Consider the following 121,896-nt stretch of genomic DNA (forward strand, 5'->3'; position numbering starts at 1 on the left):
AACCAGAGTTGATAATGCTCAAAAATATTAAAAGTTGTAGACACTGAAGTGCCTTGAAAATTATTTTATCACACTGAATATTTTTATTTTTTTTATTTAATATAAAAATACATGAAAACAGTCTTGGAGCAATCTAAAAAAATAATGGGTTGAAAGTCACATGTCTCTTGAGCTTCTATTTCAAATCTGAAGAAGATATCATGAAAAATGAGACTCGTGCAACCATTTTTTCCTGATATTATGTCTAGTTCCCCCCCCAATATAACAAATATTTTCCAACTGTATTGAAGGGTTTACAAACTATTTTAGTCATTAAACATGCCACTGCATATTTTTTTCAATTACAAAACAATAGATAGAAACTTAGACATCATGTAAGTGATTTATTTGAGCACAAGAAAAATACAATAAGAATAATTTGAGTAAGAAAAATAAATAAATAAAATAAAAGATTTAACTTTGTGTGCCAATTACAGTACATACTGAATGCAGCATTTACAATGATTTCTGTTCATATAGTCAATTATCACATGCTGATGTGCTGATGGCCAGTTATAGAGATGGTAATCATAGAGATGTGCCATAAAGTCAATAATCACACTCTATTCATATACAGTAGATGGTGTTCACATCGATAGTTGTGATTACACAGTAATAGTGAGCTGATTTACTCAAACAGATGTTAAGCATGCAGATACAGTCACATTCAACATAAAACACACTCTCATATAGGTGAAAGCTTTTGAAAAATAAAACAAATAAAGAAAAAGGTGATCACTAAGATATGTCCTCCATCAGATGACAGGTGCATCAGAGAATGCTTCACCAGAATTAACAATAAACAATCTCAGCCTAACTTTCACTTTTTTTTTTCTTTTTTTGGTGGATCGTCTCATTCTGTTTGTGACACTGCACGCTACAAAACCATGCCGTTTTTTACTACCAAGACGCGGTTTCTGAGTGTGAGTTATTCCATAACAGACACAAATATTTATGTCCCCAAAGAACTGAAACATAAACAAATTAATTATCATTCATATTACAACATTATTGCTTCATTGAACTAAACATTCTCAATGAGATGTTGTTCAATGGACCCTTACCCTTCTTACTAAACCGGGATTTACAGCTGTGGATGTGTTTATGACTCGTTATTACGACAAATCTGGTATGTACTTAATGTGTACTGCTTAAGAGGTGTATAAGTTAATTCAAGTCAAGTCAAGTCACCTTTATTTATATAGCGCTTTAAACAAAATGCATTGCATCAAAGCAACTGAACAACATTCATTAGGAAAACAGTGTGTCAATAATGCAAATTACACTTAAAGGCAGTTCATCATTGAATTCAGTGATGTCATCTCTGTTCAGTTAAATAGTGTATGTGCAATCATTTGCAATCAAGTCAACGATATCGCTGTAGATGAAGTGACCCCAACTAAGCAAGCCAGAGCAAAACTCCATCGGTGACAGAATGGAGAAAAAAACCTTGGGAGAAACCAGGCTCAGTTGGGGGCCAGTTCTCCTCGGACCAGACGAAACCAGTAGTTCAGTTCCAGCCTGCAGCAAAGTCAGATTGTGCAGAAGAATCATCTGTCTACAAGTCAAGTCAAGTATTTGTTTATTGTTTGGATTTTGGATTGCACTTGTAAATAAACTGCAATTGGGTTCATTTATGCTCGCCTCAGTGGACTACTCTTTACAGAGCCTCATCACGCCTCAGCTGAACTTCCATGGGCTGTACACTGAGCTCCAGTGATCTCTCCAGTCCACGAGTCTGCTCCTGAGGCCGCTCCTAACCATGAACTCACTCCAGTGGCCCCAAGATAGGGCCCTATGTGTGAAAGCACTTTCAAATGACTGATCTGTTTGTTTGAGCAATCTGCATGTGAACAGGACACCCGTTTGACCAAACACTGGGCGAGTCTTTTTTAAAGAAACATGTTTGGAAACAATCATAATTTTTTTCAATTCATCTGGTTTTCACTACTAACATACTGCAGCTTTAAATAGGGCTTGGTGGAACAAGAGAATACAATTTATTTACAGCTTAGGCTGAACAAAATGTGTTGTTTTCACTGGAGAATTTAAGACGTGATGACAATAGTGGCTAAAAATAAAGGTACAGCGACAAAATGCAGCTGTATTTGAACACAAATGATAAAAGCACTGTTAATGTGAGAAATATCTTCCTTACTGTTTAAGCTTCTGGATCTTGTACATCACGAGCAACTTAGAGTTTCCATCTTTCAGCATTTCAGAGACATCCATGAGGTTGTTTCGAACCTGTGGAGGAAACATAACTATATTATAACTATAATTTTGACATACTATAATAGTTAACATAGTTATAGTTATATAGTTATAATAGTTAACATAACTATAACAACAACAACAAACATATTTTATTGAAAGAGCTGGAGAGAATGAGGAGAGCTGCAGCTGCTGGAGCAGGATTAATAACAACACAAAAGAGAAAGATTTACCTGTATGGAGAAAAGCCGGGGATAAAGCTCTGGTTTATGTGCCTGTAGAAAATCAGAGATGACTTTGGCCAAAGCAGCTGCTTCCTTCTGCTTCCCAGCATCGAGAAGACATTCAACAAGGTGTCTGAATAGAAACACCAGACGAAAACAACATGAATTATGAGCCTTCACTCCAGTGTTTTACAGCATGCATTTGAATTTCCAATGCAACCTCTTCAACAACAGACTGCAGAGTCAAGGCAAAGAACCAGATTCAATTTGAGATCAGTGACAAGCCTCTTTCAAATTTTATTAGGGATGAGTTTCTTTTGTGCTCCAGGATTACATGCCTACAACAATTAAACAGCCATGAAGGAGTTTGATCACACCATAAATATTTATTATGACCTTTAAAATCCATCTCTAAACAATTTTCTCAGTATAAGTGGTGTAAAACAGGCTGAACCCTGATTGAACTGAAGGTGAAGTGTATCTGTGAGCTGCAGGATCAGGATCACTGGACATCTGTGACATAAACTCAGTGCTTCAAAGGTCACAGCGGCATCAAAAAGCATCTAAAGGCTGCGTACTTGTCCTGATTATTGAGTTTCTTAACTTTGTACCACTGATTGTATTTGCTATCGTATCATATAATACACCTATATATCAATCGCATATGAACTATGCATCAAGAAAAACCATAACCCAGTTTTTTTCTTTTTAAAATCTGCATTTTTAAGTGAAACTAAAAAAACTATAATGTATACAAAATACTGAAATTTAAAGGTGTCATATGGGAAAATTGAGGTAAAAATATCCATAACATGACCTACATGCATCAAAAGAATGAGAAGAAATAAGGGCGATATTGTCATTAAAAAAATGTATAGTGCTGCAGAGATATCAACCTTAATTAGCATTAGCATTACTAGCCCCAGCCCGACAGGTGTCGTAATACCAGTTTCGGCCATGGGAGGTGGTATGCGGGCAACATAACCACCAGCCAACCTGCAATACACAAATAACTCGCAGGGCGTACCTGAACCTGATGTCAATCGTGTGGAAAGTACAGCCCACTACTTTCAGTTCAGGGAAGAGAGCGGAAGGATAGCTGAAGCCCTTGGCAAGAGACCAACACCCACTACAGGGAAACAACCGCGCTCGGAAACACAAATCAAATCCAATAAGTATTCCAGAGTAAACATCGGCACTGCTTTTAATCGCTGGAGACAACTGATGGACCTGAAAGAAATGAGGTTCGACTCTGAACTTGCAAGTTAGATGCTGTTAGTATTTCGCTAGAAGTTTGTTTTATATGTTTGTGTATTTGTTTTCGTGAAGTTATAACATAGAAATGTATCGAAGGCTATTCGATAAACGTGCTAATGTTAGCGTTGGCTAACCATAGCTGCGTTTGATAATTAGCTAGCTATAACTTAACGTTACCCATTTTATTATATAGGGCTGTGCATGTCTTTACTCATGTAGATCTCATCAGTAAAGACGCTCCTGTAATTAGAAGTATATCTCCAAATGCGTGTGTTCGGATCAGGATTGCCAGGTTTTCACAACAAATCCTGCCCAGTTGCTTCTCAAAACTAGCCCAATCTCGCCTCCAGAAGGTTCCCCGATAAAACATTGCTTGTCGGCGTTAAAATATAAGTTTTTTAGCAGGGTTGCCTTGGTATAATTCACATTTTAGGGGCTAAATATCACGTTATTTGTATTGGGGTCGCTGTGACCCGCGGACATGAAAAACAACCACCACAGACTTGGCAACACTGGTTGGCATTTACTACACAGAGCCGTAATTCACTCACAATCTACACAAAATCGATGTTAAAATCGCAGGCGATTCTTTGTCGATTTTGAAAGCGATTTTGTGTTAGTTGTCGGTAGACTAAGGCTCTGTGCAGTAACTGCCGCTCCACCTGAACCAGTGTTGCCAAGTCTGCGGTTGTTTTTCATGTCAGTTGAAAAACAATTACAGGAGCGTCTTTACTGATGAGAGGTGCATGAAAATCGCATTCGATATTTTGCACAGCCCTATATATCATAACTAACCTGCTCTGTCTATTCTGTTGGTCTCCTTGTCCTCTTTGCTTCGTGGTTCGTGGCGTGAAAGCATGTGAAAAGAGTCAATTGCGTGTGTCTCACGGTGAATGCTTGAGAGTTGCCACATTAGTTCTACCAGAAAGACTCGGGAGATAGAAGGATGTACAAAGCATACATTTATTGACAGCTCAGCGAGCACAATTATAAATTTCTTTGGCGGAAGGCCCCGTCCATGGTTTGTAATCCGAGGGTAGCGAATCTGCATTTCCTGCCTGAAGACGAAGGCAGGGGCGCTGCCGACCCCCCTGAAAGGTAAGGACAGGACCATCCTGGTGGTGGTGGCGAGGGTGGAGGTTGTTGTCGCGTCGGCATCTGCGAACTCAAACATGTGTAAGTACGATCTTTTATACAGGAGTATAAAGACGTGATTGGATAATGATGAAGGTAATTAGTGACGAAGTGATTGAGTCTTCCTGGCAGAACTTAGGCTAAAGCTTCCATTTCTACCAGAAAGACTCGGGAGATAGAGGAATGTACGAAGCATACATTTATTGACAGCTCAGCGAGCACAATTATAAATTTCTTTGGCGGAAGGCCCCGTCCATGGTTCGTAATCCGAGGGTAGCGAATCTGCATTTCCTGCCTGAAGACGAAGGCAGGGGCGCACCCGACCCCCAAAATTAGGTGGATTATGAGACCTCCAGACGGGGCCAGCCTTCCCCCCAAAAAAGTAGATGAAGTATACCCACCAGCCACCAGTTGTGAATCCTAAGGTTCCTGGAAGAAATAGAAAGAGAGTTAGCATGACCAGTATAATGACGTTAGATTAAACTTCTTATAAGTTTTTACAGAAATAGCCGCAATAGGCCAGACACAGACAGCCACGATAGGCAGACACAGACAGGCCTCGATAGACCAACAGAAATAGCCACGATAGGCAGACACAGACAGGCCTCGATAGACCGTATATAAATAGCCACGATAGGCCAGACGCAGACAGCCACGATAGGCAGACACAGACAGGCCCCGATAGACCAACATAAATAGCCACGTGTGCTAGACAGAGCCTTTTTTTTTTTTTCAGAAATGCGAAAAATCTTTCAGTATAAAGATTGTAGCGTTTATGATGAGCCTTAAAGTGCCTCATTACGAAGAAGTATTCAGAAAATTGCATGCACTATGATCAACATCTTAATTATGCTGTGCAAGTCTGCTAGATAAACAAGCACGAAACGCCCAGTGCTTTATTTGAACGTGTGAGTATAAATCCTTGCAGAGAATAAATTAATGCCCAGGCGCCGCAAGTGCATAGAAAAAAATGATACTTATAATGCTGTAGACTTGTGAAGTGATGGAGGCGAGATGCCGAGGAGACCGGCAGCCTTAATTCTGTCTGCTGGTCCGGAGAGACTTCATTCGTGCAGGTTCACGTGAGCGTACAGATGAATATTTGTTGATTGAGACCAAAGTCTTTTCAGGTGTTGAGACCCAAGCAGCACTGACGCGACATCTCGGAAAGCACCAGCGTTGTCAAGACCGTGTTTTTTTTTTGTTTTTTTTTTGTGGGTTGCCATTTCTGTCCTGGGTTTGAAGTGACCCCAATAGTGTCATATATAGCCCCTAGAATGTGAATTCTACCGATAAATCCCTTTTGAACGTGATTGGGCTATTTTTTTTTATTTTTATTTTTTTTATATAGTAGTAACTGGCAGTTTTGAGAACCTGGCAACCCTGGCCTGGAAGCACACGGAACTGCGTCAATGTTCACATCCTCTGCCGAGAAAAGCTTGTAAATCATCCAACACAAATGACTGCAGATAATCACCGCGACACGGTGCTAAGCCAACGATCCCGTGTGCATCTTAGAGGAACGTCAAACTCTAGATAGTTTGCGGGGCACGAACTTAATTACAGCAAGTAGATGAATAAACACAACAGCTTGAGCAAGTACAATCGCGTTGGAATCTGCGGTTGTTGTCGCGTCGGCATCTGCAAACTCAAATATGTGTAAGTACGATCTTTTATACAGGAGTATAAAGACGTGATTGGATAATGATGAAGGTAATTAGTGACGTCTGCACGAGATCAACAAGCTTCTTTGCTTTGCGGCCGCTTTACATACAAAATAAGCATTTGATCTACGTTAGAGCGTCTGGGCGCTCACAAATCTTTCTGCAGGGTCATAAGCAGAGCGGCAAGAGCGATTTGAACGGTGTGAACGCACAGTTAGGCTTCGGCTATGGCTGTAGTGTTGTTGTGAAGGTAGGGGCGGAGCATAGAGACTATGCCGTTTCTCGTTTGTTACTCTAGAGTAGACCAATTCACTTTATTGAGGCATACTGCCCACATCTGGTATGGAATGTGGAGTATGACTTGATTTTTTTTGCCAAACATTACAGATGGCACCTTTAAGATTTATGTATTCGAACTGCATATAAAATTCCAATGCATTTGGATTAAACTTAGTTTACACAAACAAACTAATACACTTATTATGATGCATATTTGTCAGTCCCGGGACGGGGTCTCGAATGCGAGCACCTGGTGGCCGGGCCTCCCCTCATGGGAATTTGAGAGGAGAAGATTTGAGATCATCAAATAAAAAAATTAAAAAATCTAAACATGCTTTATTTTCTTTATGTATGCTATGACTGTATTTTTCTTTTCTATGACACTGTACTGAATTATGACCTGAACTTCTTGACTGGTTTCATGATATTCACTCACATCGTGTGCATAAAACAGTAATCAAACATCAAAGGTGAAGCCACCTACAGCATCAGCTCAGCTCTCCATGTGTGATCAGGATCCTGAACCTCCTCTAGAGCCTCGAGGACCTGCGTGAGAGAAGAAACCATGGAGCCGTCTCTGTCCAGGCCTCAGGAACCGTCTGACAGACTGCAGATACAGCAGCGAGGCGTTGAACACCAGGAAATGATATCTAATGAAGAAAGAATGAAACAAGGGACAAGCAGGAAGAGACGGGAATAAAATAAGTCTGATTAATTATTTAAGATATCACTGTTGGGAAGATCAGAATCCGATTTCTCTTTACATTTCAATTTATACTGCAAGCGACCTTAGATCTCAAAGTGTGTGAATGAGTAATGAGTGCATGAGCCTTTCAAAGAGCCACAGGAAGCCTCGATGTCCATGAGATATAAAGCAATTATTGCAGGACTGAGGACTCTATTCTGGAGTCAATAATTTATCCATCAGAGAACGGCGTGTTTTAGCAGCAAGTATCTGAGCTGTATTCCCTCTGACTCTCTAAAGTCTCTAAAGAAGCAGTAAAGCAGGGATTACACATCCATCATCCAACAATTACAAGTTTACAGTAGATATAACATCATCGAGCCCTGCATGCTGGACATCCCTTGATAGTGTTTTACTTTTCTAGTGTTAATATTTCAAAGTTAACTCCACGAGGAGTTGCTTAGTGTTTATGATTGATGATCTGACATCCTGCTTAAATATATAAAACCTCGACACTCATGTTAAAGCCTCAAACTATTCCAATTCTATCTCAGAGGCTGTAACAAGGTGTTTCAAAGGGTGTAAAAGGTGTATATGTATTTAGGAGAAGGAAAACTGCTTTTTTTTATTATAAAAGAAGTCTCTTCTGCTCACCAAGGCTGCATTTAATTAATCAAAAATACTGTAAAACAATTGTAAAATATTATTAATAGTTTAAAACATTTGTTTTCTGTGTGAATCTCTGTTAAAGTGTAATTTATTTCTGTGATGCACAGCTGTATTTTCAGCATCATTCCTCCAGTCTTCAGTGTCACATGATCTTCAGAAATCATTCTAATATGATGATTTACTGCTCAAGAAACATTTCTGATTATTATCAATGTTGAACACAGTTGTGCTGCTCAATATTTTTGTGGAAACTGTGAAACATTACCAAATGAAAATAATATTTTACAAAAGAAAGAAAACAAAATATACCCTTATTCAAAAAGGATTGCATTAAATTGATCAAAGGTGAAGGTAAAAACATTTATAATGTTAAATAAGATTTCTATTTCAAATGCTGCTCTTTTGAACTTTTTATTGATCAAAGAATCCTGAAAAATAAATTGTACCATGGTTTCCATAAAATACATGTGTAAAAAATTGTTCTACTTCACAATAGTTTCTCCTTCTTCTCAGAGTCCTGTAATCTCCTCTAGAGTTTCAGATGAGATCTCAGTAATGTCTCGAAGCGTGCTCAGATTCGTCAAAGATGGAATCATCAAAAGACAGAGGTCGCAAGCATTTCTTACGAATGCTGATAACTTCAGTGAACACCCCACTGAGTCTCCTAAACTATGAAAGAGTAACTCTTTCTTAATGAAGCGGGTCACTTCAGACTTTTATTAATCATGACAAGAGATGAGAGAGAAGAATGTCAAGCTGTCTGGTCTCTGAGTCTCCACTAGTGGTCTCACTTCCCCATAGGCACCTCACGGCAGGCACTACATTTCCCACAAAGCCTTGTTCCTTCATCACAGTAATTGCACTCCTGTTAATTGCACCCAGGTGTCTTCACTTGATAGTCATTACCCTGCCTATATAATCCGGTCTGTTTCCATTTGTTTTCATGGAGTCCTTTTATTCCGTCACCCAGTTTCCTCGTCTTTCGAGTTCCTCGTCTTCCGAGTTACTGTTCCTGTTCCTTTTTTCCTGTTTGTTTGTTTGGAGGGATTTTTGGTTTTGACCCCAGCATGTTGGATTCTGAGTTGGAATAAACCCACAATGCATTTGGATCTCTTGTCTCCTGCATTTCACTGGGTCTCCGATCGTAACAGAAGGACACAATCAATGTCGAGATCCAGCGGTGTGGGACTTCATACCCGTTCCCCAGCCAGTATGGTGGAACGAAGGGCACGCTACGTCAAATTGACCACCCTCTGCCAAGAAAGGATTGAGGTGGGTGCTGTGGCACAAATGTTCTGGACCCTAGCTGAGGGTATGGGATATAATGATGCAAACCTAAAGGACACTTTCAACAGCGGGCTGGCTGACCCAGTTCCTCGAAATGAAATGGAGCAGTTGGACGCTTATAATTTCTGGGAGTTTGTATTCTATTTACGACATCGGTCTCCGTGGAATACCCCAGCCACACCTGTCTCTCCCGGTGGGATGGCCGATTCTAGAATGGGGTCTACAAACAGAAGGACCACCAGCCCAGCACCACTGCACAAGATGTCTGCCAGCCCAGCGCCACAGCAAAAGGTGGTCTCCAGCCCAGCGCCACGATGCAAGATGGCCGCCATCCCAGCGCCACTGCCCAAGATGGATGCTTGTCTAGTGCCTCTGCACAGGATGACAGCCACAGTTGACCCTCCAGAGTCGAGTCAGGTTCTCGTTGACCCTCCAGAGTTGAGTCAGGTTCCCGTTGACCCTCCAGAGTCAGGTCAAGTCACCGTTGACCCTCCAGAGTCAGGTCAAGTCACCGTTGACCCTCCAGAGTCGAGTCAGGTTCTCGTTGACCCTCCAGAGTTGAGTCAGGTTCCCGTTGACCCTCCAGAGTCAGGTCAAGTCACCGTTGACCCTCCAGTGTCAGGTCAAGTCACCGTTGACCCTCCAGAGTCGAGTCAGGTTCTCGTTGACCCTCCAGAGTTGAGTCAGGTTCCCGTTGACCCTCCAGAGTCAGGTCAAGTCACCGTTGACCCTCCAGAGTCAGGCAAGTCACCGTTGACCCTCAAGAGTCGAGTCAGATTCTCGTTGACCCTCCAGAGTTGAGTCAGGTTCCCGTTGACCTTCCAGAGTCGAGTCAAGTCACCGTTGACCCTCCAGAGTCAGGGCTAGTCACCGCTGACTTTCCAGAGTCAGGGCTCGTCACCGTTGACACTCCAGCATCAGGGCTAGTGACCGGTAATCTTCATGGGCAAAGTCAAGTCAGCGTTGTTCTTCATGGGCAAAGGCAAGTCATCATTGATATTCATGGACAAAGGCACCTCACCATTGATCTTCATGGGCAATGGCAAGTCACCAATGCTCTTTATGGGCAAAGTCCAGTCACCAATCTCCATGTCTCTGCTGAACTACCAGAGCCTCTCCACGTCTCTGCTGAACTACCAGAGCCTCTCCTCATCTCTGCGGAACTACCAGAGCCTTGTTACATCTCTGCCGAACTCTCTGAGCGCTCCACTGATCCTGTCGTCGCCACGGAGTCCACCCTTATCTTGTTCATGTTCTCTGTTTCAGACTTGCCTAACCAGACTTGCTCTCCAGTGTCATCGATCCCACTGTGGTGGTCTTCTGCGCCGCCCGGGTGGGCTTCTGTCTCAACCACACAAATGTGGTGGTCTTCTGCCCCCCCCGGTGGGCTTCTGTCTCGACCCCAGGGCTCCAATTTCACCTTGCTCCTCTCTGGATTCCTGCCCTGTCGGTTTGGCCCTGGGGACTGAATGTTATGTCCTTCTTGGACTTGTGTTTTGTTGTTGTTTTGTTTTTAGTTTTTGCTCCTCTTCTCTCTGTTTCCATCTATGGACCTGGCCCTCCATCCCTCCCCCTGAACCTCCGCCGGTCCACCTACCTCCTGGGCTCTTTGTTTTTGTTTTTCTTTCTGTTTTTCTCTCTGTTTCCCTCTATGGACCTGTCCCTCGGTCCCTCTCCTGATCCTCCGCCGGTCCACCTCCCTCCTGGGCTCTTTGTTTTTGTTTTTTGCACTTCTTGTCTCTGTTTCCCCATTTTACCTGGCCCTCCGTCCCTCCCCCTTGTCCTCCGCTGCTCCACCTCCCTCCTGGTCTCTGTGTCCCTTGGTCTCCCCTTGGGTTCGGGTGGAGCATCTGGTAGCTGCTCCGTGGAGGAGGGGGTAATGTCACGCTGTCTGGTCTCTGTTTCCCTGGGTGTCCACTAGTGGTCTCACTTCCCCATAGGCACTTCACCGCAGGCACTACATTTCCCACAAAGTCTTGTCCCTTCATCACAGTTTCGTTTCACTGGGTCTCCGATCGTAACAAAGAATCAGCTTCTATCATCTGTTCTCTGTTCTTTAGTTTACTCTACCTGGACTTGTCTTTGGCAATCTCAATGGCCTTCAGATAGTACATCACAGCCTTATCCAAGTCCTCCTGGAAATAAAACAACAACACAAATAGGAACACAATTAAAGATTTGAGGGACACATTTATTCAGCATTGAAGTATTTTGAGATTGTATCGAGAATGACTAAAGTGCATCAACCTCAGAACTCACAATATGTCTGTCTTTGAAAAGTTTATAAGTTATTGTTAAATATTAAATCCCTATGGAGAAGATGAATGGAATTTAACTTGGGAACCCAACTGTTGGAGTAAGTGTTTGTTTACTGTCTCCAGTGAAAAGAGTCTCTGTGAGATCCTGTGTTTCCAGAGTTTCCTCTCTTTATAAAGAACATGTTATATGTTCTCAGACTGACATGTTTAGAGTTCAGAGGTCAAAGACTGATGTTCTTTAATGAGTCAAGCAGATGGTTTGGACTTACCACTGTGTTAATGGAGCGTGAGGAGATGAGCTGACCCTGGCACAGATACGCTCGACACAGGAACTGATTGACTGGAGGTTTCCCTTCCAAGTACATCATCAAACAGTCCTGTGTGATCTCCCAACAGCCCAGCTGACAACACAACACAACACACAAGAGACAACACACAACACAGCACACAAGAGACAACACACAACACAACACACAACAGACGATGAGTGTGTCAGACGTCCTGCATGCTGATCACAACCAGGTTTATTATAGTTAAATAAAACTAAAATCATTACAAATATGTTACTTGTAATAAAAAACCATTAACGGAATAAGATAAAATAAAAAATAAAAATCTTATTTTACCTTCATTTAGTTTAACTTGCAAAAAATTGCTAAAATTGCTAAAATAACTGACAATTAAATAAAAATTAATAAAAACTACATGTACCGTATTTTTCGGACTATAAGTCGCACCTAAGTGTATGTCGCATCAATCCAAAAATACGTCATGATGAGGAAAAAAAACATATATAAAAATATATATATAAATTTATTTAGAACCAAGAACCAAGAGAAAACATTACCGTCTCCAGCCGCGAGAGGGCGCTCTGTGTTTTCAGAGTAGACTACAGGAGCACAGAGCAGCATAGAGCGCCCTCGTGGCTGGAGACGGTAATGTTTTCTCTTGGTCCATTTCTCTTGATTCATATCAAATTAATTTTGATAAATAAGTCGCACCTGACTATAAGTCGCAGGACCAGCCAAACTATGAAAAGAAGTGCGACTTATAGTCCGGAAAGTACGGTATATAGACATAAAAAGCTACTAAAAATGACAAAAAGACAAACAAATGACTAAAACCTTAACTAAACTTAAAGTAAAAAAAAAAAAAAAAAACACCTGAAAATTCCAAAATTAAAAAAACTATAATGATACTAAACCAACAGTGATTACAACACACAAGCTCCGATCAAAAACGTAAAGCATTTTATTATATGCACAAAACTTTGTGAAATAGCATGATTGATTTTTAAAAATATGCAGTATCTGTGTGCACATGTCATTGTCATTATTCAAGTTCAGTTAAATGAACAATATAAATTGGTTCAAAACAGCTTCAAAGCAGCTTTAATGTTTATGATTTCTTTGGGCAAATGTTCTGTACTGGAGTGCTGTGGATTATAGTGATGTTTTTATCAGCTGTTTGGACTCTCATTCTGACGGCACCCATTCACTGCAGAGCATCCATTGATGAGACACTGATGCAATGCTACATTTCTACAAACCTGATGAAGAAACAAACTCATCCTGATCTTGGATGCCCTCAGGATGAGCACATTCTCAGCACACTGTATTTTTACTGACATTCAAGCTCGAAAAGGTTTGAGCTCATAACATACTACAGTAGCTATAATGAACAGCTGCCACTTTATGTAAATTAATGAAACTATCAAGACCTATACAGATGAATAATCCGTGCTTGTGAATTGAATAAATATAGAGTGAATCCAGGTAAAAGTTCTGTCTGAAATGAAGCAGAAAGCAGAAAGCGTGTCTGATTAATATCTCAGGATGTGCTGATGGTTTATTGTGGCACCTGTAGAGATTGTTCAGCACACAGCACACAGAGATCAGACAGAGATCTTCCATCAGACGCTGCTGGAGCTGGAGCTCGGATCAGATCATACGCTTTCCTCACAAACACAGCATCTGACAACACAAACACACCTCGATCTGACTTTATTATACAGACTGCTGTTTTAATATCACAAGAAATAGAAATATCACAGGAACAGAATTCCTAAAGAAATAATTCACTATAATAACATTCTATTTTAAGAATAACGTTAGGTGTTTAAAATCAACCAGAAACTGCTAGCGATTTCAATATAAGATACTAAAACTAACACTAACAAACAATGTATGATAAATAAAATAATAAACACATAATTACCTCTTTTCTCCTGAGCTTTTGATAAATATTGTCGGATGCGAAAATCCATTTCAGAGCAGCAGTTCCGCGGTTAAAGTCGACGTTGAAAAGAAATCTATTGATTTGTATTTATTATTTACTTCTTGTTTATGTTTTGTGTTGCGCTGAGTAACTCAGAGAGTTTGGAGGCGTCTCTTAGCAACGGGATGCTGAACGGAAAGCGCGATGGGTCAAACTCGGTTCCTCAAACAGTCCAGATTTAACACGTGTTATAAGTATTAAACGTTTAACATCCCTAATAACATTTATTTACTTTATATTGCTATATCTAAATAAAAAAATATGTATTTGGATTAAAAGTAACTACATATTTAAAAAGGTAGGTACAAACATACTGCTTATTCAACCCGTCATTTCTTCAAAATGTTGAACATTTTAAAACATGTTTTTTAAATAAATAAAAATACTGCATGTGTGTTTTGTCTCAGTTCATCATAAATCTCTAGAAAATAAATAAATTAATAATAATAATAATAATAATAATAATAATAATAAACTATATTTTTATAAACTATATTGGTAAGAATGATGTAGAAATATTCAATATGAAGCTTACGCTGGTGATGTACCGGAGAGAAAACAGATTTCACAGTAAATTATCTACTTTTTAGCAGTCAGGAAAAAAAAGTGATTTAAAGCTTGTTGTTTTGTAGAAAGTCAGTTAGCATCAGCTGATAAAATGATATGTCAAATAGGCTATTATAATTTTGTAATTCATAATTATTGATTATATTATTTATAATTTTAAGCTAAAAAAAGTCTGTACTTTGATTTGGCAGTAAATGTGTAAAGTAAATTGCTTTGTCAGACTGGGGGGTGTTTTACCTCAACTGTGGGGTAAGTATTTTTGTTAAAAATCTAATAACATGAAAACTGTACATTTTTCATATTTTGTTTAGAATTTTCTGAACACATTTAACTTGTGTTTCACATTAAAAAATTACACAGTTCTTGAGGGAAGTGTTTTTCCCGGCTCTGCCCTGTATCACCATTTTAAGGCATTATTTTAACTAAATATAATATATAGACAGATTAAAACTAACTGCCAATATATAAAGGTGCAAATCAGCATCTATGCTTATCTTTCCTTTTTTTTCAAATGTTTAATATTTAAAATAACAATAATAATGTTTTTAAATAATAGAATAAATAAAAACACTTGTCTTCCTCAGTTCACCATCCATCTCTGAAAAAAAAAAATGTTTTAATCACAATCTTAATATCAAATTTCCCTTGATGTTTGGTATCTTATTAACCGAAGCCTAATGAGATGCAGATATTATAGACAGGGTTTGTCTCAGTAAATGAGTTTCAAAGACTTCGATTAACTGTGAGATTTACAGAAGTGCATCTGAGGTGAAAGATAGACTGAGCTCTAAACATCTCTTGATTTATTCATTTGCAATACATGTATAACAGCAATCTGAATTTAGTCAATTACAGCAAGCTCTTTTGTTCCCAGCTGGTTGTACATTGGTTTGCAAATTCATGACAATGTTTTACTTATAAAGATTAAAAACTTATTTTCTCCCCAAAGCTTTTTTTTAAACATGTTTGAAAAACATTTGCTGCATGGATAAAAAAATACATATAAAATATCTGCTGTACACATATCAGTCAAAATTGTGTTGAGAGAAGAAAAAATCATTTTCGAATCCTTTAAATTTTACAGTATTCAGACCAGAGGAAAATACAAAGCAGAAAATATAAGCAGCTATAAAATTATTTGTTATAAACAACATATAAACATTTAGAAATAAAAAGTATTTAAAGAGAAATATATCAACATCTCATTCTGCACGAACACAAAAGTTTCCCACGAGATCCGTTTGCAATCACTTGATTTTTAGTTTTCCTTATTACAGTGAAAACGAATTTTGGACATACAGATTATTATATAATTTAATTTAAATCTAATGTAACATTCTAATTTTGTCAACAGTCAATAATGAGATAACGAGCGTAGGGAGTCGGTCAGGAAAATGAACATCTCTAAATTCTTGTGTCCCCATCACACAGTCTGTGTTGATTGTGTGTCTGTGACGTCTCTGAAGCGGCTCCTTATTCACCATCAGCTGATCCTGAGGAAACTGAACTGACGTCTAAACACTGAGAGTCCTACAATAAAACACACAGACAGACACATATGAGTCTGATACATTACTGCTGTCACATCACATCAGCAGATCCAGCTCAGAAAACACAGTATATTCATATTACAGCCAGAGATTAATAACAGTAAATGATCAACAACTACTGTCACCTAGAGACACTGTAAGACATTAAAATATTAATATATATTCAAAATAAGTCACATCACAGAATTAAAAACAGTTTAAAGTACAGAGATTAAAGTGGAGCTGAATTATTATCTTATATTCTCCAATCACACACACAGGAGTCTGTTCCTCAATTTAGAAACTTGAAATAAACAAACACTCACAATAGAGTAATGTCTCCAGTTTATAATGTGGATCCATCTCCAGATCAGAAAGTAACTTCCTACTAGAATCTCTTAGTTTATTGTAAGACAGATTCAGTTCTCTCAGGTGTGAGGGGTTTGATCTCAGAGCTGAAGTCAGAGCAGCACAACCTTCATCTGTGACGTCACAATTATACAACCTGTAGAGAACAATGACGCAGTGTTAATTGTAGTTGAAGTGTGTGTAGTTTGTTATTGACTCTGGTCTCAGAGCAGGAGAGGAGATATAATGACAAGCATTGTCACATACTGCTGCTGACAGATTGAGATTTCTGCATGTTGATGCTCAATGCTGCTGTTTGAAACTGTCATGTGCTTCAGGACTGAACAGACACACAGAGCTGAATGTGAGATAGTGTTTCATAGTGATATAAGCACAGATCTGTCTGGAGAAACAGTCACTTGCTCCTCTAATAAACACCTACAGGAGGACATCTGCTTCACAGGAGCCATGTGTAACCATTACATCTCATTTATTAACTCTTGTGATCAAACACAGACTTTGGTCATGTTTGGTCTCATCCGGCAGATTAAAACTGAATAGAAATGTGTTGAACTCAATAGAGATTCTCAAGGTCCAAAGTCAGAACTATTGCCTACACAAGCATTGAGATCATGTTAATGGACTTTTCTTCTGACTCATCACCGGTTTACCTCCAGCTTTATTGTCTTTGGAGTTTATTTTCTACTTTGATGAACTTTATTTTCTTAAATAAGGCTTTTCTCAGGAAATAAGACAGAGATGAACAAGGGACATGATCGGTCCTGGAGGATCACAGAGTTTAGCTTCAACCCTGATTAAACTCACCTTCTGTAACTTTCTAGAGATCCTGAAGACACTGATTACTGTGTTCAGAAAGACTGGATTAACACACAGGTGAACAGGACACTAGAGCAGAGGGAGACCCAGACGAAATACTGCTCTCCCCGGGACATGATTTCAACCGAGGAGGACTTTAAATCGGTCCGTGTCATGATCCGGTCCTGTGTTCAGCTGTGTTTAATTGGGGTTGGAGCTAAACTCTGCAGGACTGTGTCCCTCCAGGACCGAGTTTACCTCTCCCTGATATAAGAGGAACATGAACCTGCTAATAGAGCAGCAAATAAATATATAAAATAAAAATACTGCTTGTGGTTTTACAGGTCTTGAGGGTCTTTTATCAATGATAATGCTGAACACTGAAGTGATTATAACTTTCATTCAGTCATTGATCACTGTAATACTGAGTTAAAACTAAACACATTCAGACTCTTGTCTGTTCAACTCTAAACCTCTGAGATATTCATCCTGCAGTAAGTCACAGAGACTCTGGATTACTATTTTACATGTTATCTGAAAGTTCATTATTGATCCAACTACCATAAGAAAAGCATGTGATGTAATGGAAATGAGTTATATGAACAGAGTTAATTTTGCTGAAATATATTTTGTTTCCTGAAAATTGCTGAATTTACATTAAATTATGGTTTACTGAGGACAAAGACATGTGACTATCAGAGAGATCTTACCACAGTTTCTCCAGTTTACAGCGAGGATCCTGTAGTACATCAGAAAGCAGCTTCACTGAATCTCTTAGTTTATTCAGAGACAGATTCAGTTCTCTCAGGTGTGAGGGGTTTGATCTCAGAGCTGAAGTCAGAGCAGCACAACCTTCATCTGTGACGCCACAATTATACAACCTGTAGAGAACAATGACACACTCTTCACTCTCTCAGATCAGATCAGTTTAGATGTGAATCCATTATTAATTGAGGTCAAACACAAAACATGATCATAAGACATCTAAATTTAACATGCAGTATTTAAAGACCCCTGTTTTAGAAATACTTTAACATTTTTAACATTGTATACAGTAGAGAATTAACAATTTCAAATACTCATACTGCCATTTTCTGCTGGATCAGGTATCGGTCAGACAGGGCCTGTCCAAATCCGATATTGTTCATATATTCTGTGTTACTGTTAATCTGCACAATAAAGTTTTCATGCACTATATTCCAAGTGTTCTTAAGACATATGACAGTTTAATGTGAGGTACAGTTGAATATAAGTCCTTAATTTTCACACAAACTCTTTTCTCCGCTGTGGCTGTCAGTCATCATTCATCATTCAAACCCTGATCACATTCAGTTACTACAGTCAGCTCGGTAAAACTCTCTCAAAGATCATTCAGTGTTCCCATTATTAGACTTGATTGTAGATAAATGTCTATGGTTTTGCATAAAATAACTTTATCTTGCTGGAGTTTATTGTTGTTTCTAAATCATGTAACTTGATACCGGATGTCTATTAGAACAAAACATGGGAGAAGAAAAGACTATAAAATGTTTTTAAGCTGCACAGTAATTGGAATTTAAATCGGTTAAAAGAAAATCAACTGTTGCACAGATATAATACACGACACATCAGTATCTCTTCTCTTTGTTCTCTGAACTGTTTAATGTGAAGTGCTGCGTACATCGACTGCTTCAAGTGCATCATTCTGTAAGTGCTTTGTGCTGCAATGTATTTGTTCTGTCCTTTCCATCATATGTTGTTGAATATATGTATAATGCACTATACATTTAAAAGAAATGTCTTTTCATTTTATAGCATGTGTTTAAATATAAATATATTGTTGTTCATGAATGGACTTTACAACAATACAAATAGCAACATGCAACATTTTACCAGATTTAGTGCTACACTTTTATTTGTTACCTACTAAATACGTTTTTTTACATTATATATTTAGATTTATGTGAATCTAGAAAAAATATGTAGCGCTCCAAACAAAAAGTTCTTAGTACTGCAGGTGCGTAGAGCCAATGGCATTAGAATGAACAGGAGGAATGGCTAACCGCACACTGATCCACTCAAGACTGAAAGTCTACAAAAATTATTTATTTTTCAATTTGCATCGTTCACCCTTTTTAAGCATGTCAGCAAATTAAGGACAATTCAACTGATTGAAACGTTTGCTGGTGTCCATTCTGTTTTTAACTCACATGCACTTTGCACTTTTTTTGCACGATGCAAATCGAAAAATAAATCATTTTTGTAGACTTTCAGTCTTGAGTGGATCAGTGTGCGGTTAGCCATTCCTCCTGTTCATATTTAGATTTATAAAATAATTGTGCTTTTTTTTTTTTTGAATTAGCTGCTGAATTACTCACTAACCTAGTTTATAATTTTTATATATATATATATATATATATATATATATATATATATATATATTATTTATAATTAATTAGTCTGTATTTAGTAGATTGTTAAAGAGTGATTATAAGTTCGAGACACAGAGAAATACAAATTATACATTAAAAAAATAAATAATAATAATAATCAGGCCCCATCAGAACCAATGACTTTTGCAATGCTGTTTATTTTAATACTGAAAAGCTGTGGCTGAACACTTCATATTTACTTTAAATGTGCTTCCTGTGAGAGTTATATATGATCTTACCTCAGTTTCTCCAGTTTACAGCGAGGATCCTGTAGTACATCAGAAAGCAGCTTCACTCCTGAATCTCTTAGTTTATTCAGAGACAGATCCAGTTCTCTCAGGTGTGAGGGGTTTGATCTCAGAGCTGAAGTCAGAGCAGAACAACCTTCATCTGTGACACCACAATCACTCAACCTGTAGAGAACAATGACACACTCTTCAATCTCTCAGATCAGATCAGTTTAGATGTGAAACCATTATTAATTGAGGTCAAACACAAAACATGATCATAAGACATCTAAATTTAACTTGCAGTATTTAAAGACCCCTGTGTTAGGAATATTTGAACATTATTAACATTGTGTACGGTACGGAAGCAACAATGTTGATACTCATGCTGCCATTTTCTGCTGGATCAGGTATCGGTCAGACAGGGCCTGTCCAAATCTGATATTGTTCATATAATATTCTGTTACTGTTAAGCTACAAAAACATTTTAAAGCACAATAAAGTTTTCATGCACTATATTCCAAGTGTTCTGAAGAAAAAAAAAAAGAAAAAAAGAAAAAAAAGCTGCTGTACATTACAACATTAGCTGCTGAATTATCCACTAACCTACTTTATTTTTTTTCACATATATATATTTTTTTAATTTTTCTTTATAATTAATAATGCTGCATTCCAGGCAGGTTTTTGAGCTGCAAGTCACGATTTCAAACCACGACTAATGACTTTGTATCGTTCAAGTCACGCCAAACTTCCTGAGCGCAAGGAATTGTAGCTAGAATATTATTTATTTTATTATATATTTTAGTGCGATGTTACATTGTCCTTAAATAGTTTTTTCAACGTGTACCACTTGCATAAACACTGCATCCGTAGGCAATATTATTCGTAGGGGCTGCCATTGGTGTTTCACGTGCTGTGATGTCAGAACTCGGAGTACATCGATCTAGTACGAGTTCACGAGTGGGAAGTCACGGGTTTGACTGCCGTTCTAGTGCACTTTCACGGGTTTAATGTTGGAAAAACACGGGTCATGGGTTGCCTGGAATGCGGCATTAGTCTGTGTGACGAGTGGGAACGGAGCGAGACGCAGGAGTAATTGGAAAGGGGTGAGTGGCGCAGGTGTCTCTCATTTCCAATTACTCCACCGGCCTCGCTCCATTCCCACGGCTCTCAGCCCTGCCCCACTCGTTACAGTCTGTATTTAGTTGATTGTGAAAGAATGATTATCAGTTCCACACACAGAGAAATAAACTCTATATGGATTTAAAAAACTGCACAGGTATCAGATCAGGATCTGTATCAGATAATACTGAACCCCGGTGTCAGAATCAGTGTTGGAGACAAAAAAGACAGATTGGAGAATCTCTAGTTCATTGTGGAGTGAATGAAGTTGACAGAAATGCATACAGACAGTTTCTGTTCGTGAGAACTTGAAACTGTTCTGTTATTAAGATTACATTTTGTTTATCTTCTGTTAGATTTTTCACTTGATGGTATTCATGTAATTGTTTCTGTAACAAATGCAGATATGCAGAACCTGATTTTACCAAGTGAGACATGTTCCTGGGACAACATCGTTGTTGACCCTGGAACAACATTGTGATTAACCAATCAGATTTTTAGAACCAGTTTATAGATTTTGTGAAGTTTAAGCTTAAAATCAGTGTTTGGTGCTTGTACATCAGTGTCATCTATCATTTCCTCTGATTTTAGGGATTACTCATGGTTAAGGTTAGGTTTAGGTGTAGGGATATGGTTAAGAATATATTTTTGGAGTAAAATGTTGTTCCAGGGTCAACAAAATATGTTGACCTAGGAACACATCGAACTTGGCAAAATCAGGACGTGCATGCAGATATCCTTTACTGTACAGATAAACTACAGTGAACATCAGAACCAATGACTTTTGAAATGCTGTTTATTTTAATACTAAAAAGCTGAGGCTGAACCCTTCATTTTTACTTGAAATGTGCTTCATGTGTCAGTCATACATGATCTTACCTCAGTTTCTCCAGTTTACAGCGAGGATCCTGTAGTACATCAGAAAGCAGCTTCACTGAATCTCTTAGATTATTCAGAGACAGATTCAGTTTTCTCAGGTGTGAGGGGTTTGATCTCAGAGCTGAAGTCAGAGCAGCACAACCTTCATCTGTGACGTCACAATGTCTCAACCTGTAGAGAACAATGACACAGTGTTAATTGTAGTTGAAGTGTCTGTAGTTTGTTATTGACTCTGGTCTCAGACCAGGAGAGGAGATATAATGACAAGCATTGTCACATACTGCTGCTGACAGAATGAGATTTCTGCATGTTGATGCTCAATGCTGCTGTTTGAAACTGGCATGTGCTTATGAAGTAGTGATCAAACACAGAATTGTGTCATGTTTGGTCTCATCTGGCAGATGAAAACTGAATAGAAATGTGTTGAACTCAATAGAGATTCTCAAGGTCCAAAGTCAGAACTATTGCCTACACAAGCATTGAGATCATGTTAATGAACTTTTCTTCTGACTCATCACCGGTTTACCTCCAGCTTTATTGTCTTTGGAGTTTATTTTCTACTTTGATGAACTTTATTTTCTTAAATAAGGCTTTTCTCATGAAGTAAGACAGAGATGAACAAGAGATGTGATCGGTCCTGGAGGATCACAGAGTTTAGCTTCAACCCTGATTAAACTCACCTTCTGTAACTTTCTAGAGATCCTGAAGACACTGATTACTGTGTTCAGAAAGACTGGATTAACACACCGGTGAACAGGACACTAGAGCAGAGGGAGACCCAGACGAAATACTGCTCTCCCCGGGACATGATTTCAACCGAGGAGGACTTTAAATCGGTCCGTGTCATGATCCGGCCCTGTGTTCAGCTGTGTTTAATTGGGGTTGGAGCTAAACTCTACAGGACTGTGTCCCTCCAGGACCGAGTTTACCTCTCCCTGATATAAGAGGAACATGAACCTGCTGATAGAGCAGCAAATAAATATAGAAAATAAAAATACTGCTTGTGGTTTTACAGGTCTTGAGGATCTTTTATCAATGATAATGCTGAACACTGAAGTGATTATAACTTTCATTCAGTCATTGATCACTGTAATACTGAGTTAAAACTAAACACATTCAGACTCTTGTCTGTTCAACTCTAAACCTCTGAGATATTCATCCTGCAGTAAGTCACAGAGACTCTGGATTACTCTTTTACATGTTATCTGAAAGTGCATTATTGATCAAACTATCATAAGCAAAGCATGTGATGTAATGGAAATGATTTATATGAACAGAGTAAATTTTGCTCAAATATATTTTGTTTACTGAAAATTGCTGAATTTACATTAAATTATGGTTTTCTGAGGACAAAGACATGTGACTATCAAAGAGATTTTACCTCAGTTTCTCCAGTTTACAGCGAGGATCCTGTAGTACATCAGAAAGCAGCTTCACTGAATCTCTTAGATTATTGTCAGACAGATCCAGTTCTCTCAGGTGTGAGGGGTTTGATCTCAGAGCTGAAGTCAGAGCAGCACAACCTTCATCTGTGACACCACAATATCTCAACCTGTAGAGAACAATGACACACTCTTCACTCTCTCAGATCAGATCAGATTAGATGTGAAACCATTATTAATTGAGGTCAAACACAAAACATGATCATATGACATCTAAATTTAACATGCAGTATTTAAAGACCCCTGTTTTAGAAATACTTTAACATTTTTAACATTGTATACAGTAGAGAATTAACAATTTCAAATACTCATACTGCCATTTTCTGCTGGATCAGGTATCGGTCAGACAGGGCCTGTCCAAATCTGATATTGTTCATATAATATTCTGTTAAGCTACAAAAACATTTTAAAGCACAATGAAGTTTTCCTGCACTATATTCCAAGTGTTCTGGAGACATATGATAGTTTAATGTGAGGTACAGTTGAATATAAGTCCTTAATTTTCACACAAACTCTTTTCTCCGCTGCGGCTGTCAGTCATCATTCATCATTCAAACCCTGATCACATTCAGTTACTACAGTCAGCTCGGTAAAACTCTCTCAAAGATCATTCAGTGTTCCCATTATTAGACTTGATTGTAGATAAATGTGTATGGTTTTGCATAAAATAACTTTATCTTGCTGGAGTTTATTGTTGTTTCTAAATCATGTTAATTGATACCTGATGTCTGTTAGAACAAAACATGGGAGAAGAAAAGACTATAAAATGTTTTTAAGCTGCACACTAACTGAAATTAAAATCTGTTAAAAGAAAATCAACTGTTGCACAGATATAATACACTACACATCAGTATCTCTTCTCTTTGTTCTCTGATCTGTTTAATGTGAAGTGCTGCGTACATCGACTCCTTCAAGTGCATCATTCTGTAAGTGCTTTGTGCTGCAATGTATTTGTTCTGTCCTTTCCATCATATGTTGTTGAATATATGTATAATGCTGAATGGACTTTACAACAATACAAATAGCAACATGCAACATTTTACCAGATTTAGTGCTACACTTATTTGTTCCCTACTAAATACGTTTTTTTACATTATATATTTAGATTTATGTGAAACTAGAAAAAATATGTAGCGCTCCAAACAGAAAAAAAGTTCTTAGTACTGCAGGTGCGTAGAGCCAATGGCATTAGAATGAACAGGAGGAATGGCTAACCGCACACTGATCCACTCAAGACTGAAAGTCTACAAAAATTATTTATTTTTCAATTTGCATCGTTCACCCTTTTTAAGCAAGTCAGCAAATTAAGGACAATTCAGCTGATTGAAACGTTTGCTGGTGTCCATTCTGTTTTTAACTCACATGCACTTTGCACATTTTTGCACGATGCAAATCGAAAAATAAATCATTTTTGTAGACTTTCAGTCTTGAGTGGATCAGTGTGCGGTTAGCCATTCCTCCTGTTCATATTTATATTTATAAAATAATTGTGCATTTTTTTTTTTGAATTAGCTGCTGAATTACTCACTAACCTAGTTTATAAGTTTTGTTTATATATATATATATATATATATTATTTATAATTAATTAGTCTGTATTTAGTTGATTGTTAAAGAGTGATTATAAGTTCGACACACAGAAATACAAATTATACATAAAAAAATAAATAATAATAATAATAATAATCAGGGCCCATCAGAACCAGTTACTTTTGCAATGCTGTTTATTTTATTACTGAAAAGCTGAGGCTGAAACCTTCATATTAACTTTAAATGTGCTTCATGTGTGAGTTATATATGATCTTACCTCAGTTTCTCCAGTTTACAGCGAGGATCCTGTAGTACATCAGAAAGCAGCTTCACTGAATCTCTTAGTTTATTCCCAGACAGATCCAGTTCTCTCAGGTGTGAGGGGTTTGATCTCAGAGCTGAAGTCAGAGCAGCACAACCTTCATCTGTGATGTCACAATATCTCAACCTGTAGAGAACAATGACACAGTGTTAATTGTAGTTGAAGTGTGTGTAGTTTGTTATTGACTCTGGTCTCAGAGCAGGAGAGGAGATATAATGACAAGCATTGTCACATACTGCTGCTGACAGAATGAGATTTCTGCATGTTGATGCTCAATGCTGCTGTTTGAAACTGTCATGTGCTTCAGGACTGAACAGACACACAGAGCTGAATGTGAGATATTGTTTCATAGTGATATAAAGACAGATCTGTCTGGAGAAACAGTCACTTGCTCCTCTAATAAACACCTACAGGAGGACATCTGCCCAGACGAAATACTGCTCTCTCCAGAACATGATTTCAACCGAGGAGGACTTTAAATCGCTCCGTGTCATGATCCGGCCCTGTGTTCAGCTGTGTTTAATTGGGGTTGGAGCTAAACTCTGCAGGACTGTGTCCCTCCAGGACCGAATTTACCTCTCCCTGATATAAGAGGAACATGAACCTGCTGATAGAGCAGCAAATAAATATAGAAAATAAAAATACTGCTTGTGGTTTTACAGGTCTTGAGGGTCTTTTATCAATGAAAATGCTGAACACTGAAGTGATTATAACTTTCATTCAGTCATTGATCACTGTAATACTGAGTTAAAACTAAACACATTCAGACTCTTGTCTGTTCAACTCTAAACCTCTGAGATATTCATCCTGCAGTAAGTCACAGAGACTCTGGATTACTCTTTTACATGTTATCTGAAAGTTCATTATTGATCAAACTATCATAAGAAAAGCATGTGATGTAATGGAAATGAATGAAATTAACTTAATCAGAGTCAGTTCTGCTGAAATATAGTGTGTTTTGCTGTTTATATTCCTAGAATTGACATTAAATGATGGTTTACTGAGGACAAAGACATGTGACTATCAGAGAGATCTTACCACAGTTTCTCCAGTTTACAGCGAGGATCCTGTAGTACATCAGAAAGCAGCTTCACTGAATCTCTTAGTTTATTCAGAGACAGATCCAGTTCTCTCAGGTGTGAGGGGTTTGATCTCAGAGCTGAAGTCAGAGCAGAACAACCTTCATCTGTGACACCACAATCTCTCAATCTGTAGAGAACAATGACACTCTTCAGTCTCAGATCAGATCAGTTTAGCTGGGAGCACATTATTAATTGATGTCAGATACAAGACATGATCATAAAACATCCACATCTAACATGCAGTATTTAAAGACCCCTGTGTTAGAAATCTTTTAACAGGGCCTGTCCAAATCAATATTGTTCATATATTCTGTGTTACTGTTAAGCTGCACAATAAAGTTTTCATGCACTATATTCCAAGTGTTCTGAAGACATATGACAGTTTAATGTGAGATACAGTTTAATATAAGTCCTTAATTTCACACAAACTCTTTTCTCCGCTGCGGCTGTCAGTCATCATTCATCATTCAAACCCTGATCACATTCAGTTACTACAGTCAGCTCGGTAAAACTCTCTCAAAGATCATTCAGTGTTCCATTATTAGACTTGATTGTAGATAAATGTCTATGGTTTTACATAAAATAACTTTATCTTGCTGGAGTTTATTGTTGTTTCTAAATCATGTAACTTGATACCGGATGTCTGTTAGAACAAAACATGGGCGAAGAAAAGACAATAAATGTTTAATGTGAAGTGCTGCGTACATCGACTGCTTCAAGTGCATCATTCTGTAAGTGCTTTGTGCTGCAATGTATTTGTTCTGTCCTTTCCATCATATGTTGTTGTCTATATGTATAATACACTATACATTTAAAAGAAATGTCTTTTCATTTTATAGCATGCGTTTAAATATAAATACATTGTTGTTCATGAATGGACTTTACAACAATACAAATAGCAACATGCAACATTTTACCAGATTTAGTGCTACACTTTAATTTGTTCTCTACTAAATACGTTTTTTTTTTACATTATATATTTAGATTTATGTGAAACTAGAAAAAATATGTAGCGCTCCAAACAGAAAAAAAGTTCTTAGTACTGCAGGTGCGTAGAGCCAATGGCATTAGAATGAACAGGAGGAATGGCTAACCGCACACTGATCCACTCAAGACTGAAAGTCTACAAAAATTATTTATTTTTCAATTTGCATCGTTCACCCTTTTTAAGCAAGTCAGCAAATTAAGGACAATTCAACTGATTGTGGTTAATTGCTGACTTACTTAAAAAGGGTGAAGGTTGTTTGCTAAATGAGCACTGAAGATAGCAATGCGCTGAAACGTTTGCTGGTGTCCATTCTGTTTTTAACTCACATGCACTTTGCACTTTTTTGCACGATGCAAATCGAAAAATAAATAATTTTTGTAGACTTTCAGTCTTGAGTGGATCAGTGTGCGGTTAGCCATTCCTCCTGTTCATATTTAGATTTATAAAATAATTGTGCATTTTTTTTTTGAATTAGCTGCTGAATTACTCACTAACCTAGTTTATAAGTTTTGTTTATATATATATATATATATATATATATATATATATATAATTTATAATTAATTAGTCTTTATTTAGTTGATTGTTAAAGAGTGATTATAAGTTCGACACACAGAGAAATACAAATTATACATTAAAAAAATAAATAATAATAATAATAATAATAATCAGGCCCCATCAGAACCAATGACTTTTGAAATGCTATTTATTTTAATACTGAAAAGCTGAGGCTGAAACCTTCATATTTACTTTAAATGTGCTTCATGTGAGAGTCATATATGATCTTACCTCAGTTTCTCCAGTTTACAGCGAGGATCCTGTAGTACATCAGAAAGCAGCTTCACTCCTGAATCTCTTAGTTTATTCACAGACAGATCCAGTTCTCTCAGGTGTGAGGGGTTTGATCTCAGAGCTGAAGTCAGAGCAGCACAACCTTCATCTGTGACGCCACAATCACTCAACCTGTAGAGAACAATGACACACTCTTCACTCTCTCAGATCAGATCAGTTTAGCTGGGAATACATTATTAATTGAGGTCAAACACAAAACATGATCATATGACATCTAAATTTAACTTGCAGTATTTAAAGACCCCTGTGTTAGGAATATTTTAACATTATTAACATTGTGTACGGTACGGAAGCAACAATGTTGATACTCATGCTGCCATTTTCTGCCGGATCAGGTATCGTAAATAAACTTTTGCACAACTATAATACACTACACACTTCACACCTTCACTTTCACAAAAAAAAAGAAAAAAAGAAAAAAAAGCTGCTGGACATTACAACATTAGCTGCTGAATTATCCACTAACCTACTTTATTTTTTTTCACATATATATATATATATATATATATTTTTTTATTTTTCTTTATAATTAATAATGCTGCATTCCAGGCAGGTTTTTGAGCTGCAAGTCACGATTTCAAACCCCGACTAATGACTTTGTATCGTTCAAGTCACACCAAACTTCCTGAGCGCAAGGAATTGTAGCTAGATTATTATTTATTTTATTATATGTTTTAGTGCTAAGTTACATTGTCCTAAAATAGTTTTTTCAATATGTACCACTTGCATAAACACTGCATCCGTAGGCAATATTATTCGTAGGGGCTGCCATTGGTGTTTCACGTGCTGTGATGTCAGAACTCGGAGTACATCGATCTAGTACGAGTTCACGAGTGGGAAGTCACGGGTTTGACTGCCGTTCTAGTGAACTTTCACGGGTTTAATGTTGGAAAAACACGGGTCATGGGTTGCCTGGAATGCGGCATTAGTCTGTGTGACAAGTGGGAACGGAGCGAGACGCAGGAGTAATTGGAAAGGGGTGAGTGGCGCAGGTGTCTCTCATTTCCAATTACTCCACCGGCCTCGCTCCATTCCCACGGCTCTCAGCCCTGCCCCACTCGTTACAGTCTGTATTTAGTTGATTGTGAAAGAATGATTATCAGTTCCACACACAGAGAAATAAACTCTATATGGATTTAAAAAACTGCACAGGTATCAGATCAGGATCTGTATCAGATAATACTGAACCCCGGTGTCAGAATCAGTTTTGGAGACAAAAAAAGACAGACTGGAGCATCTCAAGTTCATTGTGGAGTGAATGAAGTTGACAAATGCATACAGACCGTTTCTGTTTGTGAGAACTTGAAACCGTTCTGTGTTATTAAGATTGTATTTTGTTTATCTTCAGTTAGATTTCTTACTTGATGGTATTCATGTAATTGTTTCTGTAACAAATGCAGATATCCTCTACTGTACATATAAACTACAGTGAACATCAGAACCAATGACTTTTGAAATGCTGTTTATTTTAATACTAAAAAGCTGAGGCTGAACCCTTCATATTTACTTTAAATGTGTTTCATGTGAGAGTCATTGTGACGAGTCAGCTGCCTCCTCCCTGATTGTCACCGGCACCCCGTCCTAAATCGCCGCCCTTCACCAGGCTCCCGACTGGAGTGGGTGTGTGAGAGGAGGGGCGCTGGACGAGTCAGGGCTGGCGGCGTGTGATGGGGCACACCTGAAGGAAGTGGAGCCTCATTACCGCCGCTGTTTAAAAGCCCAACGCGCCTCTCCTCAGGAGACCGGTCTCTTCCCCGTGCATGCACACTGGTGTCCTCGTGGGTCCAGGAAGGGTGCGTTGAGGGACTCCCGCGCCACAAGAGACGTGAGCAGCCGGACCCGCGATCCGGAGGAGAACCGCACCCGTTTACACGGCCGACGGGCCAGGATGCCGGGCCGTCCATCCCCTACCAGCGCCGCGGCCGACGAGTGAGATGCGGCCGCTAGAGGAAGCCGCCGCCCCTCGCGCCCCGGACCAAGGAGGGGAGCGCGTGCGGCCGCCGGACTCCGCCCCTTACCTGGACCCTTCCTCCATGAACACTGCCCGACCCACACGAACCCCGCAGCACAACGAGGACACCAGATTCCCTGTTATTTTGGACACTTTCCCCCTTTTGGCCACTTTTATTCCCTTTGTTTTATGATTTCTGTTAATAAAAGCCTCTCCGAGGCCTGACGCCACGCCCACTGTGTCTGTCTTGTGCTCCTCCCGTGACAGTCATATATGATCTTACCTCAGTTTCTCCAGTTTACAGCGAGGATCCTGTAGTACATCAGAAAGCAGCTTCACTGAATCTCTTAGTTTATTCCCAGACAGATCCAGTTCTCTCAGGTGTGAGGGGTTTGATCTCAGAGCTGAAGTCAGAGCAGAACAACCTTCATCTGTGATGCCACAATCGCTCAACCTGTAGAGAAATTAAAATTAAAATGTGAAAAACTATCAAACAGCTATAAATAAATAAATAAAAAAATTATAATAAAAAACAAAAACAAAAAAACAATCAAACAACTTGCTGCAATGAACAAATTGCAAATCCAATAAAATTAAATCAATTTAAACCATGAAAAAAAAACAAAAAAAAAAACATACTTATTCTTGTTTCATGGGCAAATTGACACAACATGTTTAAAGACAGCATTAAAACAACTTAATTGCGTAAAAATTAAATTATTTTAATTCAACTTCTAACTGGTTTAACATGTTTAAAATAATCCAGATGCTGGACTGTGAACTGGAAGATAGTTCTTGTGTTTTAATATAAGTTTGAGTCTAGATCTTGTCATTCCAGGTGCCCTTCTGTAACATTTAAAAATTCATACAAATACAAAACAATTACAATTAATAACATTTTGTAGATGTCAAATGTTGTCTTCAAAAGTGTGTGTTCAAGTAAGCTGCTGTTTTGCTCCAGTAACTGATTCATCAGATTTGAGGAGATCTGAGCTGCTGTATATAAGAGCTGCTTCTCCACTTGTTTGGTTGATTTCTTGATTTCTGCTTCGTCTTTTATGCCAGATGAGAAATATTTAAATTCCTTCATGTTAAATTTAACATTTTTAATTTGATAACCAGCATTATTTACGTGACTTTGTTTGAATGCATGAAAAAATCTTTTACAATGTCTCTGTACTGAAAATACATCAAACTGCAGATCACTAAAATAATAGTTACATCACTGAAGATTAATGAGCTTTTAACTCTGATTTTCTTCATGTTTTAACAGTGAAGAGATTGTTCTCAGTGATACTTACTGAACTGATCTGGATTCTTTAATCACAGGCAGCAACTTCTGAAGAACTTTCATATTTTCAGGATTATCCTTTCCTTTTACAAATTTATCAAGATGAAACTCATTCAGTTCCTCTTCTGATGTCAACAACACAAAAACTAAAGCTGACCACTGAGATGAAGAGAGTTTGGCTTTCTTTATTCCTCCAGATTTCAGATACTGTTGTATTTCCTCCACTAGTGAACGATCACCCAGTTCATTCAGACAGTGGAACAGATTGATGGATTTCTCTGGAGACTCAATGGTCCTGATCTTCTTCTTGATGTACTCAACTGTTTTCTCATTTCTGTCAGAGCTGCTTCTTTTTAGCTTCATTATTCGTTGAAGGAGAATCTGATGAGACTCCACTGACAAACCCAGAAGGAACCGCAGGAAAAGATCCAGATGTCCATTTTTACTCTGTAGAGCCTCTTTCACAGTTCTCTGATGCAGCTCAGATAATGAAACATGCTGAAACAAGTCTTTCACTTTAGACAGTAAACTCTGTTTGGTGATTGGCTCAAACACATTTATGTTGTGGTTTATCCAGGAGAGGTGCACATATAGAGCTGCTAGATGTTCCTGAATGCTCAGATGAACAAAGCAGAAGACTTTCCCCTGATACAAGCCCAGCTCCTCTCTGAAGATCTGAGTGCACAATCCTGAGTACACTGATGCTTCTGTCACATCAATACCACACTCTCTCAGGTCTTCCTCGTAGAAGATCAGGTTTCCTTTCACAAGATGCTCAAAAGCCACTTTCCCCAGTTTGAGGATCAAGTCTTCATCTGTCACCTTCTTCTCATAGTCCTTCTCGTGTTTGATGTCGGTCTGAAGGATCAGGAAGTGTGTGTACATCTGAGTGAGAGTCTTGGGAATCTCTCCACTCTCTGCTCGACTCAACATCTTCTCCAGAACAGCGGCTGAGATCCAGCAGAACACTGGGATGTGGCACATGATGTAAAGGCTCCTTGATGACTTCAGGTGTGAGATGATCCTGTCGGCCAGACTCTGATCACTGATTCTCTTCCTGAAGTATTCCTCCTTCTGTGGCTGATTGAAGCCTCGTACCTCTGTCACTCGATGGACACACTCAGAGGGGACGAGATCAGCTGCTGCTGGTCTGGAGGTGATCCAGATGAGAGCAGAGGGAAGCAGATTCCCCACAATGAGGTTCATCAGCAGCTCGTCCACTGAGGCTGATTCAGATATATTACACACTTTCACTTTACTCTTAAAGTCCAGAGACAGACGACACTCATCCAGACCATCAAAGATGAACAACACTTTATATTCATCACTGGATATCTCCATTTCTTTAGTTTCAGGGAAAAAGACATGAAGAAGATCTGCAAGACTGAGTGTTTTGTCCTTCATCAGATTGATTTCTCTGAAAGGAAGTGGAAATATGAGCTGGACGTCCTGATTCTCTTTCCCTTCAGCCCAGTCCAGGATCAGCTTCTGCACAGAGACTGTTTTTCCAATGCCAGCGACTCCCTTTGTCAGCACAGTTCTGATGGCTTTGTCTTGTCCAGGTAAAGGTCTAAAGATGTCACTGCATTTGATGGCTGTGTCCTCTGTTGCTTCTCTCCTGGATTGTGTCTCAATCTGTCTCACCTCATGTTCATTACTGATCTCTCCACTCTCACTCTCTGTGATGTAGAGCTCTGTGTAGATCTCATTCAGGAGTGTTGAGTTTCTCTGTGTCGCTGTTCCCTCATACAGACGCTCAAACTTCTGCTTCAGATTTGATCTCAACATGTTTAGGACTTCATGACTGGAAAATTAAAATACCACATTATTACATGAGCAAGAGAGTAAAATGTACGGAGCAAAACATATATTTTTTAATGTATTCTGAAAATATCATAGAGTTTATAAATGTGTCAGTTATTAATGATGTATTTCAGTAATGTGTGATGATGCATTGTATTAAACATCTCCCAGTTTACCTCACACCAGGATACGTGTTGTGTTGTGGTTGATTCATAGACTGATCATATTTCTTACAGAAGGGTTTTGTTTCTGATCTGTGTTGCAGGATTGACCTTGAATCAAGAATCAAACACTCTGACATTGGTAAAAAATTATAATATTAATTCCAATTACCTTAATAAAAGCTGTTATTTTATTAAAAATGCACCTGCTCAATGTCACAATAAATGTAACTAAATGAATAATTATACTTTGTGCTCTATATCTGCTTGTTGTCATTATATTTACTGCTGCATTCATAGACAGACTTCTGCTCATGTTTACTTATTACATTGCTGTATAATTAGGACAGTTTATTTTAAAATATCTTACTATAAAAATATATTTTACAAAACAATTTAGAACTTGAGGTTGAACCTTGTGTCATAACTCTTAAAGTCAATTGGGTGATGCAAAGAAGCATCACTCCTCATAGACACACAGCTGGGCTCTGCTTCTGATCTCTTCTGATGAACTGAGCTATAACAGAGAGTGTGTAAAAGATCAAATATCAGATGAAATAATCATGATGAAACTCCATAGCAAATATTTCAATTCTGTCTGTTGATGAAATAATGTACCTGAGATTTGGTGGAGGACCTATAGAATCATCACTCCTCATAGACACACAGCTGGGGTCTGCTTCTGATCTCTTCTGATCAACTGAACTATAACAGAGATTGTGAGCAAATGATAAAATATCAGATGAAATAATCAAATCACATGATAAAGCAAACAAACAAATATTCCAATCATACCTGGATTCTATGTACAGTTGAAGTCAAAAGTTTACACTCACCTTGTAGAATCTGCAAAATGTTAATTATTTTGCCAAAATAAGAGGTCTCATGCAAACTGTGTTATTTTTTTATTTACTGTAGGACTGTTGTCCAGTTTTTATTTAGTATTGACCTGAATAAGGTATTTCACACAAAATACGTTTGCATATAGTCCTCAAGAGAAAGTGATAGTTGAATTTATAAAAATCACCCTATTTGAAAGTATACATCCCCTTGATTCTTGATGTTGTTAGCTGAATGATCCACTTTTATTTTATTTTTTTAATAGTTGTTCATGAGTCTATTGTTTGTCCTGAACAGTTAAACTGCCTTTTGTTCTTCCGAAAAAGTCCTTCAGCTCCCACAAATTCTTTGGATTTCCAGCATTTTTGTGTATTTGAACCCTTTCCAACAATGTCTGTATGATTTTGACATCCACCCTTTCACACTGAAGACAACGGAGTGGCTCATTATTACAGATGGTTCAAACACTCACAGACTCTCCTGAAGATCAGGATAAATTTCACCTGTTTTGTCTCCTGGGAAACATGAAAGTATCTTTTGTAGCTTCTACAGCAGAGGTGGGGAACGTTGATCCTGGAGGGCCTGTGTCCCTGCAGAGTTTAGCTCCAACCCTAATCAAACACACCTGAACAAGCTAATCAAGATCTTCAGGACACAGGTATGGTTTTTTTCAGGGTTGGAGCAAAACTCTGCAAGGACACAGGTCCTCCAGGATCAACGTTCCCCACCCCTGTTCTAAAGGGAAGTACTAAGTGAAGAAAAAAAATATTATAAATATATTAGGTTGAAATAAGAAAAGTTTATACATCTCCATTCTGTTCAAAAGTTTCACCCCCAGTTCTTAATGTATATTTTCTCCTTCTGGAGCATCAGTGAGCATTTTAATCTTTTGTAACAGTTGTACATGGGTCCCTTAATTGTCTTCAGTGTGAAAAGATGGATCTCAAAATCATAGAGTTATTTCTGGAAAGGGTTCAAATACACAAACCTGAAGGATTTTTCTGAGGAAGAGCAGGCTGTATGAATTAAAATACTCATCAAAAACATGCAAACTTGCATTCATAAATGTGCAAAATATATATAGTTTGTGTATTTGCTTTCATCAGGCTTTTATGGCTCATATATGCAATTCAGAGGGCAAAGGTAGATTGTGTACAACAGGTTTAAAGTGCGTAACAGGTTGCACAACAGGATCAAAGTTTAGATCATATTAATAATTAGGCCCTTGAAAAAAACATGATAAAATTAAAATCTTCTAATAACATCAAACATTTTTATTGTTAATATGTGTTGAAAGTACCTGCATCCTGGAGAGGAATCCTGATCTTGTGGTGTTTGTGTGTGATTCATGATGAAGAGTGAGATCTCCAGCACTTACTCTGTCACTGTGTGGAAATGACAAACTAATCATTCAGCTGAACGGATCCTGAGAGTCCAGAAACAGCGCTCACTCAAACACACAATCTAAGTCTTATCTGAACTCAAATGTTAAAATCAACCACAGACAACACGAAACAGCAACTAAACCACTCCATTCGCTTGAAAATAAAGATATCAAACACATATCAGAGAACACACGTCCTTCAGGAGAAAATGAAAGCAGAAGTTACCTGCAGCGTCGAGTCACCTGCGCTTCACGACCTTTGGAACTAATGTCACGCTTCAAAAATAGATTATGTACATTGTTTCAACGGGTGTGGCGTATTAAAATATATTTGATGTATGAATCATAACTTCATGATTCAGTCTTCATTCATTTCAAATTATTTTTTACATAACAAATTCATTACACATTTTATAATAGACTCATTTGTAGCATTTTAGATGTTTATAAATAGACTCATTTATAATATTAAATAAAACTTATTGTCAAGCAAATAGCATTTTGTTTGTTTGTGTAATGTCACAAATTCTAAGAATCAATTATCCAAAGTGATAGCTTAAAAAACTGTTTAGTAATATATATAGCATCTGACTAATAGCCTACTATTAGTACTGTTTCTAATATTAAAATGTAGCTCCGCAAACCCCCACCTCCTAATATCTCTACGCACATTTAACCTCTTACTTACACAGTGTCTATTCTTTGTTATGAGATGATTTGTGAGCGTGCAGAACTCAGCACTAAACATAAACGGCATTTGACTGGGCACTGTGTTCAGAAATCAACAGATATGTCTAGGCTTGGCTTCACTGATCAACCTGCGATATATATATATATATATATATAAATAATGTGTATGTATGCATGTATATATATACAAAAAATACATGCAAACATACAGAAAATATGCTTGGACTTGCCAAGAGCAACTGGCACAAACTACACTTCCTTCAAGCTTAATACTTTGGTAATAGCATGTTAATCACATTGAGACAACTTAGTTTTATTGAGCTTGTCTCTTGATTCATCAGTATCCTGTGATTTCAGAGCAGTAATGAGTTTGCCGATGATAGAGTGAAGCTTTACTGAGACACACTTTGGCAAGAATGACTATGATTCTGCTGTTCAGTTTGTTCTGATGTTTATGAGCACTTTATGATTGATTATTCAGAAACACAGCTATCTGAGTCCTACATCTTGTCGTCTAACTTCAGTCTGCATCTTAGCTGCAGATTCACAGAGTTCGAGGAGTGTAATGCAGTGTTATTCATACATGACCGGTGCTGACCCCACACCCTCCTACAGCCGTCTGAGGACTGACTTCAATAATCTGCTTCTTCCTCACAGCTTCTTCTGACCTGAATAAAAGCAGGTTATGTGTGACCGAACAACACTTCTGAGCAGTGCAAGACAAGCTGGATCCACAGACATCCACAAAAGCACAACAAACATGTGTTTTCTTAAGATAAACAGCAAAACTACACTAACTTAATCGCATCATCTTTGCAAAATGTCAGCGTGTTCGATTGGATTGAGAATTGCAGATAATCTACGGAAGTATAATTTTCCAGAATCTGATAACTTTTTTTATTATTATTTGTACTTGTACAATGAATGTACTGTACATCCCTATTGTAAAAACTTGACAAATAAAAACCTTAATTTCGTTTTAACATTTACATCCACATACAGTGAAAGGCCAGGGTTATCATAATTAACTCAAAACTGGAAACCCCGATCACACCGACAGATTGCAATGCAATTATAGAGTCAGGCACAGGTTTATTTCAGGAACAAGGCAAGGCAACACAAGTTCATGTATAAAGCACATTTCATACACAGTGGTTATTCAAAGTGCTTTACATAAAAGGAATGTGAAAAAAAAGCAAGGTATTATTATTATTTTGTTTTTAATGATTTTAAAAAATGTAATCGCATCAGTTTGATATTATAACCACTTTTGACTATTCACTGAATTTGCTTATCGCTATTTGTAGCTTATGAATGCAATGACCAATCAGAGTCATTCAGATGAGTCATGACTGAATTTTGCACTATAACATTCTCTCATCAGAAACAACAAAGTGCATATGTGCATATAATATTAGTAGGATATTCATTTTACAGTTAAAACTGCTTCAGTGATTATACAGTGCAGCTGGAAAGTATTCCACTTAACCACATTTTGTTAAGTTAGTCTTATTCCAAACCAATGGAATGTGAAATGAAAGTGTCATTCAGCCAAGTATGGTGAGCCATACTCAGAATTTGTGCTCTGCATTTAACCCATCCGAAGTGCACACACAGCAGTAAACACACACACACTGTGAACACACATGGAAGCAAATTTGATTGTAATCTTTGCAAATGTATTCCAAAAAAAAAAAAAATCACATGTACATAAGTACAAACCCGATTCCAAAAAAGTTGGGAGCCGAACAAATAGTGAGTAAAAAAGGAATGGATTCATTTACAAATCTCATAAACTTATATTTTATTCACAATAGAATATAGGTAAAATATCAAATGTTGAAAGTGACACATTTTGAAATGTCATGCCAAATATCGGCTCATTTTGGATTTCATGAGAGCTACACATTCCAAAAAAGTTGGGACAGGTAGCAATAAGAGGCTGGAAAAGTTAAATGTACTTATAAGGAACAGCTGGAGGACCAATTTGCAACTTACAGTAAGTAGCCATTCAAAAGGCCCTTTTTACCGCTGCGGGTAACGCCTCCGCGGCGTTTGTATAGTGCATTTGCAGCTTTTGACCGCTGAGTGGCGCTTTAACCAGTTATCAAACAAGCGCATCAAAGCACATTTTCGCAAATAGACGTCAGTTTTGCCTTGCTGATGTGTTACATGTGACTGCTTCAGTCATGCAACATGAAAGAAAAACACTATAGTTTAAATATTTAATATATTTAATATTCACAGATGAAAGTTTGGCATTTATGAACTTATATGCATTTCATAGAACAAATTCAAGCAGGATGAATGTCAAGCCTGTGGCTGAGTCTGTGCTTATATTTTCTAAGCTACATGGTCTTAAACCATATTTTAGATTCGACACATTTAAAAGGTGTGCAGTATTATTTATATTATATTACTTATGCGTTATATTATTCAAAAGAAATTGTGGTTTACTTTGCATCGGAGCATTAAAAGTGGTAGCCTATTTTAGGGGGGTAGGCTACATGGATTTATATGCACAATGTCAATATTTTCTTATATTATGCTTATATTTTAATTTATATTTTAAATATAAATATATTTTTTCCTTTAATAAAACAACATGCATTTTTGTTATTCGTTACCTGTCCTTTATTTTGACATAACTTATTGGGGAAAAGACATTTGTCTGAAAACTGATTAAGAAATTGTTGCATGTTTAAACGTGAAGCACTGTATAATTTCGTTCCCATTATTTAGGCCTAATTTGCCTAAAACAAGAAACTAATAAAATTAAACCTGCACAATTAAATCTTTGAAACTCTAAAGAATTAATAAAACGTCCTCACGATTAAACTCAAGTTCTCTCATTATAATCAACAACATTCACACGATGTAAAAAAAAAGCTTTAGTAATTGACAACTTAAGGGATTTTAAAGGGAACCTTCTTTACTTGCTTTTAATATCATATGCCCAAAAATAAATCCCAGTTTTTTTTTTGTTTTTGTTTTTTTAGAAAAAAAAAAAAAATCAGATTTATGATTTAAACTGATTTTTAAATCAATATTCAAATGACGAAGAAATTTTACAAAACAAGTTTTAATATAGTTCTTAATCATTCATTTAGCAGTCAAATAAATGTATAACTGCAACAAGATGATTAAAAAAAAAAAACAGTACTGTTATTAACTTTTTTAATATCGTTCTTAATCATTCATTTAGCAGTCAAATAAATGTATAACTGCAACAAGATGATTTGAAAAAACAGTACTGTTATTAACTTAATGCTAAAAAGACCTTTATCTATTTTATTTTTGTAATACTAGCCCATCATGCATTTAAACATCCACTCAGCTTTAAGAGCTGTTCAGATTAAAACTGCAGCTCTGCAGTGAGTCAATGTCATGGATGGAGGACCGTTTATATTTCCATCTCCTTATGCTACTGGTTTAGATTATTATTTTTTTTTAGAACTCATTTGTGCCCCACAGCGAAAAAATGTGTCTAAACTTGATGAAATCACACTATAGTGTCAAATCATATGAACACAGTGTCAGAACATTTTGTCATAAACAGAACGAGCATCAGTTCACTGATGGGGATCGTGTCCAGTGTATCCATCACTGGGTTCTGCTGTCTTTTGTTGGATTGTTCCACTTGTGTCCGGTGTAGATCTGGCGTGCGTTTTTTATCGTTTTATTTTACAGCCCTGCTTGTTTTGAAGTTTTTATTATATATCTGTATTGACTGCATGGTCATATTATCGAATTATTTATTGCCATGCGACCTACAAAAGTAAAGCTTGTCGTGTAGAGCAACGAGCATTGCTGCAGGTTGACGGTCGTCTTCATTTCATTTCATTTCATTTCATCTCTCTCACTCGCAGCAGAGTCTGTGAGCAGCAATAACTTCCCCTCCGCTCGCACTGAAACCAGAAACACGCTCCGCCTTCACTCCTTGAATAAAGTATTTCAGAATGTTTGAAATGTTATGTTCATAACATAGCATATAAAATAATAATAATAAAATAAAATAACAGGAGAGTTTCAAAGTGGCTTAAGCTATTTTGTGTAAAATTGTTTCCCTATATCACATGCCAAACTAATAACATTGTAAGCATTACATCTTTAATTGCTGCTTTTTTGCTGTGAACATTTTGTTTGCGATGAAAATAACAGTACGTTTTTGTCAGTTATTTTATCTAAACAGATCGATTAACTTCTTCAAGATTTCAAAATCAGATAGCATGCTGCTAATGTAGTAGCACTGTAAGATTACATTTGTTTGAACGCATTATTGCAAAAGCGATTGAGTGTGAATCTGTTTAAATCATGCTTTAACCCGAAAATAATCAGTATAAAAGAAACAGACAAACTCTTAACATCCCGCTTGACTCTTGCAGTCATTGTAACCTTCTGATCAAGATAAATATGTTTAACATGAATTATTGCTGAATATGCAGTTACATGGCTGTTGGCATGAATTGTACACATGATGGAGGCTCTTGGAGCGAGTGAAAACAACGAAGCTCATATTCAAGTGTTTGTGCAAAAATTATTAATGTGCATTAATGACAGAGGCGCCTCTCATGTTTTCATGATAATGAATGTATAATTTTTTTAATTAACATAATATCGTGGTGTCTCACATACATTAAAATATATCTACAGAAAGCTTGAAATGTTTTTTTTGTTTTTTTTTTAATGAAAAGTAATAGTGTAATGTGTGAATGTTGCATTTCTCTCGTCGGAGAGAGCCAGCACTGTGAATATAACCAAAACAACAGTCTTATATAAACCGGTTCAGCAAGTGAAAGCCACATGACACTATCCATATGAAAGAAAATTCACACCTTTATCTCGACCCCCACGAGCCATGAATAACTATCCAAAACCCAATCCCCTCCAGCTGAACAGAATTCGGTCTGTGTTTTGGCTCTGAGGAACGGGGCTGAAACATGCCTGCACTCAGCAGCACTACTCTTTATTATTTTATACAACCCATATTATTATTTTCATAAGACCATAATGATAATAACAAATCATCAATTAATAATTAATCATTATTTTACGTAAATCATTGTTATTTGTGATCGTGGGTTTTTGCGGAAGGCTTTAAGACCAAGCGGAATCCTCTGTTCCCGCCTCACAGCGCGCGGGTCTCCGAGGCTTCACTGTCTGAGGTTTGACTTTACTGAATCAGATTGAGGCGACCTTATTGATCATGAGCCCAACATTTAGCAAGGCAGGAAAACATTCATTCTAACAGAAGGAAGACATATTTCATTGAGCTGATGCTATTAAAGAGAGAGAGAGAGAGAGAGAGAGAGAGTTTAAGAAAATCCAAACACCAGAAACATGCTTTTATGAATAATGAAATGTTATGAAAAGTATGCATTTTATTTATTCACATGCTGTATGGTTGAAATAATATTTTAGTTCACAACTTTAAGTTCTGTTGTTTAAAAATAATTGGTTTATTGGCTAATGCAGTGCTTTAAGTGGGCCAGTACACACCAGTACTCAGTACCGCCACTTCCAAATATAGCTCTTGAGCGTACCACCACCTCTCAGTGCGCCCAGAACCTGCTTTTAGCATACTGGTATGTTCATTTTGACATCTGTTTTATTTTTGGTTTTAATCCTTTGTCTTCGCTGCCGCTTTTCAGAGGGCCCTTCACAATGCACGCTTCCTAATTCTTACTAGTTCGGAGTATGGAGCGTGAATCATTTGAACCAGTTTGGGAGTTCAGAGCGGGATCGCGAATCATTTGAGTCAGTTTGGGGATCCCAAATCATTTGAATCAGTTCGGGAGTTCGGAGCGGCTTCGCGGATCATTTGAATCAATTCGAGAGTTCGGAGCGGGTTCACAAATCATTTGAGTCAGTTTGGGAGTGCGGAGTGGGATCGCGAATCATTTGAGTCAGTATGGGGATCGCAAATCATTTGAATCAGTTCGGGAGTTCTGAGCGGCTTCGCAGATCATTTGAATCAATTCGAGAGTTCGGAGCGGGATCGCGAATCATTTGAGTCAGTTTGGGGATTGCAAATCATTTGAATCAGTTCGGGAGTTGGGAGCGGGTTCGCGAATCTTTTGAGTCAGTTCGGGAGTTCGGAGCGGGTTCGCGAATCATTTTTAATCAGTTCGAGAGTTCAAAGCGGGTTCGCGAATCATTTCAGTCAGTTTGGTGATCAAGAATCATTTGAATCAGTTCGGGAGTTCGTAGCGGGTTCGCGAATCATTTGAGTAGGTTTGGGGATCGCAAATCATTTGAGTCAGTTCGGGAGTTCAAAGCGGGTTCGCGAATCATTTCAGTCAGTTTGGTGATTACGAATCATTTGAATCAGTTCGGGAGTTCGTAGCGGGTTCGCGAATCATTTGAGTAGGTTTGGGGATCGCAAATCATTTGAGTCAGTTCGGGAGTTCAAAGCGGGTTCGCGAATCATTTGAGTCAGTTTGGTGATCACGAATCATTTGAATCTGTTTGGGAGTTCTGAGCTGGTTCGTGAATCATTTGAGTCAGTTTTGATGTTTGAATGCAGTAATGCAGTAGCTCTTTCTAAGGGTATTTTTTCAAAATCCTTTTGCACATTTTATTTATGTTCAGTAGTTCTTTCTAGCTCAAGCAAATCCACAAACTAATAAAAGGGTTTATTATTAAGGTCGCCTGTTGACTGCTGTATATAAACCCCTTCAATATAGCTGTTGTTACCTCAGAGGATGAGGGGAGTCATCAGAAAAAAAAAAAAAAACGAAAATATATATATATGGCCTCTTTTGGGCCACTTAAAGCACTAGGCTGTTTCATAAACCTTCAGTTGTTATGTCTAAAATCCATGCCATTATTAATTTCACAGTATTTTTACCACCTAAATGACTAATCTTTAAAGTCACAATTCTATAATGGTCAAAACTACTCAGGCCAATGGTATTTTTTAATGACATTATTTTATTTTATTTTTTATTTTATTTTTTGAATAAAAATAGGTAAAGCAAAACAAATATTCGGATTGTCCCTTATTTTTTCCCTTGTTTTCTTAAAGAATAAACACTTATTTTTTTACAAGAATAAACATGATAACATATTATTAATTAATAAAAATAAACCTTTTTTTTTAAACTTGAATTTAAATACAATTAAACTAACTTTAAATTCTCAAGGAGTTTATAATAGTGCTGTCAATCGATTAAAAAAAAATAACTAATTAATCGCACAATTTTCTAAAATTCGCAATTAAAAGACTGAAACTTTTTGAATATGTAAATGTAAAATGTAAATAATTAATGTAAACTCAAGACAAAGAAACTATTTAAATTCAAAATATGATTGTTTATTGGAATTTTTGTTTAACTTGTAACACAGATTTTCTCATGTAAACAACATACCTGCAATAGACCATCAATATCCTCCAAATTAACTGTTGGCTTGAAAGCCACTACAGATATAAAAACACAGGCATGTAAGTACCATTTGAATTTCAAAACAATCAATGCCAATAAAAAACAAACATGATTTCCATGTTGAATTCTAAGTGGACTGCAAAAAAATTCCAAAGTATAGTCATTGCCAGTGCTTTAAGTGGGCCAGTAAGCACCGGTACTCACCGCCACTTCCAAATATAGCTCTTGAGCATACCGCCACCTCTCCGTGCGCCCAGAACGTGCTTGTAGCGTACCGGTACGCTCATTTGGACATCTGTTTTAATAGAGGTTTTAATCTTTTACCTGCACTGCCGATTTTCAGAGCGCCCTTCACAATGCAAGCTTCCTAATTCATCCCACCCAGAGCAGTAACTACCTTACCCATTCACCCTTAAGTTATACAAGTGAATAGCGCATGTGTCGCTTTTCCCACTGTTAAGTGAGTTATACTAAAGCAAAATCTTGAGTATTTATTGTCTGATAAACATTAAAAACTGTCTGCGGAGGTTGAGTCGTCCTGCAGCCCGCGCTGGCTGTTCATTGGCTGCAGCATCTTTTTTCTAAGTTCTAAAAAAATACCGTAGACGGCAAGGCACAAATCTAGATATTCATTTATCTAATTAATCTATAGCCTATGCACAAAGACAATATGATCTTTTTGTCCCCTTTTTGTTTTAAAGCTTGATGAAGAGAGAGAGCGCAAGTTGCTGCAGCCGAGGAGGACAGTGATGCACGCGCGTGCACAGGAGTGATTGACAGTTCGCGGCACTGTGTACAAAAAATACTCCGCTACACAATTATTTCGTTATTTTTCGTTTAAGCTTATTAACGTTAGCGTTACAGAAAGGTCTGATTTACGCACTGTTACAGTCATTGTTTTTGTTTTTTTTGTTTTTAAACAATGACATTTGAGTTCATGATTTTAATGTTGCTGTTTCTTGTGGCAGACTGAATGAATGTTTCTTGTGGCAGACTGAAGAGTAATCCGGCAGAGTTTTATACTGAAACTTTCCGTCTAAAAGTCCTTCCTTGGTCTTATCCATATTTCTTTGCACATTGAACACACATAGGCCACAACTGGAAATAAAAAAAAACTGCAACCGCATTAATTGCGTTATTTTTTTTTAACGCGTTAAATATTTCAAATTAATCGAATGCGTTAACGCGCTAATTTTGACAGCACTAGTTTATAAGTAAAAAAAGTTCTAAATGAACTTGTGTTAACAATATAATTAGAAATAACAATATAATTCGATTTTTTTAAATGAACAATTCCTGTATAAAATGGGACAGCAACCTTTATATCAGTGGTTCTCAACCTTTTTTTCCAGCAAGCTGCACTATGGTCTAAGTGCAAGTCTACGCATATAATTTACATTTTACGTCAGAAATACAAACCAACCTGATTTATAATATTATAGCCTAACTATTATGATATATAATCTATTACATTCATTGAAATAAACAATTCTACTCCCCATAAATAAAACATCTGATGCTGTCGGGAGCTGACCAATTTTGTGAGATTCAGCTTGAAAGGAGTAACACAAAGAAGTTGCAATTGTAACGCCTGTGTTATACCCTACTTTCCGCATGAGCAATCCGGACGCGTACACAGGCAGTGCGGACGCAGACTTCTTCAATTTATACTTCTGAAAGCGCAGGCTGATGGCCAGCTCTGCAATTGCCCAGAATTATTGCACATCTGACTGTCTTTATATTCTTTTATTGACGGATTGCACAGGTTCGAGTAGCAATGAGCTTCTTCACACTGCCTGCACATGTGCAATTGTGCTTTTGAAGCCTACTGACCAGGCGCACCTGTCCGCGCCGTCGTCTGCTAGAGACTTGGCACACACTCTCCAATGACGATTTTTACATCAAGTCTACCTAGCGGTCCATAGCGGACTCACGGATGCAGAAAGTTTGACAGAGGGTTTAAGATGCAGGCTTGCATGACCTGACGCGCAACATTTCAGAAAATGTGCGTTCACAAATGTAGCCTATTTTGATCCAAATATGGAAAGCACTTTTGAGGTTCTCTCCAGAGATGTTTTGCCACATTTCTTCAATTAAGGATTGCTACATAGTGTATGGTGTTTCTATTTGCCTGAACTTCTTTTCGTTGTTAGGTTGCGTGGCAAAAAAACAAAACAAAAAAAAAAAAACACCAAAAATCCAGCACTTCTCCTTCAATACTGATATTGTGACTATCACAATTTGTACATGTTCATTCTCTGTCATTTTTTGAATTTCTTTTTTTTATCCCTTAAAAAACAAATTTGTCCATTCTGATGCGCAATTTTACCTTGAAGGAACACTCCGACTTTTTGGGACTTTAGCTTATTCACAGTATCCCCCAGAGTTAGACAAGTCCATACATACCTTTTTCATTTCTGTGCGTTCTGTAAATGTTATGTAAATGTGCTAGCTTAGCACAAAGACTGGATGTAAATGGATACTGTTAGCATAGTAATCCCAATAAGTGACAAAATAATGCAAACATTTTCCTATTTACATCTTCTGATCTGTGTAGTCACAGCGTGTACAAATAACAAGGTTATATGAGACAGAGCCCATTTTTAATCGTATAAATACTGGGAACTATATTCTCACTAGGTGTAGGAGCACAGCTTATGTTACTTGGGCGGAGTCACGAGATAGTAAATTTATATTGTACAATCATGGGTGTTCGCTGTATTGTAAAGAGCTGCGACAATAAACAGGGGAGACCAGGTAATACTATGATGTTTCATAGAATTCCAACCAAAAACGCTGACCTGATGAATCGATGGCTACTTGTTCTGGTTATAGTTCCAAACACACCTGTAAACACCATCACGAAGTATTTCGTTTGCTCCGAACATTTTACTGTAGACGACTATTTTGAAAAAATGCAAGTTGCCACACGGACCATGCAACGTGTGCTAAAGGATACAGCCATCCCATCGATAATAAAGACAGGACAAATTGGATCACCTGTTGCTGCGGTAAGTGTTCGGTTATGTTTTGAGATGACTAACATTAGCCATACTGTAACTGTGCAAAAGGTCATGGTCAAGTTACATTTATTTTAATATTATAGTCGTTTAGTATTCTGTTCAAGTGTTGCACCTGTTGAGTGGGCGGAGTTTAATCGGAAGTCTCGCGAGTTTGGTGAAAATAGCGTGAGATCAGATATACGGCAATGGAGAAAGAAGGAGAAATGCGGTCCGTGTTAGTATTGTAAATTCATGCGGCAAGTTGGATTAAAGCCATCAATCTATAGATTGATAAGATAGCTCTTAGCTGGTGAGCAGTTTGGCATTTCAGATGTGTTGGGCGGCCGATGTGTGATCGCTTCAGAAGTTGCTGGAATTATATGGTGAATATCAGCGCGTGCGTCATTGCAGAACGTAAGTGTTTATATCATATTATTCAGTCTAATAATCATCGTTTGATATGCTGCTAGATGCATCAATAAGATATTTCTTCAGTTATAAAAGAACAGTTGTTATATTATGCTTTTATCATATGTTTTCGATGTCTCTCGCGTTTAATCATGTGAAGTGATAATGACACAGCACTTTGTTGTACAAAATGTAACAGAGACTAATTGAGTTTATTTGTTTCATTATAGAACCACACGTTTATCCACGTTTGTCCAGCGGACTGTAATCACACAAACCCAACACACACACACTGAATATCGCAGCACACGAAGCTACAGGCCTCACTGTTATCACCACATCATATTAACCTTATCAGTATCAAACAAAGATCCCTACTAACATACCGTCTGTTCAAGTTCCAAATGTGATGACATCACGTCTGAGGATCGACGTCTGAAGATATCTGTGCCTTCCTTTCCTTAAGTGGACATTCTCTGGAAACCTGGGACTTGTTGGGACTGAGTATTCTCAATAACACATTTCACTGCCTTATATCAACATTATTGTATCTTTTGATTTAAAGAACATTGTTTTATTATTTTATTGTTTTGGTTATTTCACGTAGGCCTACGCTGTTTTTATTGTGTCATTTACATTGTGTTAACATTGTGAGGAAATAATTCATTTTTTCATTAATACATTGAGTTAATTGGACACATGACACTGGCTACTTTAATCCTTTCCTAGTTACTGGACATTATTTGTGTAAATAGTACTCTAAGGTGATTTAGAACCGTAACAGTAATCAGTGCATACTACAGTCTTCAATACATTTAATGGTCCTTCGAGCCGGATTCTATAACCACTTTAGCAATGATGTCCAGAACTAGTGAGGGAGTTATAGAGCCAGAGGTTGTACACCCACGTAGAGTAATAAGACGGCCAACACATTTGCGTGATTATGATGTTAGCTATCCGCAGAAACAGCTTGCATTTGCAGATGAGCAGTCTGATATGCTCAGTTGTATGCGTGAATTGAGAGAGGAAAATAGGCGAATGAGGCAAGACATGCAACGCTTATCTGATATGATTGTTAACTCTTCTGTGTTAGCTTCCCAGGTTTCATTATCTGATCAACAGCTTTTGAATGAAGGAGCAGTGGTGTCATCTACACCAAAGTCTATTAGTATGCAGGAGTCAGTTAAGGGTGATGGAAACTCTAGCCAGACAGAACATACTCCTTTGGTGCCACCTAGAGATGAATCCCTCCTTACAGTTCGCAGTCGTGAGCAAGAGCTCATTGAAGAGCTTACAGACAGTCTACAGAGAGCAGGTCGGCTTAGTGATAGTCCGCCTAATTCAGGTATGTCGACCCCTTCGTATAATGATCCACATAAGAATGACTTGCCACGGTATGATCACTATTATGATGCTAATGTTCCTCTACGGTCACCTCATTCATCTGATATTCGTCAACAATATCCAGATGACCCACCAGTGTTGCGGTCCACTATACCTCCTCATGATGTTTATCATCATCCAACAACGGATCCTTACCATCGCCGCTTAAATGACAGAGAGCGTCTGCAGAAGGATGTCTTCACAGATCGTTTCGATCATTCTCCAAATGATTGGAGGCAAGAGTACAGTCGAAATAATAGACTGTTACGTACATCGGATCATTCTCACCAATCGCTTGGATATTCTGAGCTTCCTCGTCCTGTGCATTCACCCCCAATGCAATATCGAGGGCCGACTCCTACAATTCCCGATTTCGGTCGGGATGATCCCCGAGAGTTTTCCCGTCTTAAGCTTGCATTAAACAATGTTCTTCCTGAAGATGCTTCTGAGTCGTTTAAGTTCCAAATACTTATGGACCACCTTAAGCTGGAAGACGCTTTACTTGTCGCTGACTCATATAGTCACAGTCGTACTCCATTCAGTGACACTATGAGAGCGCTCACTGATATGTATGGGCAGCCACATCAATTGGCACTGCAAAGGATTACTAATCTGATGGATGGGCCCAATATCAGGAGCGGGGATGTGAAGTCTTTTAAGGCATTTGCCCTTCGTGTCCGAGCACTGGTTGGAATGTTAAATCAGTTAGGTAGCACAGGTTGGACTGAACTGTTAATGTTAAATGTTAAATGTGGCTCACACGTTTCTCGTCTCTTAGCTAAGTTACCGTATGACCTAAGAGCTAACTTCAAGAGATTCATTAACCCCCTTCAGACACCTATTCCAACTCTAATTGATTTCGCAGAATGCTGGAATATGAGGTTCGCGTGCAGGTAGAAGGAACACAGTATGGGTCCTATTTTGAGCATGCGAAACACAGTGTCCACAAAGACAAGCGAACTGGTTTTGTTCCCCGAAAGCCAACTACTGTCCTACATGGTAAAGAGCAGAAAGTAGGATCAGTAGAGCTACCAAAGACTGAATGCATGGACTCAGAAAGATCACAGGAGAAGCTGAAAAAGTATTGTCCATTCTGTAACACAATTCAACACTACCTGAATCAGTGTTCTAATTTCAAACTCTTAACTAAAGAGCAAATTGAAAGTTGGATCAGAACAGGACATAGATGTTGGCGTTGCGGACGAGGGCATTCTTCCTCTAAATGTACGTTAAAGGCGAAATGCAAACGGTGTGAAAGGAGGCATCTTGATGTTCTTCATGAAGTCAATGCCAACGCTGATGTGATGAGTAAAAGTAATAACCGGACATCGGAGGAAAGTTCAGTAAGCCCTACTTCTCAGGCCCTATACTTGGATCGACCTACGAGTAGCAGGCAAGTGCTACTGAAGTTAATTCGAGTAATCATTCGGAATGGGGATAAGTCATTAGAAACCTACGCTGTGCTAGATGACGGATCTGAGCGAACTATTTTGTTGAATGAAGCTGCTCGACGTCTAGACCTTCAGGGGGAAATTGAAGATCTGGCTCTGCGTACAGTGAGGCAGGATGTCCATACCATTCATGGAAGATCAGTATCTTTCTTCATAGCCCCTGTTTCACACCCTGACAGATCTTACCCAGTCAAGGGTGCATTCACCGCAAAAGAGCTAGCCCTGGTTCAGCATACTTACCCCATCTCTGACTTGCAAAGAAGATATCACCATCTCCGTGACTTACCTTTGCACGACATCCATGAAGCGCAGCCCTTGGTACTTATCGGCTCAGATTATCCTCACTTGATAACCCCTGTTGAGCCAGTGAGATTAGGTCCTCCTGGAGGTCCAGCGGTGGTTCATACAAAGCTCGGCTGGACATTGCAAGGTCCCTCAAGGCTTATTAAACCTCACTTGCAGGCTCAAGAATGTTTATTCATTTCTTGTGTTTCTCCTGAAGCTGAGCTATTCCGTCAAGTCAAAAAGCTTTGGCAACTGGATACTCTTCCCTATCAATCTGAGAAAGTTGTCAGTCGATCACGACAGGATGCAGAAGCTATTTGCCTCCTAGAGGAGAAAACCACCAGGATTGATGTGAATGGGGTAAAAAGGTACGCCACGCCTCTACTCTGGAAAAAGTTGCCTCCACCTTTGAACGCACCCAAGGAGGCTGTCATGGCCCTGCTACGCAGCACAAAGCGAAAGTTATCTAGAGAACCTAGTATGGCTGCCTCTTATGAATCGGAAATTCAGAAACTGCTGCAGGCAGGTTACGTCACACCGTTGACAGCTGCAGAATGTGATCGGAGTTCCCAGTCATGGTACATACCACATCATATGGTTCATCACAATGCAAAGAACCGTATTGTTTTCAATTGTTCTTTTGAGTACCAGGGTCAGTCTTTGAATGAACATCTTTTGCCCGGTCCTACCTTAAGTGCCAGCTTGTTGGGAGTTCTCCTCCGCTTTCGAGAACATTCTGTGGCAATCTGTAGTGATGTGAAGGGTATGTTCCATCAAATCCGTCTCCTTGATGAAGATAAACCCTTCCTTCGCTTTCTGTGGCGTCATGGGAATACATCTGAACCGGCCATCGTGTATCAGTGGCAAGTTCTGCCATTTGGCACTACGTGTAGCCCTTGTTGTGCTACTTATGCACTTCAGTCCCATGCCAAGGTGGATCTCGAAGGTACTGATGAAGTACGTCAAACGGTGGAGCGTAGCTTCTATGTTGACAATTGTCTTAAGAGTGTCTCTACTGAAGCTCAAGCTGTAGAGCTGGTAAACCGATTGCAGTGCCATCTTATGGACGGTGGATTCGAATTGAGGCAATGGGCCAGTAACATCCCTGAAGTTATTCACCACCTTCCTGCTGAGTTAAAGTCAAAGAGTGGGGAGATTTGGCTAAGTCAAGGAATGACCAACCCTCAGGAGAATGCTCTTGGATTGATATGGCAATGTAGATCAGACACATTGGTATACAAATCGTACCAGAAAGATGAAGGTGAAATTACAATGCGGAGCATCTATCGCACTTTAGCCAAACTTTACGACCCCCTTGGATATCTCATTCCGTATACCACGAGAGCCAAAATTGTTGTGCAGTTGTTGTGGGATAAAAAACGAGGATGGGATGATCCTAATTTACCATCGGGCCTACTAGACATTTGCCATCAGTGGGAAAGAGAGTTGCCACAATTGTCTCAGATCCACCTACCAAGATGCTACAGTTCCAGCCTTCAGTATCCTGTCAAGAGCCGCAGTGTTCATGTGTTTTGTGATGCTTCTGAAAAAGCATACGGCTCTGTAGCATACTTGTGCTCTGAAGACAATCAGGGTAATATGCATGTTGCCTTCATGGCAGCAAGGTCAAGAGTCGCTCCACGGAAACAAATCTCCATTGCTCGTTTAGAGCTTTGTGCTGCATTGACAGGAGCACAACTAGGAGACGTCTTGAAGAAAGAGCTGACCTTAGATATCTCCAAATTCGTCTATTGGTCTGACTCCACTACAGTTCTTTCTTGGCTGAAGTCTGATTCTTGCAGATACCGAGTGTTTGTAGGAGTTAGAGTCACCGAAATCCAAGAGTTGTCTGACCCTGGAGCTTGGCGCTATGTTGATTCAGCAGCCAATCCTGCTGATGATATCACGTGTGGGTTATCACTGGTTCAACTACCTAAAGAAACACGATGGAAACAAGGACCAGCCTTCTTAATACAGTCTAGCAGTTGTTGGCCTAAGGCACCAGAAGGACAGGCCCCTGAAGAAGTTCAGGAACTTAAGAAATCTGTGTTTTGCGGCTCATTGACTGAACATAAACTGCAAGTTGAACCTGATCCCAGTCAATTTAGTAGCTATCCTGAGTTACTGGAGGCTACAGCACGATTCCTTCATGGGGCGGCTGATAACACTGATTCACTCAGTGCAGATGCGTTTCAGAAGGCAGAATTGTCTATCCTTAGACAATGTCAGATGCAAGACTTTCCTGACGAATTTGCTTTACTCAAGGGAGGAAAAGACATTTCTGTACATAGCAGACTCATTAAGCTTGCTCCTGAATATGACAAAGAACAAGACTTGATTAGAATAGGAGGACGACTTCGTAGGTGCCATGGATTGAGTGATGCAGTTCTACACCCTATTGTTCTGTCACAAGATCATCCAGTAGTTAAACTTCTAATAAAGCATTATGATGATCAACTGCACTACCCGGGAGCTGGCAGGGTGTATGCGGAGCTGCGGCGTAAGTTTTGGATTTTGCGAGGAAGAGAGGCAATTAAAAGACATCAGCACCACTGTCTTGATTGTAATAAATGGAGAGGCAAACCAAAGATTCCTAGAATGTCAGACTTACCCACATCAAGTCTGAGGTTATGTAGACCCCCCTTTTACTCCACCGGAGTAGATTGTTTTGGACCACTGTTAGTGAAGGTTGGCCGCCGTACTGAGAAAAGGTGGGGTGTCATATAAAAGTGCCTCACTACTCGAGCTGTACATCTTGATCTGTTGGATCACATGGATGGAGATTCATTCCTACTGTCTCTCAGGCGTTTCATTGCCAGAAGAGGGAAACCCTATGAGATTCTCTCTGATCAGGAAACAAATTTTCGAGGTGGATGTAAAGAGCTGGAGGACACCTTCTCCCATATGCAGACCAGCATTAGAGACCATCTAGCAAAGGAACAAATCAGATTCAAGTTTAATCCACCCAGTGCGCCTCATTTCGGCGGCTCATGGGAAAGAGAAGTGAGGTCTGTAAAGACAGCCTTAAGAATCACCTTAGGTGCTCAGACAGTTACCGAGGAGGTATTGAGAACCATCTTGATCGAGGTGGAGGGCATTCTTAATTCTAGACCCTTGGGTTATGTCTCTAGCGACATAGCAGATCCAGACCCAGTAACGCCAAATTCTTTGCTGATGGGGCGGCCTGACTACTCCTTGCCCCAAGTTGTCTATTCAGACCATGAATTACTCAGTAGAAAAAGATGGAGACATAGTCAGGTTCTGAGTGATCATTTTTGGAAGCATTTTATTCACGACTTCCTACCCACATTGCAGTCAAGGCAGAAATGGTACAGAGAGAAAGAGAATATAGCAGTTGGTACTGTAGTACTCATTATTGATGAGGAGATCCCAAGAGCGCTCTGGAGAGTTGGTACTGTCTCTGCTGTCATTCCTAGTTCAGATGGGAGAGTCAGAACAGCAGTGGTCAAAGTGAAAGATCAAACATACACAAGACCAGTAGTTAAGTTGATTGAATTGCCTTCCTTACCCCCAGACACAGAAAGTTCCTTATAGACCCTACTAATGGCAAATTTGCATACCAAATTTGGGGGCGGCTGTGCAAAAGGTCATGGTCAAGTTACATTTATTTTAATATTATAGTCGTTTAGTATTCTGTTCAAGTGTTGCACCTGTTGAGTGGGCGGAGTTTAATCGGAAGTATCGCGAGTTTGGTGAAAATAGCGTGAGATCAGATATACGGCAATGGAGAAAGAAGGAGAAATGCGGTCCGTGTTAGTATTGTAAATTCATGCGGCAAGTTGGATTAAAGCCATCAATCTATATATTGATAAGATAGCTCTTAGCTGGTGAGCAGTTTGGCATTTCAGATGTGTTGGGCGGCCGATGTTTTGTGATCGCTTCAGAAGTTGCTGGAATTATATGGTGAATATCAGCGCGTGCGTCATTGCAGAACGTAAGTGTTTATATCATATTATTCAGTCTAATAATCATCGTTTGATATGCTGCTAGATGCATCAATAAGATATTTCTTCAGTTATAAAAGAACAGCTGTTATATTATGCTTTTATCATATGTTTTCGATGCCTCTCGTGTTTAATCATGTGAAGTGATAATGACACAGCACTTTGTTGTACAAAATGTAACAGAGACTAATTGAGTTTATTTGTTTCATTATAGAACCACACGTTTATCCACGTTTGTCCAGCGGACTGTAATCACACAAACCCAACACACACACTGAATATCGCAGCACACGAAGCTACAGGCCTCACTGTTATCACCACATCATATTAACCTTATCAGTATCAAACAAAGATCCCTACTAACATACCGTCTGTTCAAGTTCCAAATGTGATGACATCACGTCTGAGGATCGACGTCTGAAGATATCTGTGCCTTCCTTTCCTTAAGTGGACATTCTCTGGAAACCTGGGACTTGTTGGGACTGAGTATTCTCAATAACACATTTCACTGCCTTATATCAACATTATTGTATCTTTTGATTTAAAGAACATTGTTTTATTATTTTATTGTTTTGGTTATTTCACGTAGGCCTACGCTGTTTTTATTGTGTCATTTACATTGTGTTAACATTGTGAGGAAATAATTCATTTTTTCATTAATACATTGAGTTAATTGGACACATGACTCTGGCTTCTTTAATCCTTTCCTAGTTACTGGACATTATTTGTGTAAATAGTACTCTAAGGTGATTTAGAACCGTAACAGTAATCAGTGCATACTACAGTCTTCAATACAGTAACAGTGTCATGGTAATGTAATATATCCTTAGTAGTGACACTATTACGTGAATAGGTGCTCTGTGTATCCCCATTATTGTTATTATTGTGTTGTCATGAACACACTGCTCATGATCATTATAACAAAATCACTTACTTGGTGGACAGCTGACCAGTAGGTTCCCTCGGCAGCCGTTTCTTCAAGTTGATCTTGTCAAAATGGGAAATAAAACGACAACTGCCGGATTTATTAGGGCAGAGAAATCTTCCGTGGTAGTGACGCAAATATTTTGATTGTCATCAAGCCTCGACATTGATAGCAATACCCGGTCCAATTCATTACAACAAAGGCACTTGGTTTCTGTCGACATAGGTTGGCATGTTTCACATTTACACCACCAGTCTGTTCGTTCTGATTCTCCCTTCGACATCTTGTCTTACAGCTTCCAAAGTTTGTAACTCCTTGTCTGTGTATTCTGGCTCAAAACTATATGGTTCTGGATCTTGGTTTGATACACAGTAAAATTCCTCAAAGTCAGCCATGATCACGAGTCACGTCTAGCTAGTTAGTCACGTTAGTTTGTTTACGGAACCATCAACAGCGCGTCTTGTGTTCTGCACTAATCACTCAGCCCAAGTAACGTTAGCTGTGCTCCTATGCCTAGTGAGAATATATTTCCCAGTATTTATACGATTAAAACGGGCTCTGTCTCATATAGCCTTGTTTACTTGTACACGCTGTGACTATACAACATGTAAATAGGAAAATGTTTGCATTATTTTGCACTTATTGGGATTACTATGCTACCATTATCCATTTACATCCAGTCTTTGTGCTAAGCTATGCTAGCAGTGGGTGCGTCGCATAACACTTACAGAACGCACAGAAATGAAAAAGGTACGTATGGACTTATCTAACTCTGGGGGATACTGTGAATAAGCTAAAGTCCCAAAAAGTCGGAGTGTTCCTTTAAAGGCAATTTACCTAATGGCTGTTGATGACTATTTGAATTGAATTCTGCCAAAGTGTGGGCTTGTATGTGTTCGTTAAATGCTTATGCCAGTGCTCATGTCTGAAAATAATATATAAAGAAAAAAAAAAATACAAACAAAAATACAAACAATACAATTTTACAAACTGATAAAGTTATTTTTATTTTTATTTTTTTAATTCAGCATGTGGTGCGGAATTCGTGAGGGCTGAGGGTTGAGAACCACTGCTTTATATCAAACATTTTTAAATCGTCCACAGCTTTGCAGGAGGCTGATCTGCGCCAGATCGCATGAAGTGAAGGTACTGAACAAAGTCATTTTCAGATGCAATGATAAAAAAAAAAAAAACATGGATAACCTAGATTAGTCCCAGGATCTGTTCTGAAGTAAAATAATTATAATGACTGTTAACCAAGAGTATCACATTTTAACGGATTAATCGCCTATTTTCATTTGTTGAATGTTTTTTTTTTTTTTTTTTTTTTAAACATGCTAAAAAATAAATCAGAGTTTGTGAGAGGAAAAAAATAGGCTATTAGAAAATATTTTACAACAAATCCTTTAAATTTAACAAATTTATCAGAACAAAACAATAATTAAAATATAAAATTCTAATGGATAAATATAATTGCAGTTTATAATAATATAGGCTTAGTAATAAAACAAAAAAATAATAATAATTTAAAGCTAAGCATAAGTTAAGGTTTGGCTTTGTCAATCGGGAGAAATCAAACGTTTCCATATTTGAAGCTTAACTATTATTCATGAGGTAAATAGGCTGTGTGCGTTGCAGTATCGATGAAAAAAAAAATCATAATTAACAATATGTCAAAGTGCTCTCGCTGAATGTCTGGTGAACGAGTGAATATGTTTCCAGTGAATATGTGCGCGAGGCACCAGCACGATCAAACAGCTGAAACAAATAATACTTAATTTTTGGTCACACATAAGGCATAATTAAAAAATGCTGGTAGTTTAAAAAATCAAGAATAATAACAGAGTTAATACTAATTATTGCTAAATGCTGGACCGTTCCCATTTCGCTCTGCATATGGAACCTGAAGATTTTTTTAGACTAAGAATGAACCGACATGAAAATGAAATTAAAACATTTAGCTAAAACATTGAGGCCAGGCTACAAAGAGTATTCCGGGCAGCAGAGCGGATCATCGGCTGCCCCCTGACCCCCATTATGGACCTGTACATCTCCAGGTCCATTAACAGAGCTGTGAAGATTGCGGCTGACCCCTCTCATCCTGCCAATAGTCTGTTTAATCTTCTCCCCTCTGGAGGCCTTTTTGCCCAAAACATCACGTCACCGCCACAGTTTTTTACCCCAAGCAATAGCCCTCCTAAATGACTCTTAAATCTTGGAATTCATGGCACTTTATTTATTATTTAACTCATCACTTTTTACATTCATATTAACGCATTGCTTATAGTGTCTCTATTTGTCCTTGTATTGTGTTTTTGTAACTGTTAAAAACTGTGTCGATTTTACTGTGTTGCCTGCATGGAGAAGACCAAATCAAATTCCTAGTACCTGTATACATGGCGAAATAAAGTTGAATTTAATTTAAATTTAAATTTAAATTGATTTAATACATGTAATAAGGAACAAACTTTATAACCTCATTTTACCACTTCCACTCACCGCTGTCACACGCGGTCAAACGTTATATTGAACTAATAGGCTGTGTAACGTTAGCTAACTTTCCCCACCCTGCAAAAAATACATAAATAAATAAATAAATAAATATATATATATATATATATATATATATATATATATATATATATATATATATATATATATATATATATATATATATATATATATATATGTTTAGACTTATTTTCTCTAATTCCAAACACGATGGATGAAACTGAATTAAGAGAACAGATTTTACAATTAATAGGGGGTTCGTTACTAACTTTATTCAGCTACAATCCTAGCCTAATCTGTTAGTTATCAGATAACATCCCTTAAATCTACTCATTTAATGAGTAATAATCTACTAGAAGGATTTAACTTACAGTTTATTGTTATTTAGATGTACTAATAATATACAATCGTATTATTAAAACATCTTACCTTTTAAAAGTGCGTACCAAACTGTTTGTTCTGCTGCATCTCTATGGCGCGGAATCAGTTTGCTGCTACATCCGGGAACTTTTTAGAGGCTCCACGAGCCGCCATTGCTGTAAAAAAAGCGATCTATTTCGACCTCACTCAGACCGTCACCACGGTCTTATCTTGAATGACGCCATTCCTCCGCCTATCCTCGAGACCAAATATCAACAATGTCAGGTGACTGACCTTAGGGGTTGGCTATATAACATCCAGGTGAACCAACCACTTCCTCTTGCCTTTCTCGCCTCATCTGAGACCGACGCGGTCGAGCGCATTGTTTTTGATTACAGGAGAGATTAGTTTCAATCCGTCACGTTTTGTGCAGGTGCTTCAAGTCCCTGAGGATTGCAGTGGTTTTTCTCCTCATTTAAATATTTCGACGTGTCTTTGGAACGCATGTCGGTGAGTATTTCTTTATTTTTCTCTGTTTGTTTTCAGGCATTTATTGATGGTTCTCAGGTCAGCTGTTCGCAGCAGACGAGAGTTTTCTTTTCCATTTACTGCGTGTGTGCACGTAGAATGATGGATATATAATTTTCTAAGGAGTTCTGTTCGCAGACGTATTCTGAATGATGAGTATGAAGAGTGATTCGTCACAATCTTTATATTAAATTGTACCTGGTTAATTGTGTTTAACTAATACCAGACATATATATATTTTTTTTTTTTGTGGATTAAGGAAGTGTTCAATTTGATTAATGATCTAGTGATTCATCACAATCTATTTGTTAATGGCATTTTTGCTTGTTTTTTTCAACTAAATGCTGAGTTATTTTGGAGTCTCGCAGTTCAACTTCCAGAATTAGTTAAATACTGTGATTCATTACAGTTTATTTTCCCTTTTCATGCACTATCATTATATGAGTGACCTGACCTCGGACTTGTTGTCATGAGTCACTCAAGGTGTCGTTTTTGCCAAACTAGCATACACCCAAGAGATGGGCATCGCGAATGTCCCTCCTGTTTGGGTATGCAACATGTACTAGATGATATTGAGGATCCCTGTGCAGCTGCGATGGAGCTATCTTTGCGGGAAAGAGTGCAAAGAGCTAAACTGTTAACTGGTGGTAATAAAGAAATTATTCCCAGTAGTTCCTCTCATAAACGTAAGAGGCCAGATGATTTCATCAGGTCTTCAGGTCCTGACATGCCTCCAGATAAAATGAAGAAAGCCACAGTAGTCCAAGATCCCAAGGATGACACTCAGTTGCAAATCTTAGCAGCATTACGTGACTTAGCTGGTAAGCTTGAAACACGTAATTCTTCAGTAAGCACACAGCCATCTGCACTCCGGGCTGGGGATGAGTTGACATGACGTCAGAAAGAGAGGGATGATTATACGGATACCGTCTCACTGCATGCAAATAACTCCCTTTATGGTAGTGAGGAGAATGCAGATGAAAACGAGGGAGAGGAATCCAGGTCTGAGGTTTCAGAAGGAAGCCTGCATTCTGATGTTCTTTCGCGCATTTTAAGTGCAGCAAGGATCCTGGGCCTTAATGCACAGGAAGAAGCTACAGCTCCAGCCCCCACACAAGGTGTATGGGCGAGTATTTCCCCTGCACAGCCTACTGTGTCAATCCCTGTAGCTGAGGATTATTCCCAGATGTTGAGGAAAGCCTGGAATAATCCAAAAGCGGCACCCCAGTTTAATGCAGGATGTAGACGGTTTGTTAAGTTGGATTACCCCGCTGAGAGTGGTATGGGGAACATGCCATCAGTGGAGCGAGAGATCACAGCTTTAACCGCTTTGGGACCTGATAAGGTTACTGACAATCCTCGTTGTCCCGGTAAGGAGTGCCAAAAGACAGACCGGTTAATGAGCCAGGCATATAACGCAGCTACTCGGGCAGCCCGTTCAGGAAATGCTCTAGCAATAGTTTTGGCTGCGTTAAGAAAGGTTGTTAATAAGGAAGAGCGTGATGTGATGAGCTTGATTGACACAGCACTCATCACACACTCACAGCTTACCAGGGACATAGGGGCATCTATGTCGTCTGCAATTTTAGCCAGAAGACAAATCTGGTTGGCTCAAACATCTTTACCTGACGCAATCAGGAAGGATCTGACTAATATGCCAGTGGTTCCAGGACGGATATTTCACACTGATGCACAGGCTTTACTGGATACTGCTGATCACGCAAGACGCAGAAGGGAGTCAGTTCAGCAAACATTTGCTGGCCCTACCAAATGTGGCCATAGGGCTGCTCATTCTTTTCAGCCCCCACACTTTCCTCGTTCAGAAACTTGGGGGTATGACAGAAGACGGTCTAGGGATTACCAGTCCCATGATCGAGGAACCAGACCTTTTTATCAGGCTCCCCAGACCGACCAGGCCCATAATCCAGTCAGGGGAGGACCACTTAAGAGGCGTCCTTCCAGGGGTTTCAAACCCCGGGGAGGCCAGGCATAGCGGTCTCTGTGTCGTCGGAGAATGCTCCCAACTGCGCCTGGACAGTTGGGAGAAGGTAACATCAGATCCCTGGGTTCTAGATACCATCAAGACAGGATACAGGATACAGTTCCGGCGGCGCCCTCCTACTTTTTCAGGCGATCATATGACCATAGTTAGAGACCCAGTCCAGGCACAAATTTTGGCCAAAGAGATCACAGTTTTACTTCAGAAAAAGGCGATTGTACAGATAGACACCAGCAAACAGCTCACTGGGTTCTATTCAAAGTATTTCCTAGTGCCAAAGAAAGACGGGGGACTTCGACCCATTCTAGACTTACGAAAGCTGAACGAATTCATAAAGGTATTGCCCTTCAAAATGCTGACTACAGCACAAATTCTGGAATCCATAGAACTGGGAGAATGGTTCACTTCCATAGACTTGAAGGATGCCTATTTCCACATACCCATCTGTCAGGATCACTGCCCGTTTCTTCGCTTTGCCTTTCAAGATCGGGTTTATCAGTTCAGGGTCCTTCCATTTGGCCTGTCTCTGTCTCCAAGGGTCTTCACCAGGGTCGTGTCAGCAGCCCTTCGTCCCCTTCAGTGTGCAGGTTTGAAGATTCTGTCATACCTGGACGACTGGCTAATTTGTGCTCCTTCACGCAGTCAAGCCATGAGAGACACAGAAGTGGTGCTCCAACATGTCCAGTCTCTCGGGTTCAAAGTGAACTGGGAAAAGAGCAATCTAAGTCCCAGACAACAGACCGTGTTTGTAGGAATTTCGCTAGATTCCCAACTGATGACGGCAACTTTATCACCCCAGAGAGTGGTACAGTTGATCAGTCTAACTCAATCATTCCATCTGAACAAGAAGGTGAAGTTAATTCAGTTTCAGCGATTTTGGGCATGATTGCAGCAGCAGCAGCTGTGGTCCCACTCGGCCTTCTCAAAGCCCGTCCACTACAACGTTGGTTGAACAGCTTTCACTTGCATCCCAAATTACACAGACATGTAAGGATAAAGGTTACACGAAGGTGTGTCCAAATGTTACACCCTTGGAAGTCGTTACCGTCACAAGGGGTTCCTCTAGGCAACATCCCAGCGAGGCGGTCTGTGATAACGACAGATGCCTCTCTAACAGGGTGGGGAGCAGTTTGGGAAGGCAGGTCCATCAGGGGACACTGGAAATTCCCCTGGACCACAGAGCACATCAACGTGCTGGAAATCAGGGCAGTCCATCTCTCCCTGAGGGTTTTTCTCCCGTTGTTACAGAACAAACATGTTTTAGTGAGAACAGACAACATGTCGGCAGTGTACCACATCAATCACCAGGGTGGTACCAGATCAGCGCGGTGTCTCCAAGTGACACAGGAGCTACTTTCTTGGGCATTTCCAAAGCTCTCATCACTCAGAGCAGTATACATACCGGGAGTGGCGAACAGAGCGGCAGACCTGCTGTCACGAACTGGACCACTCCCGGGAGAGTGGCGCCTCCATCCCGAAGTGGTGAGATTGATATGGAGGCGTTTCGGTATGGCGAAGGTCGATTTGTTTGCGACCACGGAGACAACTCATTGCGATCTATGGTATTCCCTGAACAGCCAGGGAGGCCCTTTAGGGATCGATGCACTATCTCAAGAATGGCCGTAAGAATTGTTGTACGCTTTTCCACCCCTACCCTTGATCCACCTTGTGCTCAACAGGGTAGCTTTGGGCCGTCACAAGATTTTACTTGTGGCCCCACGTTGGCCAAAGAAACTTTGGTTTCCGACCCTTGTACGTTTGGTCCAAGGTTACCCTTGGCAGTTACCACAGAGAGCAGATCTCAGTCCAGAGACACTTCAACTATGGGTATGGCCCTTGCTCAGTCCCTCTCTGAAGGCTTAGATGAAGCTGTATTAAGGACAATAAATAGTTCTAAGGCACCGTCTACGTGGAGTAACTATTTTAGCAAGTGGCGAATATTCTCAACATGGTGTCATGACCGACAACTAGATCCGGCCAAGTGTGACACCAGTTTGGTTCTTCGTTTTCTTCAAACATTGATTGATTCTGGGAAATCAGTTAATACCATAAAAGTCTACATTGCAGCCATCTCACACTTCCATGTGTCAGTGGATGGTGCAAATATTGGCAAACACCCTTTGGTGTCTCAATTTCTTAAGGGTGCAAAACGCTTGCGACCAGGGAGAATTATGAGATCACCTGCTTGGGACCTTTCTATTGTCTTACAGTCACTGGCCAAAGCACCTTTTGAACCTTTGGAGCAAGCAGATCTCAAGTTCTTGACATGGAAAACAGTTTTCCTACTGGCGATATGTTCAGCCAAGAGAGTTGGTGAGTTGCACGCTTTATCAGTCAGTGAAGACTGCTTGAGATGGAAGGCAGTAAAAACAGGGGTTTTTCTCTGGCCAAACCCATCATTCTTGCCCAAGGTCCTTAAGCCTAGCACAATAAATCACGTAATTGAGCTTGATGCTTTCCGTCCAGATCCCCTTTGTTCAGGTGAAGAGCTGGATCATTGTTCTCTATGTCCTGTTAGGGCATTGCACACATATATTGAGCAAACTCATCAACTACGACAGTCACACACACAACTATTTGTATGTTTTGACAAGAAGTGTGCAGGCAAACCTGTGTCTAAGCAACGGTTATCTCATTGGATAGTGGATACCATTTCACAAGCTTATGTCAGCCAAAATCTACCTATCCCTGGTGGTCTGGTTGCTCACTCTACCAGGAGCATGGCCACTTCCTGGGCGGCACTGAAGGGGGTAGCACTATCGAACATCTTTGCCGCAGCCTCTTGGAGCAGCTTGTGCACGTTTACGAGGTTTTATAGGATTAATGTGGCAAAGCCAAATCCTTTTGGGTCTGCGGTTTTATCTGCGGCTAAATAAACAGGGGAAGGAAAACATGCTAGTCCCTCGTGACTCTGGGGGTATAAGTCATCCAAGGTAAGACCGTGGTGACGGTCTGAGTGAGGTCGAAATAGATCTTAAATTATGACTATAACTATGGATCTATGAGACCGAACGATGACCGTCACCATCCCTTGTCACTCGCGATGAACTGGGGCGTTCCAGGCAAGAGGAAGTGGTTGGTTCACCTGGATGTTATATAGCCAACCCCTAAGGTCAGTCACCTGACATTGTTGATATTTGGTCTCGAGGATAGGCGGAGGAATGGCGTCATTCAAGATAAGACCGTGGTGACGGTCATCGTTCGGTCTCATAGATCCATAGTTATAGTCATAACTTACGTTCCATTGGAGTCAATGCAGTTGTCGCAACTCTCTCTCTATATGGCTCTGGTCATAATGTTCGTGGCCCACTAAAGCTGATTAAAGATCATTGGACTAATGATCTGAGAACAAACAATGTTCTTGATTATGTTTGAAACTGCATCGTTCATGTGAGTTAGCCAAAGAAAATTTGAAGATGTCACTACACCGAATGAAAACCCGTTTTGTGTTAATCGTCTCACCAACAGATTCTCCGTTGGTTAAAAAGCAGGCGCTGTCCAGTGCTGATCTACCTGCTGATGGGGTGCTGTCCAGTGCTGAACCTTTGCCCTGTCTATTGTTCTCCGATACCTCTGATAGTGCCGCTGTGCTGAACACACTGGAGGATGATGTTGATTTTCCTTCTACAGAGTTGGTGGCGGGAAGGTTGAGAAATTCAGAGATAATTCAAAATCTTGAATCGTTTCTTTTTCACTTGACTGTTATCGAACGCTCTGACGTGATCAATGTAATTCAGACATATGGTAATCTGTTCTCTGACGTTCCTTCTCGTAATTCGCTGGTAGAACATGATATTGATGTTGGCGATTCAATGAAACAGCATGCATATAGGGAGAATCCTGAGAAGCGAGCTCAGTTGAAAAAAGAAGTTACCTTCATGCTTGAAAATAACATCGCTGAGCCAAGTTTTAGCCCTTGGAGCTCACCTTGTTTGTTGGTTAAAAAGTCTGACGGCTTGTTTCGTTTTTGTACCGACTTTCGACACGTTAACTCTGTCACGAAACCAAATAGTTACCCACTGCCTCGTATGGAGGATTGTGTGGATCGTGTTGGAAATGCTGCTTTCGTCACCAAAATCGATCTTTTGAAAGGTTACTGGCAGGCGCTTCTGTCAGATCGCGCCAAAGAAATCTCTGCGTTTGTAACACGAGATCATTTACTGCATTAAACTGTAATGGCTTTTGGTCTACGAAAGGCACCGGCGACTTTTCAGCGGTTAGTAAATCGTGTTATTGACGGTATGCACAACATTGAAGCATATCTGGATGACTTGGTTATTTAAAGTGCATCCTGGTCAGAACATGTTAAACAACTTCATGTTCTTTTCAGTCGTCTGTCTGACGCTAATCTTACAATCAATCTAGCGAAATGCGAGTTCGGACGAGCTACGGTGACTTATCTGGGAAAGATTGTTGGGGGCGGTCAAGTTCGGCCTTTCGAGTCTAAGGTAGAGGCTATTACTCAATTTTTGTGTAAAATTTTCCGTTGTCGCCTTTCCCTTAACTGACCTCCTCAGTCCAAAAGTACCATTTAAATGGACAGAACTATGTCAAATGAGTTTTGAAAAGATCAAAGCGCTTCTGATCAATTCTCCCATTATTCTTGCTCCTGATTTCTCCTCTCCGTTCTTGCTTGCTTTTGACGCAAGTGACACAGGTGCTGGAGCTGTACTTCTCAAACGAGATCAGACTAGTGTTGAGCATTCCGTTTGCTATTTTTCACGAAAATTTAATAAACATCAGCAACGTTACTCGACCTTTGAGAAGGAGGCATTAGCTCTCGTTCTTACTCTACAACATTTCGATGTCTATGTGGGCTCTGTTTCGTATCCGTTGATTATTTACACAGATCATAACCCATTAGTCTTCCTGGCCCGAATGAGAAACAACAACCAACGTCTGATGCGTTGGAATTTTTCTTAACTTGAGGCCCTCTCTTCATTGGTCAGTCCGCATGAGACTGACTCTCAACCACTCTCAACTCATGTTCAAAGTCATAGGCAGCGCAGCGTCTCTTCTGTGCAGCGCAAAAGCCCGTGTTGACAGTTTGTTTAATAAAAAGCGGGAGATTACCAGATACAGTATTTTGCTCGTGCCCTTGCTGCCCTGGGCCCTTTAGAGGTCTTGGGCCCCTGGGCAATTGCCCAGTTGCCCGTATGGTTAATCCGGCCCTGGGTGTACCCTAGTGATTCAGGACAAGCTAAAAACACGGTTTGGAAAATGGATTCATGGTGTACTCGCTTATTATGTTCATTTTCCTACATTTTGAACCCAAACAAAGTTACGGACCGCAGCTCTGATTGGTTATTTTTTACCGGGAGCGATGGAGTTTCTGCAAATGGCAATAGGACACTGGGAGGAGCCAGAGGAGCTTGATTTTTTCACAGATTATCTGTTTCATATTCTACTGTCAGGACATAATGACAGGTTTAATAAATATGTAAAAAAAAATTTTTTTACAAAAGTTTCCCTACAGTACCTTTAAGGGTGAGGGTGTTGTGTGTATCTGTGTGATTTATTTTTGAGTCCGTAGGTGGCGTTGTAGGAGGATTCTTACGCGAGAATTTTGTGATGTCATCGGGGATACCGGATAAAAGGCTCCGAGATGGCAATTGCGTCTCTCTCTCTCTCTCTCTCTCTCTCTCTCGTTCCACTTCCCATTCTCCAGCATCTCCCATCCCCTCTTGGAGGCGGTTTTGTTTGTTTTATTTTAAGCTTAGGTTTAACGTATAAATTTGTGTTTTGATATTTGGTGTATCGTTTACTTCTCAGTTGCGGGTAGTGTTTGTATTTATTTATTAGTTCACGTTTGTTATTTAGTAAGAACTGAGCGAGGGAAGCAGATGTACAGAGTAATCACCTGTTTTTATTTTTACTTCTGTAGTCAGGTAAGAACTTTATTCCGAGAACAGGTGTAGTTAATGGACTGTTTTCTTAGCTTCCCTACCCGTGAACTGATTTTCTTATCCATTAGATTGTTTTCTTTCTTATAAATATTATTTGTGAATGTTTGATTTGAATTCTGTTAATTTAATTAAATCGAGACGTCTTGAAATTCACATCAGGGGTTCTGATTATTTTTTATATGTTCGGCCTATGTCCTTTTGAATTCACGAGCCTTGGAATGGTTTTGGGCTTTAACAATGAGCTTCAAAGACTTTGATTAACTGTAAGATTTACAGAAGTGCATCTGAGGTGAAAGATAGACTGAGCTCTAAACATCTCTTGATTTATTAATTTGCAATACATGTTCTAACAGCAATCTGAATTTAGTCAAAGTCACCAATGACCATGTTTTACATAAAGCTACTTATAAAGATTAAAAACTTTTTTTTCCTCCACAAAGCTTAAAAAAAAAATTCTGCTGTACACATATCAGTCAAAATTGTGTTGAGAGAAAAAAAAAAATCATTTGCGAATCCTTTACATTTTATGATGTTCAGAACAGAGTAAAATACAAAGCCGAAAATATAAGCAGCTATACAACTATTTGTTATAAACAACATAAAAATCTAGAAAAAAAGTATTTAAAGAGAAACTTATTAACATCTCATTCTGCAGGAATACAAATGTTTCCCATGAGATCCGTGTGCAATCACTGGATTTTTTGTTTTCCTTCTTACAGTGAAAATGAGTTTTGGTCATACAGATAATAATAATACATTAATAGAAACTGTTAAGGGTCCACTTTCAATGGGTCACATAAACATTAATTCCAATTTAATTTAAATCTAATGTAACATTCTAATTTTGTCAACAGTCAATAATTAGATAACGAGTGTTAGGAGTCGGTCAGGAAAATGAACATCTCTAAATTCTTGTGTCCCCATCACACAGTCTGTGTTGATTGTGTGACTCTGAAGCGGCTCCTTATTCACCATCAGCTGATCCTGAGGAAACTGAACTGACGTCTAAACACTGAGAGTCCTACAATAAAACACACAGACAGACACATATGAGCCTGAGACATTACTGCTGTCACATCACATCAGCAGATCCAGCTCAGAAAACACACAGTATATTCATTTTACAGCCAGAGATTAATAACAGTAAATGATCAACAACTACTATCACCTAGAGACACTGTAAGACATTAAAATATTCATTTATTCAAAATAAGTCACATCACAGAAAATAAACAAAACTTAAATAAACAAACACTCACAACAGGATAATGTCTCCAGTTTATAATGTGGATCCATCTTCAGATCAGAGAGTAACTTCTTACTAGAATATTCTAGTTTATTTCCAAACAGATTCAGTTCTCTCAGGTGTGAGGGGTTTGATCTCAGAGCTGAAGCCAGAGCAGCACAACCTTTATCTGTGACGCCACAATCACTCAACCTGTAGAGAACAATGACACAGTGTTAATTGTAGTTGAAGTGTGTGTAGTTTGTTACTGACTCTGGTCTCAGAGCAGGAGAGGAGATATAATGACAAGCATTGTCACATACTGCTGCTGACAGAATGAGATTTCTGCATGTTGATGCTCAATGCTGCTGTTTGAAACTGTCATGTGCTTCAGGACTGAACAGACACACAGAGCTGAATGTGAGATATTGTTTCATAGTGATATAAGGACAGATCTGTCTGGAGAAACAGTCACCTGCTCCTCTAATAAACACCTACAGGAGGACATCTGCCCAGACGAAATACTGCTCTCCCCGGAACATGATTTACACCGAGAAGGACTTTAAATCGCTCCGTGTCATGATCCGGCCCTGTGTTCAGCTGTGTTTAATTGGGGTTGGAGCTAAACTCTGCAGGACTGTGTCTCTCCAGGACCGAGTTTACCTCTCCCTGATATAAGAGGAACATGAACCTGCTGATAGAGCAGCAAATAAATATATAAAATAAAAATACTGCTTGTGGTTTTACAGGTATTGAGGATCTTTTATCAATGATAATGCTGAACACTGAAGTGATTATAACTTTCATTCAGTCATTGATCACTGTAATACTGAGTTAAAACTAAACACATTCAGACTCTTGTCTGTTCAACTCTAAACCTCTGAGATATTCATCCTGCAGTAAGTCACAGAGACTCTGGATTACTCTTTTACATGTTATCTGAAAGTTCATTATTGATCAAACTATCATAAGCAAAGCATGTGATGTAATGGAAATGAGTTATATGAACAGAGTAAATTTTGCTGAAATATATTTTGTTTACTGAAAATTGCTGAATTTACATTAAATGATGGTTTACTGAAGACAAAGACATGTGACTATCTAAGAGATCTTACCACAGTATGATCTTACCCCAGTATCTCCAGTTTACACTGAGGATCCTGTAGTACATCAGAAAGCAGCTTCACTGAATCTCTTAGTTTATTCCTCGACAGATCCAGTACTCTCAGGTGTGAGGGGTTTGATCTCAGAGCTGAAGTCAGAGCAGAACAACCTTCATCTGTGACACCACAATCACTCAACCTGTAGAGAACAATGACACACTCTTCAGTCTCAGATCAGATCAGTTTAGCTGGGAATCCATTATTAATTGAGGTCAAACACAAAACATGATCATAAGACATCTAAATTTAACATGCAGTATTTAAAGACCCCTGTTATAGAAATACTTTAACATTTTTAACATTGTATACAGTAGAGAATTAACAATTTCGATACTCATACTGCCATTTTCTGCTGGATCAGGTATCGGTCAGACAGGGCCTGTCCAAATCTGACTTGATTTGTAGATAAATGTCTATGGTTTTGCATAAAATAACTTTATCTTGCTGGAGTTTATTGTTGTTTCTAAATCATGTTACTTGATACCGGATGTCTGTTAGAACAAAACATGGGAGAAGAAAAGACTATAAATGTTTTTAAGCTGCACAGTAACTGAAATTAAAATCTGTTAAAAGAAAATCAACTGTTGCACAGATATAATACACGACACATCAGTATCTCTTCTCTTTGTGCTCTGAACTGTTTAATGTGAAGTGCTGCGTACATCGACTGCTTCAAGTGCATCATTCTGTAAGTGCTTCGTGCTGCAATGTATTTGTTCTGTCCTTTCCATCATATGTTGTTGTCTATATGCATAATGCACTATACATTTAAAAGAAATGTCTTTTCATTTTATAGCATGTGTTTAAATATAAATATATTGTTGTTCATGAATGGACTTTACAACAATACAAATAGCAACATGCAACATTTTACCAGATTTAGTGCTACACTTTTATTTGTTCCCTACTAAATACGTTTTTTTACATTATATATTTAGATTTATGTGAAACTAGAAAAAATATGTAGCGCTCCAAACAGAAAAAAAGTTCTTAGTACTGCAGGTGCGTAGAGCCAATGGCATTAGAATGAACAGGAGGAATGGCTAACCGCACACTGATCCACTCAAGACTGAAAGTCTACAAAAATTATTTATTTTTCAATTTGCATCGTTCACCCTTTTTAAGCAAGTCAGCAAATTAAGGACAATTCAGCTGATTGAAACGTTTGCTGGTGTCCATTCTGTTTTTAACTCACATGCACTTTGCACTTTTTTGCACGATGCAAATTGAAAAATAAATCATTTTTTTAGACTTTCAGTCTTGAGTGGATCAGTGTGCGGTTAGCCATTCCTCCTGTTCATATTTAGATTTATAAAATAATTGTGCATTTTTTTTTTTAATTAGCTGCTGAATTACTCACTAATTTAGTTTATAATTTTTGTTTATATATATATATTATTTATAATTAATTAGTCTGTATTTAGTTGATTGTTAAAGAGTGATTATAAGTTCGACACACAGAGAAATACAAATTATACATAAAAAAAATAAAATAATAATAATAATAATCAGGCCCCATCAGAACCAATGACTTTTGCAATGCTGTTTATTTTAATACTAAAAAGCTGAGGCTGAAACCTTCATATTTACTTAAAATGTGCTTCATGTGAGAGTTATATATGATCTTACCACAGTATCTTCAGTTTACAGCGAGGATCCTGTAGTACATCAGAAAGCAGCTTCACTGAATCTCTTAGTTTATTCACAGACAGATCCAGTTCTCTCAGGTGTGAGGGGTTTGATCTCAGAGCTGAAGTCAGAGCAGCACAACCTTCATCTGTGACACCACAATCACTCAACCTGTAGAGAACAATGACACAGTGTTAATTGTAGTTGAAGTGTGTGTAGTTTGTTATTGACTCTGGTCTCAGAGCAGGAGAGGAGATATAATGACAAGCATTGTCACATACTGCTGCTGACAGAATGAGATTTCTGCATGTTGATGCTCAATGCTGCTGTTTGAAACTGTCATGTGCTTCAGGACTGAACAGACACACAGAGCTGAATGTGAGATATTGTTTCATAGTGATATAAGGATCGATCTGTCTGGATAAATTTGCTTCACAGGAGCCATGTGTAACCATTACATCTCATTTATTAACTCTTGTGATCAAACACAGAATTGTGTCATGTTTGGTCTCATCCGGCAGATTAAAACTGAATAGAAATGTGTTGAACTCAATAGAGATTCTCAAGGTCCAAAGTCAGAACTATTGCCTACACAAGCATTGAGATCATGTTAATGAACTTTTCTTCTGGCTCATCTCCTGTTTACCTCCAGCTTTATTGTCTTTGGAGTTTATTTTCTACTTTGATGAACTTTATTTTCTTAAATAAGGCTTTTCTCATGAAATAAGACAGAGATGGATAAGGGATGTGATCGGTCCTGGAGGATCACAGAGTTTAGCTTCAACCCTGATTAAACTCACCTTCTGTAACTTTCTAGTGATCCTGAAGACACTGATTACTGTGTTCAGAAAGACTGGATTAACACACAGGTGAACAGGACACTAGAGCAGAGGGAGACCCAGACGAAACACTGCTCTCCCCGGAACATGATTTACACCGAGAAGGACTTTAAATCGCTCCGTGTCATGATCCGGCCCTGTGTTCAGCTGTGTTTAATTGGGGTTGGAGCTAAACTCTGCAGGACTGTGTCCCTCCAGGACCGAGTTTACCTCTCCCTGATATAAGAGGAACATGAACCTGCTGATAGAGCAGCAAATAAATATATAAAATAAAAATACTGTTTGTGGTTTTACAGGTCTTGAGGGTCTTTTATCAATGATAATGCTGAACACTGAAGTGATTATAACTTTCATTCAGTCATTGATCACTGTAATACTGAGTTAAAACTAAACACATTCAGACTCTTGTCTGTTCAACTCTAAACCTCTGAGATATTCATCCTGCAGTAAGTCACAGAGACTCTGGATTACTCTTTTACATGTTATCTGAAAGTGCATTATTGATCAAACTATCATAAGCAAAGCATGTGATGTAATGGAAATGAACGAAATTAACTTCAGTTACTGTGTTAATTAACCCTCAGAGTGAATTCTGCTGAAATATAGTGTGTTTACCGAACATTGCTGATTTTATTCTTAAAACTGAAATTAAAGGGTGTTTTACTGACATGTGACTATCAGAGAGATTTTACCACAGTTTCTCCAGTTTACAGCGAGGATCCTGTAGTGCATCAGAAAGCAGCTTCACTGAATCTCTTAGTTTATTGTGAGACAGATCCAGTTCTCTCAGGTGTGAGGGGTTTGATCTCAGAGCTGAAGTCAGAGCAGAACAACCTTCATCTGTGACTCCACAATCTCTCAACCTGTAGAGAACAATGACACACTCTTCACTTTCTCAGATCAGATCAGTTTAGCTGTGAATCCATTATTAAAGATAAAGGACAAACTTAGGCCCCGTCCCCAAGGAGACGCGTTTCTGTGAATACGCACAAATTTTTTAGCGGATAGGCGTTTCGTCCACACGGATCCGGCGTTTTCATCATGTGAAACCGCTATTTTTTGAAACCGGGTCCCAGAGTGGATAAATTTGAAAACGCCGTCTTTGTGTTTTCGTCTGGACGGCTAATCCGTATATTTTCTGAAACGATGACATCATCAGCCACGTCTCCCCCCTAGTCAGACACCTCTATGTCACATAACAGCAACAAAAACATGAACAAACACTGAACGATTGTCTTTTTATTAACTAACATTAACAGTGATTAATAAATGTATTGTTCCATGTTCGTTTGTGTACCACGCGCAAGGTTTATGAGCATAGTCCAAGTCTTCTTCTCTGTTTTTAGTGTATCTCTGTGGCAGAATTACAGCGCCACATACTGGTTTGGCATGTATACTACATCATTATGCGGTTTCGTGTGGACGCGGATATTTCTTGAGACGAGGAAAAAGATCGGATTGGGGTAAGCTCCGTCTCCGTGTGGACGAGGCCTTAGAGCTCAAATCAATATGCCGTGACAGATTATCAGGTGTGTTATGGAAAATTATCACAAACTTAATAGCCTACCTCCATTACATTTCATTATTATTATTTTAAATAAATGCTATTGGTCATCATCATTATGTCTGTTTGAGGGTTTTACAAATATGTAACCAATGAAAAACATTCAAAAGAGCTTGTGTCTAAACCTCATAACTCCATTCAGAATAAAGTGCTGCGATGCACAGTTTGAAGACGGACGTCTACTTCTTCACAATGCAACATTAATCAAGAACTGATGTTTGAATAAGTACAGCTTTTCCTTTACTCAAGAAACACTGTCTGTAAAGACTAATGTATTTGTGTTTAAAGAGCAGAGACGAGTCTTGACATTTGCTTTTTAGTTGCAGCCAATACACTTTTGTACATTTTAAATATCCTGTGGATAGCGGTTCATCATTTATATTGTGAGATTTTGGCCAAATTTAAACAACAAGAAAACCTGAGTGTCCATATAGCTACAATAAACTTTATAACCTGTAAATAGATGACAATGTAATGCAATTAATTCACTGCCTTAGATTAACTGCTCATTCTAATGACGGACAAAACACAGACTACCTCCGACATTCACTCCTCAAAAACACTGCTAACACCATTTGAGAATGTTTTTTATTTTTTGAAAATGTTAAGCGCAAGTGTCTGATTGTTTAATTATTGGGGGAAACCCTTTTTTTTAGTGCTTAGTGGTGTGGCATGGGATTTTTTACTTATCAAATCTGAAAAAAAAAAATGTCTGGAAAACACTGCACCACACGTGCGAGTTATATACAGTATGATCTTACCTCAGTTTCTCCAGTTTACAGCGAGGATCCTGTAGTACATCAGAAAGCAGCTTCACTGAATCTCTTAGTTTATTCACAGACAGATCCAGTTCTCTCAGGTGTGAGGGGTTTGATCTCAGAGCTGAAGCCAGAGCAGAACAACCTTCATCTGTGACACCACAATCACTCAACCTGTAGAGAACAATGAGACAATGTACAGCTATAAATAAATACAATTATAATAAAAAAAACAATCAAACAACTTGCTGCAATGAGCATCTTGCAAATCCCAAAAAAATTAATTATTTTAATTCAACTTCTAACTGGTTTAACATGGTTAAAATAATCCAGATGCTGGAGTGTGAACTGGCAGATAGTTCTTGTGTTTTAATATAAGTTTGAGTCTAGATCTTGTCATTCCAGATGCCCTTCTGTAACATTTTAAAAACTAGAAAATATAAAAACAAACATGTAAAATTAATAACTTCTTGTAGATTTCAAATGTTGTCTTCAAAAGTGTGTGTTCAGGAAAGCTGATGAGAAATATTTAAAACCTGATTTATTTATTTTTCTGACTTTGTTTAAATGCCTGAAGAAATCTTGTACAGAGTCTCTGTATTGAAAACATCAAAATGCCGACCACTAAAATAATAGTTACATCACTGAAGAATAATGAGCTTTTAACTCTGATTTTCTTCATGTTTTAACAGTGAAGAGATTGTTCTCAGTGATACTTACTGAACTGATCTGGATTCTTTAATCACAGGCAGCAACTTCTGAAGAACTTTCATATTTTCAGGATTATTCTTTTCTTTAACAAATTTATCAAGATGAAACTCATTCAGTTCCTCTTCTGATGTCAACAACACAAAAACTAAAGCTGACCAATGAGATGAAGAGAGATTGGCTTCTTTTATTCCTCCAGATTTCAGATACTGTTGTATTTCCTTCACTAGTGAACGATCACCCAGTTCATTCAGACAGTGGAACAGATTGATGGATTTCTCTGGAGACTCAATGGTCCTGATCTTCTTCTTGATGTATTTGACTGTTTCCTCATTTCTGTAAGAGCTGCTTCTTTTCAGCTTCATTATTCGTTGAAGGAGAATATGATGAGACTCCACTGACAAACCCAGAAGGAACCGCAGGAAAAGATCCAGATGTCCATTTTTACTCTGTAGAGCCTCTTTCACAGCTCTCTGATGCAGCTCAGATAATGAAACATGCTGAAACAAGTCTTTCACTTTAGACCGTAAACTCTGTTTGTTGAACTGGTCAATCACATTTCTGTTGTGGTTTGTCCAGGAGAGGTGCACATATAGAGCTGCTAGATGTTCCTGAATGCTCAGATGAACAAAGCTGAAGACTTTCCCCTGATACAAGCCCAGCTCCTCTCTGAAGATCTGAGTGCACAATCCTGAGTACACTGATGCTTCTGTCACATCAATGCCACACTCTCTCAGGTCTTCCTCATAGAAGATCAGGTTTCCTTTCACAAGCTGCTTAAAAGCCACTTTCCCCAGTTTGAGGATCATGTCTTCATCTGTCACCTTCTTCTCATATTCCTTCTCATGTTTGATGTTGGTCTGAAGGATCAGGAAGTGTGTGTACATCTGAGTGAGAGTCTTGGGAATCTCTCCACTCTCTGCTCGACTCAACATCTTCTCCAGAACAGCGGCTGAGATCCAGCAGAACACTGGGATGTGGCACATGATGTAGAGGCTCCTTGATGACTTCAGGTGTGAGATGATCCTGTCGGCCAGACTCTGATCACTGATTCTCTTCCTGAAGTATTCCTCCTTCTGTGGCTGATTGAAGCCTCGTACCTCTGTCACTCGATGGACACACTCAGAGGGGATGAGATCAGCTGCTGCTGGTCTGGAGGTGATCCAGATGAGAGCAGAGGGAAGCAGATTCCCCACAATGAGGTTCATCAGCAGCTCGTCCACTGAGGCTGATTCAGATATATTACACAGTTTCACTTCACTCTTAAAGTCCAGAGACAGACGACACTCATCCAGACCATCAAAGATGAACAACACTTTATATTCATCACTGGATATCTCCATTTCTTTAGTTTCAGGGAAAAACACATGAAGAAGATCTGAAAGACTGAGTGTTTTGTCCTTCATCAGATTGATTTCTCTGAAAGGAAGTGGAAATATGAGCTGGACGTCCTGATTCTCTTTCCCTTCAGCCCAGTCCAGGATCAACTTCTGCACAGAGACTGTTTTTCCAATGCCAGCGACTCCCTTTGTCAGCACAGTTCTGATGGCTTTGTCTTGTCCAGGTAAAGGTCTAAAGATGTCAGTGCATTTGATGGCTGTGTCCTCTGTTGCTTCTCTCCTGGATTGTGTCTCAATCTGTCTCACCTCATGTTCATTACTGATCTCTCCACTCTCACTCTCTGTGATGTAGAGCTCTGTGTAGATCTCATTCAGGAGTGTTGGGTTTCTCTGTGTCGCTGTTCCCTCATACAGACGCTCAAACTTCTGCTTCAGATTTGATCTCAACGTGTTGAGGACTTCATGGCTGGAAAATTAAAATACCACATTATTACATGAGCAAGAGAGCAGAATGTACAGAGCAAAACATATATTTTTTAATGTATTCTGAAAATATCATAGAGTTTATGAAATGTGTCAGTTATTAATGATGTATTTGTGTAATGTGTGATGATGCATTGTATTAAACATCCCCCAGTTTACCTCACACCAGGATACGTGTTGTGTTGTGGTTGATTCATAGTCTGGTCATATTTCTTACAGAAGGGTTTTGTTTCTGATCTGTGTTGCAGGATTGACCTTGAATCAAGAATCAAACACCCTGTCATTGGTAAAAAATAATAATATTAATTCCAATTACCTTAATAAAAGCTGTTATTTTATTAAAAATGCACCTGCTCAATGTCACAATAAACGTAACTAAATGAATAATTATACTTTGTGCTCTATATCTGCTTGTTGTCATTATATTTACTGCTGCATTCATAGACAGACTTCTGCTCATGTTTACTTATTACATTGCTGTATAATTAGGACAGTTTATTTTAAAATATCTTACAATAAAAATATATTTTACAAAACAATTTAGAACTTGAGGTTGAACCTTGTGTCTTCACTCTTAAAGTCAATTGGGTGAAAAAAAGAAGCATCACTCCTCACAGACACACAGCTGGGCTCTGCTTCTGATCTCTTCTGATGAACTGAACTATAACAGAGAGTGTGAGCAAATGATGAAATATCAGATGAAATAATCAAATCACATGATAAAGCAAACAAACAAATATTCCAATCATACCTGGATTCTATGTACAGTTGAAGTCAAAAGTTTACACTCACCTTGTAGAATCTGCAAAATGTTAATTATTTTGCCAAAATAAGAGGTCTCATGCAAACTGTGTTATTTTTTTATTTACTGTAGGACTGTTTTTCCAGTTTTTATTTAGTATTGACCTGAATAAGGTATTTCACACAAAATACGTTTGCATATAGTCCTCAAGAGAAAGTGATAGTTGAATTTATAAAAATCACCCTATTTGAAAGTATACATCCCCTTGATTCTTGATGTTGTTAGCTGAATGATCCACTTTTATTTTATTTTTTTAATAGTTGTTCATGAGTCTCATGTTTGTCCTGAACAGTTAAACTGCCTGTTGTTCTTCCGAAAAAGTCCTTCAGCTCCCACAAATTCTTTGGATTTCCAGCATTTTTGTGTATTTGAACCCTTTCCAACAATGTCTGTATGATTTTGACATCCATCCTTTCACACTGAAGACAACTGAGTGACTCATTATTACAGATGGTTCAAACACTCACAGACTCTCCTGAAGATCAGGATAAATTTCACCTGTTTTGTCTCCTGGGAAACATGAAAGTATCTTTTGTAGCTTCTACAGCAGAGGTGGGGAACGTTGATCCTGGAGGGCCTGTGTCCCTGCAGAGTTTAGCTCCAACCCTAATCAAACACACCTGAACAAGCTAATCAAGATCTTCAGGACACAGGTATGGTTTTTTTCAGGGTTGGAGCAAAACTCTGCAAGGACACAGGTCCTCCAGGATCAACGTTCCCCACCCCTGTTCTAAAGGGAAGTACTAAGTGAAGAAAAAAAATATTATAAATATATTAGGTTGAAATAAGAAAAGTTTATACATCTCCATTCTGTTCAAAAGTTTCACCCCCAGTTCTTAATGTATATTTTCTCCTTCTGGAGCATCAGTGAGCATTTTAATCTTTTGTAACAGTTGTACATGGGTCCCTTAATTGTCTTCAGTGTGAAAAGATGGATCTCAAAATCATAGAGTTATTTCTGGAAAGGGTTCAAATACACAAACCTGAAGGATTTTTCTGAGGAAGAGCAGGCTGTATGAATTCAAATACTCATCAAAAACATGCAAACTTGCATTCATAAATGTGCAAAATATATATAGTTTGTGTATTTGCTTTCATCAGGCTTTTATGGCTCATATATGCAATTCAGAGGGCAAAGGTAGATTGTGTACAACAGGTTTAAAGTGCGTAACAGGTTGCACAACAGGATCAAAGTTTAGATCATATTAATAATTAGGCCCTTGAAAAAAACATGATAAAATTAAAATCTTCTAATAACATCAAACATTTTTATTGTTAATATGTGTTGAAAGTACCTGCATCCTGGAGAGGAATCCTGATCTTGTGGTGTTTGTGTGTGATTCATGATGAAGAGTGAGATCTCCAGCACTTACTCTGTCACTGTGTGGAAATGACAAACTAATCATTCAGCTGAACGGATCCTGAGAGTCCAGAAACAGCGCTCACTCAAACACACAATCTAAGTCTTATCTGAACTCAAATGTTAAAATCAACCACAGACAACACGAAACAGCAACTAAACCACTCCATTCGCTTGAAAATAAAGATATCAAACACATATCAGAGAACACACGTCCTTCAGGAGAAAATGAAAGCAGAAGTTACCTGCAGCGTCGAGTCACCTGCGCTTCACGACCTTTGGAACTAATGTCACGCTTCAAAAATAGATTATGTACATTGTTTCAACGGGTGTGGCGTATTAAAATATATTTGATGTATGAATCATAACTTCATGATTCAGTCTTCATTCATTTCAAATTATTTTTTACATAACAAATTCATTACACATTTTATAATAGACTCATTTGTAGCATTTTAGACGTTTATAAATAGACTCATTTATAATATTAAATAAAACTTATTGTCAAGCAAATAGCATTTTGTTTGTTTGTGTAATGTCACAAATTCTAAGAATCAATTATCCAAAGTGATAGCTTAAAAAAATGTTTAGTAATATATATAGCATCTGACTAATAGCCTACTATTAGTACTGTTTCTAATATTAAAATGTAGCTCCGCAAAGCCCCACCTCCTAATATCTCTACGCACATTTAACCTCTTACTTACACAGTGTCTATTCTTTGTTATGAAATGATTTGTGAGCGTGCAGAACTCAGCACTAAACATAAACGGCATTTGACTGGGCACTGTGTTCAGAAATCAACAGATATGTCTAGGCTTGGCTTCACTGATCAACCTGCGATATATATATATATATATATATATATATATATATATATATAAATAATGTGTATGTATGCATGTATATATATACAAAAAATACATGCAAACATACAGAAAATATGCTTGGACTTGCCAAGAGCAACTGGCACAAACTACACTTCCTTCAAGCTTAATACTTTGGTAAGAGCATGTTAATCACATTGAGACAACTTAGTTTTATTGAGCTTGTCTCTTGATTCATCAGTATCCTGTGATTTCAGAGCAGTAATGAGTTTGCCGATGATAGAGTGAAGCTTTACTGAGACACACTTTGGCAAGAATGACTATGATTCTGCTGTTCAGTTTGTTCTGATGTTTATGAGCACTTTATGATTGATTATTCAGAAACACAGCTATCTGAGTCCTACATCTTGTCGTCTAACTTCAGTCTGCATCTTAGCTGCAGATTCACAGAGTTCGAGGAGTGTAATGCAGTGTTATTCATACATGACCGGTGCTGACCCGACACCCTCCTACAGCCGTCTGAGGACTGACTTCAATAATCTGCTTCTTCCTCACAGCTTCTTCTGACCTGAATAAAAGCAGGTTATGTGTGACCGCACAACACTTCTGACCAGTGCAAGACAAGCTGGATCCACAGACATCCACAAAAGCACAACAAACATGTGTTTTCTTAAGATAAACAGCAAAACTACACTAACTTAATTGCATCATCTTTGCAAAATGTCAGCGTGTTCGATTGGATTGAGAATTGCAGATAATCTACAGAAGTATAATTTTCCAGAATCTGATAACTTTTTTTATTATTATTTGTACTTGTACAATGAATGTACTGTACATCCCTATTGTAAAAACTTGACAAATAAAAACCTTAATTTCGTTTTAACATTTACATCCACATACAGTGAAAGGCCAGGGTTATCATAATTAACCGAAACCGTAAAAATTGTTACTTAAAATGAATTATTTTAACTGAAATAAACAGTGGTGTAATGTAATGGAGTGAAAATACTTTGTTAGCATACTTAGGTATTTTTTAGGAGTATCAGTACATTTATTTGAGTTTTTATATTTCAGCCAACTTTTACTTTTACTCCACTACATATCCTAAATAAAATGTATAGTTTTACTCTGATACATTTCCCCTAAGCATTTTGATACAATACATCGTATGGGGCAAAATTATAAATTTTTATTTTATGCCAAAAATCATTAGGATATTAAGTAAAGATCATGTTCCATGTGAGTCCCACTCAGCCCTGTCACGCTGTTTTACATGCTTTGTGCTGATTTTCAATCTGTTGAAATGCTCCCTGAGTTATCTGGGAGCAAAGAAACCAATTACCCTACACTGAATGTCAGCTGCCCGCTGCAGCTTCATCTCTCTAATTAGAAGGGTGAAGCTCTCGTCCTGCTTACAGCATCAAATAAGAGTTCACCTAACGGTCACATTATCAAAGCTAATTTCTGGGCCTTACTTGCTTTGATGTTCCACAAGATACAAGATTATCATGATTCCTTCAGATGCCAAATCTGTCAAAATATCTAGCTACCTATCCATCCATAATCTATCCATCATCATCTCTCCATCATCCATCCATCATCATCTCTCCATCTTCCATCCATCATCACCTCTCCATCATCCATCTATCATCTATCCATTATCATGTCTCCATCATCCATCCATTATCATCTCTCCATCTTCCATCCATCATCATCTCTCCATCATCCATCTATCATCTATTCATTATCTATCCATCCATCCATCATCTATCCATCATCATCATATCTCTGTCATCCATCATCTCTCCATCATCCATCATTCATCCAATTAATCTATCTACCTATGGTCTATGATCATCTATCCATTCTTTCATCCCCTATCCATCCATCCTTCAATTACACAAAGCTTGAGTGGCATCATCAAACATTAGTTTAAACTGCAGATATATGCTTTTATTAGTCATATTCAATGTATTCACTGATTATTATGTCAGGATCTTCACTCTTATAAGATCAAGAGGAATTGCATTAGATGGATTTGGTAACGTGAATTACTCCAACACTTAAAGTTGTAAGTCAGATCAAACAGTGAAGCATTACAATACATCAAGCGTCGCTCCCTCATTTAATCCCAACTGAAAAATAAGTGACATTTATACCCGTGAATCAGCACTGATCCTTTGAGAAATGCTGTACAGCATCACACGGGAATAACATTGTACATTAATTTGATTTATTGTTTATTTATAAGTTTCATTAAGATGCAGGGTTATTTCTAGTAATGTGAATGTTTAACTGTGAAGGAAAGTAGGATGGCAGTTATAGAGTGGATGGATTGATGGACAGAAGGATGAATGGATGATCAATGATTGGATGTATGAATGGAGGGACGGATGTACTGATGGATGGATGTATGAATAATTGTATGTATATAGGATCGTGGCAAGGGGGGCGTGGTTCAGCGAAGTCTGCAGGGGGAGAGAGAGTCAGAAGACGAACGGTCAGTGAGAGGCATAAATGCAAATTACACGACTTTGTTTATGTTTTGTGCTGTATGCAAAGCGATCTGTTTGAACTAAGTTTATTATAATAAAAGCCACCATCAGCAGTCAAGCCGACCCTGTCCTCTTCCTTCCCACACAAGAACTTCTTTACACTGGTGCTGAAACCCGGGCAGGGAGAAGGTATGCAGCCGCCATAAAAAAGCCGTCCTCCACGCCATTTGCGGACGTCATCTTGTCCCTAGTGGTCTTACATCAAGAGCAACATCAGGCCCTGCTTGACTTGAGGAAGGATCAGGAGAGGCAATTGCAAGCCATCCTTCAAGCCCAACAGGAGGATCACGAGAGGTTCTGGAGCTGGATAAACCCGGAGGTTCATACGGAAGCCACCGGACAGCCCGTAGTGCCCGCCCACCTGCCCCTAAATAAGATGGGACCGCAGGATGACCCTTAAGTGTTTCTTGATCTTTTCGAAAAGTCCCCAGAAGCATGCAGATGGCTCAGGGGCCAAAACCTCCTGGTCTTCGATGACCTCTAGAGGGTCAACATCCAGCCATTTTATGCCACTCACTCACCGTTCCTCTCCTGACTCTCTCTCCCGGTGCAAACTTCGCTGAACCATGCCCCCCTTGCCACAAAGATGCATAAATCGATGGATGAATGGATGGATGAATTGATGGATTTATTTACATACGGATAGTTGGATGGATAGACATATAGATGAATAGACATGGATGGATGGATGAATGGATGGATTGATTTACTGATTCATTGATGGACTGAAGGATGAATGGATGGATGTACAAATTAATGAATGTATGGATGAATAATTGCATGTGTGCACGGATGTATGAATAGAAAGATGAATGGATAGATGGATGTACACATGGACTATGGATGGATGGGATGTACATATGGATGGATAGACAGATATGAATGTGAATGTATGATGACGGAGGTGTGGAGACTATGTTGTATGTCAGAGCATCTCTGGCTGTTTCACGGTTCACATCTCCTCTAACTCTGGCTCTCTCTCTGGACTAAGTGTGACAGATTAAACAATTTTTTTCACATTTGTAACCCCACTTGAGAAAAACACTTTATGTAAGGCCACAGATGGGCCACTCCAGGCCTGAAACTCTCCTCTGCCGAGGCAAGAAATCATATCAGTGTCAGATCTCCTCTCGATATTACTCCTGCTCTTTATTCTCACTGCCTGTAGGGGCCATCTCTTTTTCTTCTTTTGTTCTTCATCACCTTTAGACCATTTCCTCCCCTCATTTATTTATCCTGCTCCTCAGCATCATGTATTTTCTCTTTCCATTTAGCATCAGTTTTAGACACTCCCTGACCATCTGATGTCTATTGCACTCAAAACTGGAAACCCCGATCACACCGACAGATTGCAATGCAATTATAGAGTCAGGCACAGGTTTATTTCAGGAACAAGGCAAGGCAAAACAAGTTCATGTATAAAGCACATTTCATACACAGTGGTTATTCAAAGTGCTTTACATAAAAGGAATGTAAAAAAAAGCAAGGTATTATTATTTTGTTTTTAATGATTTTAAAAAATGTAATCGCATCAGTTTGATATTATAATCACTTTTGACTATTCACTGAATTTGATTATCACTATTAGTAGCTTATGAATGCAATGACCAATCAGAGTCATTCAGATGAGTCATGACTGAATTTTGCACTATAACATTCTCTCATCAGAAACAACAAAGTGCATATGTGCATATAATATTAGTAGGATATTCATTTTACAGTTAAAACTGCTTCAGTGATTATACAGTGCAGCTGGAAAGTATTCCACTTAACCACATTTTGTTAAGTTAGTCTTATTCCAAACCAAAATGGAATGTGAAATGAAAGTGTCATTCAGCCAAGTATGGTGAGCCATACTCAGAATTTGTGCTCTGCATTTAACCCATCCAAAGTGCACACACAGCAGTAAACACACACACACTGTGAACACACATGGAAGTAAATTTGATTGTAATCTTTGCAAATGTATTCCACAAAAAAAAAAAAAAATCACATGTACATAAGTACAAACCCGATTCCAAAAAAGTTGGGAGCCGAACAAATAGTGAGTGAAAAAGGAATGGATTCATTTACAAATCTCATAAACTTATATTTTATTCACAATAGAATATAGGTAACATATCAAATGTTGAAAGTGAGACATTTTGAAATGTCATGCCAAATATCGGCTCATTTTGGATTTCATGAGAGCTACACATTCCAAAAAAGTTGGGACAGGTAGCAATAAGAGGCTGGAAAAGTTAAATGTACTTATAAGGAACAGCTGGAGGACCAATTTGCAACTTACAGTAAGTAGCCATTCAAAAGGCCCTTTTTACCACTGCGGGTAACGCCTCCGCAGCGTTTGTAGAGTGCATTTGCAGCTTTTGACCGCTGAGTGGCGCTTTAACCAGTTATCAAACAAGCGCATCAAAGCACATTTTCGCAAATAGACGTCAGTTTTGCCTTGCTGATGTGTTACATTTGACTGCTTCAGTCATGGAACATGAAAGAAAAACACTAAAGTTTAAATATTTAATATATTTAATATTCACAGATGAAAGTTTGGTATTTATGAACTTATATGCATTCCGTAGAACAAATTCAAGCAGGATAAATGTCAAGCCTGTGGCTGAGTCTGTGCTTATATTTTCTAAGCTACATGGTATAAAACCATATTTTAGATTCGACACATTTAAAAGGTGTGCAGTATTATTTATTTTATATTAATTATGCGTTATATTATTCAAAAGAAATTGTGGTTTACTTTGCATCGGAGCATTAAAAGTGGTAGCCTATTTTAGGGGGGTAGGCTACATGGATTTATATGCACAATGTCAATATTTTCTTATATTATGCTTATATTTTAATTTATATTTTAAATATAAATATATTTTTTCCTTTAATAAAACAACATGCATTTTTGTTATTCGTTACCTGTCCTTTATTTTGACAACTTATTGGGGAAAAGACATTTGTCTGAAAACTGATTAAGAAATTGTTGCATGTTTAAACGTGAAGCACTGTATAATTTCGTTCCCATTATTTAGGCCTAATTTGCCTAAAACAAGAAACTAATAAAATTAAACCTGCACAATTAAATCTTTGAAACTCTAAATAATTAATAAAACGTCCTCACGATTAAACTCAAGTTCTCTCATTATAATCAACAACATTCACACGGTGTAAAAAAAAAAAAAACTTTAGTAATTGACAACTTAAGTGATTTTAAAGGGAACCTTCTTTACTTGCTTTTAATATCATATGCCCCAAAAAATATCCCAGTATTTTTTTTTTTTTTTTAGAAAAAAACCCATCAGATTTATGATTTAAACTGATTTTTAAATCAATATTCAAATGACGAAGAAATTTTACAAAACAAGTTTTAATATAGTTCTTAATCATTCATTTAGCAGTCAAATAAATTTATAACTGCAACAAGATGATTTAAAAAAAAAACTGTACTGTTATTAACTTAATGCTGAAAAGGCCTTTATTTATTTTATTTTTTGTAATACTAGCCCATCATGCATTTAAACATCCACTCAGCTTTAAGAGCTGTTCAGATTAAAACTGCAGCTCTGCAGGAGTCAATGTCATGGATGGAGGACCGTTTATATTTCCATCTCCTTATGCCACTGGTTTAGATTTTTTCTTTTTTTTAGAACTTATTTGTAAATAGAGCAGAAGCGAAAGTTGTCATTTGTGCCCCACAGCGAAAAAATGTGTCTAAACTTGATGAAATCACACTATAGTGTCAAATCATATGAACACAGTGTCAGAACATTTTGTCATAAACAGAACGAGCATCAGTTCACTGATGGGGATCGTGTCCAGTGTATCCATTACTGGGTTCTGCTGTCTTTTGTTGGATTGTTCCACTTGTGTCCGGTGTAGATCTGGCGTGCGTTTTTTATCGTTTTATTCTACAGCCCTGCTTGTTTTGAAGTTTTTATTATATATCTGTATTGACTGCATGGTCATATTATCGAATTATTTATTGCCATGCGACCTACAAAAGTAAAGCTTGTCGTGTAGAGCAACGAGCATTGCTGCAGGTTGACGGTCGTCTTCATTTCTTCATTTCATTTCATTTCATTTCATCTCTCTCACTCGCAGCAGAGTCTGTGAGCAGCAATAACTTCCCCTCCGCGCGCACTGATACCAGAAACACGCTCCGCCTTCACTCCTTGAATAAAGTATTTCAGTAGGTTTGAAATGTTATGTTCATAACATAGCATATAAAATAATAATAATAAAATAAAATAACAGGAGAGTTTCAAAGTGGCTTAAGCTATCTATTTTGTGTAAACTTTTTTCCCTATATCACATGCCAAACTAATAACATTGTAAGCATTACATCTTTAATTGCTGCTTTTTTGCTGTGAACATTTTGTTTGTGATGAAAATAACAGTACGTTTTTGTCAGTTATTTTATCTAAACAGATCGAGTAGCTTCTTTAAGATTTCAAAATCAGATAGCATGCTGCTAATGTAGTAGCACTGTAAAATTACATTTGTTTGAATGCATTATTGCAAAAGCGATTGAGTGTGAATCTGTTTAAATCATGCTTTAACCCGAAAATAATCAGTATAAAAGAAACAGACAAACTCTTAACATCCCGCTCGACTCTTGCAGTCATTGTAACCTTCTGATCAAGCGAAATATGTTTAACATTAATTATTGCTGAATATGCAGTTATATGGCTGTTGGCATGAATTGTACACATGATGGAGGCTCTTGGAGCGAGTGAAAACCACGAAGCTCATATTCAAGTGTTTGTGCAAAAAATATTAATGTGCATTAATGACCGAGGCGCCTCTCATCACTTTAATTTTTTCATGATAATGAATGTATAATTTTTTTAATTAACATAATATCGTGGTGTCTCACATACATTAAAATATATCTACAGAAAGCTTGAAATGTTTTTTTTTTTAATGAAAAGGAATAGTGTAATGTGTGAATGTTGCATTTCTCTCGTCGGAGAGAGCCAGCACTGTGAATATAACCAAAACAACAGTCCTATATAAACCGGTTCAGCAAGTGAAAGCCACATGACACTATCCATATGAAAGAAAATTCACACCTTTATCTCGACCCCCACGAGCCATGAATAACTATCCAAAACCCAATCCCCTCCAGCTGAACAGAATTCGGTCTGTGTTTTGGCTCTGAGGAACGGGGCTGAAACATGCCTGCACTCAGCAGCACTACTCTTTATTATTTTATACAACCCATATTATTATTTTCATAAGACCATAATGATAATAACAAATCATCAATTAATAATTAATCATTATTTTACGTAAATCATTGTTATTTGTGAAGGCTTTAAGACCAAGCGGAATCCTCTGTTCCCGCCTCACAGCGCGCGGGTCTCCGAGGCTTCACTGTCTGAGGTTTGACTTTACTGAATCAGATTGAGGCGAACTTATTGATCATGAGCCCAACATTTAGCAAGGCAGGAAAACATTCATTCTAACAGAAGGAAGACATATTTCATTGAGCTAATGCTGTTAAAGAGAGAGAGAGAGAGAGAGAGAGAGAGAGAGAGAGAGAGAGAGAGAGAGAGAGTTTAAGAAAATCCAAACACCAGAAACGTTATGCATTTTATGAATAATGAAATGTTATGAAAAGTATGCATTTTATTTATTCACATGCTGTATGGTTGAAATAATATTTTAGTTCACAACTTTAAGTTCCGTTGTTTAAAAAGAATTGCTTTATTGGCTAATGCAGTGCTTTAAGTGGGCCAGTACACACCAGTACTCAGTACCGCCACTTCCAAATATAGCTCTTGAGTACCACCACCTCTCCAGGAGCCCAGAACATGCTTTTAGCGAACTGGTACCTTCATTTTGACATCTGTTTTATTTTTGGTTTTAATCCTTTGTCTGCGCCGCTTTTCAGAGCCCCCTTCACAATGCACGCTTCCTAATTCTTCCTAGTTCGGAGTATGGAGCCTGAATCATTTGAACCAGTTTGGGAGTTCAGAGCGGGATCGCGAATCATTTGAGTCAGTTTGGGGATCGCAAATCATTTGCATCAGTTCGGGACAGTGTTAATTTTGACACAAAATTTTAATTTAGTTTTAGTCTTAGTCTTTTGACTATAATTCTTTTTAGTTTTAGTCAAGTTTTAGTCATCTGATTTGTTTTAATTTTAGTCTTATTTTAGTCGACTAAAATTGCTTGATTGATTTTGACTAAAATCAATAACAGATTTAGCTACTAAAAATTTTTTTTTATAGCTGTTATAGGAAACAAACTTAACCAAAATATATAAAACACAAATTCAACTTTATTTCAACACAACTGTGTCTTTATTTCGATCCAAAAGCTTTTATGCAGCAACAAACACTGTCATGATAATGTAAACAATAACTAGCTGCCAACTGACCATCAATAAAAGAAAAATAAAGTTAGGTCCAGGACCTTAAAGCTTACAGCTGAGCTGAACAATAAGTGCATACATTTAAATTAAATATTTAATAAGTTGGGTGGATAAAAAAAGTAACAAGATTTTATAAGGTATTCATTTGTCTAGCAATATTGTATGTTTTAAATACTACAATATTGCTAGATTTGTATGTATAATGATAGGATGTGAACATTCATGTTTCACATGACTAATATAGAAATATTTGTGATATTGTCAACAAGTAGAACATTATAAAATATACTAAACATTAGTATTAATCAAATGTATGTATCATAATATTACATATTAGTATTGTGCTCTCATCTAACTTGAAGAAGGGGCTGTTTTACAGTACTTTTCAGTTCGTAGTATTTAATGCTACAACATCTATGCACTGCAGTCTTCCAATTTTGCTTAGCTCAATAAACAAAAGAACATCGTTAAGAAATTACATTTGAGAAAATGTCCGGGTGGCTCGTCTGTAAATGTCTTTTCAAATTGGTTGTGTTCTTGCCACGAATGAGCGCTCCGCGTGCTTTACACTTTGTTTTGTTTTGTTCGTCGTCAAACGTGAAGTGAGCTGTGGACATTTTGTGGCTCTTTTAGACATCACCTCTTCGAATACCGTCTTCCCGGGAGCTCATTTAAAAACTGAAAACCTTCGCTTCAGGTCTCAATAAGTCAGACTCTGATTGGTTCTCTTCTCTCATGCAGTCTGGCCTGTTACGTTTTGCTGATTTGATTTTCGTCAAAGTCTATTTTCGTCTTGTCCTTTATTCGTTGACGATAATGTAAATCAATTTAGTCATAGTTTTAGTCTCCATCAGTGCCTTCTTTTTTAGTTTTCGTTTCATTTTCGTCTGCAAAAATATATTCGTGATGAAAATAATGACGAAAATATTTAGTCAATGAAATTAACACTGGTTCGGGAGTTCGGAGCGGCTTCGCGGATCATTTGAATCAATTCGAGAGTCCAGAGCGGGTTCACGAATCATTTGAGTCAGTTTGGGAGTTCGGAGCGGGGTTGCGAATCATTTGAGTCAGTTTGGGGATTGCAAATCATTTGAATCAGTTCGGGAGTTTGGAGCGGCTTCGCGGATCATTTGAATCAATTCGAGAGTTCGTAGCGGGTTCGCGAATCTTTTGAGTCAGTTCGGGAGTTCGGAGCGGGTTCGCGAATCATTTTTAATCAGTTCGGGAGTCCAAAGCGGGTTCGAGAATCATTTGAGTCAGTTTGGTGATCACGAATCATTTGAATCAGTTCGGGAGTTCGTAGCGGATTCGCGAATCATTTGAGTAGGTTTGCATGTTTGAATGCAGTAATGCAGTAGCTCTTTCTAAGGGTATTTTTTCAAAATCCTTTTGCACATTTTATTTATGTTCAGTAGTTCTTTCTAGCTCAGGCAAATCCACAAACTAATAAAAGGATTTATTATTAAGGTCGCCTGTTGACTGCTGTATATAAACCCCTTCAATATAGCTGTTGTTACCTCAGAGGATGAGGGGAGTCATCAGAAAAAAGAAAGAAAAAAAAAAAAACCCAGAAAATATACATTTTGCTATAATAGAGTGGCACCTCTTTTGGGCCACTTAAAGCACTGGGCTAATGTTTCATAAACCTTCAGTTGTTATGTCTAAAATCCATGCCATTATTAATTTCACAGTATTTTTACCACCTAAATGACTAATCTTTAAAGCCACAATTCTATAATGGTCCAAACTACTCAGGCCAATGGTATTTTTTAATGACATTATTTTATTTTATTTTTTATTTTATTTTTTTAATAAAAATAGGTAAAGCAAAACAAATATTCGGATTGTCCCTTATTTTTTCCCTTGTTTTCTTAAAGAATAAACACTTTTTTTTTTTACAAGAATAAACATGATAACATATTATTAATTAATAAAAATAACTTAAGCAATTAAAACTTTTTTTTAAACTTGAATTTAAATACAATTAAACTAACTTTAAATTCTCAAGGAGTTTATGAGTAAAAAAAGTTCTAAATGAACTTGTGTTAACAATATAATTAGAAATAATAATATAATTCGTAACGCCTGTGTTATACCCTACTTTCCGCATGAGCAATCCGGACGCGTACACAGGCAGCGCGGACGCAGACTTCTTCAATTTATACTTCTGAAAGCGCAGGCTGATGGCCAGCTCTGCAATTGCCCAGAATTATTGCACATCTGACTGTCTTTATATTCTTTTATTGACGGATTGCACAGGTTCGAGTAGCAATGAGCTTCTTCACACTGCCTGCACATGTGCAATTGTGCTTTTGAAGCCTACTGACCAGGCGCACCTGTCCGCGCGGTCGTCTGCTAGAGGCTTGGCACACACTCTCCAATGACGATTTTTACATCAAGTCTACCTAGCGGTCCATAGCGAACTCACGGACGCAGAAAGTTTGACAGAGGGTTTAAGATGCAGGCTTGCATGACCTGACGCGCAACATTTCAGAAAATGTGCGTTCACAAATGTAGCCTATTTTGATCCAAATATGGAAAGCACTTTTGAGGTTCTCTCCAGAGATGTTTTGCCACATTTCTTCAATTAAGGATTGCTACATAGTGTATGGTGTTTCTATTTGCCTGAACTTCTTCAAGTGAGTTGCTGGGCAAAAAAAAAAAAACACCCAAAATCCAGCACTTCTCCTTCAATACTGATATTATGACTATTCACAATTTGTACATGTTCATTCTCTGGCATTTTTTTAATTTCTTTTTTTTCTCCCTTAAAAAACAAATTTGTCCATTCTGATGCGCAATTTTACCTTAAAGGAACACTCCGACTTTTTGGGACTTTAGCTTATTCACAGTATCCCCCAGAGCTAGACAAGTCCATACATACCTTTTTCATTTCTGTGCGTTCTGTAAATGTTATGTAAATGTGCTAGCTTAGCACAAAGACTGGATGTAAATGGATACTGTTAGCAGAGTAATCCCAATAAGTGACAAAATAATGCAAACATTTTCCTATTTACATGTTGTGATCTGTGTAGTCACAGCGTGTACAAATAACAAGGTTATATGAGACAGAGACCATTTTTAATCGTATAAATACTGGGAACTATATTCTCACTAGGTGTAGGAGCACAGCTTATGTTACTTGGGCGGAGTCACTAGATAGTAAATTTATATTGTACAATCATGGGTGTTGGCTGTATTGTAAAGAGCTGCGACAATAAACAGGGGAGACCAGGTAATACTATGATGTTTCATAGAATTCCAACCAAAAACGCTGACCTGATGAATCGATGGCTACTTGTTCTGGTTATAGTTCCAAACACACTTATAAACACCATCACGAAGTATTTCGTTTGCTCCGAACATTTTACTGTAGACGACTATTTTGAAAAAATGCAAGTTGCCACACGGACCATGAAACGTGTGCTAAAGGATACAGCCATCCCATCGATAAAGACAGGACAAATTGGATCACCTGTTGCTGTGGTAAGTGTTCCGTTATGTTTTGAGATGACTAACATTAGCCATACTGTAACAGTGCCATGCTAATTTAATATATCCTTAGTAGTGACACTATTACGTGAATAGGTGCTCTGTGTATCCCCTTTATTGTTATTATTGTGTTGTCATGAACACACTGCTCATGATCATTATAACAAATCACTTACTTGGTGGACAGCTGACCATTAGGTTCACTCGGCAGCCTTTTCTTCAAGTTGATCTTGTCAAAATGGGAAATAAAATGATAACTGCCGGATGTATTAGGGCAGAGAAATCTTCCGTGGTAGTGACGCAAATATTTTGATTGTCATCAAGCCTCGACATTGATAGCAATACCCGGTCCCATTCATTACAACAAAGGCACTCGGTTTATGTCGGCATAGGTTGGCATGTTTCACATTTACACCACCAGTCTGTGTTCGTTCTGATTCTCCCTTCGACATCTTGTCTTACAGCTTCCAAAGTTTGTAACTCCTTGTCTGTGTATTCTGGCTCAAAACTATATGGTTCTGGATCTTGGTTTGATACACAGTAAAATTCCTCTGAGTCTTACAATTCCTCAAAGTCAGCCATGATCACGAGTCACGTCTAGCTAGTTAGTCACGTTAGTTTGTTTACGGAACCATCAACAGCGCATCTCGTGTGCTGCACTAATCACTCCGCCCAAGTAACATTAGCTGTGCTCCTACGCCTAGTGAGAATATATTTCCCAGTATTTATACGATTAAAATGGACTCTGTCTCATATAGCCTTGTTTACTTGTACACGCTGTGACTATACAACATGTAAATAGGAAAATGTTTGCATTATTTTGCACTTATTGGGATTACTATGCTACCATTATCCATTTACATCCAGTCTTTGTGCTAAGCTATGCTAGCAGTGGGTGGGTCGAATAACACTTACAGAACGCACAGAAATGAAAAAGGTACGTATGGACTTATCTAACTCTGGGGGATACTGTGAATAAGCTAAAGTCCCAAAACGTCGGAGTGTTCCTTTAAAGGCAATTTACCTAATGGCTGTTGATGACTATTTGAATTGAATTCTGCCAAAGTGTGGGCTTGTATGTGTTCGTTAAATGCTTATGCCAGTGCTCATGTCTGAAAATAATATATAAAGAAAAAAAAAATCACATAAAAACATTAGGATATAGCTTATATTTCATTAGTAGCATATATTTTTTTTAATTGATGCAAACAATACAATTTTACAAACTGATAAAGTTATTTTTATTTTTTAAATTCAGCATGTGGTGCGGAATTCGTGACGGGCTGCAGGTTGAGAACCACTGCTTTATATCAAACATTTTTAAATCGTCCACAGCTGAGCTTTGCAGGAGGCTGATCTGTGCCAGATCGCGTGAAGTGAATGTAATGAACAAAGTCATTTTCAGATGCAATGAAAGAAAAATAAAAAATAAATTGCTAAAAAATAAATCAGAGTTTGTGAGAAGAAAAAAAATAGGCTATTAGAAAATATTTTACAACAAATCCTTTAAATTTAACAAATTTATCAGAACAAAACAATAATTAAAATATATAATTCTAATGGATAAATATAATTGCAGTTTATAATAATATAGGCTTAGTAATAAAACAAAAAAATAATAATAATTTAAAGCTAAGCATAAGGTAAGGTTTGGCTTTGTCAATCGGGAGAAATCAAACGTTTCCATATTTGAAGCTTAACTATTATTCATGAGGTAAATAGGCTGTGTGCGTTGCAGTATCGATGAAAAAAAAATCATAATTAACAATATGTCAAAGTGCTCACGCCGAATGTCTGGTGAACGAGTGAATATGTTTCCAGTGAATATGTGCGCGAAATCAAGAATAATAACAGAGTTAATACTAATTATTGCTAAATGCTGGACCGTTCCCATTTCGCTCTGCATATGGAACCTGAAGATTTTTTTAGACTAAGAATGAACCGACATGAAGGTCCATTAACAGAGCTGTGAAGATTGTGGCTGACCCCTCTCATCCTGCCAATAGTCTGTTTAATCTTCTCCCCTCTGGAAAGCGGTATAGGGCCTTTTTGCCCAAAACATCACGTCACCGCCACAGTTTTTTACCCCAATCAATAGCCCTCCTAAATGACTCTTAAATCTTGGAATTCATGGCACTTTATTTATTATTTAACTCATCACTTTTTACATTCATAATAACGCATTGCTTATAATGTCTCTATTTGTCCTTGTATTGTGTTTTTGTAACTGTTAAAAACTGTGTCGATTTTACTGTGTTGCCTGCATGGAGAAGACCAAATCAAATTCCTAGTACCTGTATACATGGCGAAATAAAGTTGAATTTAATTTAAATTTAAATTGATTTAATACATGTAATAAGGAACAAACTTTATAACCTCATTTTACCACTTCCACTCACCGCTGTCACACGCGGTCAAACGTTATATTGAACTAATAGGCTGTGTAACGTTAGCTAACTTTCCCCACCCTGCAAAAAAAAAAACACAAAAAAAAAAAAAAAAAAAAAAAAAAAAATATATATATATATATATATATATATATATATATATATATATATATATATATATATATATATATATATATATGTTTAGACTTATTTTCTCTAATTCCAAACACGATGGATGAAACTGAATTAAGAGAACAGATTTTACAATTAATAGGGGGTTCGTTACTAACTTTATTCAGCTACAATCCTAGCCTAATCTGTTAGTTATCAGATAACATCCCTTAAATCTACTCATTTAATGAGTAATAATCTACTAGAAGGATTTAACTTACAGTTTATTGTTATTTAGATGTACTAATAATATACAATCGTATTATTAAAACATCTTACCTTTTAAAAGTGCGTACCAAACTGTTTGTTCTGCTGCATCTCTATGGCGCGGAATCAGTTTGCTGCTACATCCGGGAACTTTTTAGAGGCTCCACGAGCCGCCATTGCTGTAAAAAAAGCGTTCCATTGGAGTCAATGCAGTTGTCGCAACTCTCTCTCTATATGGCTCTGGTCATAATGTTCGTGGCCCACTAAAGCTGATTAAAGATCATTGGACTAATGATCTGAGAACAACAATGTTCTTGGTTATGTTTGAAACTGCATCGTTCATGTGAGTTAGCCAAAGAAAATTTGAAGATGTCACAACACTGAATGAAAACCCGTTTCGTGTTAATCGTCTCACCAACAGATTCTCCGGTGGTTAAAGAGCAGGTGCTGTACAGTGCTGATCTACCTGCTGATGGGGTGCTGTCCAGTGCTGAACCTTTGCCCTGTCTATTGTTCTCCGATACCTCTGATAGTGCCGCTGTCCTGAACACACTGGAGGATGATGTTGATTTTCCTTCTACAGTGTTGGTGGCGGGAAGGTTGAGAAATTCTGAGATAATTCAAAATCTTGAATCGTTTCTTTTTCACTTGACTGTTATCGAACGCTCTGACGTGATCAATGTAATTCAGACATATGGTAATCTGTTCTCTGACGTTCCTTCTCGTAATTCGCTGGTAGAACATGATATTGATGTTGGCGATTCAATGAAACAGCATGCATATAGGGAGAATCCTGAGAAGCGAGCTCAGTTGAAAAAAGAAGTTACCTTCATGCTTGAAAATAACATCGCTGAGCCAAGTTTTAGCCCTTGGAGCTCAACCTGTTTGTTGGTTAAAAAGTCTGACGGCTTGTTTCGTTTTTGTACCGACTTTCGACACGTTAACTCTGTCACGAAACCAAATAGTTACCCACTGCCTCGTATGGAGGATTGTGTGGATCGTGTTGGAAATGCTGCTTTCGTCACCAAAATCGATCTTTTGAAAGGTTACTGGCAGGTGCCTCTGTCAGATCGCGCAAAAGAAATCTCTACGTTTGTAACACCAGATCATTTCCTGCATTACACTGTAATGGCTTTTGGTCTACGAAACGCACCGGCGACTTTTCAAAGGTTAGTAAATCGTGTTATTGACGATATGCACAACATTGAAGCATATCTGGATGACTTGGTTATTTATAGTGCATCCTGGTCAGAACATGTTAAACAACTTCATGTTCTTTTCAGTCGTCTGTCTGACGCTAATCTTACAGTCAATCTAGCGAAATGCGAGTTCGGACGAGCTACGGTGACCTATCTGGGAAAGATTGTTGGGGCGGTCAAGTTCGGCCTGTCGAGTCTAAGGTGGAGGCTATTACTCATTTTCCTGTGCCCACTACGCGCCGTGAGTTGCGTCGATTCTTGGGCATGGTTGGGTATTACAGGAATTTTTGTGTACATTTTTCCGTTGTCGCCTCTCCCTTAACTGATCTCCTCAGTCCAAAAGTACCATTTAAATGGACAGAACCGTGCCAAATGAGTTTTGAAAAGATCAAAGCACTTCTGATCAATTCTCCCATTATTCTTGCTCCTGATTTCTCCTCTCCTTTCTTGCTTGCTGTTGACACAAGTGACACAGGTGCTGGAGCTGTACTTCTCCAACGAGATCAGACTGGTGTTGAGCATTCCGTTTGCTATTTTTCACGAAAATGTAATAAACATCAGCTACGTTACTCCACCATTCAGAAGGAGGCATTAGCTCTCGTCCTTGCTCTCCAACATTTCGATGTCTATGTGGGCTCTGTTTCGTATCCGTTGATTATTTACACAGATCATAACCCATTAGTCTTCCTGGCCCGAATGAGAAACAACAACCAACGTCTGATGCGTTGGAGTTTGTTTTCACAGACGTTTGAACTAGATATTCGACACATTCGTGGTAAAGATAATGTCATTGCTGACGCTTTATCACGAGTCTAATAGGAATACATTGTTTTTCCCTCTTTCTATTAAAAAAACATAGGGTAAACGCAAAAAAGGAACGGGTAAGAAAGATTGTTTCTACAATTTATTCACTTAAGGGTGAGGGTGCAATGTGTACCTGTGTGATTTATTTTTGAGTCCGTAGGTGGCGATGTGGGAGGATTCTTACGCGAGAATCATGTGACGTCATCGGGGATACCGGATAAAAGGCTCCAAGACTGCAATGGCATCTCTCTCTCTCTCTCTCTCTCTCTCTCTCTCTCTCTCTCTCTCTCTCTCTCTCACTCTCTCTCTCTCACTCTCTCTCTCACTCTCTTGGTGCATGCTGGGAAGGGTTGGGGTATGTGTGAGGGTGTTCACGAGGAGAGGAAGACTCATTTTGGGGTTTTTTTTCCCGCATATATTTTGTTTGTTTTTTTGGGTTTTTTTTTTTTATTTTTTATTTATTTTTTATTTTTTTATGTTTCTAAGTCTATGAATGTTTTGTTGTTTTTCTAAAAATAACATCTGATTTGTTTTGTGAGTGTTTGTGAGTTTTTGAGGCGGCACTGGGATGGCGTCTGTCCCTGCGGGGACAGTGTCACAGGTGTCGCTCCGCCATGGAATCAGGTGTGTACCAGCTCAGGGCGTCACTGTTGAAGACGTGTTGCTGGCAATCGGTGAAAAAGTTGGGTATGAGAACATTACTACAGCATCCAGGATGAATAAAGCAGTGGTGGTTTTTGTCGAGAAGGAAGACATAGTAAATCAGTTGATAAGCGACGGAATTGTGGTAAGTGGTGATTTTCTTATTATCTCACCGCTTGTTGCTCCGACAACGAGAGTTACGATATCCAATGTGCCGCCTTTTATTCGAAATGACGAAATTGAGAAAGCTTTGTCGCGATATGGAAAAAAGGCTAGTGAGATTAAGATGATCCCGCTGGGGTGTAAAAACGCTGCTCTTAAACACGTTATGTCTTTCAGGCGGCAGGTGTTTATGTTCTTAAATGAACCAGAGCTGGACATTTCGTTCAGAGTCATGCATGAAGGGAAAGCGTATTTTATTTACGCAAACACGGGTAGTTTGAAATGTTTTGAGTGCGGGGACATCGGGCATAAACGGCACGCATGTCCACACAAGGCCCAGGTTAGTGAAGTTGAAGTTAGGCCTAGTACTTCTACTGCTGGTGAGAGCAGCAAGTCAGCTTCTGAGGATGTGCAGACTCAAGCTGGATCACAGAGGAACATCGACAGTAATGGAGTGAGTGAAAGTCAGACTGAGAATGTCCATGAAATGGTTTATTCTGGTAAAAATAATGATATTTCTGAATTGGAGGACGCTAGTGTACTGAATGATGATGTAGCTACGGTTAGCGTTGAAAGGGTTTTTGATGAAAATTCTGAAATGTCTAATTCTGGTGAAATGTGTGATGCTGATTCGGGGATGAGAGATGATGATGCTTTCTCTGATATATCTGACATTGGATCACAGTGTGGAAGTGTGGACGATGTGTATAAATTGCAAGATATAAATAACTTCCTGGATGAGACCTTTGGAAGAACTGTTGAAGTTAAAGATTTTTTTCCTGATGAGAATAAATTCATACATACAGTGAAATTGTTGCAGAGAAATGTTAGCTTTGATGCGTTAAGCAAACAAAAAAGATTCAGGTTGAAGAAGATGTTAACAAAGCTAAGAAGGGATAAAATAAACGTTTCTCAAAACAAATCAAATGTTTAAGTCACATGTGGTGAACATTTCTCTTTGTTTTTTTGTTCTTTTTCTATCCTCTTTATATTTTCTTTCTTCCATGGAGCTGTTGAGGGTTGGCTCTTTAAATATTAATGGGGGTAGAGATGGTAATAAATTAGCAATGGTATCGGAGTTATTTGGTATTAAAAAAATTAATGTAGCTTTCTTACAGGAAACACACTCAAGTGTAGACAATGAATCTGAATGGAGTAGATGGTGGGAAGGAACGAGTGTTTTAAGTCATGGGACAAATATGAGTGCTGGCATAGCCATTTTATTTGCTAAAGGAATGAATGTTAATATTTTAGCTGTTGAAGAAATTGTAAAAGGAAGAATATTGTTGTTAAAAATCAAATATGAGGGATTTGTATTTGTACTGATAAATGTTTATGCATCCAACAATGGACCTGAGCGTGTGAGGTCTTTTTTACAATTGAGGAGTGCTATTCAAAAAATTGATGACGATGTTTGTTCAATCATTGGAGGTGACTGGAATTGCACTATTGATTTTATTCTTGATAGAAATGGAGAAGAACCCCATCATGAGTCAAGTGTTGTATTGTTAAAAATTTTAAAAAAGTTTGATTTAATAGATATTTGGAGAAGAAGAAACACGGGAATCAAACAGTATACTTGGCTCAAAGCATCTAATAATAGGGTTAGCGGAGCTAGATTAGATAGATTTTATATAGGTAAAGAATGGAATAATAAAATAGCTGAGGTTTCTATTTTTCCCGTTGGTTTTTCAGATCACCATTTGATATTGTTTACTTTGAATATGAAAAGAACTTCAAAACCAAACTATTTTTGGCATTTTAATACTAAACTATTACAAGATGCTTTATTTTGTGAGAATTTTATATTCTTTTGGAATGACTGGAAGTTAAAAAAGGTTTCTTTTGAAAACGTGCTTATGTGGTGGGAGGTCGGTAAAGCAAACATAAGAACCTTTTGTCAGAATTATAATTCACATTCTACTTCCATGGTGAAAGCAGCGGTACAAAAACTTCAAAGGGATATACAATCTTTGGAGAATATTCTTGTGATTAATAAGGATGATGGAAGGATAAAAAATGAACATTTGAATAAAAAGAAAGAACTTGGTTCATTATTACAAGAACAAGTGAAAGGAGCATTAATAAGAGCAAGAATTTGTTCTATTAAAGACATGGATGCTCCTTCCTCATATTTTTTTAATCTTGAAAAGAAAAGTGTGCAGCAAAAGCAAATGTATCATCTTCGGCGGCCTGACGGGGTCATAACCTCTGACCCATTGGAAATAAGGAAACTGGCAGTCAATTTCTATACGGATTTGTATGATGTTGAGACTTGTGATCTTGAATGTATGTCTGATTTGCTGAGTGATCTACCGAAATTGACAAATGAACAGAAGGAATCCTTGGATGGACAGATTACTTTCCAGGAGATCACCGAGGCAATGAGACAGTTATCAAATGGCCGTTCACCAGGAATTGATGGCTTGCCGGCAGAGTTTTATCAGACATTCTGGAATGTACTTGGAAGTGACTTGTATGAAGTTTTATTGGAAAGTGTAAGGAATAAGGTACTTCCTGTAAGCTGTCGAAGAGCAGTCCTTTCCTTGCTCCCTAAAAAGGGGGATTTGTGCCTGCTAAAGAACTGGAGACCTGTCTCTTTATTGTGCATGGACTATAAAATAATTTCAAAATGTTTAGCAAATAGGTTGAAAAATGTTTTGGAAGTATTAGTTCACAGGGATCAAACATACTGTATTCCTAATAGGTCAATTATGGACAATCTTTTTTTGTTAAGAGATGTCATTGATCTTAATCAATTCAATAATGTTGACCTGGGTGTTCTGTCGTTAGACCAAGAGAAGGCTTTCGATAGAGTTAATCACACATATCTTTATGAGGTTTTGAAAAATTTTGGGTTTGGAAAGAATTTTATATCTTATATTCAACTGTTATATTCTGAAGTGTTTGTGATTGTGAAAGCTGGTGGAGGATTGAGTGCACCAATACCTGTGTTAAAAGGGATCAGGCAAGGCTGTCCACTGTCTGGACAATTATATAGCCTTGTTATTGAGCCTTTGCTGTGCAGGCTAAGAAGAGATCTCAGTGGAATTAATGTCATGCGTGGAATCTCCATATCAGCGTATGCTGATGATGTAACTGTTTTTATTTCAAATCAAAATGATGTTAATATTTTAACTGAAACAATGAGAAATTATGGAAAGGCATCTTCAGCTAGGGTAAATTGGGGAAAAAGTGAGGGACTTATTATTGGTCAGTGGAAGGGTGGGCAAGGACCTCCAAAACTACCTGGTGGATTGTTGTGGGAAAGGGATGGGCTGAAAATGCTAGGGTGTTTTTTTGGAAATAAGCAATTTCAGAATAGAAATTGGGAGGGAATGCTGGAAAAGGTGTCTGCCCGATTGTTTAAATGGAAATCGCTATTACCATTGATGTCATACAGAGGAAGAGTTCTAGTTGTGAACAATCTGGCTGCCTCAACTTTATGGCATAGACTCATTGTAATGGAACCACCTGAAGAATTGATTTGCAAAATACAGAGGACATTTGTGGATTTTTTTTGGAGTGGAGAGCATTGGATTCGAGCGGCAGCTCTCTACCTTCCAGTGTACGAGGGAGGTCAAGGTCTGGTGGATGTGCGGAGCAAGGTCTCTGCTTTTAGAATACAAGCAGCACAGAGGTTTCTGTATTGTAAGGATTTAGCTTGGACTGAGACTGCAAAAATGATTCTACAAAAAGCAGGTGGTCTTAAATTAGATAGACATCTGTTTTTAATGGAACTGCATAAAGTGAATCTGTCCGAAATTACACCTTTTTACCGGTCAATGTTGCACTCTTGGAGAACTGTTTTTAAAGTGGAAAGAGATGTTGATGAATCTGGGAGTTGGATACGAGAGGAATGCTTGTTTTTCAACCCAATGATTCAGACAAGACTTTTGTCAGCTGTAAGCGTGCGTGCATGTTTACAAAGACATGGCATTGTGAAGTTGGGGCAACTTTTAAATAATGACCGATGGGAATCTGTGGAAACCTTGAAAGAATTGACAGGATTAAAGTCCTCACGCTTGACGGAAAAGCTGGTGGAAGAAATTGTCAATGCATTACCAAGTGGTTATAGGAAAAGCATTGGACAAGGATTTCTGTCAGACCCAAGTAATGAACCGGACTTTCCAAAAATAAGAGTTGCTGCTGTCGTCGGTGAAAGACAAGAGGATGAATCCACAGGTTCAATTTTGTCTTTTAAAACTCCACAGCTGGATTTGTTTAAAACAACATCAAAGAAAGCCATATATAACACTGCAGTAAAAGTTTTACATCAAGTGTTACTCAGAGGACAAAAGATCTCAAGGTGGCCAGTTTTGTTGAAGGCAGACTTTCTTGTAAGAGATAGATGGAGAACTCTGTATAAACCTCCAATCGAGAAAAGAACAGCGGATCTTCAATGGAGAATAATTCATGGTGCAATAGCTACGGACAAACATGTGGCACACCTGAACCCAGTAGTAGGGGTGGGATGTAGGTTCTGTGGGGAGGAAGAGAATTTAGAACATTTGTTTTTAAAATGTAAAAGATTGGAAGGTCTTTTTGATGCTCTTAGTAGACTGTTTCAAGCTTTGGGTGAAGAATTCTCAGAGGAAGTTTTTATAGGGGGTGTGAAATATAATTTTTCAAAAAGAAGGAAGATGTGTCTGTTAAATTATTTAATAGGAACTGCGAAATTGACAATATGGAAAACCAGGAAAAATCGAGGTTTGCAGTTAAATAGTGCTAATGTTGAAGTGATGTTTAAGAAATTAGTAGCTGGCAGACTAAAGATAGAATTTGTATATTATAGTCTTGTAAATAATGAGACGGGTTTCAGTGATCTGTGGTGTGTTAATGAGGTTTTGTGTGTTGTTTCTGATGGACATCTGGTTTTGCAAATGTAATTTTTGTAAAAAAAAATTATTTCTTCTATATAATGTGAATTGTTGAAGATTTAGTGTTGTTTTAAATAAAGTTTTGTAAAACCTCTCTCTCTCTCTCTCTCTCTCTCTCTCTCTCTCTCTCTCTCTCTCTCTCTCTCTCTGTTGTTCCACTTCCCATTCTCCAGCATCTCCCATCGCCTCTTGGAGGCGGTTTTGTTTGTTTTATGATAAGCTTAGGTTTAACGTATAAATTTGTGTTTTGATATTCGGTATATCTTTTACTTCTCAGTTGCGGGTAGTGTATGTATTTATTTTCCCTACCCGTGAACTGATTTTCTTATCCATTAGATTTTAGATAGTTTTCTTTCTTATAAATATTATTTGTGAATGTTTGATTTGAATTCTGTTAATTTAATTAAATCGAGACGTCTTGGAATTCACATTAGGGGTTGTGATTCTTTTTTTATATGTTCGGCCTATGTCCTTTTGAGTTCACGAGCCTTGGAATGACAATGTCAAATTCATGACAATGTTTTACATTAAGCTACTTATAAAGATTAAAAACTTTTATTCTCCCCGAAGCTTTTTTTTTTTAAAAACATTTGCTGCATGGGTTAAAAAATACATTTAAAATATCTCCTGTACATATATCAGTCAAAATTGTGTTGAGAGAGAGAAAAAAAATTGCGAATCCTTTAAATTGTACGGTGTTCAGAACAGAGTAAAATACAAAGCCGAAAATATAAGCAGCTATAAAATTATTTGTTTTATAAACAACATATAAACATCTAGAAATAAAAAGTATTTAAAGAGAAATATATCAACATCTCATTCTGCACGAATACAAATGTTCCCCATGAGATCCGTGTGCAATCACTTGAGTTTTTTTGTTTTCCTTATTATAGTGAAAATGAGTTTTGGTCATACAGATGATAATAATAAGACATTAATAGAAACTGTAAAGAGTTCACTTTCAATGGGTCACAAACATATTAATTCCAATTTAATTTAAATGTAATTTAACTTTCTATTTTGTCAACAGTCAATAATTAGAGAATGAGTGTTAGGAGTCGGTCAGGAAAATGAACCGAATTGAACATCTTTAAATTCTTGTGTCCCCATCACACAGTCTGTGTTGATTGTGTGTCTGTGACGTCTCTGAAGCGGCTCCTTATTCACCATCAGCTGATCCTGAGGAAACTGAACTGACGTCTAAACACTGAGACTCCTACAATAAAACACACAGACAGACACATATGAGTCTGAGACATTACTGCTGTCACATCACATCAGCAGATCCAGCTCAGAAAACACACAGTATATTCATATTACAGCCAGAGATTAATAACAGTAAATGCTCAACAACTACTATCACCTAGAGACACTGTAAGACATTAAAATATTCATATATTAAAAATAAGTCACATCACAGAATTAAAAACAGTTTAAAGTACAGAGATTAAAGTGGAGCTGAATTATTATCGTATATTCTCCAATCACACACACAGGAGTCTGTTCCTCAATTTAGAAACTTTAAATAAACAAACACTCACAATAGTGTAATGTCTCCAGTTTATAATGTGGATCCTTCTTCAGATCAGAGAGTAACTTCTTACTAGAATCTCTTAGTTTATTCTTAGACAGATCCAGTTCTCTCAGGTGTGAGGGGTTTGATCTCAGACCTGAAGTCAGAGCAGAACAACCTTTATCTGTGACACCACAATCACTCAACCTGTAGAGAACAATGACACAGTGTTAATTGTAGTTGAAGTGTGTGTAGTTTGTTATTGACTCTGGTCTCAGAGCAGGAGAGGAGATATAATGACAAGCATTGCCACATACTGCTGCTGACAGAATGAGATTTCTGCATGTTGATGCTCAATGCTGCTGTTTGAAACTCTCATGTGCTTCAGGACTGAACAGACACACAGAGCTGAATGTGAGATATTGTTTCATAGTGATATAAGGACAGATCTGTCTGGAGAAACAGTCACTTGCTCCTCTATGGGATTTAAATCCTGCCATGATTCAAAACTGAAAATACAGTTCTGAAAGGTTGAAACTAAACTCAAAATCTTACAAAAAAAAGTTTCGCAAGTTCGAAAAATAAGATTTGCAAGCTTGCAAAATGTAAAAAAAATTAAAATATCTCTGCAAACATTATGTTGTTTTTGAGATTTCCTTCTTCAGAACTGCAACATCTTTTTACGATGTTGCGCAAAGAATTTTTCAGAGTTTCAAATTTGTCAGTGTTCTCCCACTGTATTAGATTGTTTTCCAGGTTAGAAACCTTGTAAATGGTGATCTGAAAAATGGTGTGCGAATGTGTGAAAAAAAGTTTTGAAACTCTGAAAACAGAGCTTTGCAGGCTTGCAAAGTGGTAAAAAAAATTAAATCTCTTCAAACATAATTTTGTTTTTGAGTTTTCCTTCTTCAGAAGTGCAACACTCTTTTTAATGGTGTTGTGCAATCATTTTTTCAGGGTTTCGAATTTGTCACTGTTCTCCCAGTGTATAGTTTGTTTTCAAGATTTGAAACTCTGTAAATAGTGATCTGAAAACTGGTGTGCAAATAGGTGAAAAAAAGGTTTGAAACTCTGAAAATAGAGGTTCGAAAGGGCGAAACTTATTACATTACATTACATTTGCACTCCTATGCAGACTATTTTTTCAGAGCCGAGTTTACAACACCCACTTTGCGGAGATACGCTCACACAGTTGTGAGTTTGCGACTCACGTGATTTGTGGCAGTGTTGTCACGCAGCTCTGCTCTGAAACTCTGAAACTCAGACTGAGCGAAAATTATGAAGGTATTTTTGATTCAAATTAACTGAGCACCTGTGGCAGTGCGATTTGTAGTTGTAGAGAAAAGCCACACATGTGTATCAGTAAATTTGAAGTCACAGAGGGAAATGTTTTAAGAGTTGCAAACCTGTAGCCTTTTTTTCTCTCCCACAAACACAACACAACAGTTACACCTTCTCAAATTCTTCATTGCAGGTGCACAAATCCTATTCTACAAATCACACATTTAGAAACTCGTACGCTCACATTTTTGAAACAATTGCTGCAGTGAATGTGGTGCAAAACGCATTTACACACCTGCATCAAGAAATGTGCAGTCGTGGAGAAATGTTGAACATCCGCAAATTAGTACGTGAATTCATCAAATGAGAGTTGCACACTTGTAGAATATTTTCTCAGAATGTCTTGTATATTTTTCTAACACAAACACAAAGTACATAACTACAGCTTCTTGAATCTGCTGCGATGAAGCTCAAACACTGTTTTTTCGCTTTCAAGCGACAAGTTTCGCGCTCTCCCTTTTGCACCGAGATATTTGGTTCAAAAGTGATTTGTGCATCTGTAGAGGTAGTGGGCGGGACTGTTTAGAGATTACAGAATTTCAGCCAATCAGAAGAGCTTACTGAGCCAGTAGATATATGCCCCAAGCAGTTTTACGCCCCTGTTGTTCCTCATGCGTCCAGTAGGGGAAGGCAAGTATTTTAGTATATGAGCCCAGTCATTTATAAGAACAGCAGACCATATCTATATGTATGATAGCAGCAGACCTTCTTGAAGTGATACGGATGAGGTATGTTAAATAATCTGCTAAAGTACTTGTTGTTGATTGTAATTGTGTAATGATGCAACATTTATTATTTATAAAAGATTGATCAATTAAATAAGAAAGAATAGCGATATCAATTCAAAAGATGGATCAGTTTATTTTGAGAGGCAGATGTCAGATGTTCTGTCTGACTCAAACTTAACTAACCACAGTCTATCCATCAATGGACAAAAAAAAAAAAAAAAAAAAAAAAAAACAATCAAAGTGACTTGACACTTTTTCCAAGTGTTCCATCAATATTGTTCATTGAAGATCAGGAGCGAATTGATGTTATCTACACTCAGATGACTTCAATTTTGGATGGCACACCTACACACACCCACAGTGACCAGATCAGATTCATTATGGATGTCCCTTTTCCAGAGGTATGGTCTTGTGTGTTAGTTGTGCTCTGCATGGTGTCATATTCACATTGTTTTTAATGTCAAATAGTTTATCCATAATGTTAGATAATTTCTATAAAATAATAGTTTTGTGCTTAATATAGAAAAGGAACTTTGGATTTTGTTGTAAAAAAAAAAAAAGCAAAATGATGCTTGGCTTATTTGGGCTGTGATAAATCTTTCTCTGGTAGTCCATCATCTGTGCTCTTGCTGTTGTGAAAGATGTGTCCATCTTGGAGGCTGAGGAGAAATTCCTTCGAGGACCTGTCATTGACGCAAGGTACTGTAAGGATCCTATAAAGGAAAAAAAAAATTGAAACATGACATCCTGCCATTATTTATAAATAACCATTGTTTTCTACCACTATGCAACTTTTGCTTTTTTATTTATTTTTATCAGTGAGTGGGATCACTTTGACCGCAGGATAAAGAAACAATTAAAGAAGAGTGGCAAACCATTGGAGAGTCATCTACAGGAGTCATGCTGTTAAGAAATAACCAAGTCATGGTGTTAATAAATTTTTTTTGTGAACAACAATATTGTCTTTCTTTTAAATGACCCTTGGAACTTTAGAAAATTGTTAAATGTTGTTGGTCTTCATAAAATGCTATGTAGAACATGTTCTGTTGCTGTATAACGAGCAATTGTGAATTGTAAAACAAATATTTCATTTAGGATTCATATGATTACACAGTACTGTATGTCTAATGGCCTGAATATGGTTAATATCTAAATATAACTTAATATAAATTCACAACATCATATATCAGTCAATCTCTGTATATAAAAACAGTTTATAAATATATATAAATAATACATTTTACAGTAGGTCATAGGTCTGCAGCCTCCCCCTACTGGACACATGAGGAACAACAGGGGCGTAAAACTGCTTGGGGCGTATATCTACTGGCTCAGTAGCTCTTCTGATTGGCTGAAATTCTGTAATCTCTAAACAGTCCCGCCCACTACCTCTACAGATGCACAAATCACTTTTGAACCAAATATCTCGGTGCAAAAGGGAGAGCGCGAAACTTGTCGCTTGAAAGCGAAAAAACAGTGTTTGAGCTTCATCGCAGCAGATTCAAGAAGCTGTAGTTATGTACTTTGTGTTTGTGTTAGAAAAATATACAAGACATTCTGAGAAAATATTCTACAAGTGTGCAACTCTCATTTGATGAATTCACGTACTGATTTGCGGATGTTCAACATTTCTCCACGACTGCACATTTCTTGATGCGGGTGTGTAAATGCGTTTTGCACCACATTCACTGCAGCAATTGTTTCAAAAATGTGAGCGTACGAGTTTCTAAATGTGTGATTTGTAGAATAGGATTTGTGCACCTGCAATGAAGAATTTGAGAAGGTGTAACTGTTGTGTTGTGTTTGTGGGAGAGAAAAAAAGGCTACAGGTTTGCAACTCTTAAAACATTTCACTCTGTGACTTCAAATTTACTGATACACATGTGTGGCTTTTCTCTACAACTACAAATCGCACTGCCACAGGTGCTCAGTTAATTTGAATCAAAAATACCTTCATAGAAAATGAAGCTTCGCAACCTCGTAACTAAAAAAAAAAAGCCTGGAGGGAGGGCCTTCTGCTCTTGGCCAATGCTTTGCTGTCTGCTGACGTACAGTCCAATCACAAGTCGTATTTACCTGAAAGGTGGGATTGACCGACTGCTCCGCCAATGACAAAAGCGCACAGGATACGCAAACAGAGGATGCGCAGATTTCTGGCCACAAGACAGTCCCAGATGGCTTGCGGTCTGGTTCTAAAATAAGGTTAACAACTTGTCGCTGGAATTCACCATACAATTGCCAGTAGCCACTGAGTTTACCACTGATAGTCCGGCGGTGCATCAGTATACACACTTTCCTCACCTGGCGACTCACTTTCCTCACGCATTCCTCATGCATCCAAAATAATATTTAGATATTATATTTAAATATTCAGAAAGGTGTACAGTGTATGTTTTACTTTTATTAAAATATTTCAGTAAAATTATAAATAATTGCCTATTACAAATTTATGAATGCATGGTTAACTTTTTTCTGTAATCATAGCCTATATGTATTGAGACATTTTAAAATCTATATTTTGTAAAAATAATAAAAAATAAACCTGAATTATAATCTGTATTTTCATATATTATATAAGTAGTATATATATATATATATATATGTGTGTGTGTGTGTGTGTGTGTATATATATTGTGAGCCGTGTCCCGGGCACCGATCAGCGTCACCCTGGCAACAGAGGAGATCCACCTGCACACAATCACCGCGGGCTGATCGGTCCCAGCTGAAACCGCTCAGAGGACGACTACAAAAGCTGCACCCGAGAAGACACGGGTGAGAAAGTTCTCCAGCAGAATGCCAGCAAATGGTGTGTCTCTTACCTCTCCAGAAAGCGAGTGACCGACCAGCCCGCCACCTGAGCACCGAACACCGATTCTCCTTGCACTCAGCCGGCGAATCAAGATTAAGTTGTATATATATACAACTTAAAACCGATCTTTTCCAAATGTATTTGACCCTCTAACGCTAACACTCACTATTCTTTAAAAAAAAAAAGAAGAATATTAAGCTTTCTAATCTTTTGTATTCTATTGGTTTTCTTTTAGTATTAACAAAGGCAAAAAAAGACCTCTAACACTAGCTTGCTCTGTAATGTTTCTATTCTATCTGTTATCTGTATTTCTTTATTATATTGTTTAAAAGCTTTACGTGTAAGCTAACTGAAACTTGTTATAGAACTTGTATATTTGTTGTTTTTTATTGCTTCCATTGTCCTCATACGCTGTTTGTGACGGATTGAGAGAGGATGCTTACATTTTGAGTCACCGACAAAAACCCAACAAAAACACGTCCTAAGAGTCCAAAAGCATTCACTTCGCAATGAAGCTTGCAGAATTAATAAATACATTTAGAATGTCCTTATAATTTAAGCCATGAAAAAAAAATGTTTTACATTTTTATATTCATTGAACATTAATTCTTGAGTAGCCAGTAACCAGGTGCCAGTACTACCAGCCCCCACCCCGAAAAAGAAACTGAGTTGAGGAAAGTGAGTCGCCAGGTGAGGAAAGTGTGTATACTGATGCACTGCCGGACTATCAGTGGTAAACTTAGTGGCTGCTGGCAATTGTATGGTGAATTCCAGCGACAAGTTGGAAACCTTATTTTAAATTTTAGGACCGTTTATTTTGCGTATCCTGTGCGCTTTTGTCATTGGCGGAGCAGTCGGTCAATCCCACCTTTCAGGTAAATACGACTTGTGATTGGACTGTACGTCAGCAGACAGCAAAGCATTGGCCAAGAGCAGAAGGCCCTCCCTCCAGGCTTTTTTTTTTTAGTTACGAGGTTGCGAAGCTTCATTTTCGCTCAGTCTGAGTTTCAGAGTTTCAGAGCAGAGCTGCGTGACAACACTGCCACAAATCACGTGAGTCGCAAACTCACAACTGTGTGAGCGTATCTCCGCAAAGTGGGTGTTGTAAACTCGGCTCTGAAAAAATAGTCTGCATAGGAGTGCAAATGTAATGTAATGTAATAAGTTTCGCCCTTTCGAACCTCTATTTTCAGAGTTTCAAACCTTTTTTTCACCTATTTGCACACCAGTTTTCAGATCACTATTTACAGAGTTTCAAATCTTGAAAACAAACTATACACTGGGAGAACAGTGACAAATTCGAAACCCTGAAAAAATTATTGCACAACACCATTAAAAAGAGTGTTGCAGTTCTGAAGAAAGAAAACTCAAAAACAAAGTTATGTTTGAAGAGATTTAATTTTTTTTTACCACTTTGCAAGCCTGCAAAGCTCTGTTTTCAGAGTTTCAAAACTTTTTTTCACACATTCGCACACCATTTTTCAGATCACCATTTACAAGGTTTCTAACCAGGAAAACAATCTAATACAGTGGGAGAACACTGACAAATTTGAAACTCTGAAAAATTCTTTGCGCAACATCGTAAAAAGATGTTGCAGTTCTGAAGAAGGAAATCTCAAAAACAACATAATGTTTGCAGAGATATTTTAATTTTTTTTTACATTTTGCAAGCTTGCAAATCTTATTTTTCGAACTTGCGAAACTTTTTTTTGTAAGATTTTGAGTTTTCAAACACTTAGTTTCAACCTATCAGAACTGTATTTTCAGTTTTGAATCATGGCAGGATTTAAATCCCATACTCCTCTAATAAACACCTACAGGAGGACATCTGCCCAGACGAAATACTGCTCTCCCCGGAACATGATTTCAACCGAGCAGGACCTTAAATCGGTCCGTGTCATGATCCGGCCCTGTGTGCAGCTGTGTTTAATTGGGTATGGCGCTAAACTCTGCAGGACTGTGTCCCTCCAGGACCAAGTTTACCTCTCCCTGATATAAGAGGAACATGAACCTGCTGATAGAGCAGCAAATAATTATATAAAATAAAAATACTGCTTGTGGTTTTACAGGTCTTGAGGGTCTTTTATCAATGATAATGCTGAACACTGAAGTGATTATAACTTTCATTCACTCATTGATCACTGTAATACTGAGTTAAAACTAAACACATTCAGACTCTTGTCTGTTCAACTCTAAACCTCCGAGATATTCATCCTGTAGTAAGTCACAGAGACTCTGGATTACTATTTTACATGTTATCTGGAAATTCATTATTGATCAAACTATCAGAATCAAAGCATGTGATGTAATGGAAATGAATGAAATTAACTTTTGCTGAAATATATTTTGTTTACTGAAAATTGCTGATTTTATTCTTAGAATTTACATTAAAGGGTGTTTTACTGACATGTGACTATCAGAGAGATCTTACCACAGTTTCTCCAGTTTACAGTGAGGATCCTGTAGTACATCAGAAAGCAGCTTCACTCCTGAATCTCTTAGTTTATTCCACGACAGATTCAGTTCTCTCAGGTGTGAAGGGTTTGATCTCAGAGCTGAAGTCAGAGCAGAACAACCTTCATCTGTGACACCACAATCACTCAACCTGTAGAGAACAATGACACTCTCTTCACTATCTCAGATCAGATCAGTTTAGCTGGGAATCAATTATTAATTGACATCAGACACAAAACATGATCATAAGACATCTAAATTTAACATGCAGTATTTAAAGACCCCTGTGTTAGAAATGTGCTACAATGTATTTGTTTTGTCCTTTCCATCACGTGTAGTTGAATATAAGTATAATGCACTATACATTTAAAATAAATGTATTTTTCATTTTATAGCATGTGTTTAAATACGTATAGTGTTGTTCATGAATGGACTTTACAACAATACAAATAGCAACGTGCAACATTTTTACCAGATTTAGTGCTACACTTTTATTTGTTCCCCACTAAATAAGGTTTTTTACACTATATATTTAGATTTATAAAATAATTGTGCACTTTTTTGTTTATAGAATTAGCTGCTGAATTACCCACTAACCTAGTTTATAATTTATGTTCATATATAATATTTTTTATTATTATTATTTATAATGAATTTGTCTGTATTTAGTTGATTGTGAAAGAGTGATTATCAGCTCCACACACAGAGAAATACAAATTCTACATGGATTTAAAAGAATAAAAACTGCACTGGTATCAGATCAGGATCTGTATCAGATAATACCGAACCCCAGTGTCAGAATCAGTGTTGGAGACAAAAAAGACTGATTGGAGCATCTCTAGTTCATTGTGCAGTGAATGAAGTTGACAGAAATGCATAAAGACAGTTTCTGTTCGTGAGAACTTGAAACCGTTCTGTGTTATTCTGTGTATTTTGTTTATCTTCAGTTGGATTTTTCACTTGATGGTATTCATGTAATTGCTTCTGTAACAAATGGAGATATCCTCTACTGTACATATAAACTACAGTGAACATCACAACCAATGACTTTCGCAATGCTGTTTATTTTAATACTAAAAAGCTGAGGCTGAACCCTTCATTTTTACTTCAAATGTGCTTCATGTGAGAGTCATATATGATCTTACCACAGTTTCTCCAGTTTACAGCATGGATCCTATAGTACATCAGAAAGCAGCTTCACTCCTGAATCTCTTAGTTTATTCCACGACAGATCCAGTTCTCTCAGGTGTGAGGGGTTTGATCTCAGAGCTGAAGTCAGAGCAGCACAACCTTCATCTGTGACACCACAATTATACAACCTGTAGAGAACAATGACACAGTCTTCAGTCTCTCAGATCAGATCAGTTTAGCTGTGAATTCATTATTAATTGAGGTCAAACACAAAACATGATCATAAGACATCTAAATTTAACTTGCATATTTTAACACTATTAACATTGTTTACAGTAGGGAAGCAACAATTTTGATACTCATGCTGCCATTTTCTGCCGGATCAGGTATCGTAATTAAACTGTTGCACTATAATACACTATACTACACACTTCACACACAAAAAGGGGGGGGGGTGGCCTAGTGGTTAAAGATTTTGTCTCCTAAACCTTAGTTTGTGAGTTCGAGTCTTGGGCAGCCAATACTAAACTGGGATGCCTGCCCACTGCTCTGTGTGTGTGTGTGTGTGTGTGTGCGCGCACACTTTGGGTGGGTTAAATGCAGAGCATGAATTCTGAGTATGGGTCATCATACTTGGCTGTATGTCATTTCACTACACATCAACATCTCTTCCCTTTGTGCTTTGAACTGTTTAATGTGAAGTGCTGTGTACATCGACTGCTTCAAGTGCATCATTCTGTAAGTGCTTTGTGCTGCAATGTATTTGTTCTGTCCTTTCCATCATATGTTGTTGTTTATACGTATAATGCACTATACATTTAAAAGAAATGTCTTTTCATTTTATAGTATGTGTTTAAATATAAATATATTGTTTTTCATCAATGGATTCTATAACAATACAAATAGCAACGTGCAACATTTTAACAGATTTAGTGCTACACTTTTATTTGTTACAAATAATGATTTTTCACTATATATTTATAGTTATACAATTTTTGTGCACAGAATTTTTTTAAAACATTAGCTGCTGAATTATCCACTAACCAAGTTTTTTATTCACATATATTTTTTATTTAATTTTTCTTTGTAATTAATAATGCTGCGTTCCAGGCAGGTTTTTGAGCTCGCAAGTCACGATTTCAAACCACGACTAATGACTTTGTACCGTTCAAGTCACGCCAAACTTCCTGAGCGCAAGGAATAGTAGCTAGATTATTATTTATTTTATTATATATTCTAGTGCTGTTACATTGTCCTAAAATAGTTTTTCAACGTGTACCACTTGCATAAACACTCCATCCGTAGGCAATATTATTCGTAAGGGGCTGCTGCCATTGGTGTTTTGCGTGCTGTGATGTCAGAACTCGGAACTCGGAGTACATCGATCTAGTACGAGTTTACAGGTGGGAAGTCACGGGTTTGAGTGCCGTTCGAGTGCACTTTCACAGGTTTAAGGTTGGAAAAACACGGGTTACTGGTTGCCTGCAATGCGGAATTAGTCTGTGTGATGAGTGGGGACAGAACGAGACGCAGGAGTAATTGGAAAATGGTGAGTGGCGCAGGTGTCTCTCATTTCCAATTACTCCACTGGCCTCGCTCCATTCCAACGGCTCTCAGCCCTGCCCCACTCGTTACAGTCTGTATTTAGTTGATTGTGAAAGAGTGATTATCAGTTCCACACCCAGAGATATATAAATTCTATATGGATTAAAAAACTGCACTGGTATCAGATCAGGATCTGTATCAGATAATACCGAACCCCGGTGTCAGAATCAGTGTTGGAGACAAAAAAGACAGATTGGAGCGTCTCTAGTTCATTGTGCAGTGAATGAAGTTGACAGAAATGCATAAAGACAGTTTCTGTTCGTGAGAACTTGAAACCATTCTATGTTAAGATTGTATTTTGTTTATCTTCAGTTGGATTTTTCACTTGATGGTATTCATGTAATTGCTTCTGTAACAAATGCAGATATCCTCTACTGTACATATAAACTACAGTGAACATCACAACCAATGACTTTCGCAATGCTGTTTATTTTAATACTAAAAAGCTGAGGCTGAACCCTTCATATTTACTTTAAATGTGCTTCATCTGTGAGTCATACATGATCTTACCTCAGTTTCTCCAGTTTACAGTGAGGATCCTGTAGTACATCAGAAAGCAGCTTCACTCCTGAATCTCTTAGTTTATTCCACGACAGATTCAGATCTCTCAGGTGTGAGGGGTTTGATCTCAGAGCTGAAGTCAGAGCAGCACAACCTTCATCTGTGATGTCACAATCACTCAACCTGTAGAGAACAATGGCACACTCTTCACTCTCTCAGATCAGATCAGTTTAGCTGTGAATCAATTATTAATTGACATCAGACACAAAACATGATCATAAGACATCTAAATTTAACATGCAGTATTTAAAGACCCCTGTGTTAGAAATGTGCTACAATGTATTTGTTTTGTCCTTTCCATCACGTGTAGTTGAATATAAGTATAATGCACGATACATTTAAAATAAATGTATTTTTCATTTTATAGTATGTTTAAATACGTATAGTGTTGTTCATGAATGGACTTTACAACAATACAAATAGCAACGTGCAACATTTTTACCAGATTTAGTGCTACACTTTTATTTGTTCCCCACTAAATAAGGTTTTTTACACTATATATTTAGATTTATAAAATAATTGTGCACTTTTTTGTTTATAGAATTAGCTGCTGAATTACCCACTAACCTAGTTTATAATTTTTGTTCATATATAATATTATTATTTTTTTATTATTATTTATAATGAATTTGTCTGTATTTAGTTGATTGTGAAAGAGTGATTATCAGCTCCACACACAGAGAAATACAAGTTCTACGTGGATTTAAAAGAATAAAAACTGCACTGGTATCAGATCAGGATCTGTATCAGATAATACCGAACCCCGGTGTCAGAATCAGTGTTGGAGACAAAAAAGACAGATTGGAGCATCTCTAGTTCATTTTGCAGTGAATGAAGTTGACAGAAATGCATAAAGACAGTTTCTGTTCGTGAGAACTTGAAACCATTCTATGTTAAGATTGTATTTTGTTTATCTTCAGTTGGATTTTTCACTTGATGGTATTCATGTAATTGCTTCTGTAACAAATGCAGATATCCTCTACTGTACATATAAACTACGGTGAACATCACAACCAATGACTTTCGCAATGCTGTTTATTTTATTACTAAAAAGCTGAGGCTGAACTCTTCATATTTACTTTAAATGTGCTTCATGTGTGAGTTATATATGATCTTACCCCAGTTTCTCCAGTTTACACTGAGGATCCTGTAGTACATCAGAAAGCAGCTTCACTGAATATCTTAGTTTATTCCACGACAGATCCAGTTCTCTCAGGTGTGAGGGGTTTGATCTCAGAGCTGAAGTCAGAGCAGCACAACCTTTATCTGTGACACCACAATTATACAACCTGTAGAGATTTAAAATTAATACATATGAAACACTATTAAACAGCTATCAGAAAAAGAAAAAAAAAAAACAATCAAACAACTCCAATTCCAATACAATTAAATTGATTCAAACCATGAGAAAAAAAAAAACATGCACATGCATTTTATTGGCATGCAAGTTTAATGGGCAAATTGACACAACATTTTTAAAGACAGCATTAAAACATCATTTATCTATTAATTAAGTAAAATTGTATGTAATCGTATTGCAATTGCGTAAAAATGAAATTAATTTAATTCAACTTCTAACTGTTTTAACATGTTTAATAATAATCCACATGCTGGACTGTGAACTGGCAAATAGTTCTTGTGTTTTAATATAAATTTGAGTCTAGATCTTGTCATTCCAGATGCCCTTCTGTAAGATTTAAAAACTGAAAACATATAAATAACAAACATGTATAATTAATAACTTATTGTAGATTTCAAATGCTGTCTTCATAAGTGTGTGTTCAAGTAAGCTGCTGTTTTGCTCCAGTAACGGATTCATCAGATTTGAGGAGATTTGAGCTGCTGTATATATGAGCCGCTTCTCCACTTGTTTGGTTGCTCTTGATTTCTGATGGTCTTCTATGCCAGATGAGAAATATTTAAATTCCTTCATGTTAAATTTAACATTTTTAATTTGATAAGCAGCATTATTTACGTGACTTTGTTTGAATGCATGAAGAAATGTTTTACAATGTCTCTGAACTGAAAATACATCAAACTGCCGACCACTAAAATAATAGCTACATCACTGAAGATTAATGAGCTTTTAACTCTGATTTTCTTCATGTTTTAACAGTGAAGTTATTGTTCTCAGTGATACTTACTGAACTGATCTGGATTCTTTAATCACAGGCAGCAGCTTCTGAAGAACTTTCATATTTTCAGGATTATTCTTTTCTTTAACAAATTTATCAAGATGAAACTCATTCAGTTCATCTTCTGATGTCAATAGCACAAAACTAAAGCTGACCACTGAGATGACGAGAGTTTGGCTTCCTTTATTCCTCCAGATTTCAGATACTGTTGTATTTCCTCCACTAGTGAACGATCACCCAGTTCATTCAGACAGTGGAACAGATTGATGGATTTCTCTGGAGAGTCAATGGTCCTGATCTTCTCCTTGATGTACTTGACTGTTTCCTCATTGCTGTTAGAGCTGCTGCTTTTCAACTTCAATATTCGTTGAAGGAGAATCTGATGAGACTCCACTGACAAACCCATAAGGAACCGGAGAAAAAGATCCAGATGTCCATTTTTACTCTGTAGAGCCTCTTTCACAGCTCTCTGATGCAGCTCAGATAATGAAACAGAATGAAACCAGTTCTTCACTTTAGACCATAAACTCTGTTTGGTGAACTGGTCAAACACATTTCTGTTGTGGTTTGTACAGGAGAGGTGCACATATAGAGCTGATAGATGTTCCTGAATGCTCAGATGAACAAAGCAGAAGACTTTCCCCTGATACAAGCCCAACTCCTCTCTGAAGATCTGAGTGCACAATCCTGAGTACACTGATGCTTCTGTCACATCAATACCACACTCTCTCAGGTCTTCCTCATAGAAGATCAGGTTTCCTTTCACAAGCTGCTCAAAAGCCACTTTCCCCAGTTTGAGGATCATGTCTTCATCTGTCACCTTCTTCTCATAGTCCTTCTCATGTTTGATGTTGGTCTGAAGGATCAGGAAGTGTGTGTACATCTGAGTGAGAGTCTTGGGAATCTCTCCACTCTCTGCTCGACTCAACATCTTCTCCAGAACAGCGGCTGAGATCCAGCAGAACACTGGGATGTGGCACATGATGTAGAGGCTCCTTGATGACTTCAGGTGTGAGATGATCCTGTCGGCCAGACTCTGATCACTGATTCTCTTCCTGAAGTATTCCTCCTTCTGTGGCTGATTGAAGCCTCGTACCTCTGTCACTCGATGGACACACTCAGAGGGGACGAGATCAGCTGCTGCTGGTCTGGAGGTGATCCAGATGAGAGCAGAGGGAAGCAGATTCCCCACAATGAGGTTCATCAGCAGCCTGTCCACTGAGGCTGATTCAGATATATTACAGTTTCACTTTACTCTTAAAGTCCAGAGACAGACGACACTCATCCAGACCATCAAAGATGAACAACACTTTATATTCATCACTGGATATTTCCATTTCTTTAGTTTCAGGGAAAAACACATGAAGAAGATCTGAAATACTGAGTGTTTTGTCCTTCATCAGATTGATTTCTCTGAAAGGAAGTGGAAATATGAGCTGGACGTCCTGATTCTCTTTCCCTTCAGCCCAATCCAGGATGAACTTCTGCACAGAGACTGTTTTTCCAATGCCAGCGACTCCCTTTGTCAGCACAGTTCTGATGGCTTTGTCTTGTCCAGGTAAAGGTCTAAAGATGTCACTGCATTTGATGGCTATGTCCTCTGTTGCTTCTCTCCTGGATTATGTCTCAATCTGTCTCACCTCATGCTCATTACTGATCTCTCCACTCTCACTCTCTGTGATGTAGAGCTCTGTGTAGATCTCATTCAGGAGTGTTGGGTTTCTCTGCATCGCTGTTCCCTCATACAGACGCTCAAACTTCTGCTTCAGATTTGATCTCAACGTGTTGAGGACTTCTTGCCTGGAAAATTAGTTACAGAGATAAATGTACAGAGTTTTCTGTGTTATGAGACACTGAACATATCACTGGGTTTATTTCAGTAATGTGTGATGATGCACTGCATTATAAAATGCCCCAGTTTACCTCACACCAGGATACGTGTTGTGTTGTGGTTGATTCACAGTCTGGTCATATTTCTTACAGAAGGGATTTGTTACTGATCTGTTTTGGAGGACTGATCTTGAATCAAGAATCAAACACTTTGTCATTAGTGATATTTGTTACATTACCTTAACAGATGTGACTTAATTAAAAATGAACCTGCTCAAGATCACCATTTAAATAAATTGAAATAAATAAGCAATTCTACTCTGTGCTCTTTATCTTCTCGTTGTCTTTGGATTTAATGCATTTCCAAGCCAGGCATCTGCTCATATTTATTTATTATAGTGCTGTATAATTATGACAGTTTAATTTAACATTTCATACTATAATCATATCTTCTACAAAATGTAATACTTGAGGTTAAACCTTGTGTTACTGCTGTGAAAATTAATTGGACGATGCAAAGAATCATCACTCCTCATAGACACACAGCTGGGCTCTGCTTCTGATCTCTTCTGATCAACTGAACTATAACAGAGAGTGTGAGCAAATTATAAAATATCAGATTAAATCATGAAATAATCACATGATGAAGCTAACAAACAATTTTTTCTATTATGTGTTCTAATTAAATATTGTACCTGAGATTTTGAGGATGACCTCTAGATTCGTCAGACTTCATGAAATTAATTGGATGAGGCAAAGAATCATCACTCCTCATAGACACACAGCTGGGCTCTGCTTCTGATCTCTTCTGATCAACTGAACTATAACAGAGAGTCCACTGAATTACATACAGATTCTGTGGTCCACTTTAGATCAGGTTTGTCAAACTCAGTTTCTGATGACTACAGCCCTGTGGTGTTTAGTTTCAATCCTGCTCTAATGGTGCATTCAAGTCACGTCATATAGATTGTATTTAAGAGTTAAACGCACATGAACTTGACCACAACGTCATTATTACAAGTGGAAAACTCAATCTTCTTTAAGCCTTGAGTTTCTGAGTTGAGGATATGTAGCATAGATTTTAAAAAAAATACATAATGAAGTGAACTTGAGCTGGTTCAGTCCAGTACATGTTCATCTTGAACAGGTTTATCAGCAAAGTTCTGATCATGCTAATACTTTATAGGCTCTAGAAACTTCTGTATCAAATATGATACTGTAGGCTAATATATTAATACATAGACATACATGTTTCACACAATTTTACAACAAATGTTTTAAAAACATAGCTAAAATGTTGTAACACATTGTCAGACAAGCTTTCTGTTTTCAATCAGTTTATACCCGCAAAGGGACGATTTAAACATTAAATAAGTATTTTTTATACATAAATAAAAATAAAAATCACGATTTTGTATTGTGTTCTAAGATCTAAATAGGAAAAAGTTAATTTTCTGATGTCTTTGTGTCTTTTAATAAATTATTTCTTTAAGGTCTTGCCGTTTTTATTGTTAATATGTATAGAAATACCTGCATCCTGGAGAGAAATCCTGATCTCGGGGTGTTTGTGTGTGACTCATGATGAAGAGTGAGATCTCCAGCACTTACTCTGTCACTGTGTGGAAATGACAAACTAATAATTCAGCTGAACGGATCCTGAGAGTCCAGAAACAGCGCTCACTCAAACACACAATCTTGATCTTATCTGAACACAAATGTTAAAATCAACCACAGACAACATGAAACAGCAACCAAACCACTTCATTCGCGTAAAAATAAAGATATCAAAAACACACGTCCTTCAGGAGAAATTGAAAGCAGAAGTTATCTACTCCTCACATTCTCCACTGACCCTGGATCCCAGTATTGTAATTTTCTGCACTGTTTTGCTCTACACATTACACTTTGCTTGTTGTTAGGTGTTAAATTAACACATTTCTTTGTCTTTATCTTTTGATGCCTTCTGACCATTTCATTCCTTGCATGGTTAGATGGAAAGAAGTATGAACATTAAGCCTTTTAAGCTGCCCACTAACTTCTTCAAAGTTTATTATTACATTCACACATTAAATAGTTGCATTGCAAGGGGTGGTGTATTGGTTTATCCAGTGAGATATGGATTACATTTGTGTTGGGTATGAGCCAAAACAACAAGTTAGCTGAGGTAAGCATATATTCAGCAAATACTGGACATATAAGGAATAATTTTGGCACTGAACTTCAACTTTCAGTAAAGGACAAAATAAACCCAGTAACCTGGGCCCACAGAGGTCCTCCACCATTCTTCACCGATTGAACTCTATATGCATGTATACATGTATACATTGAGGTAAAGAGACATAGACCTAGAGAATAGAGAGAAAGAGAACACAGATGGGAGGAGGGAGAAAAACAAGGGGAAAGAAAGGGAGGGCAGGAGTAAGAGAGAAGATAAAATCACTCTCATTTCAACAATAACAGGAAATATCTGTGGAAAGCAGGAAGTAAAAAGGGAGGAGGGATTGTAGAGGGGCAATTCACAGAACTATCTGATAAGAGATCATTATATAACATTAGGAAAACAGGATTTAGGTAAAAGTGACATTTTTATTCTGATCTGCCTCTAGTCTCACATAACCAGACCTTTAGACTGGAGGTCTCGAGACTGAAGGTCTGGAATTCATGGCAGCTTTCGTTGGCCAGGGGCGAGGTCCAAGATGGTGCTTTGATTAGCTGCACAAACTCAGCTGTTTATTTTGTCTTGTGATGCAGTTAGAAAAAAATAATTAAGTACCAGATCACATTTAACCAGTGTTAAATTTGTAGTAGCTGCCAAAATGGGAAAATCAGAGAACATAAAAAGTAAGCATGGAACACAAGCTGCTTTTCATACTAACAAAAACGGTACTGAGTTAAGTTAAGCCCGAAAAGAACTTCTGATGAAGAACATGCATTACATAAGCCATGATACTGATACTGAATTCATGCTGTGTGAGGAAAGAATGTCCCTGTCTTCCAGAAACCCCGTGTAAGTCTCCTGCCATCAAACAACACAAGACAGAACTTCGGGAGGTCTCGAGGATGATTAATACATTATATAATTATAATAATAATAATCATTCGGATGCTTTGGAAAAATGGTGGGGGGAAACTCACGTGTGGTTGCTAGTATGAAAGAAACAATGAACGAAAATACCAGACAGATTTCTGGAGTGAAGGATGTGATTGACGCCGAAGTAAAAGATCTTAAAGTGAAAGTCGGTCCGACTGAGACACTGGCCAAAAGAGTCGAGTTTAACTGGCATGAAGAGGAAAAACTGCTTCTGTATCTTGAAGATTACTCACGTCGTTGGAGTCTCAGAGTTCACGGGGTCTCTGAAAGTGAGAGAGAAGATGTCCCAGGTAAGATCATCAACGTTTGCCAGCAGCTTCTGCCAGAAGCGAAAGAAAAACTACCGGACGCTGTGGATACCGTTCACCGCCTGGGAGTAAAACACTGTGGTCAAGCCAGCCGGACTTCAGAAAAACACTGTCAAGCCAGCCGCGAGTGACATTATGATGCGCGTGTATTACTATAATTACGATAGGGGAGAGCAGGGGCGAAAGTACCATTATACCTTATCTTTTAAAACATAATTTTAAAAGATAATGTTGTAGACAGAGATATATGTATGCTGTGGTCAGTAACTCATGAGTGTGGTCTAACAATACCAGGTGGTATTTTGTAGAAATGTAGAAAGACTTCAGTATAATTTCACATTAAACATAAGTTGCACATTGTTACTTTCGACCGCATCGGTTGGGACAAAAGTAACACAACAATATAGCTAAGCTAGATTTTTTTTCTGTTACTCTTATTTTTGTTAAGTAAACCTGACTATGGCCTTGTTAATATGTAACTGCGAACA

General features: G+C 38.0%; 4 protein-coding genes and 1 long non-coding RNA gene across 5 annotated transcripts; all 5 read right to left on the reverse strand.

Moving 5' to 3' along the window:
* Positions 1–2,197: 2,197 nt before the first annotated feature.
* Positions 2,198–14,085, reverse strand: LOC113077851 (cilia- and flagella-associated protein 46-like). The gene is made up of 7 exons (XM_026250119.1): positions 13,928–14,085; positions 13,571–13,683; positions 11,980–12,111; positions 11,523–11,587; positions 7,296–7,461; positions 2,487–2,610; positions 2,198–2,286 (listed from the first exon to the last, which is right to left on the reverse strand). The coding sequence occupies exons 1-5, from the start codon at positions 13,974–13,976 to the stop codon at positions 7,323–7,325; spliced, it is 498 nt and encodes a 165-aa protein (XP_026105904.1). The 5' UTR covers positions 13,977–14,085; the 3' UTR covers positions 2,198–2,286; positions 2,487–2,610; positions 7,296–7,322.
* Positions 14,086–15,358: 1,273 nt separating this feature from the next.
* LOC113077844 (uncharacterized) lies at positions 15,359–26,249 on the reverse strand. Its single transcript, XR_003281394.1, has 4 exons — positions 26,218–26,249; positions 17,958–18,128; positions 16,410–16,588; positions 15,359–16,084 (listed from the first exon to the last, which is right to left on the reverse strand). It is a non-coding gene; the product is annotated as an uncharacterized LOC113077844 (long non-coding RNA).
* A 2,713-nt stretch (positions 26,250–28,962) lies between these two features.
* On the reverse strand, positions 28,963–35,734 carry LOC113077834 (NLR family CARD domain-containing protein 3-like). The gene is made up of 7 exons (XM_026250098.1): positions 35,448–35,734; positions 33,926–34,012; positions 33,723–33,824; positions 33,323–33,418; positions 31,354–33,147; positions 30,470–30,506; positions 28,963–29,031 (listed from the first exon to the last, which is right to left on the reverse strand). Exons 1-7 carry the CDS (start codon positions 35,495–35,497, stop codon positions 28,963–28,965), a joined length of 2,235 nt encoding a protein of 744 aa, XP_026105883.1. The 5' UTR covers positions 35,498–35,734.
* A 30,909-nt stretch (positions 35,735–66,643) lies between these two features.
* Positions 66,644–121,538, reverse strand: LOC113077843 (NACHT, LRR and PYD domains-containing protein 3-like). The gene is made up of 11 exons (XM_026250113.1): positions 119,540–121,538; positions 118,705–118,830; positions 118,490–118,591; positions 118,103–118,198; positions 74,228–76,021; positions 73,511–73,681; positions 71,878–72,048; positions 70,347–70,517; positions 68,686–68,856; positions 67,589–67,767; positions 66,644–67,350 (listed from the first exon to the last, which is right to left on the reverse strand). Coding segments are annotated over exons 1-11 (3,033 nt in total). The 5' UTR covers positions 119,590–121,538; the 3' UTR covers positions 66,644–67,348.
* LOC113077842 (ribonuclease inhibitor-like) lies at positions 102,644–117,191 on the reverse strand. Its single transcript, XM_026250112.1, has 5 exons — positions 116,189–117,191; positions 115,163–115,333; positions 113,994–114,167; positions 103,444–103,622; positions 102,644–103,118 (listed from the first exon to the last, which is right to left on the reverse strand). Coding segments are annotated over exons 1-5 (579 nt in total). The 5' UTR covers positions 116,242–117,191; the 3' UTR covers positions 102,644–103,116.
* Positions 121,539–121,896: the final 358 nt, after the last annotated feature.

Source organism: Carassius auratus, unplaced genomic scaffold (genome assembly GCF_003368295.1).
Source record: "Carassius auratus strain Wakin unplaced genomic scaffold, ASM336829v1 scaf_tig00023288, whole genome shotgun sequence".
NCBI lineage: Eukaryota > Metazoa > Chordata > Actinopteri > Cypriniformes > Cyprinidae > Carassius > Carassius auratus.

Bases quoted from the DNA above. Each gene is read 5' to 3' on its own strand.
- LOC113077842 (XM_026250112.1), bottom strand. From the start codon at position 116,241: ATGAAAGTTCTTCAGAAGCTGCTGCCTGTGATTAAAGAATCCAGATCA. The intron at 114,168-115,162 runs GTAAGATCATAT...TGTTCTCTACAG, and splicing joins TGTAAACTGGAGAAACTGGG to GTTGAGTGATTGTGACATCA. The intron at 103,623-113,993 runs GTAAGATCATGT...TGTTCTCTACAG, and splicing joins TGTAAACTGGAGAAACTGAG to GTTGAGTGATTGTGGTGTCA.
- LOC113077843 (XM_026250113.1), bottom strand. From the start codon at position 119,589: ATGAGTCACACACAAACACCCCGAGATCAGGATTTCTCTCCAGGATGC. The intron at 118,199-118,489 runs GTTTAACCTCAA...TCTTGATTCAAG, and splicing joins TTTCACAGCAGTAACACAAG to ATCAGTCCTCCAAAACAGAT. The intron at 68,857-70,346 runs GTAAGATCATAT...TGTTCTCTACAG, and splicing joins TGTAAACTGAAGATACTGTG to GTTGAGTGATTGTGGTGTCA.
- LOC113077851 (XM_026250119.1), bottom strand. From the start codon at position 13,976: ATGGATTTTCGCATCCGACAATATTTATCAAAAGCTCAGGAGAAAAGA. The intron at 13,684-13,927 runs GTAATTATGTGT...TTGTGTTGTCAG, and splicing joins AAAAGCTCAGGAGAAAAGAG to ATGCTGTGTTTGTGAGGAAA. The intron at 12,112-13,570 runs GTGCCACAATAA...TTGTGTTGTCAG, and splicing joins GTGCTGAACAATCTCTACAG to CTGGGCTGTTGGGAGATCAC.
- LOC113077834 (XM_026250098.1), bottom strand. From the start codon at position 35,497: ATGAATCACACACAAACACCACAAGATCAGGATTCCTCTCCAGGATGC. The intron at 30,507-31,353 runs GTAAGTATCACT...ATTTCTCTACAG, and splicing joins AAAGAATCCAGATCAGTTCA to GTTGAGCGATTGTGGCATCA. The intron at 29,032-30,469 runs GCTCTGACTTCA...CTTGTCACACAG, and splicing joins TCACAGATGAAGGTTGTTCT to ACTAATGCCGCATTCCAGGC.